Source organism: Crassostrea angulata, chromosome 9, assembly GCF_025612915.1.
Source record: "Crassostrea angulata isolate pt1a10 chromosome 9, ASM2561291v2, whole genome shotgun sequence".
In the NCBI taxonomy this organism is placed as follows: domain Eukaryota; kingdom Metazoa; phylum Mollusca; class Bivalvia; order Ostreida; family Ostreidae; genus Magallana; species Magallana angulata.
Genome location: NC_069119.1, coordinates 21,059,293 through 21,163,009, shown reverse-complemented (window position 1 = coordinate 21,163,009; position 103,717 = coordinate 21,059,293). Strand labels below are relative to the sequence as shown.

The 103,717-nt window shown below is 33.8% G+C and overlaps 7 protein-coding genes, 1 long non-coding RNA gene and 1 pseudogene across 10 annotated transcripts; 4 read left to right on the top strand and 5 right to left on the bottom strand.

Annotated features, from left to right (window-relative positions):
- The first annotated feature begins 809 nt into the window (after nucleotides 1-809).
- On the top strand, nucleotides 810-15,672 carry LOC128163023 (sodium-dependent multivitamin transporter-like; annotated as a pseudogene).
- On the bottom strand, nucleotides 1,712-7,657 carry LOC128163019 (uncharacterized). 2 transcript variants are annotated; one of them, XM_052826476.1, is made up of 6 exons: nucleotides 7,197-7,657; nucleotides 5,812-5,935; nucleotides 4,140-5,453; nucleotides 3,821-3,948; nucleotides 3,568-3,728; nucleotides 1,712-3,187 (listed from the first exon to the last, which is right to left on the bottom strand). In XM_052826476.1, exons 3-6 carry the CDS (start codon nucleotides 5,451-5,453, stop codon nucleotides 2,754-2,756), a joined length of 2,037 nt encoding a protein of 678 aa, XP_052682436.1. In that variant the 5' UTR covers nucleotides 5,812-5,935; nucleotides 7,197-7,657; the 3' UTR covers nucleotides 1,712-2,753. The 2 variants fall into 2 exon arrangements, with proteins under 2 accessions (XP_052682436.1, XP_052682435.1); XM_052826475.1 differs by lacking the exon at nucleotides 7,197-7,657 and having other exon boundaries at nucleotides 5,812-6,179.
- Nucleotides 15,673-16,345: 673 nt separating the features above from the next.
- LOC128163025 (uncharacterized) lies at nucleotides 16,346-17,427 on the top strand. Its single transcript, XR_008240755.1, has 3 exons — nucleotides 16,346-16,465; nucleotides 16,842-16,954; nucleotides 17,354-17,427. It is a non-coding gene; the product is annotated as an uncharacterized LOC128163025 (long non-coding RNA).
- A 958-nt stretch (nucleotides 17,428-18,385) lies between these two features.
- On the top strand, nucleotides 18,386-23,472 carry LOC128163024 (sodium-dependent multivitamin transporter-like). The gene is made up of 5 exons (XM_052826482.1): nucleotides 18,386-18,468; nucleotides 20,774-20,961; nucleotides 22,165-22,265; nucleotides 22,377-22,495; nucleotides 23,039-23,472. The coding sequence occupies exons 1-5, from the start codon at nucleotides 18,391-18,393 to the stop codon at nucleotides 23,114-23,116; spliced, it is 564 nt and encodes a 187-aa protein (XP_052682442.1). The 5' UTR covers nucleotides 18,386-18,390; the 3' UTR covers nucleotides 23,117-23,472.
- A 3,311-nt stretch (nucleotides 23,473-26,783) lies between these two features.
- LOC128163239 (NADH dehydrogenase [ubiquinone] 1 alpha subcomplex subunit 10, mitochondrial-like) lies at nucleotides 26,784-44,263 on the bottom strand. Its single transcript, XM_052826782.1, has 8 exons — nucleotides 43,653-44,263; nucleotides 41,611-41,697; nucleotides 37,949-38,070; nucleotides 33,915-34,003; nucleotides 32,528-32,582; nucleotides 31,564-31,682; nucleotides 27,907-28,021; nucleotides 26,784-27,000 (listed from the first exon to the last, which is right to left on the bottom strand). Exons 1-8 carry the CDS (start codon nucleotides 44,182-44,184, stop codon nucleotides 26,914-26,916), a joined length of 1,206 nt encoding a protein of 401 aa, XP_052682742.1. The 5' UTR covers nucleotides 44,185-44,263; the 3' UTR covers nucleotides 26,784-26,913.
- Nucleotides 44,264-47,537: 3,274 nt separating this feature from the next.
- Nucleotides 47,538-49,325, top strand: LOC128163026 (ankyrin repeat, PH and SEC7 domain containing protein secG-like). The gene has a single exon (XM_052826483.1). It carries the CDS (start codon nucleotides 47,874-47,876, stop codon nucleotides 49,164-49,166), a length of 1,293 nt encoding a protein of 430 aa, XP_052682443.1. The 5' UTR covers nucleotides 47,538-47,873; the 3' UTR covers nucleotides 49,167-49,325.
- Nucleotides 49,326-54,756: 5,431 nt separating this feature from the next.
- Nucleotides 54,757-69,965, bottom strand: LOC128163675 (26S proteasome non-ATPase regulatory subunit 11A-like). The gene is made up of 13 exons (XM_052827304.1): nucleotides 69,808-69,965; nucleotides 69,375-69,476; nucleotides 64,894-65,018; nucleotides 64,056-64,127; nucleotides 63,738-63,795; nucleotides 63,524-63,635; nucleotides 63,096-63,178; nucleotides 62,689-62,833; nucleotides 58,204-58,327; nucleotides 57,550-57,675; nucleotides 56,455-56,490; nucleotides 55,980-56,031; nucleotides 54,757-55,143 (listed from the first exon to the last, which is right to left on the bottom strand). Exons 1-13 carry the CDS (start codon nucleotides 69,881-69,883, stop codon nucleotides 55,001-55,003), a joined length of 1,254 nt encoding a protein of 417 aa, XP_052683264.1. The 5' UTR covers nucleotides 69,884-69,965; the 3' UTR covers nucleotides 54,757-55,000.
- Nucleotides 69,966-84,048: 14,083 nt separating this feature from the next.
- Nucleotides 84,049-87,730, bottom strand: LOC128162867 (alpha-(1,3)-fucosyltransferase C-like). 2 transcript variants are annotated; one of them, XM_052826284.1, is made up of 3 exons: nucleotides 87,572-87,730; nucleotides 86,818-86,982; nucleotides 84,065-86,012 (listed from the first exon to the last, which is right to left on the bottom strand). In XM_052826284.1, the coding sequence occupies exon 3, from the start codon at nucleotides 85,999-86,001 to the stop codon at nucleotides 84,874-84,876; it is 1,128 nt and encodes a 375-aa protein (XP_052682244.1). In that variant the 5' UTR covers nucleotides 86,002-86,012; nucleotides 86,818-86,982; nucleotides 87,572-87,730; the 3' UTR covers nucleotides 84,065-84,873. The 2 variants fall into 2 exon arrangements, with proteins under 2 accessions (XP_052682245.1, XP_052682244.1); XM_052826285.1 differs by lacking the exons at nucleotides 86,818-86,982; nucleotides 87,572-87,730 and having other exon boundaries at nucleotides 84,049-85,676; nucleotides 85,808-85,942.
- A 9,361-nt stretch (nucleotides 87,731-97,091) lies between these two features.
- Nucleotides 97,092-100,696, bottom strand: LOC128162868 (glycoprotein-N-acetylgalactosamine 3-beta-galactosyltransferase 1-like). Its single transcript, XM_052826286.1, has 4 exons — nucleotides 100,603-100,696; nucleotides 98,577-98,836; nucleotides 97,704-98,347; nucleotides 97,092-97,250 (listed from the first exon to the last, which is right to left on the bottom strand). The coding sequence occupies exons 2-4, from the start codon at nucleotides 98,815-98,817 to the stop codon at nucleotides 97,134-97,136; spliced, it is 1,002 nt and encodes a 333-aa protein (XP_052682246.1). The 5' UTR covers nucleotides 98,818-98,836; nucleotides 100,603-100,696; the 3' UTR covers nucleotides 97,092-97,133.
- Nucleotides 100,697-103,717: the final 3,021 nt, after the last annotated feature.

The following is a 103,717-nucleotide window of genomic DNA, read 5'->3' as shown; positions in this document are numbered from 1 at the left end:
GCATAAAGACAAGCACTGTTTCAATAGGTTTTTTAAAAACATATTTCAATTCTTGTTTAGGTAATAATTAATTTCAGGGAAATGATAATACGAGAAAAATATCTAAATACAGTGAGATGTGTCGCTCCGAGGCAGGTGCGAAACATCTCGAGGCGAAACAGAATAGGTGCAAACCATCCCGGATTCCAATAATCAATGACGCATATTGCTTCCCAAAAACCGCCATCTGGTGTTTATTTGTGCGTCCGCTTGTTTCATGTTGATGTATGTTCGTTTTACATTTATGTCTGTTGGTTTTACTTTTTGTGTTTGATTTGTATTTAAATATCTTTGGTTGATTTAATGTACATTTATTTTGCAAAGAAGACTGTTGGTTTTGCACTTATAGTCATTGATAATATTATTTTAGATTGCTAAATTTAGTTTATCGTTGATTTTGTAAAAATGTATTTTTTGCCCTTTCCGCTGCCCATACAAAATGGACGTGTCTAATAGCATAACCGAAACACATTGCCTGTGCTGCGTAGTAATACATAGCTTGTGCTACATCTAAAAAAAGGGATTTTTAAAAGTTTTTTGTAACTGTAGAAATTGGAAAAAAAATAGATATAAGTAATAAGAAATCATTCTTTGAATATTATGAGGTGATAAATTTGGTCGGACGTGGTCAAATCTATCATAAAGCCCTTTGGGCTGTATTGCATTTGACTACACCCGACCGAAATTATCACCTCATAATACTAAAAGAATGATTTCTTGTTCCTTAAATCAAAATAGAGTTATTGGCATTATCTTGTAGGGCCGAAAAGGAGAAATGCTGAAGGAAACAACGTTTGGCGTGGCAGATTACGTTGTATGTGTTCTTGCTTTGTGTGTATCTTTGAGCATAGGGCTCTACTACGCATGCACTGGGGGACGCCAAGTAACGACGGCAGAATATCACCTTGGAAACCGAAATTTAAATTTTATACCAGTTATGTTTTCTTTGATGGTGACGTCACAGTCGTCCATTTTGATTCTTGGGGTACCGGCTGAGACCTACCTCTATGGTTTCCTAGCAACATTTACCGGCGTTGGATTTTGGTTTGCATACTGGTTATGTGCCAGGATAATAATTCCTGTTGTTCATCCATTAAGAATAACCAGTGTTAATGAAGTAAGACATCGAGGTTCTATTATTATTCCCTGTCTGCTAAGTAATTGTAGAAAGTTAACAAAAATTAGGTATTATATTATCTGGCGTTAATGAAATGGAGTTGTTGAGATATTCGAAAATAACGAAATGCGAATTACTTTCGTAAAAATAATCATCGATGTTTTGTTTCCTTTCAGTACTTTAAACTGAGATACAAAAACAACAGTGTACGCATTCTAACAACCATTCTTTCGTCCTTATTTTGGGTGAGTACTCTTTCTGTAAAGTTTAAATCGAGGTCTCTTTCAAATTTGTGCACGTTGTACTTAATTTCATAAATTGTAATATAATATAATATAATATATATATATATATATATATATATATATATATATATATATATATATATATATATATATATATCACACCAAAACAAAAGATCAAAGGACTTGAGCCACGAACACCCAAAAATGGCCCATTCTTAGATTTTAATGAAATTTTCTATAAATGTTAAGGTAGTCTACTTTCATAATTGAGAAAGTATAATGAGTTTTGGGTCACTAGGGGTCTGTACAGTGGGCTTAGATTTTAGGTGTCAGATGGGCCAACTTAGTGCAAAATTAAGCATTGACATAATGATTGACACAACACTGGTAATCATATATAAAACTGATAAATATTTTAATACTGTAACAACTTGGTAACTTAATCAACAATAACAATAACATTATGAGAAAAACATATAACACATTTGTGTGCATGTACAAAAGAGTTTCTATGGCAACCAGATAGTACAAAATCTCCACCTTCTGGAAAAGCAAGATTGATTGAGTAGTTTTTTTCACCTTTATCAAAATCAAGTTAAATATAAAATATTTTCAAACAGAGTATTGTCTTTAAAATGTTTTTACATCATTACATTACATGTACATCATTTATGTATAACTTAATTTGTAAAAAAAAAAATAGTTTCCATGACAACAAAAAGTTACAATTTTTTTCAATGTTAATAGCAGCTGAAGTTGAAGATTGTGAATGGTATTCTTTTAATCTATATTCCAAAAGTATTATATCAACAAATGAAATATGATCAATAAATAAGTGTAGTTTAAGAGATTAAAATACACACACAAATAAGTTTCCATGACAACATAAACTTATTCATACAAAATGCATTACACTCAAATAAGTTTCAAATATTCACAACAATTTTAACACCATTTATCAAACATGTTGTTACATGCATGCATGATCAGAGATCCTTCAGTTCTTTTTTTAAGATACTGTATAGGTCTGTGCACATGCAAATGATTTAATTATGGATAATAGAAAAAAATAAGCAATCTAAACTTGTGCACATACAAATAATTTCATTATGAATAATATAAAAAATTAGCAAACAAAACTTTTGAAAAAATATCATTTGGGTGTGTAGTGCATTAATAACTACAGTTAGAAAATAACGAAAAGTTATATAAATGAATTATCTTTAAAATTCTATTGATCTGCATGGAAACTGTTTTGAATATTATTTTTATTATTGCATGGATTTTAGGATCTGAGGCTAAGCAGTTGATATACAATTAATATTTAATCTAACAATGTTTACAGTTAAATGTCATTCTTCCGTCCCGCTAAGTTCTCCCTCAGAGGACTCACTTTCATCAACTGGAGTTGGAATGTTGTTTGCATCGTAAACAAAGTCTCCCCAGTTTTTAACTCCAAATCCACTTGAGATCCTGTGCCTCGCATTTCCCAATAACCATAAAATGGCTGCAATGTGGGAACACATCCCAACAACTCTTGCCCTGGCTCTGCATTTACAGTACCATGCTGTAACACTTGCTTCATCATATCTTATCCATAACTGGTATGATCGAGATGATACATGTCGACTCTGTAACCGTACCCTGACAAGACCCGGCTCCTCTTTATGGACATGTATCTGGCAGTTGCCTTCCAAGTGTTCCTGTGCATAACTGGGTGAGAGTCGAAGCTGGTATATCCCACAAGTGAGATTTCGAAGCTGCTCTTCATCAAGATACGGAAAGCCTAATAAAAAATATATCAAAGTAATTAAGGTCAAATAAATACATGCAGAGAAAAATATATGCTAGCTAGGCTAATCCACTGTACATAAAATCAAAGATTAGCATTTGATTTGGATTAAAAAATGTTATTATGAACACTCAATACAAAAAATTGTGATTATTTGATAATTTATACATCTTCATTTTTGAAAAAAATATATCAAGTAATAAAATACTATCACCTGTTAATGTTTTCAAACATTAGGAGAAGACTATCTAACCTGTTTAAAACTTGCGTCTTATCCTTTTGATTTATTCAATAAATTCAATTCAAACATTTGAAGCATGCAGGACAAGCAAAATTCTGTGTTAACTAGGGTATATATAGTTATTCATACATACCTTTTAGATCATCTACTGGTTCCCAACACACAGAGCGCCGATCTAGGTGATGTTCCTCCACATGTTGTTGTAAGGCGTTAACTTGCTTGGATAGAAAAAGCATCTTACATCCAAGGGACTCATCCTCAGTAGCATTTCCATTAGAAAGTGGTTTCATGTATCTGTAACCAACAAAAACAGAAGTGTTAAAATAGTAAAAATATCAAATAGTATAGATTATTAGTGTAAATAAATTACATTGTTCTCTTTTTACCTATTGCAAATAGCACAGACAATCCTTATGAAATCCCCTATGTATGGAATCTGACTTGTTGGCAATACATGCTGAAGGTATTTCCATTGCTTGATCCGGGAGTTCGCGGATTCCACAACCCACCTTATCTATAAAAAAATAGAGGATTCAATTCTAATCAATGCTTACATTTAAAAATGTGATATATCATTTCATATGCAGATCTTGGTACATATACTCTATACTCTCTCTCTCTCTCTCTCTCTCTCTCTCTCTCTCTCTCTCTCTCTCTCTCTCTCTCTCTCTCACACACACACACTTCTGAGTCTTTCTCTCTCACCTTTGTAACAAGACGACTTGTATTGGCACTCTCTGTTGTCATCTGTTTCTCTCCTTTGGACATAAAAGAAGGCATGTGGGCTTGGATCCCAAGCTCTTCCAAAAAATCTAGCGAGTCTCGAAACCCCCGATCAACCACGAAAATATCATCTTTCTCCACCCAGTTGCAAATGTCCTCTATGTTGGACTTCATGACGTGCTTTAGGATACTTGCGTCATTGTTCCTTGCAAGGTAGGGGCCCATAACTGATAAGTAGTAGCCAGTCGTTGAAACAATTATCAATGGCTTTACCAAAGGACGTCCCTTGTGCACACTATATGATTGCCTCTGGAATTGAAAGTTTCCACTTTTGTTAATGTAGATGTAGGTACCGTCCATTACCAAAATTGCTTGATTGCCTGGGCAGGTTTCGAACAGAGTTTGAGCTATCTGTCTTGTATGGTGCTGTATAATCTCTGCACATGAGATGTGCTGGAAACCCAGGTTTTCATGGACAAATCTTTCGGAAAGGGCTGCGCGTACAGAACTAATGCATCTTCGAATACTGGACTTAGATACATTGAAGAGGGTTGAAAGTACTCTGTTTGATTCACCTCCCCTTAATTTCATCAGGAAAATAGCTAAGCTAGTCCGTACAGATCTTGTTGGAGTAGGCCGAACTTTTCCCTCCACGAAGAGCAGAAGATCTTCGAAAGAGTCCTTGGAAATTCCCATGAGATCACGATACTCGGCATCACTGAGAGTTTTTTCGCTGTTAAAATCAAGTCTTGTTTTCTCTTGCCTCTGAATTTCTGACCTTAAAAACTTGATCAGTTGGGTGATTGTTGATTTATTCACTGTTGTTGTATCAGCTGTGGGTTCAAGATCCCCAATATTTCCATGGAGATGGTTTGGACAACACCTGGCACCAGCTGGAATAATGATTTCCTTGGATATAAATATCTGGTGTCTGATATCCACAGGAACAACAATGAGTTTTGGTCCAGGCGTCTTGCAGATGCAACAGGAGGAGTGTCCTCTAGCTGAACTAGGGAATGGCAGTTGCACTGAAGGTGGTCTAACAGGTGTTACAGATGGCTGAGGAGTACATGTAGAAGAATTACATGCCTGCACTTTTTTCTTTGCTTTCTCAGATCCCTTAACATATGACTTGCACACATGACGACACTTGTTGCATAGAAAATCCCCATCACTTGGTGTTCGTCCTGAAATTCTGTTAACAACAAGTCTGTGACTTTTGGATATGGCAAATCTGTCAGTCCTTTTTGTTATGCGAGGACAAAGGAAGCACTTGTAGGATTTTTTACCAGGCATCTGTAGCAAAATAATTGAAAAACTAAAAAGATTATTCAAAGACTACATGTTCATGTATATAATTATAGATTTTTGAATTTTCCTTCTTCCAACTTTATATTTAATGTATGCGTACATATATAAATCCTTTTTTAGTTAATATGGCTAAGACTTCTTTTTTGTTATTACCGATAATAGTTAAGATAAATGTGACAAAAATCTGTTATGCACAGACATACAAGGGCAAAATAGCCTAATTATACTCCCTATCTCCTTAGATTCAGAGCAGGGGTCTAAATAACAATACACATGTATGTTGTATATATATACAATATCCGTACTAAATATTATTGAGTAGATGCATAGACTAATTAAATACCTTTAACTCTTATCAAATCAAACATCATGAAGGTCGTAATCTGCTAAATCTTTCATTTTCAAAGAGGCCACGAAAATCCACCACATAGCATGATGCCTTACGTATTTGCAGTTATGAAGATATTCTGAAAAAAAATTGTGCAAGAAGTAATGCATATTAGATTTTACAGTACAGTTTGTTATTTAACGTTTCATTGTAACATAACTTTATGAATTCAGTTAGAGTCAGGTTTATTAAATTAATTTAGTATCTCTAAATAGATTAAATGGAAAGTGTAATTGGCATTTGACTGACTCATTATGATGCATTTATCAGTCAATAGTTTCTTTAAAAAAAGAAGGGAATACTAGGAATGCTGCACATTCTCATGTTACAGAAACTTCATTCATATGTTAACATTAAAATTATCAATTTAAAGACTATCAATTTCTAAGAATACCAGGAAAATAAATTACTTTATTATGGTTTATTTAAGACATGTTTTAGAATTTGGGATTAAGCATTATACATGTGTAATGTATATCAAGATTTGTACATGCACACAAATATCATATTTAAATTGAAAAATTAAATTAAAAAATAATAATAATAATGAGTAGCAAACATATTTGATAGCAAGTTCAAAATTTATTAGAATAATCTTTATCACTTTGTTTAACAATGTTTGATGAAAAAAATAGCAATTTGATGAAATGATTTTAAAATGGAAATAAAAAGAGCATTGGATTTGTAGATTTGTGAATTTTCTTTTAAATAAAGTGGCAATATATGGTAAAAATTCATAAATTAGCACAAAGATACAATTTCTGTATTATTTATTCATTTTTTCCACAAAGTAAATACAATTTCCTAATTAATGTAGGTGTAAAAAATGCAAGATCCACCACTGCAACTTTGTTAGAGTTGTCCCCCTTGCAGCTATTTAGAATAGTGCATTTAATTCTTTATGTACGATATTTATTTATAATAACTAGCTAAAACTATTTAACAACAATGACTATTGATAATATTAAATCACCTTTCAAAATAATAAAACTACCTATCTGTTCTCAAAGTAGTTTTATTCTACGTGTTTCAACAACATATTCCTTAAACACCCAATGACAGACTTTCAAGTCGAATTCTCCGATTGTAAACAAACTCTGTACGATGTACAAATTCTATCTATGAAAGTAAAAATCACTTTTGATTTTAATGAGCACGTGTTTTTATCATTTGCTCGTTTTATATGCTTACTGTACATTAGAAGCGTCATACATTTGCAATACCCTTGACATTTTCTCATAAACTAGGCCCCTACTTGTTTGCATGGGCGTTTTAAAAGTGTAGAAAAAGAGATACAAGAGTGAAAAAGATGTTTAAACTAAAGTTTTGTATATACTTACACATGGTATTATAGCGAAATGATATCAGGATATCTCATATGCAGACATCAACACGCATCATGCTGATCAGTTCATCACAAGCTGACAGACGACAATTTCTCCTCTTCCCGCGATAAGTCAAACGGTATTATTTCGGTGACAGCGCATTCCTCGCTGATAATTTTTTTCGTTGGAAAAATTTTCTTTTGACTTTTTCTTTTAATTACACTTAAAATATTTATCAGCGAGGAATGCGCTGTGTAAGAAAAAATGCCTCTAATGTTGAAAAAAGCCGAAATTTCCGGGAAAACTACAAACATGTATAGGTTTGACTTTTGTTATGTACGTCTAATGTCCGGTTTGACCAAAAGTTAATATACATGCGATTAGGGTAAGTGTCAGAGTTGACAATGGGTGGTAGATTTTTGTAATAAAATGTACTTCATTTTTCACCCAGTGAATAGGCCATATTTGGTAGAAAGTGGTTTTAGACGGGAACAACATTTTTCATGGTTTTGTGTCCTTTACCAACAATTTTGACGCTCAGTAATACCCATTAATTTTTTTTAAAAATTAAAAAGATTGGATTGTAAAGTATTTTTGATTTAAGGATATTTTGAATGTCAAGTAGTCAAAACAACCTTCCTTTTAGGAGAAGTGGCTGTGTAATATTTGATTACGTTTCAGTTTATGTGTCTTGGCCTCGTTACTTACGGTGTATCTACAGCAACAGAATCCGGTATGTTCAATGTCGTCATCTCACATGTATATCTTGCTATGGAACGCCATGGCTGCCTTATAGCATAATACTATAGGTACATTATGTCAAATTATCATTACATTATGTCAAAGTCCATTACCTGGTGTGAATATATCTTTACGCTAGGTCAAATCGTTATTACGTGATGTCAAAAGCACGTTAGGTGAAGTAAACATGTCTTTACATTATGTCAATTTTTTACGGTGTGACTTACGTTATGCCAACATTGTACAACCAAAGGTCAATACATCATGACATTATTTCGACACTGTATTACATGGGGCGAATGTATCCTTACATTATGTCAACATTTTATTACATGCTTTCAATATATCCTTACATTATATCAACACTGCAGTACGTATCGCGATTCTATCCTTACATTATGTCAACATTTTATTACATGATATCAATGCGTTTTTACATTTTATCAACACCTTAATACATGGTGTTAACTCATCCTTTCATTGTGTCAACACTTTATCACTTTATGTCAAAAGTACATTACTTGATACGAAAATGTCTTGACTTTTTGTCTAAACTTTATTACGTGATGTAAATAAGTCTTTATACATTAGGCAAATTCTCTATTCCGTGATGTATACGCTCTATTACTTAAAGTCGAAACATCATTCCGTTATACAAACATGAAATCCTTGGTCTTTGTATATTTGTCATGTTTTATATTCAAAATTTACTATATAGAAACGCCGATTTACCCAAATGGACCCATGCAGAAAAACCCCAACAGTAAATACTAGTAAGAAGCAGTGATTTAATCATACACATATACTAGAATGAAAATATATATAGGCTGTTAAAGACTTAGTTGCTGACAATTTAATTTCCCGAGAGTGAATGAACATCTACGTATTTAAACATTGAATTTATAGTTTAGATGGACCTAAGTTATAAGAATAAGACTTAAATCCAAGTTTTCTCGTGCTCATCGGCATTTGAATATTTAAAATGAAATGGATATAAAATCTAAAATTAACCCCTTTATTGTTGGTTTTTTTTTGGGGGGGGGGATTTAAAATTTATTTTTGATTTATACTTTTTTTACTTCAAGAATATTCAAATTACGTTCGTTACTACACACTCAGTCATTTAGCAGTCAGGGTTCTTTATCGTTCCAAAGCCTGTATGTCGTGGCGCAGACACCCAGTGCATATTTAATTTTTTTTTAAATTTAGTCTCAAAGTATTTAGTAGTTAAAATAAAGTATTTAGTAGTTAAAAGTAAACGTTGCTATTGCTATCTTAAATTAAGGATACTGACCCTAACTACACATGTAGGTATGGCCGTTCTGCTACAAAATTATTATGCTATGAAAATGATTTTTTTCTTATTGCTGCAGAGGGGGTGGGAATGGTGTTTGTGGAGGGGGTACGCTACGTTCCTCTGAATAAATTTTCTCCTTTTCATCCAAGAGGGCACTTGATAACTTATATGAAATAAAATCTACAAATAAATTACAAGAGATCTTTAACCCCTTTAAAGACCTTCTCCATCTTGATATAGATGTTTTTATGAAATGTTGGTTTTAGGTAATTGTTCAGACAGAGGGTATAAATCAGAAATATGTCGTAATAAAAACGCACACAAATAAGAGAGGGGAACTGTATTCGCCGATTTCAGAATTATTATAAAGAAAGGCAAACACTTTTGGTAGAATCGGTACTGTCTTCAGGGTTTGCCCCATACATGTAACTTACTAATTTTTAATTAAATGAAATAAATCGACAGCATGAGTGTTGGTTTTTGTAAACAGTTAAATGTATGATCATGTTACATATATTTTCGTTGTAAGTATAGAATAGGCGTGAAAATAGGCTGAGAAGGAAATTTACGCTCATTCCGTTCTGTTCCGTTGAATACCAATATCCACAGGGGTAATAATATATTGCGGAACGTAACGGAACCAGAATCTTACAAATAAGTCAAGTACTGCTGACATTGTAATTTTAAAGATGGTATGCTTTGGAATGCGTTTCGTTTGTTTTAAATCTCTAACTAATAGAGAATATTTTTTTGCTAGCTTAAACTAGTTAGTAAGTTCTGCCGTGAAAATACTGTAATATGTTAACATTAGAGTAGTAAGTAATATAATTATGTATATTTTTCTTTAAACAACGAATTTAAACAATAAAATTAAAGATCAATCTTTATTTGAATTGAAATGAATAAAGTCAAAATAAATCATTATTTTTAAATTTCTATTTTCCCATTGGATGACCCTTTACTGGTTCCATTCTGTTCCACAAAGTTTCAATAGCCCCTGGATACATTTGGGTAAGCTTACCGTTTCCTTGTATATAGAAAGGCCGATGTATCCGTGTTCGCGTAACGAAATGATGTTTCACCTTAAAGTAATGGAGCATGTACATCATGAAACAGAGAACTGACCTACAGCAAAGACTTATTCACATCACGTTATTAAGTTTAGACATAACGTCATAAACTTATGACATCAAGTTATAAAGGTTTGACATAATAAAACGATATATTTACACCATGTAATAAGGTGTTGATAAAATGTAAAAATGCATTGATATCATGTAATAAAATGTTGACATAATGTAAGGATAGAATCGCGATACGTACTGCAGTGTTGATATAATGTAAGGATATATTGAAAGCATGTAATAAAATGTTGACGTAATGTAAGGATACATTCGCCCCATGTAATACAGTGTCGAAATAATGTCATGATGTATTGACCTTTGGTTGTACAATGTTGGCATAATGTAAGGGTGATTTTACATCACAACATAAAAAGTTGACATCATGTAAAGACATGTTTACTTCACCTAACGTGCTTTTGACATCACGTAATGACGATTTGACCAAATGTAAAGATATATTCACACCACGTAATGGACTTTGACATAATGTAATGGTAATTTGACATAATGTACCTATAGTCTAATGCTATAAGGCAGCCATGGCTGTTCATTTTGAGGATATAGTTACCAGTGCTTTATTTCTGTCTCAACTTTTGGAATGCTTTCAAAATTAAATGATAAATATTGTTGTAGTTGAATTCTTCACTTTTTGTTTCTAGTTTTGGGAGTGCCAGTTTGGCTGTGTATAGTGATTGTGTCAGTCTGTAGTATGATCTACACCGCAGTTGTGAGTACATTTATTCATATTGAATATGTATCGTTTTGATTTTATTCAGTCGATATCGTTGAACAAAATTGTAGCCAGGCGCTCATACCCCACCCAGTGACGCCAGAAGCAATTTGAAATTGGAGGGGGGGGGTAGACATACAAAAATCTTGACAAAAAAAAAAAGGGAAAAATGGCTTTGGTTATGTATAACTTTGCATAAACTAGTGGTTCTATTTCCTGTGAATTTTGCTATTCAAACTCGTGAAGTAACATTACAGTTATAATGTACTAGTATACTGAAAACCGTCAAGAAAAAAACTCGCCAACCTGAAATCCATATTTTTTCTTTTTCATTTAATGATGAGCCTATTATGTCATTGTATAAATGTTGTAAGTTCTTGTCCCTCAAGCGAATCAAGAAATAGACTAGGTGTAATATGATTAACTTGTTAAAGGAAATGTACGACCATCTTGCGGATAAGAATGTAAACATTTCTTGAACTTGCTTGTTTCTGACCAAAACTAGCACAAAATGTTGCCAAAAGATATAAAAGTAATAAATATGAAGTCCTACATGTCATTGTTATTGAGAAATATGCATACAGGAATAGGATAATGCCTAACAGATGTATAATTGCGCAGCTACAGACTTATTTTGAAGATTTAAAAATCCTTTGCAGTTAAAACATTTTCCCTGTTCCACTGAAAAAAAATACCCCCCAAAAACATATTAAAGAGTTAAACGGTCATATTAGTCTGGTCTCTATTTTGTGAAATCAAGAAAAAAGAATCCTTTATTATTCCATCAAATAAAATGTTGGTGTGTCGAGGAACCCTAATAACTTCTCGCTTAAAATGACTAACATTTATAAACCGTGATTTTGTTTGAAATTTATGTAGTAAAAAACTATTTTGCAATGAAAATTTCCAAACACCAAATTCAAAATCAAGCAAGGAACATAAGTTCTCTAAATTAGCTTGTCATATATACAAGTATATATATAGAGCCATGTAATTTTTTTTACAGGGAGGCATTAAGGCCGTAATTTGGACCGATGTTATACAGTACAGCCTCATGCTTACTTCAGTATTGGCGATACTTATAAAGGTACTGCACGAGCGTGCATGCGTGCGTTTGTATGGAATACAGTCATCATTTTACACTCTTTGAAATAACGATCGATATACATGTATGTTATTATAATGACTGGAGTTTGACAAGTATTTATGGAAATACTATCAAATTTTAAGCGTATATTGCTGTTTTACACATTTTCTTACAGAATATATTTCATCCATAAATCAAATCATTATTGAAAAGATTTTTAGAGTACTAGGTCTAAGGTACAGTAAATTATTTCCTGAACGGCATCTTAACGCGGCCAAGTGAATTTTGAGTGCGCATAGCTATGAGCAGCCCTAGAATACGAAGTTATTATTAACTTTCTTTTACATTGTGTTTTTATTCAATACGACCATTATTCGTAACGTTTATAATCTTAAAAAAAAATGCGATTTTATTACGTTTAATCGGGAAAATGCTAAAAAAAAAATGTTGATACAGAAGTAATATTTCATGCCAGAAATTTCACGGCGAATTTAGAGTAAAAATAATCATATTATTTCACAAGTATCATATCATGTTATATTATGCAAATGAATACATAAAAAAATTGGACATCAGGCAATGCCTATGTAAGTCCTCTCCCCAATGATCAAAGTTATGACTAATGCTCAATCATATTTACAGAGGTTCGTTCCTCTCTTTTTGGGTAACTACCTTATGTCACTTCTAGTCTAAATATTCTGCATCATATGTTAATTTTATTTGTATATTTATATTTTACAATGCCAAATAAACCATATTGAAGAAAACTGTTTAAAGAAAATTACATATTTACAGAGTTTATTTTGTGGCGGAAGGTTTTCAGGGAGAAAATGAACAGTTTTCACAACTCAATAGTTGAATATTGAAATACTGTTACTTTAGCTTCCTAATTTTCAGTGCAGACCAAACTTCCAGATAGTTTGTGTACTGCAATATCGTCATGTTGTTCTGAAAAAAACATATTTGAACAATATTTTGATATCTTTTTCAAAGATTTTGGCATATTTAGCTTACATTTCTGTAATTTTTGCCTAAAATTAGCATATGTCATGCCATATCTCAAATTTGTGAGATGTGACCCCTAATTTTTTAACTTTTACATGAGACACTAAATGTATGTCAATTTGTATGCAAAGGTTTGAAAAGGTGGCACTACTAATATTTTTTAATTGCTTTATTATTATAATTTGATTAATCCAAAATTTTGCTTTGATCTTATTATCTGCTGTTGTGTTCATTATGAACTGGCGTTTGAAGCCACCAGTAAAGCAAGATTTTTAAACTTTGACTTACTGTTATAGTTACTACACATCTTCAACTTCATACTGTATTGAAATTATATTCAAATAATAGTTTGAACTATAAATATTTGTTTGATTTCTTCTAATAATCAATTTCCATGCCAAGTTTTAGCAATAATTTCAAGAAAATTATCATTTCTGTTTGGGACCCTCCCCCCCCCCCCCCCAAAAAAAAAAATGGTATGTTACATGGGTCACAAATAAGATAAATTAACATTTATAGTCCCCATCTGTATATCCAAATGCAAGTGGTTTTCGGATGATTGACATTTACCAGTATTTCAGGTGCCTACAAGTTAAATAATAATAGTGTAAAAATTACACAATCTAATAACAAGTACATTATATATTATGAAACATGTTATTGCAACATTTAAGGAAGAAATAATTAGACTCGGCCTCGTTAAAGATGCATTAAATTTTTATAACTGCAATAATGAAGCTTGTATTACATTTTCTTGAATATGCCTTTTGGCATAATTAGATGATGAAAATTTCAGCCAGTTAATAAAATCTAAGGATACCAGATTGCTTTTCCTGATTGAAAACAACAACATTTTTTGGTAAAAAGAAAAATGGAGAATATTATTTATTCCCTTACCCTGCACGCTTTCGCGTTTCAACGTTACTTCTCAACTTTCAACACCAGTATAAAGTTTTTGTCCAAAAAATTTGATTATCCTCATTCCATTTTAGAATTTGATATACAATGTATGTTTCATTTAGTTGTCTTTTCTAAGGATTATTTTAGATTTAAAATAAAAAATAAAAAAATTCGATTCGACTCATTATAACAAAATTAACCGAAAACTTGTTTTCTATTTAAGAAACAATGAACTTATATAATGTCGTATATGATTGTTCTTTTATTCTTTTCAAAACAAAATCTAATTACATTTCTGAAAAGATTCCTTTCTTTAAAAAGTACATATATGATTTGTAAATTAAATTTTTATTATTATTATTTAATCATTTTGATAGGGATCACTGAAAGTCGGAGGCGGATCTGAAGTAATTCGTATAAATATAGAAGGAAAGAGACTGGATATTTGGAAGTATGTTTACGAATTTGATGGTTTATATGAAGTTAAATTATAAGTTTCTTAATGGTTGATAATAAACACACCTAAAACTAAATTATTTTATTAAGTTTATCTTCCATATTACACAATTTCTCGATTATTAAAAATTACGCGCCAAGGAAAAATCGAAGAAACTGGGAAAGTTTTTTTGTTGTTGATAAAAATATTAGAGTTCTTGCTGTTAGCAAAATGCATAATATGAGTTACTATACTTTCATGTTAAAAACTGAAGTCTGATTGGTTTAGACGCAGTTTATAATCCGTTATATTACCCTCAGCGTTAGCAACACACTTGTCAACGAGTAACACAACGAATTGTTACATGCGCGTAAATTATGCGCGTACGGTTCGCCCTAGAATTCACGTCATTTCTAAAGTAGTCAGCTATACGTTGAATAATGCAAGTAAAAAAACCCAGAAAAGCTTTCTTTAAAATTAAAACATTTAGGATACTTAAATGAATAGTACCTGTTTTGGAGATTAAAATTTGAAATTGACACCCATCGAAAGCATCCGCTTTTTGTCGGTTGACAATGGTGTTCTCGGAGTGCCAATTTCAACTGTTACCCTCTCAAACAGGCATCATTAATTTTTATATATTGTTTAATTATTCATGACTAAATGTGTTTGGTGACTTTTTGAAATTTTCATTGACAAAAATATTTAATTTCACATATTTCTTTTTCAAATTATTGTACGTATTTCAAAGCAAATTTTCAAAAGATTAAACAAACAAATTAACAAAAAAAAAAATGAAAAACTTACAGAAAAAAAGGTAAAATATTTAATCGTTGAAAGGTCGCTTTGAGATAACCCTATACGGAATATTGTTAGACTGTATAACTTTTGTAAATATTCTCAAATGCAGTGAAAATACACTCTATCATAGTTTTTGCATGTAAATTATATTTTGATTCAAAATATAAAATGTATTCTTAATTTCGATTTTCTGTCCCTCGCACCATGCTCGTACTTTTATGGTGCTATTTCAGTTATAATTTGGACCCATCGATTCACAATTTGGAACATGGTAATTGGAAACACAGCCAAAGGTGCCTTCTTCCCCCTCTCACAATCCTCGGTACAAAGAATTGGTTGTATGCCTTCAATGCAAGCTGCATACAAGTAATATTATATTCCTTATAAAACAAATAAACATTAATAACGAAATAATACGATAGATTATGGGTAAAAATAAATACAGAGAAAAAAACTTATAAATTGAGCCGGGTATGTCTTAACTGTATTTAAAAAAAAGTTATCAATCGCGTTGATTTTCTATGTTTTATTCAGTAAGAGTGATTTTATATTTGACAGAATGTTTTATATTGTTGCTCCTTTAATGGGCCTTACTGTCTTTTTGGCGGGAAGCATGGGTCTTGTATCATACGCCTATTTTGTTAAAGTTAGATGCGATCCCTTGGCATCAAAATTCATTAAAAATCCAAACCAGGTATGTGACATACTGCGTTTAGATCTAGATTTTTATTGCGTCAAAAAGAATTATTTTATGGGTTTTTTTTAAAGATCATACAATTCGATTAATATGCAGGTAAATGTTTTAAAATTTAGAGATTGCTCATACTTTTTTAATGTATCTTTTACATTAAATGTAAAAACATGATATCAAAGTAACAAGAGTTATAAATAATTATTAAGGTAAAATGAGATATTTCCTTAAGTTCAAAAGAGATGTTTCTTAGAGTTCAAAGGAAATATTTTTAAATCTTGGCATAAGCAAAATTTTTAAATTATCTTCATTCTTTTTTTTCCTCATAAACATACGTTTTAAGAAGTATAATGTTCATAATGCATTGTTCTTACTTATGTTAGATAATACCTATCTTGGTGACAGAGATATTCCAAGAAATGCCAGGGATGACCGGACTTTTCATTGCGGGACTACTCTGTGCTTCATTGAGGTCTCATAGAGCTTGCTTACTTCTCTCAATGATATTTCAGTGAAAATAGTTTATGGTTAAGAAGAAATTTTTAAAAAAATCATTGAGTTGTTTGTTTTTAAAAAGACAGTTTTAAAAAGTATATATGTAAATCTTAATTCTAAAGAGCAAATCGAAAATATTAAACTCTTTGTTTTTAAACTTGATTTTATATGGTTTTTTTTTAGTTTTGCAAAACAGTACATTTACATGACTAGATGTATTCGGCGCTGTTATCAAAACACTAAACCGAAGAAATCCTTTCTTTTCAAATTCTGAGATGTTTATATATTATAAAATGATGATTTATTCTTTTGACGGTGTTGTCGTAAGCTAATGAAATGATACATTTCTACAGTACATTGTCGAGTGGTTATGCAGCTATATCTTCAATGACTCTTCAAGACATCATCAAGATCAAATGGCCAAATCTGTCAGAAAAAAAGTCGACAATTGCTTCGAAATTGACAGGTAAAAACATTCTTTAATGTCAAGTTTCTAATTTAACTTATTGTAAACGAGTAAAAAAAAATTCTGTGATCTGATCAGAATTAATATTAATATAAATTGGCAGAAACAAATTTTGTCCTTTATTTTAAAGAAATATGTAATGGATTTTAAGATATAGTATTTTGAATGAAGTATAACTTTACGAAATGGGATAAGTTTTCCCCATCAAAATAACATATCCTTATCAAATACTTAAGATGTAATTATTAAATGTTCAAATATTTATTTAAAAAATCATTTTATCCTTGGAGCATTTTATAATTGTTTATTGGAATATGACGAAAAGTTTGATAAATCCTGGGAAATTAACAAAGTTATTAGATCACTATATATAATGAATATGTGTGTATTTTGTTTTAGTTCTGGTTATTTCATTTTTATCTGCGAGCATTGCATTATTGTTTGCCAACATTAAAGGAAGTTTACTTAAGGTAAAGCATGACACATTATCAGTACAATCTGATAATTTCAATTCAATCATTTTTCTTAACATTGTCGTCAGCGTTCTGATTCTTAAACAATTTTTTTTCTGTATAGTATGCATGATATTCATTATTCAATACACAGGCACCAGACGTTAAAACTGTTGTCATAATAAAATTAAATGCCCTATGCCTGATATTACACAAGGCTTCCATGCCGCCATCTTGGGTTATTTCAAACTGTCACAAAAGGTTAAAATTTTGCTTTAAACTCATCGGTTAAATTATTTTGCGATCCTCTTTGTCTTCCGTTCATTGGTTCAACACCTTAGCTTGCAACCGATTCAGCCAACACGATGCATTACACCTGTCTTTAATTGAATGAAAAAACACACCCCTCAATCTGCATCTACTATACATGTCTAAAGGGTGAACAGGAGTTATCACCTATCTGTGAATGAAATTTCCCTGCACCGTGCATATGTTGGTTTCAATATTTCAAAATATATGCATTTATTAACATGTTTATGAATATTTATAAACAAGTAATAAAACGAAGTCAAAATGGACGCCCTTTTAATGTTTGTATCAGTGCTATATTTGAAAGAGATTACCAAAAGTATGACGCAATTCTGCCAAATTTCGTCCATCAAAGACAAAGACAATCCAAAATAATTTAAGCAAAAAATTCACCTGATGTGACAGTTTGAAATAAATCCAAGATAGATGGCGGCTATGGAGGTCTCGTGTATTATATGTAAAGGGTATTTATTTTTATTTTGAATAAAATTTAATAGGTGCATGTGATTCAATACGTTCCTCCATTTGATTGATTTATTTGAGAAAAATGGTAAAATTTCTTAAATAGACCAATAATGTAGGTTAACTTTCCGCAATCGATTGAGTAAAATTTCTCTGGTATAGATGACACTGGATTAAGCAGCGTGATCTTATATTCTAATTTAGCTAGCTTCAATGATAATGACAATACCTGCCGGTCCATATACAGGGATCATCCTCTACAGTATCTTCTGTACATCTGCCACTTCAGCGGTAAGATCTAGCTCACAAAACAATTGGTTTAATTTGTATAGCTTCGTACACATAAGATATGAATGCTCGTTATTATAAATACAATAAAAAAAAACCCACTCTTTCATAAAAATGACATTTTTACCCTCACTTTTTAGCTCACCTGATCACAATTTGTCTGTCCCTGTCTGTCTGTAAACTTTTCACATTTTCAACATCTCTTTCAGCACCACTGGGCCAATTTTGACCAAACTTGCGACACAAGCACCTTTAGGCAAAGGGAATTCAAAGTTATTAGAATTAAGGACCACGCTTTTTTAGAAAGGGGGATAATAAGAAATTGTTGAAAAATTTCGTTAATTTTTCAAAAATCTTCTCCTCAGAAACCAATCAGCTAGGAAAGCCGAAACTTATGTGGAAGAATTCTCAGTTGTGTAGATTTATAGTTGTGAAAATCATGACCCCAGGGGGTAGGGTGAGGCCACAATTGGTGGTCGATTTTTATATAGGAATATATAAAGTAAATCTTAAAAAATCTTCTCCTCAGAAATCAATCAGCCAGGAAAGCTGAAACTTGTGTTGAAGCATCCTCAGCTAGTGTAGATTCAAAGTTGTGAAAATCATTATCCCATTTGGTAAGGTGGCGCCACAATGGAGGGTCAAATTTTTACATAGGAATATATAAAGTAAATCTCTAAAAATCTTCTTCACAGAAACCAATCAGCAAGGAAATCTGAAACTTGTGTTGAAGCATCCATGCACAGGTAGTGTAGATTCATGTTGTGAAAAACATAACCCGGGGGTAGGGGGACATAATTGAGATTCAAATTTTTACAGGAATTATATAAGGTATATTTTGAAAAAATCTTCTCCTTAAAAAATCAGTCGACCAGAAAAGCTGAAACATGTGTAGAAGCATCTTCAGATAGGGTAAACTCAAATTTGTCAAAATCATGATCCCGGGGTTAGCATGGAGTCGCAACAGGGAGAGTGGGAGGGGAGAACACTTATTTAAATGATATATATATATAGAGAGAAAAATCTTTAAAAATATTCCTCTAAAATTATTTCATAGAAACGCTGTAACTTTAGTTAGAGCAACTTCAGATAGTGTACATTCAAATTGGATAAAATCAAAATCTTGAAAAGTAGGATGGTGCCACATTGGGGATCCAATTGTAGAAAATAAAGATTTAAATTATTCACAAAACTGAAATGTTATCACAAATGGTTTACTTAAATGGAAGCATTTTGGCATATTACTGATTTTTTGAAATTGTTTGCACTCTAGCCCATGGCCAATTCTTGGGCCTCACAAAGGGTTCAGAGTTTGATTTTGGTTTATATCATATATTAACAATTGTTTATAATCTTTTTTAGAACTGCAATGCTCAACATGTGTTATGACAATAAAATCATTTTGTTAGAAAAGGGACTTTATGACATGTACACACATAAGAATATCCAGGGCGAAAATAGATTTTTATTATACAGGAACGACATGTATTACACCACATTATTTTTGGTTTATGACTCCTCTATTATTTTAGCTGACCTTATCTTTTTACCTATTGTTGCTCAGGTGAGCGATGTGGCCCATGGGCCTCTTATTTGTACATGTATTTATATAATTTGTACATTTAATTTTGCACGCTTAAGAACATGTATCTTACATGTATTATAAAACTGCTTTTTACTTGTAGCTCTTAATTTGAATAGATGAAAAAAGTTCCATTCATTCAGGATAAACTTTTATGATATATTTTCAGTTAAATGTACAATATATTAAAAGTGCCAGTTTGGGAGGATAGCAGATAGAAATTGACATCCTAGAGACAACCATTGTCAACTGTTATCCTCCAAAGCAGGCATTGTTTATTTTATTATCCTGAATGTCTTAATTTTAAGAAAACTTTATTGCTGACGTGATTTCTATGGCGACCCGTAGACGCATAATTTACGCGCATGCAACAGTCATTTTATTATACTTTCATGTTAAATACTGAAATCTGATTGGCTTAGACGCAGTTGATAATCCGTTCTATCACCCTCAGCGTTAGCAACGCACTTGGCAACGGGTAACACAACGAATTGTTACATGCGCGTCAATTATGCGCGTACGGTTCGCCGTAGAATTCATGTCATTTTTATATAAAAGCAGTAAAATTTTCTCTAAAATTAAGACATTCAGTATAATAAAATAAATAGTGCCTGTTTGGGAGGGTAACTGTTGAAATTGACACCCCTCGAAAACCATTGTCAACCTCCGCTTCGCGTCGGTTGACAATGGCTTTCTCGAGGTGTCAATTTCAATTTCGTTTTTTAGGGCGCTATTGTAGGAGGCATCGTGTCCTTGGTGTTCTACCTGTGGATGGCAATCGGTAATATTGTTCTCAGTCCCCCCAGTGTGGAGAAAAAACTGGCGCCAGCTCCAATTGATATGTGCTTCGAGAACAGTACTCTGGTATCTTACAATACAACTACCGCTGCATCCACATCGAGTCCCGCACCTTTGTAGGTTCTTTGTAGGTTTACATGACCTCATTGTGAATACTGTACTGTTTGACTTAAAATTGTTGATTTTCCTAAACTATGAAGCAGGTCATTTTTTAAAAACCTAGATAAAAAATTTCATTTGCATATTTAAGCCTTAATGGCATATTGCCAGTAGCTAAAATAGTTTGTTGTTGGAAATTCTCTTGAACTTTGAGACATACATGTAGAAAGTTGCACCTCTATCATTTGGTTTCGTTTAAAGGAATACTACTTATAATACTATTAAAAGTATTAGCAGAAACTTTTTTGCGTTAGAGAGTGACCAGAATGAGGAATCAACTTTTCCTTTTTCGAAATTACTGAAAACCGACTTTTTAATTAATTCTTAATCATTAACAAAGAACTGGCGGGAAGTATTCTTGTAGAGGATCTTTAAAAACTTTCTAATCAACTTCTTATGTTGGTTTATGGAATAGGAAGATCATTTCTAGTAAAAAAAAATTTTAATTAAGAAGGAGGTGGGAGAAGTAAAGCGATCTAGGCGATTAAGAGCACCACATAAAATATTTAGCCATTGATGATTGAAAAAAGATGGGCCATGTTGTAATGTATATATATGACAAAAAAGCTGAAAAATGTGGATACAACAATTTGTGAAAAAAATTAGCCTTTTTACGGTAAAAGATCAGTAATGAATGCATATAAAAAGAAAACTTTAAAAATAGAAAAGACAAAGTTGCAATTGTACCCTGTTGTGTAGATGAGCTAAGATGTATTAGTTTCCTCAGTTGACTACTGTGAGAGTAACAAGTGTGTTGTAATAAATACCGCAACCATTACAACACAATCTGAAATTTGAACTTTGAACTGGCTTACCCAGTCAAGCCACACTGTGCACACGACTGAATTCACCAAATGATCGATATTCGAAAATGTGAATAATTTACAAAATCACTGAACTCACTAGAAACCAGATTCAACAAATGGCAAACGTTCGTCGTTATCCTGCATATTTCTGCAAGCAAATAATAGATTATAGACGTTATAATTGCAAAGGAAACGTAAGTGCCACACGCTTCGTGATACGTCATTTAGGTAACCATTAATAAGTTCTATGTATTGTATCGTATACATGTATGTTGTTTTGAAAGTACTTTTTAATATGTCATTTATTTTCATACACTTTTTGCGTTGATAAATCACTTTTGACTGTAATTGCAGGGAAGGCTTCAATCAGATCTATGGCATGTCTTTCCAGTGGTTTGATTTCATTGCTATAATCCTCGTCTTTGTTGTTGGGTTGATTACCAGCAAAATTGTTGGTAAGTAGTTGCAATAGATATGCATTTTTCTCACCTTTCCTATGCTATGTGCACAATTCTCTGTCATCACAGCCTTATCCAATGGGAGTTAATATATTGGTTCCTCGTTAGGTGCTCCAAGGGAAGAAGATGTGGATGCCAGGTATGTTCTGTGCTTTACGGAACAATTTTTCCCTTACCTTCCCAAAAAGGTGAAATATGTACTATCTTGTCGATCAACAATTCCAAAGGTACCATTAATTTTACGTTTTATTCTTATTCCTCAATATTATTATATATTGTGCCTATACCAGTGATAGATATTTTGATAATTTCATTGAAAAATAACTCCACTTAGTTGTTTTGCGCCGCGGGGTAACATAGTTTGCTTCAATCGAACTACGTCAAATATCATACATGTACCTTAACGCTGCTGGGACAGCACAGACGGAACTTGCATCATGAAAATAATTTATCTGCACGAACAATTAAAATAAATGTAAATATATCAATGAATCATTATTTAACTTTAATGGGATAATATAATACCATTTAACCCTTTGGAATATAGTTGGATCTAATCGCATCTGACCGTAATGGTGTCATAAAAGTAGCAAGTAACGTACTATGGATCCTCTTTACTGCATGCATGTATGCAGATAATTTGGCTTGTTTACGGAACATGCTTAATTTAAAGTTAAAATAATTTAAATTGAAAGATTAATAATACTTATTTTTTTGTAATACATGTGACATGTTATATATTTAGTCTTGACATATAAACCCATTTACAGCGAAGAAAACAGATAAAAGTCGAAGACCGCCGATATAATGTGGAGATGGTCGGAGGGACAACCGTACTTGAGGAATAAAAAGGCTATAATAAAAACTTCAGAGAAGGCAATTAATTGGTTATTCTTGCTTATACGCTTTAAATACAGAACCTACAGAGGAAAAGACCGTAATACGGGGATTCCTCTAGGAATAGTTGTATCAACAAAGTGAATAGCTTCCAAGTTCATTGAATGCTGGTATATTGTTACTGTACTACTGTATAAGGAATTTTACAACATATAACTTTCAAACTTTCGTGTTACAATAACATTTTAATGGGGATTTTCGTGCATTTTTGTGTAACGCTTTTATACAAATTGTTTTTACTTCTTTTTTTTTTTTAATTTGTAGTGTTTGGCTTTTGAAATCATATGCTATACTAGAGTTAATTAAATTGTATTTGACATTAGAAGTGTTTTGTATTCTAAATTTAAGCATTAAAATCTTGAGTTGTTTTTGGTTCACAATGTTTTTGATTTCTTTAGAGTCTGTAATACCACACATAATAGCATACCGTGAAATTGGTCTGGCAAGCAATTTAATAAAGATATCAATAATAATTATTTTGCACGATCAATTCAGTTTTATGGAACGTAGGTGTCCTATGAAAGTTTCCAGGAGGAAAATTCTAGTTTCCAATGTGTTTCGCAGTTTTCAGAATATCTAGATAAAAATATTATATTTGTGATATAGCAGAAAAAAATATTTGAAAAATATGCTTTATATTCTTCATTTCAAGTGCTGTCATTTTTAAAAAAATCGTTTGTACATTCTTTATCAGCAACATTTATTTTTCCACTTCGGGTACTATTTGTAATTGAAATACGCTAAACATTTATCTTCGTGAACTTCAATCGAAATTTTGAATATATATTCGAAATCTATAAAAGATCAATTTTGATTTCTTAAATTACGTCATAGCCATTGTTTATATTAGGGCATGTCTGCAAATATAGCTTAAAAACACAAATCCATCCGTCCGATGGAGTGCAAAATCAGACACTCACTTCATGCGATTAAATTACACAGTAAAATGGTTTTGTTTTTCAGATTTTTATACCTTGAATTTAAGTCTGCAGCTGCTCAGTTCAAGTGATTAAAAAGACGTAATTCTGCTCTTGTTTGCGTAATTTACATCCAAAACAAAATGTAGAACGTCCACTAATTGTCCTTTTTATCTTTCTACAACAGTTTAAGGCAGTTTGGGAAGAAACAAGCCAGTTTAAGAAAAGTTTACATCATTTTTATTCCCAATATAAGGTTGCCTACAAATGTTTTTAAATAATTTGGTCATTCTTCATATAGAAAATAAAGAGTGTCCTCATGTTGTAGTGTAAATGAATTTTTCATAAATTGTTGTAACGTTTGTGTATACATATACTAAATTTCTTTAAATTTGATTTTATATTATATCTGAGTTTTGTGAAATTAAATTTCAGATAAATTTAATAGGAAACAAGTAGAAGAATATTTATACAATGTATGCCTTACCGACAGCGGAAGCATGCTTAAACGTATAATAAGAATAACCAGGTTCTTGGTATGTTGGGATGACTTCAAGGGGTCCACCTACAGCATCCAGATAATACGAAAGAAACACATCTTAATATTAAAGCAAAGATTATTTTTGAATGGCCAAAGGTTTTCCCCTTACCAAAAGCGTTGTTTCCAAAATATTAATATGTTTTGTTGTAAATCACCATACTATGTTGGAGAGACAGGACAGCTGAAATCACATGCGTGTTACTTTAAAGGATCTATTGCGAATAACAATTAAACTTACCGGGGAGATGGATTTCCCGGAAAAAAATCACTTTTGAAAATCAGTTTTTTTGGTAATTTTCTATCGTACATATTTCTATTTTTCGAGTTTGTATTTTGTATTTTGAATCAATATCAATATTTCTCTTGCAATTTTATTATTAATCTTCAAAGTTGGCTTAAAAGTTTTTTCTTTGAAAAATGGTATTATTTCTGCATGGTTTTTGGCCTAGATATCCTTTATGCCGGCCTGCTCCTAAAAAAAATATTTTGATAAGTTATGTTCAAAGGAATAAATTAAGATAGATGTTTTTAGGGGCACCCCTAATTTCCTAAATTCGGAAACTGATTTCTATCATAGTTGTCTATATTTACATCACTATAAGTAACTTCTGGCTAGCTCAGTAGGTTAAACCACTGGCTATGTTGAGGACTTCCGGTTGCTAATGGCAATGTGAGCACGTATATTTTAGCTGATCGAATACAACCGAGCGTGTTGACTATTAGAAGTTAACCACCTAATTGCTCCTTCTATAGACAAACTAGGTTTATACTTGTGTTCATTTTACTTGTACTGTAGGGCCTATATAAAGTAGTGAATTATTACAAAATGTAAATAATGTTTTAAGGGGGGATAGAAGCAACGTCCAGTGGTCGCCATCTTGGCGGATCACAGAATTTGTGCGTGAAAAGGAAATATTGTAAAGAAAACACTTTATTTGTGAATGTAAAAGATAATTCCTCAGTGAAACTTGAAGAAATTATTACATTTATCCATGATAATTGTGGTGTTGGTAGTCTGCTTGCATGTCTGATTAAATCAGATTTCTGGTAATAATTCCATTTACATTTTAAATTTCTATATTGACTCTTATCATATATAGTCCTTTGATCACTTATTTCATAAATCTAAATTTGTTAACAGTAAAAACACATTTATTACATATACATAAGATATTATTTCCTTTTTAGGTAATACAGGCTCCCAAACATTATGAACTAAGGGGAAGAATTCCAATCAAAAACCTTATACAAATATATGGATTTGTTTTTATTAATCATAACCTACCATTATGTAAAAACTAATTCCAATTAAAAATTGGAATTGGAATTTGCTATGAATAATATTATATAATTTTTCTTCTATCCATTTAAATACACAACCTCAGGTTCATTTACTTTTGGGTATTTGAATGAGTGTATGAATGAGAGTGTATTGGAAAGATAGGGGTTAAATTATTTTTTTAAAAATTGACATCAGGTTAATAGAAATTTTGTATGTTTGAATTTTAAAAATGTAAATAAACAAAAAATTTAAAATTTCCAATTATCTTAACTTTAAAATTTGAATTGTTTTCTATCGTTATACTGAGGTCTTTCTTCTACAGGAGACAAATAAAGTCTAAGAATGGCCATAACTTTTCAGTCCTGTTAAGTCTGCATCAAGGCAGTCTCATTCAAGACAAAACTCAAGTCTTTACCTTAAGTAAATTATTATGAGTAGGATTTAAATTTAAGTGCAAATTGAGTAATTTTTGTTCAACTTCAGATTGACTCGCATTCTATTATCCTGAAGCCAGTGCTTATAAACAAAGTCTCAAATACCAGACCCACAGATCTGAGTGCTTTTTGAATGAATACTGTAAATTCCTAATTAAACGCAAGGATTTAATATCCGCATAAAATCGCGAGAAGCATCCTTCGTGGATTTTAAAATCTCACCATTATTTTCTGAGAGTTGAAAACTATAAGAAATAAGAAGAAAAGTTCAACGTTTGCGTTTTTGTATTCTCGCGATTAGATACAAACCAGCAGGATTGCAAAATTAAGTACTCGTGTAATATAAGGAATTTACAGTAATAAATTTCCACTGGTCTATTGAAAAAAAACAACCCGCAACCTTTCTTATAGGACCAAATTCTCTACTAAGAACAAGAAATAAAATAAATATAAGTATTTTTTAATTCCTTTTGAATGACAATATCAAGAACAATGTCAATACGGTCAATACTTATGAAATAAACACCATCCACTGTTTCTACACCAGCCTGTTACTGTTCAAACTCTGCTTGACTTATATATGAAACAGTCTCTTTATTGCTCCCTTCATTCCATCTTTCCCTTGTGCAAATCGTTTGTCATAGTAGTACTGTTCTTTTCTCTGTCAAAATACAATGTACATGTTCTTACATATAATCAGTGAAATTTTGAAATTACAAATATATAAAGTGGATTTTGTGTAAAAAGAACAGCTCAATTAGAGGAATGGTTGAAATTTTAAGAAAAGGGATTTTTGCTAATAGTTTTGACTATCTACATGTACAGTACCAGTAGATATTTTTTTCAATTTGTACATGTATAAGTACTTGTGACCAGAATCACAAATCCTCTTTAATACAAGTTGAAATTAATAATTTTTCATGCATTTCTTCCTGATTTAATTCAATGGTGTTTTACAGAATCAGCATAAGTTATGATAAATTGACCATACAGTGGAATTATTTAATTCCGTGGGGATCAATTTTCGTGGATTATGGGAGTTTTGCTTATTCGTGGGGGTGTAATTTCGTGGATGTGTCGGTTTTCAGTCTCAGTAGGAAAACTTTTATAATTACTTTTTGTGGTGGAAGTAAATTCTACCCATGAATACCACCAAAGTTGAGCCACCTCAAATTCTAATGATTCCACGGTAATACATAACCATTTGAAATAAATCCAATACAGAGGCATCAGATCATGATAACAAATTGTTTTATCATTCAAAATTAATGTTTCACTTTGTAATAGACAATTTTTTAGCTGAAAGTTTATCTTTGTGAAATCTTTTTTTTTTTAAATAGCTTCGGCTATGCTTATGAAAGAAGAAAACCATTGTTACTTTTATATTTGCAACAAAATACCAGTATGAATTTAGAGCTATAACATTAGCAGAACAGATTTAATCTCCTCTCTCCCATTTTTTACCAAATTCAAATGGGCAAACAGTCATCACTCATTATTATATGTACATGCATAGACCTCAGATTTAATTATTCAGCCTCTGTATGAGTAAGGGAAAGGTACATACCACCCTATAATCACGGCATGTTGTGAATTCCTCGACTGTGAGTTGAATATCTCTGATCTCAACATGACCCTGGGGGTCATTACACGTCCAAAAATGACTTGGGTCTAAGTCACACCTTGAATAAAAAAATTCCATAATTCAGAATAATATTTTATTACATGACTATTGTTTACAACTACTCTTGATTTTTAAACTAGTATGTTTAACTTAATGAAAAATAAATTTTTCAATTTTAAAAAGTTCAGTGGAAGGAGGAATCAATTGCCTTGCAACAAGTGATGATGCGGCCCTTTGGATCAAGTTACTATTAAAATGATAAATTTATTATATACCCTTGTCTATTTAAATGTTTTAATTACAAAACTATATTTTTAAAAACAACAGTATGAGGTTTACCTACAAAACAAAGCTATTTGATGCAAACTCTATAAAACAAGAGGCCCAATGGGCCACATCGCTCACCTGAGCAACACTGGCTTTATATGGGCGTTCAAAGGATATTGTGCCATGTGGCCCCTCAGTAGATTAATTAAAATGAATATCCGAATTTTCACGTATTTTTGCATATACTTAATCTTTGACATATTTACCTTCATGGAATACCATTTTTACCGAAAATAAGATCATATGCAATATAAATAACTAAATTTTCAGTTGGTGTTCACGGTTAACTTCCAGTTCCCTTTATTTTAGCCCCCCCCCCCCATCACTTTATAAAACGATTAAAATACATGAGAGCATAAAGGTACATTTTCTCCCTCCACTACTTGCTACTTATTGTATTTTAGAGAATTCTATATGTGAAAGAAGAAAAGTGTACCTCAATGCACCAGAATGAATGCGCTCAATTACTCAAATTATAAACATTGAAAAAGTTGGCCTTCTCCATTATAGACGATTGTCATTTACCAGGCATGGATTCATTTTGTATGACCTTTCATATCCTTACTCACTTGATTGAAGAAAATAAACTTAACTGAAAATGTTGTCACATATGTTAAAGAGCTATAATTCAAATTAATGTATTGGCAGGCATGAGTTTATTACATTCAACTTTAGAATTTTAAACTTGGTAATTCCTATTCAGCATAGCTGCATTATAAACAAACTAAAGGATGACCTCAGCTTTGTGTACAAACATATAACAGCATTGTGCGCAAAACTCTGTATCTTGCATATAACTCGAAGCTTGACCTTCAGGTTAGTAAAATTATAGGAATTTGTTAACAATTAAAACAAGAGAAAACTGCACTAAAACAAAGAGAAAACTCAATTTATTTTTCATCATATATATACTTTAGTTATATATTTCTAGCAGCGAGAATAATCTCCGTTCAGATTGAAATTGCTGAACATCTTGATAGAACATGTTGCATTAATCAACTATTACGTAGAGATAATACCGAATTACACTAATTAATCAATACCCCTGAAATCATGGTTTGAAAAAACTAGAATGAATCAACACTACCTGAGGATGCTTCCACACAAGTTACAGCTTTTCTGGCAAATTGGTTTTTAAGAAGAGATTTTTTTTTAAAGATTTTTCGCTATGTATTCCTATGTAAAATTCAACCCACCCATTGTGGCCGCACCCTACCCCCGGGATCATGGTTTGAACAAATTTGAATCTAAATAAAAATAAATAATAAATAAATAAAATATGGGATTTTATTGTACAATTGCTGAAAATTATATAAATATATTAAGTAACTAGACACGATCTCGTTGCGAGCAATGAGTGGGTCTTCCACATGTCCACCACTCTAACGACTGAGCTAATCGGACTCTCGCTTCAGGACTTAGATGCTTAATATCTCAAGAACATGCTGATTGATTTTAAAACAAACAAGAAATCTGTGAGCCAATGCTCACTAGTGATACCCCCGCTCTGATGTGAATATGCAAAATAAGCAAAGTCGACATTTAACAGAAAGCTGGCATCCGATTGGTACAGAAATATATCCCACAATATGGCATGCCTAAACAAATAGTGTGTTAAAATTTCAAGTATCTGCGATAAATAGCTGCTGAGAAATCTTTGACGAAAATTTGTTTGAAAATTTTGGCTAAAATAAACAAAGTACTCATTTAACAGGAAGATGACGTCCGATTGGTACAAAAATATATCCAACAATATGGCATGCCTTAACAAACACTGTGTAAAAATTTCAAGCATCTGCGATAAATAGTTGCTGAGAATTCTTTGACGAAAATTTGTTTGAAAATTTTGGCAAAAAATAAACAAAGTCGTCATTTAACAGGAAGTTGACGTCTGATTGGTACAAAAATATATCCCACGATATAGCATGCCTATACAAATACTGTGTAAAAATTTCAAGCATCTGCGATAAACAGTTGCTGAGAAATCTTTGACGAAAATTTGTTTGAAAATTTTATTTAAAAAATAAGCAAAGTCGTCATTTAACAGGAAGTTGACGTCCGATTGGTACAAAAATATATCCCACGATATGGAATGCCTATACAAATACTGTGTAAAAATTTCAAGCATCTGCGATAAACAGTTGCTGAGAAATCTTTGACGAAAATTTGTTTGAAAATTTTGGTTAAAAAACAAGCAACATCGTCATTTAACAGGAAGTTGACGTCCGATTGGTACAAAAATATATCCCACGATATGGCATGCCTTAACAAACGCTGTGTTAAAATTTCAAGCATCTGCGACAAGTAGTTGCTGAGATAAATGCGACAGAAATTTTTGTTACGGACGGACAGACAGACAGACAGACACACAAGGGTAAAACAGTATACCCCCTCTCCTTCGGAGCGGGGGTATAATTATATATTCTGAATCAGTAAGAGGGTAAATATCACCTGTTAAATATTCAAAGAAAAACATTAAAAAATAAAAATAAAAAAACTTGTGGGTCTTCCGTCTGATTTTTGAGTAGATGAGATAAAACCATTCACTTTTAAGACAAAATTGTTAATCTACTGATGTTGGAAACGGAAGACCTTAATAATGATAATAAGAAGAAGAAAAGTGAAAAAGAAACAATAGAATAATAGATGGGTCTTCTGCTGAAGACGGAAGACCCTAAAAATAAAATTGGAAAAGAAACAATAGAATAATAGAAGGGTCTTCCGCTGAAGACGGACGACCCTAACAAGGAATCATTCCTTGAATACTATGAGGTGCTCATTGTTTTTGGGGTGTGATAAGTCTATCAGTAAAAAAGGTTGGAATAATACTGAAAGAATTATTCCTTTTTCCTTAAAGCTAAACATTACTCGTAAAAGGCACTGTTCGCCACATTGCTCTATTGTCACTGCTATCCCTACAACTCCTTTATAAGTCGCAGATCTCTTAGCAGTTTAAACTATTTCCCTGTAGAGATCTAACCTGTGTGACTGTACATCTTACATCGCTGTGTAACTAGGTCGCAATGAAATTTTCAAATTTTACGCACTTTTTCCAAGCCAGGAGAATACAAACATCAAATAAATAGGTCAATGCATTATTTACCAACAAAATATGCACATAAAACAAGGAATAAATGCACAAAATCCAAAGACCACAAAAGGAATATTACACTTCAGCCATAACTTTCAGGTGTGCAACAAGATTAAAGGGTTTATATACCTGTGAGACAGTGCCTATTTATGAGTGGTGTTCAGCTTTAAATATATACGTACCATATTCGATATGAAGCCCATTGTCTTTCATGTGTGAGCCTCCAATCTGCAAATTTTTCATCCCTAAGCAAGGTATCTCTGAATGGGTTGAAGTCAATTTTTTCCATTTCTTCAACAAGCTTAAGAAAACACAATTGTATCAGAAAAGCTCACTAGAGCTTACAGTCTACTGTAAACGTATTATATTTAGTGTGTACGATATTTGGCAGAAAAAAAGTTATTGAATAAGTTGAGATGAATTTGAATTAGTGTATTTCTGAATGAGACTATTCTTATACATATATGCATGGCATTTAGCCATGTACTTGATAAACCTGAAGCTTCATTTCACCCAAAACACTAAATATAATACAAAGCCAAATGTACATTGTAATACATTTACAGTATGTGAGCTGAAAATCAAACAACCTTTAAATACTGATTGTAATAAACTGTTAACTGCATGTAAGAGCTTAAAAACAAGATATCTGTGAGCCAATGCTCACTAGAAATACGCCCACTCTGATGTGAATATGCAAAATAGGCAAAAGTTGTCATTTAACAGGAAGTTGGCATCCAAATGGTATAAAAATATATCCCACGATACATGTATGTCATCCCTAAACATATAGTGTGTTAAAATTTCAAGCATCTGCAATCTATAGTTGCTGAGAAATCTCTGACAAAAAATTATATCCCAAGATATGGCATGCCTAAACAAATAGTGTGTTTAAATTTCAAGCATCTGCGTTAAATAGTTGCTGCCAAATACTTTGATGAAAATTTGTTTGATTTAGGCTAAAAAAAAAACAGTCCTCATTTAACAGAAAGTTGATGTCTGATTGGTGTAAAAATATACCAATCAGAGCTTCAGAGCTTGGGTATAAAAATAGAAATTGACTTCCAATTTTCCCCACAATTATCTCCCAAATACACGTGTATAATGACGTTAATGTAAGATGAATATGTTTGCTTAATGACTCACCAAATCATAATCTGGAAGATTGTCAGCATCAAGAACCATTATTTCAGATAAAGGTCTGTTAAAAAATAAAATCAACACAACATAGTCTTTAAAAAACTATTTCCTCATAAAGAACACATTGCATGTTACAAGTACCTGTATTTTACCGCAGGGGACTATAGCTTTCCTCTGCATCCGTTAGTCCATCCGTCCATCTGTCTGTCTGTCCCACTTCAGTTTTCCACATTTTTTTTTTATGCGTTTGAGGAATAATATGAAATTTGCTGAACAGCTTCAAAATGTCAAACTACAGATCAAGTTTACACTTTTGTAGCGTCTCGTTGACATATTTTCGGGAAAATTAATTTTTTACATTCCAATTTTTTAATGTTCGGGTTCGTTATAGTGTTCGGTGTGTATTGAATAAACGAGGAAAGTATGTAGTCATTTATAATATCGTACATTACTTGTACCATTCCTTGTATTGTTTCTAACAAACAAATAAGTTCTGTAAAATTAAGTGTCAAGCATTGTGTTGTATATTTAATCGACAGGGTTTTTTGTATTACCGGTATTACATCCATTATTACATTATAATAAGTCCATTAATAATTTGCTGGTAGAAATTTGTAAAAACAATGCACTAAATGCAGAATATCATTTCTTACCGTCTTCTGTACCCCGAATCAACAAACCAACCCGATAACAAACCTGATTGTAATAATAGTGTGGAAAACTGAAGTGGGACAGACAGACGGATGGACAGACAGAGACCGACGGACAGACGGATGCAGAGGAAAGCTATAGTCCCCTCCGGTGAAGCCTGCAACTTCTGTGCAAGAATCATTTTGTGTTACGTGTTTTGGGTGAACCACAAAGCATTTTGTGCAAATCCTTTAGCATAAACTGTTTCTAGCAAAGCATGCACGTATCAATCACATGAAATATTTCAACACTCTTCTTAAAGAGCATTTTCAAAAATGTTTATGTTTCAAAACTGCATCCAAAATTAAAATTGTTGTTCAGCTAGTCTTTAAATCAATTGTGTTTGACATTACATGTACATGTGTGTTCATTCAAACTTCAGAAAAATATAAAAATCTTTAATTCAAATCTCAACAAACAGAAGAATTAGCTAATTAGAAAAGGTGAATGTGTTATAGTCTTAAAAATGTTTCTCCAAACTGTTTGGTTTGAATATACAAATTGTTCTCCATACACAAACACCCAATAAAAGTTCTCTCTACAGCAAAAGTACAGCTACATGTATATATAAATGATTTGAAATTTTGCAGGTCTTACTTTTCGAACATCAACACATTATTTATTTATTATCCACGATTGCAAACTTTAAAGAGTTCACAAAGGTATAGTAAGTCATTTAGAAAAACTGGCTTCTAATACTCACTCCAATTTGGGCAGTATCTTCTTGTCATAACCCTCAGATATTTTTGACAAAAAGTCTTCGGTTAGGATTGGGCTGTTGACTTCATGAGGCTGAAATATCCAGGAGCAGAGATAAGATCACTTTGACTGGCGAAAATGAGCACTTCTCAGTCCTCCAAAAGACAATTCATGTCAAAGCATGTTAAATGTCTTTAATTCCATATGTCTAAAATTTCACAATTTCCTTTGCTAGTACCTTTTACTGTGTTTTTAATTTCATGGCAAATCAATTTCTTCTAATAGAATTATCTAAATCACGATTCTAAAAAAAAATCTGATAAGTAATGAACATATCTTACATTTACATTATTTTTCATTTAAATCACATTACGGTACTGTCTTCAATCTGTTATATACTATTAGTATTTTGTCGAAATCAATATAATACGCACTGTTATATAATGCAAACCTGGCATTTTTGGCCTGAAAATTCAGGGTAACTTACTCTGTTCTACAAGAGGCCCAGGGGCCACATTACTCACCTGAGCAACAATAGACATACTATAATCAGCTTTACGAAGTCATATACAAAATATCTGAATTATGTCGTATAACAGATCCTGTATAAAAAAAAAAAATAATTCCCCTGCATATTCATATGTTTATCAGTGAGCCTTTGTAACATGATGATTTCACAGTCACATTATATATTATGCATTGCAGTTCTTGAGAAGATGATGTTTATATAAGGATTACTAGACTTTGACCCGAGCATGCATATGTTGACATTGCATATGATATTAGACATTTACAAAAAAAATACATGAACACACCATATTGTTGACATTTACATAACCAAGCATTAAGCCTACAATAATGTTATTAATTTCACTACACTCTGCTTGGTTTGAATAATCTAACTGTGTCTCAGGACAGGCCTATACCACAGTTAAAATGCCTAACATTTACCTGTAATGTAACAAAAAATTGCAGAATCACTCCGAAATTGCATTGAAAATTACAGTTAAATTATTCATAGCAAACCATTTTGAGGCTGTTAATATCTTTCATCTAAAAATTTAATTCATATTAATGAAGAATTCTACACTTTTTCACCACCGTTTTACTCGCTTCGCATTTACACACCATGACTCTCAGAATTTTTCATATTAAATGCACTGAGTTAGTTTAATCTCCTGAATTTCCTTTGATGAACAGAATATATGATAAATTCAGTGAAAATTTACATGTATTTGTAATATTGTTTCTGAGTTTATCAAGTGCAAATCTGATATTGAAGAAACATAAACTAAGGAGCCTCCCGTGATTTAGCGTGAATGTAATGCGCATGCGCAAGATTGTAAAATCCAAAAAATCCAGATGATTTCCGAATTTTTTAAAGGAATTTTCGTTGATTATTAATTATCGAAGCTTGATTGAGAAAAAATAAAAACAAATTGGTAATCTTCAAGTACCAATAATGTTTAAAATATATATATAACAAAAGACAGTTCTCTTCCGATTTCTCGGTATTAAAGCCCAAAAATTCGAGTCTATCATTTTAATATAGTAGTATGGATAAACCCACATCAAACTTTGAACCCCTTATGAGGCTGAAGAGTTGTCAAGAGTTGTCAAGAGGCCAAAGTCTAAACAATTTTAAAGAATAAACAATAAGTCAAAATTCTTGCACAGATTAAAACCATATACATATACAGTATAAAAACATTAAAGTTTTTAATTTAGTGAACAATTTATTTTTTTCCTACGCAAAATTGGACCCCCCCCCCCAACCCCCAACCCCCCGGGTGGCCCAACCCTACTCCTGACTCCTGAACTAACTTAAGTAACAGCTTTTCTAGACAAATTATGTTTTAGAAGGTGATTAAAAAATTTTCCCTATATAATCCTGTGTAGAAATTTTACATCCCCCCAGTTGTGGCCCCACCCTAGCACTGGGGATCATGGTTACAAACTTGAATCTTCCCTACCTGAGGATGCTTCCACACAAGTTGCAGCTTTTCTAGCTGATCAGTTTTAGAGAAGTAGATCTTTAAAGATTTACTCTATATATTCCTAATATGTAAAAATTTGCCCCCCCCCCCCCACCATTGTGGCCCCACCCTACCCTTCGGGATCATGATTTGAACAAACTTGAATCTACACTATATGAGGATGCTTCCACACAAGTTGCAGCTTTTCTGCCCAATCGATTTCTGAGAAAAAGACCTTTAATGATTTACCCTATTTATTCCTATGTAAAATTCGACCCCCATTGTGGCACCACCCTACCCCCGGGGATCATGATTTGAACAAACTTGAATCTACCTACCCGAGTATGCTTCTACACAATTTTCAGCTTTTCTGGCCAAATGGTGTCTGAGAAGATCTTTTTTTAAAAATACCAACAAAGGACTATATATGATAAGGGCCTAAAATGGCCCCCTAAAATGAACATCATCATTTTACTATCATTCTTTGTTTTCTTAGTACAGATATATATGTGATGTGTTTATATAATATTTACTTTGATTCAAGTGCCCACAATTTAGAAATATGACATTGTAAAGACAACCTTTTCCCGCCATTTTGCATTTTCAGCGTAAAACAGCTTGTTTTCAAGCAGTTTTTCCTTCCGAAAACATAGAGCGCATTCTTGAACAAATAAAATATTTTAATCAGAGATGTACCTAGCCAAGACTAATAAGTGACAAAAAATTTTTCCTTGTTCAAGCATGCGCTCTATATTTCCCATTCGTAAATAGATAAGAAAAATGTTAATTTTTGGCTGATTTTGATTGAATTATAGAAATGGCGTCACTTCTGACGTCATATACTGCCAGTGTGTGCAAATAAATCAAATAAAAAGATGAAAAATATATTTTATATCAACTCTTCTAAAAAATTAGTAAACATTTTATTGTACCCGAAACACTTTAAAAATGGCGAATTATGGGGGCCAAATTTAACTCTTATCATATATAGTTCTTTCAATGATTTTTAATTATCTACCCTTGAAAGAGGGCAGGGCCTTTTATTTTATTAAACTTGAATCCTCTATTCATAAGGATGCTTTGTGTCAAGTTTAGTAGAAATCAGACCAATGGTTCTGGAGATGAATATTCATTGTGACTTAATGTTCATGGAAAATTGTCTGATCACGAACATGGTGAAATTAGAAACTCTGTAATGTTTCCTCCTCTACAGTATACATGTACCGACTACCCTAAGCCTGCAGTGCTCTGCTAAAACAGAATTAAATGACAAATCAAAAGTACCGGTAACCATTATATAAATAGTGCCTGTTTGGGAGGGTAACAGTTGAAATTGGTTTTCGAGGGGTGTCAATTTCAACTGTTATCCTCCTGAACAGGCACTATTTATTTTTTTATACTGAATGTCTTAATTTTCAAGAAAATTTTACTGCTTTTATATAGGAATAACGTAAATTCTACAGCGAACCGTACGCGCATAATTTTCGCACATGTAACAATTTATAATGTTACCCGTTGCTTAGTGCGTTGCTAATGCTGAGGGTAATAGAACAGATTATGAACTGCGTCTTAACCAATCAGATTTCACTATTTAACATGAAAGTATAACAATATCAATTATCAACAGTATACACGAGGCTTACAGATGAATCTGAAGGAATTTTAGAAAGGACCTGGTATCAACAAATGTCAACCAATTTTTTATCTATTATCTAATATGTACTTCATACACTGATAATCAGCAATTGTAGTAACAACACAATTTTGAAAATTGCACCTTTACAGAAAATCGTATTCATAGCAAAAACAACACTATAATTTGAAAACATGCATTGTAATTTTCTGAATGTTATGGAGAAATAAAAAACACTGTACATATCATCAAAGGGAAATTTATCGAATCGAAGCATGGATACAGACAATCGCATGGAACGATGTCGTGATGTTACTATATCATAAAGAAATACATTCTAATTGGTCTTGTCATTTGGTCAGTTTGTGTTATTCATAAATTTCTTTTACATTTATTGATAAAAAAATACCTATACACAATATAACTTACCACATTTCTTTCTTTGATCTTTTTCATGCTGTAAGCTGGCGTTGCATCCAAGTAAATGACAAGATGTGGGGTAAATAGATATTTAAAAGCTTTATTTGTATACTCCAAATACTTCTTGTACACTGAAATATAAATTAAGCAGTTGTTTAAGCATAAAACAAGTTAAAACAATGATGTGATGTCATTTATTTTTCCAGCAGTCTAAAATTTTTACTTATGACAGTCTGATATTGGTGAGCTTCTTATGTAAGGCCTTTAACAGTGGTTACAGTGCTGAGAGATATATATATATATACAATGAATAAACTGATAAATTTCATTTTCCAGAATAAAATTATAATCATTACACAGCCTTTGAATTTATGCAGCAGTGCATGAGTATAAAAAAAGACAAGAGGCCCATGGGCCACATCGCTCACCTGAACAGCAGTTCCTTGTAACATTCTATTTCGTAGCATAAGCTTTTTCTATTTTAAACATTGAACCCCTTTCTGGGGCCCCAGTATTGGTCCGAGGTTTATAGTTGGCTTTAACAACATAAATAGTAACATAGGAATGAAAATGTGTAGCACTGCGCCAGGATCGCACGTACACAGCCTGAAAAACTGAACATAGAAGAGTTCCACATCAAAAGGAATAACTCTCAGACTGTACAACATCGAGGAAGATAACTCTTGGTTCCACTACATTAGAGTTTACACAATTTGAGGATCCTTGCATAGTAATCTCACAAACTGTAGCATTATAGTTCTCGAGAAAAACATTTTCAATATATCTTTCTCTGTTAAACTTTGAACCCCTTTTGGGGCTCCAGTATTAGTCCAGTGCCAAATATTTTGAATTCACATTATTTAAGGATGCTTGCATAGTAATCTCACAAGCTGAAGCATTATAGTTCCCTAGAAAAAGATTTTTTAACATTTTCCTTCTATATTTCTATGCTAAACTTTGAACACCTCTTCGGGTCCAGTATTAGATCGAGGGTCACGGCTTTTATAATTTCGAATCTACACTATTTGAGGATGCTTACATAGTTATCTGACAAATTGAAGCATTGTAGTTCTCGAAAAGAAGATTTTTAAACATTTTCCATATTTACTTCTACATTTAACTTTTAACCCAGCTTGGGTCCCCAGTATTAGTCCAGGGGTCACTATTTTAAAACTATCAAACCTACATTACGCAAGGTTGTATGCATGATAGTAATCTCACAAATTGAAGCATTGTAATTCTTGAGAAGAATTTTTTTTACATGTTACCTTTATATTTCTATGATAAACTTTGAACCCATCTTGGGGCCCCAGTAATGGTCTGGGGGTCATCCTTTTACCAATTAAGAATCTACATAAGCTAGGGATGCATGCATAGTAATTCCACAAACTATAACATTGTAGTTCTTGAGAAAAAAATTTTTAAGCATTTCCTTAAGCTTTATATTTTTTAAAATGTTTAAATTCTGAACCCCTGTTGGTGCCCCATTATTTGTCCGGGAGTCACGATGTTTACAAATTAGAATCTACATTATTTAAGGATGTACATGTATGCATAGTAATATCCCAAACCGGTGCATTATAGTTCTTGAGAAGAAGATTTTAAAACATTTTCCTATATATGTTAAAATTTAAACCCCTCCTGGGGCCCTACTTTTTATCAAGAGGTCACGATTTTTACAATTTAGAATCTCACTATATATACAACCTTTTGTGTAAATATTGGCATTTTTTGGTGCAGTAGTTCTTGAGAAGAAAATTTTTCAACATTTTTCCTATGTAGTTCTATGTCAAACTTTGAACCCAACCTGGGGCTCCAGTTTTGGTCCGAGGGTCACGGTTTCTACAATTTAGAGTCTTCACTATACATATTAAAGGCCAGAACGCCCACAAAGGCCTTGAGCTGACATTTTCTTTAAGATAGGTATCATTAATTTAAATTTCTGTACCAATAGTTGTATATCAAATAATATCAGAATAAAAATATTTTGTGTAACTAAATTTGTACATATTATGGTATTTATTGCCAAGCAGACAACAAACAAATACACATAAAACATGAGTTCATCAACAAGAGTTCACAATAGCCTTCGCCATGCACCGGAACACATTCGTCCTCGACCAGGGAGCCCGCGGAGATCCGTGCACGCGCTGTCTGAGTTAGGTCGTACGTACAATAAGTCCATAAATACCACAATATGCAACTATATTTTTATTTGCAATTTTAACATCACCATGTGATTGTATACATAGTGATGCATTTGTAATACAATGAATCATAACTCATCATGGTTACAAAGATTGAAGAAATTTCAAAAATAAATTATCTTCTTTCTGCTTTAAACACTCTTTGAACAAATTTTACAGGTTCATCATTTGTATGCGAGGGTAACACATTAACTATAATAAAACATACTTTTTTAAAAATTTAATTCCCATGTGAAACAAGATCATCTATGGTATGGTATTTTACCATATGCACACCACGTGCGTTGATCTGCCGTATCTATAATGCTCAACCAAACTAGATGCAATATTGCAACAAAATCACAAGATAAATTTATCGCTTATATTTATTTTGGAGACCGTGCCCGATAACAAATAAATTTACATATCAATTTTTATTTTTATAGGGCACGGTATCCAAATAAAATGTAAGCGATAAACTGATATAATGTTTAGTGAATTTTTACACCTTATCGTATTCATCCGTCATTTCTTGCTTAAACAACCTTATATACTTATGCAATGAGTTGTCAATAATCAGGGAGACACAGTTGGGTTTTCTGGGGCACAATTTAGTTGAATAAATGGAACAAAAGTCATGTAAACATTTTTCCTATGTATTTCTATGTTAAACTTTGAACCCCGCCTGGGGCCCCATTATTTGTCCAGGAGTCACAATTTTTACAAATTAGAATCTTCACTATATATACAACCTTTTGTGTTAATATTGGCATTTCTGGTGCAGTGGTTCTTGAGAAGAAGATTTTTTAAACATTTTTCCTATGTATTTCTATTTAATTTTGTACCTCGCCTGGGGCCCCAGTTTTGGTCCGATGGTCACGATTTTTACAATTTAGAATCTTCACTATATATACAAGCTTTTACGTAAAAAAATGTTTCGCAATTCTCTCCCTTTTGAAAAGGGATGTGCCCTTTATTTTAACAATTTATAGTCCACTTTCAATAAAGATGCTTTGTACTAAATTTGGTTAAATTTGGCCCAGAGGTTTTAGAGAAGAAGTCGAAAATGTGAAAAGTTTACAGACGGACGGACAACGGGTGATCAGAAAAGCTCACTTGAACCTTCGGTTCAGGTGAGCTAAAAAGAAAAAAACATTTTATTTTAGCTCACTAATTTAGTTTGAAAAAAAATAACTTCTGCTTTAATAAATTCCATTCATGTTTCAATTATTGGTTGCATTTAAGCTCCATTTACATTTCATCCTAAACAATAGGATTGGGTACCATTTTGAAAATCTAAGATTGTTTAAGTAATTTAATGAATTTTGTCTCCAAATAATTCAAAGGTTAATTTGCATAAAATATTCTAAATGAGCACTGCAAATTTTATACAGTGTTCCATATGATTTGCATGATATGAAGCATGCATGGAGAAACTTACTCTGTAGGTGATAAAATACTGGATTTCAACAAAATTTACATTACCTGACTTCTTAAAGAGGTTCCTGTTCACCATGGCATGGCAGAAAGCAATATCACTGTAAACACTGCGAGCCATGATAACTCCTTGTCCTAAAATAAGACAATTATGTTAAACTTATTGACAAATTATTTGGAGAAATCCAACAGCATATCACATGTATCAATTCAATGTTTATTTCCTCTTAAAGGACTGTATATATATGGTATGGACCCAAATATGGACCTAAAATGGCCCCCTGAAATGAACATATTTTTTTGCAGTACGTGGTTGTGAATATCTGTTCTTGACAGCTACAAATAGTACTATCTCCTATTCTTACTTTTTTACATGACAGTGAGAAGGTACAATAGCAAATATAAACTAGAGGTACTGTGATCAAGCTCACTAATCATATATATGTATCCCCTGCTAAGAAAATATAATAACTCAATTATTTCTATATTGGAAAGTAATGGATGCATCGTTTTTCTTATGGTGACCTTGAACTTGCACAAATGACCAAAGCTTAAGGTCAGGAAAAAATAACAGGTCATAAGCAATCTTTGGTCAAATATTACCTTCTAATCATTTTCCATTACAAAATGATCTTGACACGAATTTATAATGACCTTGAACTTGCCCAAATGACCTTTGGTCAAAATCATAACACACCCTCTGGTCATAAGCAATCTTTGTGTGAAGTAAGAACTTCCAATGTTCTTCCATAAGAGAGATATGGGTCCTGGATGGAGGGACAGATGGACAGACTGACCGACGGACAAGGTGATTCTTATACGTCCCCCCAAACTTTTCTTGTGAGGGTTATAATAACAGCTTAGTCGCTCAGGTATACACAGGTATACACAGTTTACCTATGAAACGATAAATTTTAGAGGAGTTCCGATGGATCTTATCTATGATAGTGTAAAAAAACTACGTCGGGGGGCATGCTGTGATACAAGTTACTAACGTAACAGTTTTTGCGAACAATAAGCAATTAAAACGGAAGATAAATCAAATGTTAGAATTTTTTATATGACAACATTGATAGTAGTATAGAGTTGAAAAAAATCAGGGCAACTTGAACTTCTCTTTGATGATATTTTAAGGCAAAGTTTCAAGCCCCAAGGCAACTTTTTCGCCCGAGTCACCCCATGCGTTGGTCCTTGGATCTTCCAACGCAAAAAAATTGTATTTAATCATTATTATAGTCTATACAAACGAACAATTATGCACCTCATGTAATTATGATCTGTTTCTCTGACAAGGCCTTCAAAATTATAAGTATGTGCATACAGAATTAAAAGGTATTTTTAAATAGCTAATGTAAGTAATTTACATGTTTTAGATGGATGACAGTTAAAATCAAAGTACTGAAGTACTGAAAGCCGGACTCTTTTGGTGTGTCTTTATGCATACTTTGTAGTAAAGACTGAAAATCTCTCTCTCAATCTCTCTCTCTCTATCATGCTTTAAATGTCAGCAAAGCGTCAGATAGCGACCAAATTTTGTAAGCCGCTATTAACAAAAATATGTCTGTCTAGTAGAAAAAAGTTCAATAGTTGCTGCCTTGAATTTTGCAACAAGCGTTAAATATTCAATCCCCATTTCTCCTACGCGCAGCAAAGTAGTTCATGGAAATTTATGTGCATTGTATGTGTCCAAAATGCATAGTCTTGTTTTTAAAACACGTTATTAATAAGAAAACTAAAAAAGATAGACAATTCTCTCAAAATTAAAAAAAAAGAAACAAAATGTCAACACTTTTGACAAAACTTGGCTCTTTGTGTAACTATTTGGTATAGCGGAAGCTTTTACTTTGACGCTGTTTGGTTTTTTGTTTATTTTTGAAGTTGTGCTATTTATAGTTACATTGGCGATTTGCCTGCCTACAGCCAGGACTCTGCTTTCAGCAGAGCCCAGCTAAAAATTCATAAAAATTACTAGATGTTTCACACTAATAGTGCAAATCATCATGGTGCAAAACATCTGTTTATTTTTGTCAAAAGCAATCAAAAAGTGATGGAAGCAATTACTTGGGACAGAAAATACGTATATTACAAACCAGTATTGAAGATGTGTTTCAAGGCATTCCGATATTTAAACCACCTTAGATGGAATGAGTCAAACTGACTTCGCATAATCATAGGGTTGTCTTCTAACTTTTCTGTTGCCCAAAATTCGTCCAAACCGACATACATCGGTCTATCAACTGCATATTGATTCAAGTCTCGGTAGTTAAAGTCTTCAAATACAGGACTCATGTACATCGAGTTAAAGTCAATATCATCAATATACAACAAATCGAATTCCTCTGCAAGTTTCTTTGCCAATTCTTTCTTTCCGGTCCCGAGATTCCCTTCCACTAGGACGACTATGGAATTTTCATTCATGCGCGGTATAGGGGAATCAAACATTTGCCAGAAAGCGTTGTATTTTCTGCCACGGAAAGGTTTCGGCCTTGGGGGCAATGGAAACGGATCGTTTACAGATCGTAATTTTGCAACCTGGGTGCAACTTGGTAGAGCTGCAGTGAGTAACTGAGATTTTGTACATTTCACACCCAATGTTAGAAACCGAGGACCCAAACTCGCCATAATAATGGCAAAGTTTTACGATTGCCTTGATGGTGGCCTTGTCTCCTTGAATACCGGAAGTTGTGTCAAACATTACGGTAAGACGACTCACCCAAATGAACCATTGATAAACCAAAATTTCATTTTGTGGATCGATAATATTTGATTTCATTATTTAATGACGTTTATATGATCTGAATTAATAGACAATAAATCTGTTAAAAAACACAAATAAGTTCCGATGAGTTTTGAGAATTTTACTGGGTAACTCTATATTTAAGATTAAACGATCCCGACTGAAATAAATCTGACAGCGGCTAGGTTAATGCACTCGTTAAATTTTGCTTAACTACAGAACGACATAATATGTTTTATGGCATGCGCGGATCCAGAAAATTTTTCCAGGGGGGGTCCGAAGGATAATTGTGTTTGCCAGGGGGGGTCCGAGGCATATTTTCGCGATAATTTTACTATGTAAATTTAATAAATTTTCATTTTCCAGGGGGGGTCGGGACCCCCCCGACCCCCCCCCCCCCCTCTAGATCCGCGCATGTATGGTGTGACCGTTGGGGCGAGAGCATAAGGAACCACACATCTCTTATCATTGTTAAATGCAACCCGTGGACTTGCCCTAACCAAAAAACTTTGGCTTTGTCTCGAAAACTTTTACAACGGCAAGGAACCCGAAGTTATCAAACTTTTATTCCAATGGTCCCCTCCTAGGCTTATACACTTGAACAAACTACCACTGAGCATTAATAAAAGGTTGAACAGACTTATTAAAATATTTCGATAAACACAAAGCCGTTTTTTTTTTTTTTTTTTTTTTAATGTAAATACAATTATGTTTTATCATTCCTTTACCTTTTAACAATGACCATTAACACCAGTAAACAATAAATTGTGTGTCTGTGTTATTTCTCATTTTGTTCCTTGTTGTTATCTGTGTTTTAATTATTTTCCTCTCTGACATCAATTTTGTTTTTAATCTTTTTAATTTTTGTACGCTTTATAAGCGTTGTAGACATGTGCCCTCACCCTGTTTTAGTGTGTGATCGATATCCAATATTATTTAAAGGTTTGACCGCATATATGCAACTATAACAAATACATTTACAGTGTATAGCTATTTTAACAGTTTAAATGTTTTCTTTTATTTATTCATTACAAAATGACGTGGCTGCACGTAGATCTAATAATACAGAATTAGACTTTTCTTTTTAAATAATTTTTTGTTACCTACCTAACGTATGTATATATGATTGGATCAATATGACAGTAAATTAAGAATGGAACTTGCATGTGAATTTACTATGCAAGAAAATTATCAAAACAAAACTAGTCAGCCAAAGAGTCACCGTTAACACTGAGTCTTATCTATTCTAACAAAAATAACAAGCAAATATGTATTTGCCGACTAGTCTAGAATGCATACGGGTGGGGGGGGGGGGGGGGGGCGCGGAAGTTTATTTTAAGCTGAACAATTAATACAAAAATGTATCATGTACATGTACATATAATGTAATATAAAAAATCAATGCCTTATGAAATATTTGATCCTTTCATCGACGACGTGACCGGCCAGAAAAAAACATAAATAAAAAACTATTAAAAAGAAAAATCTATGGAAACCTGTGTCCCAATATACCCAGTAATGATACCCAGTGGCGTCGGAAGCAAATTGAAAGTGGGGGGGGGGGGGCTAAACTAAAATCCTAATCCGTGGGGGGGGGGGGGGATTAAACCTATCGGCCTGCATATCCCATGCGCGGATCTAGGGGGGGGGGGGGTCGGGGGGGGGGGGGGGTCCCGACCCCCCCCTGGAAAATGAAAATTTATTAAATTTACATAGTAAAATTATCGCGAAAATATGCCTCGGACCCCCCCTGGCAAACACAATTATCCTTCGGACCCCCCCTGGAAAAATTTTCTGGATCCGCGCATGTATCCACTCCGTGCTTTGAAGAAACGAGACCACATATATGCGTCTTTTCTCCTAAAATATTTTGTAAATTATAGTGTTCATTTAAACTATAAAATGCAAATGCTTTCATTGGTGCATGATTCGTGCTGGATATAAAGATAAGCGGGTTATATGAATTTTTTCTGCAATGATCGCTACCTTCATAACCCGTATGAATCATAAAAAGAAAGTATTTAACAGGAGGGCACGTAGCATCGGGGGGGGGGGGGGGGGCATGCTTTTTTGCGCAGCAAAGATTTTTCTTAAATTTACATACAATTTTTTGAATTAACATGGAGCCCCCCCCCCCCCCCCCCAATTTTATGGGACCATGTAAAAAAATGAAATGGAAATAAGGAAATAAACAGTGCAATTGAAGTTAAAAGTAAACACCCCCCCCCCCTCCAAACAACCCCCCCCCCCCCCTCCGGATTAGGATTTTCAGAATTTTGGAAAGTATCGTTTTTCCTTTCTTTTTTTTTTTTTGGCTTGTCAAGATTTTTTTTTTAATGAGTCTGCCCCCCCCCCCTTTTTTTTAAAAACAATGCTACGTGGCTGTTTGATACGTGTAGTTGTAGTAATTAATACATCTATCGTTAAACAAACTCATGAATTGATCGTTAAGATTTTTAAAGAGTAAGTAAAGGTAACCGTAAATTATTGTTTAAGTACATCAATACGTTAGATTTAAGAAGTAGCCATGCAATTATTTTTAAATGGGAATTTGATTATTTTGTGCAGTCCGAGACTTTTTTCGGTTGCTGAAGGTTTCGACAGGTATACACTGTACTGGATCGTGTATATTTCAACCCTGTCTGTTTCTGTGGAATTAGAACCATTTTAACAGGAGCTTGGACTTTGGGTAGTTGTGTCAAACAGCAATGTGACGTAGCCCTGTCTATTTCATTGCTGGCCACTCGGCCATAGCTCATTGAATCAACAAGCTTTGTCTGGCTTTTGAGCTAAGACTACGCAATCGGTGTATATTTCACTTCAAATCAGCGTTATTTTAAACTTGTTTTGAGGCAAGAAATAGACAGTTACATACTACCGAAAGTCCAAGGTCTTGTTAAAATGGTTCTATTTGAATCACAATCGGTTTCCTTAAATAATAGAAGAGAAAACACTTGGTAGATGTAAATATATAATTATGTGCAAAACTTTGTGGTAAAATTATTGCAATTAATAGTCAGCTTTCCCAAAAGTAGGCTATTAATAATTTTGATAAAATTTTATTTGAAGAGAAGTCAAATGCTAGCAAATTCTGAAAGACTTGTCAATAATAATCAATGCATTATATCGCAAAAGTTTTAGTTCCGACGAAAAACCCCTTACTGAGCCTCGCTACTGCAGCAGTTAGAATTGCATCGATCGAACGTGATATATATTTAGTATAATTTATCCACCTCTCGTTTAGTACGTCAGAGGTTTGAGACGTGCGGATGCACTGTATTTTTAGAAAGACGCCATGTTGGACAAGAAAGAAAAGCTACTGAGGAGGGTTTTGTCGTACGAAAAGACGTCGTTTCGTCATGTGTAGAACGGGCAATCTAATGGGTTATTGTCATGTATGAGGGCAGCAGATTTGCGTAGATCTTTTATTTGTAAACACTGGAGTTATTGATTTTCTGCCTGTTATTTCGTGATTAGTGACCATGGTGCTGTTATGAGTAGAGATTTTGACTCCAGGTATTGTAACGAATAGGAACCAGAAACTTCGGGTCTCTTACACTAATGATCTGTTAAGATGTTACTTAGAACTCAAATGGTGGGTATAGAGTTTTACGATGCTGTTCTGAACAACGAATTGCAATTACTGAAGCGAATTGTGACGCAACACAAAATAGATCTGAACGCCAAATTTGTGGAAGTTCGAAAGAAAAACCACGCCGATTTATGCCCCATTCACTTGGCGGCGTACCGGGGGTATACCTATATGTTGCAATACCTAATTGAGTCAAAATGTGACGTCAATAAGACAACAGCCACGTTAAGGAGAACTGCATTGCATTTCGCCGTGTTGCGTCACAAATTGGCCTGTATGTTGTTACTCATTCGAGCAGGTGCTAAAATAGATGCTAAAGACACTTTTAGCAACTCTCCCTGTCACTACGCGGCTGACGATGGCTATTGTCAAATCCTGGACCGCTTAATCCGACGTGGTGTCAACGTTAATACTCAAGATATTACGTCAAAAACCCCATTAATGAAGGCCGTTAGAAACAACAAAACCGATGCGGTGATACGGCTCATCAGAGCAAACTGCAACATGAACATCACGGACAGAAACTACGACATGGCTTTACATTATGCTTCCAGGAATGGGTGTGCTGACGTCATCGATATCTTGATTTCCGCGGGAAGTTTGATCGACGTACAGAATTACTGGGGCCGTACACCACTGATGGAGGCGGTGTGCTACAATCATAAGGAAGCCGTGGCCAGGCTTCTCAAAGCAAATTGTGATCTAAATCGACGAGAATTCAAAACCGGAGACACAGCACTGCACATTGCGATAAAACGAAACTATACAGATGTAGTGGGACTACTTTTAAAAGCCGGAAGTCGACACGATATTTACAATCATCAGAGTGAAACGGCTGCGTATGACGCTGTTGTAAGCAACAAAACAGAGATCATTCAACTGATGGTTATTCATAACTGCGATTTAGAACAACCTGGAAAATACTTCTCAAACGGTGTGTATAAATCTTTGTTTCAAATCGCTTCAGAGAGAGGCCATTTTACGATCTGCAGACTTTTGGCGGTTCATGGTTATGTGGATTACAGAGCCCGGATGTACTTCCACCAAAGTTATATCCCTCCGCGATTGGTGCCAGAGGCTGAGCACGTTGTGAACTGGTTGAGGAAGAAAATGCAAACAACTACCTCTCTGCAACAGCTTTGCAGGAAGTGCATCCGCAAGAGAATCGGTTACAAGATAGCGGAGAGTGTAGAGGCCTTGCCTATGCCAAGGGCGTTAAAGGATTACGTCTTGATCAAAGATTTCAATGAAAGTGACCAAATGAACTTTAAATGACAAAAACTTCAAAAATAATTGACAGTGGACAACGTTATTGAGCAATATTGGCATATTGCATTAATATATTTCATTGCAATGCAAATTGTTAAAGATTTTAAACCACATCCTCATTATTGTTATAAATTTTCTGCATTAGAAATAAAATAATAATAGATATTTTTTAAACAAGTTATTGCAAGAAAATGTGACTGTGTATTTGAGTTGCACAAGTAGTGTTGTTGTAGTGGGAAAAATAAGGAAACCCGATATATATGAGATGACTTTTAGCCGAAAAAAGAAAGAGAATTTCGGACTGTTTGGACATTGGTTGTTTTTTTTAAGTTTCACTTTGTTCTAGGAATCTTTAAAGCTTTACAACGTTTCTTTGAAAAATTCTTAATATCTTTTATTCAATACCAATTTTCGTGTTGTTAACAGGTTGTTAACAGGTAAATTTCAATCAATAGCAAAACATGCATATAATTACAGATAAAAACTACACTCGGGTTACTGTTGATCAATCACCTTTAACAGTTGTATAGACTAATGCTATAAACCACATTTTTTTCACGCGAATTACAAAACGTGTGCGAGTTTTTGTTTTGGGATTCACGTTTTCAATTGTATGCTCATAAGCTGCCGTGTTATAAGTTATAATGAATTTACAATTTCAGGATTTACATACTGATTACATATGAGAATAAACACATATACCTGTAACTTTGTAAAACTGCGTTCACCGCATCACTAAGCAGTGTTTCAGTTCATTAAATGACAATATTTTTTCACACCCAAATAATAATTTCCATCTACCGAGTATTTTCTCCTCCATTTCTTAGGAAAACCGATTGTTATTCACAGCGCTGTTGATACTGACAGGACTGAGATCTACATGATCCAGTTATAACCAGTTTATTGATCGACCGAAGCCTTCAGTAACCACCCCCCCCCCCCCAAAAAAAAAATAATAAAAATCACGGACTGCATGAAATAAACATGATGATGTCAAAGTCCCAATATAACAGGACTTCGCTACTTCTTTTATTTAACGTACTAGAGTTACTTTACATTAACTTAACATTAACTTCTTGACCTTTAATTAAGTTGAATATACCTACGTACTTTTTACAATACATTCAATAAGATGTTAAAGGAAAGATGTAAATATAAACAATAAAATGCTTTCTCTGACGTGTCATGCGGGTTATGAAGGTAGCGATCATTACCGAAAAATGTACATACATGTATAATGCGGGTTATGTATTCTTCTGCAGTGCCTCTATCTTCAAAACCCGCATGAATCATCAAAGAAAGCATTTTATTGTTTATCAAATGTTTACATTATAAATGGTGTCTAATTTGATACTTTTGATGCAACAGCGTGGATTATATTAGTTCATGAGCAATATGCACTCAACAGAACTTCGAGGTGTTCTCCCAGTATAATGTATTTCACATATGAAATAAGCACATTTATTTGTCTTTGCCGTTAGGGTGACTGATTTCCACCTTAACTTTCAAATTGTTAAGAACGATGCATTGACCTTGACCTCAGGTTGCGACCCGAAATGTTGACCTTTGCTAGATATCACTAACACTTCCGGTTTGATTGAATTTTGCTCAGAACTCAGAACTATTGGATTGTATTAAGTTGTCTATGATAACGATATAACGGTTACGAAATAAAAAAATATATTAAAATACATTTTTCCTTCGGATTGCCAAATATTTAAAACAATGTCGCGGTCAAAACAAACAGCAAATTCAAAATAATAAGATCTGTTGTGGAAACAAATCAGACAACAATATTCCAACGGCTCTGGCTGTGTTTGTAGTGATCATTTTGGCCATGTTCAGTGGTTTTCTTTTTAAACGATCACCAAAACTAACATAGGTAATCACAGATTACAAAGCTCACCGAGACGAGACATCACCCTTATGAGACTTCACCTTTATGAGACCACCTTTATCATATTAAATGAAAATCATACTTTATGATCTTGGATATTCATGAATTCTGTTTTGACACAATATCGTATATCATCTGTTAAAAAATTGTATGATAATCATATGTTCATATGTTAATCAATACAATAATATACAATTAAATATTGCATCCTATCATATTTACAACATATATCATATAATACAATAAAATACCATAATAAACAATGATGAGATATGATATTGTAACGTATGATATGACATTGTATTGTTTTATACGTTATTGTATTTGATCATATAATACAATATCATAATATATAAAACAATATAGTATTATATTACAATATCATATTACATAATAACGTTGAAATATATGATATCATATTGTATAATGTAGTATGATATTGTATGATACTGTATCATTTTTGAAACATAATATGATATTGTATCATTTAATACAATATAATTTGATACAACATTGTATCATATCAAATGATACATTATGTGATAAAGTAAAATATATAATAAAACATTATATTATACATATTGTATCATATGAAACAATAATATATTTTACAATATCATACAATACAATTTCATGTGATGTGATAATATATCATATTATAAACCAATATCATATTATACAATATCGTATGATACGATATTATATAATATTTCAGTATCATATTATACAATTTCATGTGATATAATTCTATATAACAGAAACTTATATCGTATTATACAATATCGTATGATACAATATTATAGAATATACAATATTGTATCATAGGATACAATATTTATTTTGCAATATCTTATGTAAAAGTATCATGTGATAAAAAAAATAAATTAATAATACAATATTATACAATATTGTATCATAATATACAATACTATACATAACGATATCATGTTACAATATCATAACATAAAATATCAAAAAAATTGATACAATATCAAATCGTATTATATATATCTTTTTAGTATATTACATGATATTATATTGTATCATATTAAACAATATTGTTTCATACCATACAATACTATATCATAGGAATCATGTTATATCATTTATCAACAAACACATCTATCTATTGAGCAGGTTTGAGTGAGGAAGGAGATTTCTATAGCATCCTTGATAATGGAGATCAGGCTCTGCATCTGTAGCAACCTCTGCGTTTCATTTATAATATAGGTAAATCAACTATGCAAGCTATCATCTATAATACATGTGACCTGTTCCAAAAAAACTAAACCTCATCCAGCATCCGAAACCTATGGCTCAGATTCAGCATTCAAGCCTGTCAGGTGCATCAGTATACATAAGACACATCTCCATGCAAGTTTGGTGAAGTTCAGACCAGTAATAACTAAGATATCATCATCAGAGGGCACTAGCAATTAAAACCTTAACCTGCTCCAGCATCCGCAACCTATGGCTCTGCCTCAGATTCAACATCCATGCCTGTCAGGTGCATCTGTATCATAAGACACACCATCCATTCAAGTTTGGTGAAGTTAGGACCTGTAATAACTAAGATATATATTTTAGCATCCTTGATAATGGAGATCAAGCTCTGCATCTGAAGCTTCCTCTGTGATTCATTCATATTACAGTTTAATTAACTATGCAAGTTTGAAATAGTATTATTATCTATTAAACATGTGACCTGTTCCAAAAAACTTAACCATATCCAGCATCTGAAACCTATGGCTCAGACTCAGCATTCAAGCCCGTCAGGTGCATCAGTATCATAAGTCGCACCATCCATGGAAGTCTGGTGAAGTTAGGACAAGTACGGTAGTAACTAAGATAAAATCATCAGAGGGCACCTGTTTCAAAAACTTTAACCAGCTCTAAAAACCTTAACCTCCTCCAGCATCCGAAACCTATGGCTCAGACTCAGCATTCAAGCCTGTCTGATGCATCAGTATCATAAGACACACCATCCATTCAAGTTTGGTGAAGTTAGGACAAGTAGTACCTAAGATATAATCATCACAGGGCACCTGTAACAAAAACTTTAACCAGCTCCAACAACCTTAACCTCCTTCAGCATCTGTAACCTATAGCTCAGATTCAGCATCCAAGCCTGCCTGGTGCATCAGTATCATAAGACACACCATCCATGCAAGTTTGGTGAAGTACGGACCTGCAGTAACTTAGATATTGCTATCAAAGGGCACCTGCAACAAAAACTTTAACCTGGTCCAACAACCTTAACCTCCTCCAGCATCTGAAATTTAGGACTCAGATTCAGCATCCAAGTCTTTCAGGTCCATAAGTAGGTCCAGATGCATCATCCATGCAAGTTTGGTGAAGATAGGACAAGTTATAGCTTAGGTACAGGACCTGCAACAAAAACTTTAACCAGGTCCGGACGCCGACGCCGAGGGTATAGCATCAGCTCCCCCTGACTTCGTCTCGGTGAGCTAAAAATCAATCTCAAAATAATGACAATCATATTAAGCATGCGCAAAACTACCAATCTTATGTTTTGACGTTTCGTCACGGGTAAATGATTTCAATCCTTGTCTAGAGTAGTTCTTTCGCTATGATTTGGTTCATACGTTACCCACATGGTGCCTTTGATCAAAGGAACTGCAGTGCCATTTAAACAGAGCTTTTTGGTAAATGGCGTGCAGTGACTTTGAACAAAGTCAATGTGAAGGTCAAAGCGCATCTCTTTATAGTCAGTTTTAGCTTCCCATTTTGCTCAATATTGCTCAGTCTGATCAAAAATGCCTGTATGTAAGGTGTAATGATATTGAATTAGAAGTTCTATGCAATCTGGAATATTTGTAATTTATAGGTCAAGGTCAAAGCAAAATTCTCTGAAATTCTTTTCATACTTTTGTCCATTAACGGTTTTAAAGCAGGGCCTTTTGAGATGGTCATCATTTGGTTGTCTAGTTTTATTATAGATTACACATCAGAATTGCACACATTCATACTCGGACTCACACATTAACACTACTGCATACTGTAAACCAACTTTTATTCGCGTGCGAGAAATTTTTGCGAGCTTCGCAGGAGTATCGTCGTTGCGTATATTTGTCGCCGCAAACCAGTCCATGTCACATGGTTGGTATAACAAGATGGGTCTGGATAAGGCTTGGTCATGAACATTAGTTGTCGCAAACTAATTTTTTGGAAGTAAATCGCGAAATAAAGTCGTCACGAATAAAAGTTGGTTTACAGTATTAGAATTTTACAGGTCTGAATTTTTTTAACCACAATTATCCTTCCTACGTAATAAATTTGAAAATCTACTAATCAATTGAAATGAAATCAAATAACACTAGAATATCCAATAATTAGAGTAGCAGGTTCATAATATTATATGTAATTTATATTTTGTTGGAGCAGAGTTTGTGTCTGTGTGAGAAAACTAACAGTAACACAGATTTGAAGTTGTTCAAAACCACACAAAATGTAGGCCCTCTTGTAGTTATCTATAGCTCTGGTTTGTGCAAAAAATACAAAAATTTTACATTCTTAATAAAAACGTTTTGAACTAAATCTTTTTGAACCTGTAAATTTCACTTAATAAAACCTTTTTACTGCAAATTGCTGCTAAAAGTTATTTTATAAATTCCAAACCCAGAGCCATTCTATACGTACATTTTGCACTTATCTTCAACACAACACTTAAAATCTTCCCATATTTTTAAGCTTTATTCCACATAAACATGGTGAAAAAAGTAAATGATGTTCGTTAATCTACAACTTACAACATCCCTGTCTAATAAATCACTTTTACTTGTAAGTTAACTTAATAAGTCTCAGAATTTTGAGATGTTATGACTGAAAATTCAATAAATGAAACGCATTTGTTTTGACTTTGGTCATTTCATATCATGACATCGGACCAGTCTGTCGTGGCGGTGTTGACTGGTATCCAGCACTATGTGAGTTTCTTGGCTTTGTGGTACAATGCATCTACCACCTTGCCCATGTTCTGTATGGTCTCCAGGGAGTTTCCGTACGTCTTGTCTACAGGTGTCTCGTCAAACACGACCAGCACGCCGGCCCCTTGGTCAAGGATACCTACAATCATTGCATACCAAATCTCACCATCACTCAACAATCACGGATATTTTCATGTGTTGTTAACAGCATAAATATGAAGGAAATTTATGCATGTACATGTAGATTTTACTTAAATGATATGAAAACAGATCTATTCATGTAAATTTCACTGCATATACTGTTATTTTTCATTACTTTGTCCTTATAATTTATTCTAAATTACAAAAAAATCTTGGGGAACTTTATTTATCCCCAGGTGTCTTGTATCTTTATAGATGGTTTTAATAATCCTTGTCTATGAAATAACTTGCCACAGATGTACATTGAACATACGTAAATAAAGAGACAAAGAGTCCAAAACCTCTGCACCACTACGATTAATCCCAACCTTTTTTCATAACAGGCAACCCCCCCCCCCCCCCCCACTTTTTTAAAATCTTTTGAGTCTGACTTGGATTTACAAATTATTTTTAGCAGTTTAACTCTGACATTAGACTGTAACCAAGTGTAGGTGAAGGTAGCTAGCATTGCAGAAAGGTCGTGCTTTTGATTGCTAATGTTTTCTGTCTAGTCATGCATGAATCTCCTTACAAAATGGTAGGGAACATACTTAGTGGATGTTAATATACGAGTATAAATTCCGTAGCTATAAAATTCATTCCTTGTAATTCAATTCCCTATCATCAGCTACAAAAATGAGGATGAATTTTCCTCGTATATAACAATCAGTTGTATAACATTTAAATGTGTGAATTGATATGTCTTCTGGCGAAAGTCATTATGACGTACGGTAGACAAAAAAGTTTCTACAGTTTATTTAGCCAATGAAAAAGTGAGCAACATTTGATACATACCATGAAATTTTTTGTCCAATATCATCTGTGATAATTTCTTCTCTACTGTGTCCTGAAAAGGATTATAGCATTTGATATATAATTTAGGTTGATCAAAACAATTCTTTACATCAATATGAGGAAGAAAATGAGGTATGGGAAAAGATACCATAGCTTTGTAATAATGAAGATTACATTGCATCTCTGTTCCTCAAAAAAAGGCAACTTTTTTTGTGAGATAGCTTAATTCTTAATTTCTCAAATTACTGTTTGTTTTGTCAGAGCACCTCAGATAAGGGGAGGTAACTTGTCTTTTGGACATTTTGAAATATTTAATAAAAAAATATACCGGTAACCATGGTAAGACAGCTTTAAACTAAACATGCTGGGGGATGGGTGTGATTTTACTATCTTTAAAAATAAGTTGTTCACACTCACTTAATATAAATACAAAATTTGATTGATATAATTTTCACCTACAATAAGACAAACTTACAATGGGCAGTTTGATCAAGTTGGCAACATGCTGGACCTAAAAAATAACAGAAAAATAAAACCATATTATGTATTTAATACTGTGGCTAGATAAACAAATATACATTGTTGGAGATAATATACAGTATATGTATATAGAAACAGATATAAATGTAGGAGACACACTGTAGTAACTACCGGTAGGTAACTGACCTTTAAATTAATCTTCATATATCAGTAGACAGAATCCCATTAACACATTTAAAAATGTACATGTTCTAGACTTAAATCCCTGACCTATGTTTGACCTTCTTTGACAAAGCAAGCCCAACTCAAAGATTCACAATCCATGACCTTAAAAACCAGTGATTTTAAGGTTAAACCTAAGCATGACAAACCTATTTTTATGGGGATGCTACAATCATTACGAGTATGAATAGTTTATTTTCTATCATTTTGCAATTAATATTGTTTGCTGCTAACTTCCATATGGACTAATATGCCAAGATAGCAGTCTTTAGTACATGTAGCTACAGTTTGAACACTCAAGTTTTGTCAAAAATTTGAGGCAATTGCACTATAGATTATTTTGTACATTCTGCATTCATAAAGACTTAATGACATAAAAAACCAAGGTGTAATCAATTCCCACACTTACTCACTGGATGCAATATGTCATGACAACAGAAAAATACGTTAATTCTTGTGTATAACACACACTTTTTCAGCCAAAATTTGATCAAAAGTGGAGGGTGCATGCTGGCACCTGGTACTTGGGCTAACGATTCTCTCATTCTATTGACATCTGGCTATGGACCTGTACTCTGGAGGAGGGCTCTATGATTCTACAGAAATCTCTTAATATACCTGAACTCTGGAGAAGGGCTCTATGATTCTACAGAAATCTCTCAATATACCTGAACTCTGGAGAAGGGTTCTACGATTCTACAGAAATCTCTCAATATACCTGAACTCTGGAGAAGGGTTCTATGGTTCTACAGAAATCTCTCAATATACCTGAACTCTGGAGAAGGGCTCTATGGTTCTACAGAAATCTCTCAATATACCTGAACTCTGGAGAAGGGCTCTATGATTTTACAGAAATCTCTCAATATACCTGAACTCTGGAGAAGGGCTCAATGATTCTACAAAGGTTCTGTTCTAGTAGGTTGTCATACAAAGTCTTCAAGTGGGCGTTAACAATGGGGTCATCTGCTAGCTGTGTCTTGTATTGTACCAGTGTCTGAAATAAACAATATAAACTACTGTTATCTAATATGATTACACAGGATACATATATCCATGTTCATGTAAAACATGCACAATAGAGGGAAGCTATGTTGATTCAAACATTCTTCTTCTTGTTATGGTTTTTATTACAAGACTCTGGAATCTTTTTCTCCAGCGGTAAGGTATAATATTTTGTTTTATACATACACTGGACTTAATATAAAAAATAAAATATCTAACTAATGAAACAATGGAAACATTGGAGCCGTTTCAAGTAGTTACAATGTTCCAAAGAATGCCGCTTAAGTTATCATTTAAAATTTTCCTGTATGTATAAGAAAAGGGGAATGTAAGATGGGATAACAACAGCTATGGTAAATAAACCTATAAGCAAGTAGGTACATGTAATAGACATATGTAATTTTTAATTAAAAAATAAAATACTACAAACCAATATGGAATCAAATGTGAATAACTTGTAAAACATATATACTGGTAAGACATATTTGCTACAAAGAAAGATGTAGCATAAGTATCAGACCTTTTGAAATTCAGCCAGAGATCGTTTGTGACTGGCCTGTGCTATGCTTTTCATGGCCTCTACTTCTGGACCCTGGTACTTCAGGGCTAGTTTACCACTCAGAATGGTCTGTACCTCATCTGCCCTGTAAAATCAGGTGTAAAGGTCATAGGGTCATGTATCAAATCATGGTCATATATCATAACACTCGGAAATTTAAATGAGAAAGGAAGCATTGCATAAATTGCAGCTCAAATGAAATTTAAAGTTCAAGTAGAATTAAAATACAGTACCGATCAGACCCAACCTAACAGAAAGTAAACCCCAACTAAACCCTGGGTTTACTTTCTGGGTTTACTTCGGGTTTACTAGAGTGGAACCAGAGTAAACCCAGAGTAAACCCAAAGTAAACCCAGAGTGGACACAAAGAGTAAACCCCAATTAGAAGTACACCCCTGAAAGCAGACGCTAACTGTGTATTCAGAATACACAAGGGACAGGAATTACAGGTAGTAGGATGGTAAGATAAAATACAGGTCTGCTTCACACTTCAGTGCATACAGTTGACCACAAAAGCAATTTCCAAGTAAATCCAAAGTAAACCCCAAAGTAAACTCCAAAGTAAACCCCGTTGTAATCCCCGAGTGGACCCCAATTTTCAAAAAGTAAACACAGAGTAAACCCCAAAAGTAAACCCAAGGTTTAGTTGGGGTTTATTCTGGTGTTAGGTTGGGTCTGATCGGTACTGTAAAGTAAACAAGAGGCCCAGGGGCCACATCGCTCACCTGAGCAACAATTGCCTTAATTCTGAACAAATTAGCATTGCAGTATCATAATATCTTGACAACTGAGTACAGTAGATCTTGCTAAAAAAAATTGAAATTTTTATCCACCTCTTATTTTTTTGGTAAATACCAAGCCCCTTTTGTTGTTGTACCTGTAAGAAGATTTTTCTCTATTCCTATATACCCCCCCCCCCCCCCCAATTTCGTGGCCCCACTTTTCTCTAGGGAATCATGGTTTCATCAAACTTAAATCTGCATTACCTGTGCTCTCACAATAAGTACTGAGTTTTGGACCAAAAACTTTCCCAGAATATTTTTAAAGATTTTCTCTATATATTCCTATGTAAAAATTCAAATCGCCATCACGGTCCCGCCCTACCACTAGGGACTGTGATTTTGCAAACTTGAATTTACACTACCTGTGGATGCCTCTATACACAAGCTTAAGCTTTTCTGGCCAAATAGTCTTTAAGGTCAGACGACACGTTCCTCAATTTTAGATAACTTTTTCCAGGAATTTGTTGATGGATTACTACTATTTTGACAAGCTTTCTTGCAAAAAATTAGGGTACCTTACCAGGCATTTCTGCAAAATACTAGAGTATGCAATTTCCTATATAATCTTCTTGAAAATACACTTGAATTGCTGATATAAAAATAAATACATATACAGCACAACAAAATTCACTATATCGGAACTCTATCTCGGCCTGGGCGGGGCTTTGAACTCACGACCTCTAGAACCTATAAGCTTCTGTCAGTGAGCGGCCACGGTTCTAACCACTCGGCCATCGAGACACATAACAATATCCAATTAAATTTTAATCATTTTTAAAATAATTATAAAATTAATTGTTTTTATTGGAACTCTTTATTACGAGGAGATACAAAAAAGATTCTCGAGGAACGTGTCGTCTGACCTTAAAAAGAAGATTTTTAAAGATTTTCTCTATATACAGAGGGTTCCGCTTAATCTGATAGTCAATTTGTCAGAGAAAAATTATCAGATTAACCGATTATTATATTAACCAATTTAGCGTTTTTGTGCTCTTTAATTTTGGTAAAGAATAAAATACAACTTGTTTCAATACATAATTTATCAACAAAAAGATATAATCTGTTTGTCAATAGTTTGAAATGAAATAATTTACCTTGCATTAGCAATGAAATAGCATTTTAGCCGTTATTTTGTTTGTAAATGCTCAAAAGAAAATGTTTCCCTTCATCACTGTTCATTACGATGGTTTCAATGTGGCGGCCATTTTGACAGGAAGTAGTAAGAGGAAATGGCTATTTGTCTGAACATTCCCTCTTTTCACCTGGACAATTTATTTTAATTCTTTTTCTGGTATATAGAATGCTCTTAAATAATTAATTATGCATGATAACAAATTATTTGAATTTTATTCATTAAGTTTTCTACCCCGATGTAAAATTGAGAGTAATCAGAATTTCCTCGATGTCACATGTTCCCAAGCACTTTTGATTCAGAAATTACATGTTTAAATAATTCTTAATGGTGCAAGCCTAGCATGAAATTAACACAGGCAATTGGTACATGAAAAAACAGTAAAATGTGTACACAGGTAAGGTCAGTCCTGTGTGCGGTCATCCGGAACAACTATCGATGTCGGTAGCTTTCATCTTACGAAGAAGTGAGACACCCGTGTGTGTTAAAGTGAAACTAATGCCCTGTAAAGAGTTACTGTGTACACAAAAGGGGTGTCAACTAATTAAACAAAGGAATATAAAGGTTTTAGAGGGTGGGCTGAACTATCGATGTCGGTATCTTTCATCTATCGACCAGCTGACCATCTGTGTGCGTTGAGCTGTGACTAATCCCCTGAAGCACCCTTATTTGCAAGTTTTAGGCACGTGCCAAGCTGTTTACACAGTGAGAGGTTATACACGAAGTGTACATGGTGGAAGAGGTGTGAAAACGTTAACTGATATTTGATCAGCCGACAGAAATTGTATCAGATTAACCGAAAATGACATTTTTTCCAATCAGATTATCAGTAGAAATTACAAAGGCTTATATAGCAAATGGATCGGTGTTTTGATTTTATATCAGATAAACCGAATTATCACATTAACCGCGATCAGATTAAGTGGAACCCTCTGTATTCCTAAGTAAAATTCATCCCCCATTGTGGCCTCACTCTACCCCTGGACTATTAATAAACAAACTTGAATCTATATGATCTGGGGATCCTCCACTCAAATTTGGGCTTTTCTGGCCTAATAGTTTTGAGAAGAAGACTTTTTCTCTATACATATATAAACATTTATCCCCCATTGTGGCCCCGCCCTACCCTCAGGGACCATGATTTGAACAAACTTGAATCTACATTATCTGAGGATGGTTACACGCCAATTTGAGCTTTCTTGGCCAAAAAGTTTTTAAAAGAATTTTTTTTTAAAGATTTTCTCTATACAGTAAAACTCGTTTAGTACGAACACGGATATTGCGAATTTACGGATATAGCGAAGTCATCTTGGATCCCCAGCTATGTAATTTTAATGAATTTCTTATATGGATATAACGAATTAAGGATATAACGAAGTAATTTTTTAGGTCCCAGTGACTTCGTTATAACCGAGTTTTGCTGTATATTTCTATATAAAAATTTATCCAACAATTGTGGCCCCACCCTACCCCCAGGGATCATGATTTGAATAAACTTGAATCTACACTACCTGAGGATGCTTCCACTAAAAGCTGAGCTTTCCTGGCCTAATAGTTTTTGAGAAGAAGATTTTTAAAGATTTTCTCTATTTATTCCTATGTAAAACTTGATCCCCAAATTGTGGCCCCACCCTACCCCCGGGGATCATGATTTGAACAAACTTGAATCTACACTATCTGAGGATGCTTCCACTCAAAGTTGAACTTTCCTGGCCTCATAGTTTTTGAGAAGAAGATTTTTAAAGATTTTCTCTATATATTCCCATGTAAAACTTGACCCCCCAATTGTGGCCCCACCCTACCCCCGGGGACCATGATTTGAACAAACTTGAATCTCCACTTCCTGAGGATGCTTCCACTTAAAGTTGAGCTTTTCTGGCCTAATAATTTTTGAGAAGAAGATTTTTAAAGATTTTCTCTATACATTCCCATGTAAAACTTGACCCCCAATTGTGGCCCCGCCCTACCCCAGGGGACCATGATTTGAACAAACTTGAATCTACACTACCTGAGGATGCTTCCATTTTTAATTTGAGCTTTTCTGGTCTGATAGTTTTTGAGAAGAAGATTTTTAAAGATTTTCTCTATATATTCCTATGAAAAACTTGATTCCCCTCTTGTGGCCCCTCCCTACCCCCGGGGACCATGATTTGAACAAACTTGAATCTACACTACCTGACGATGCCTCCACACAAGTTTAAGCTTTTCAGGTCGAATAGTTTTTGAGAAGAAGATTTTTGAAAAATACCAACAAATTTTCAATAATTCTCAATTATCTCCCCTTTAAAGAGGGCGTGGCACTTCATTTGAACAAACTTGAATCCCCTTCACCTAGTGGTGCTTTGTGCCAAATTTGGTTGAAATCTGCCCAGTGGTTCTTGAGAAGAAGATGAAAATGTGAAAAGTTAACAACGACGACAACGACAACGACGACAACGACAGACAACAGACAAATTGTGATCAGAAAAGCTCACTTGAGCCTTTGGCTCAGGTGAGCTTAAAAAATCAAATACATGAATAAAAGAAACTAACAGGTTTAGCATGATTTTGCACATTAGCATGTATTTGAGGCCTGTCAAAGCCTTTGGACTGTCTATTGAGTCATAGCCCTCGAAAGCCTCATAGAAATAAGAGTAGGCTGTCTTGAAATCTCTCTCGTCAGCAGCATGTAGGATGCCTAGAAAAGATGATTAACATTATAAATTTACAAATCTATAATTCCCAGTTTTCTTTACTAAAATAAATGAAATGAATGTGCACTTTATAGACTTTGGTGTTTCTCATAATTAGCACAACAAGCCCCTAAGCCTGGTATTCATATTTCCTTTTACAAAGCTTACTTGCATAGATATACACATCACACATATCTAATTCACTGATACAGTACATACGACATGTTGTATTTTAATACTCTGTAAGGCTTAAACAATTTCTTTTACCTGATTGCATGTCTAATGCTGCCTGTAATTTAGGGGGACAATAAATTCCATTAGCTGTAGTTCTACCTGAAGTTAATGCCGCCCTGAAAATACATACTTGTTATCAATTAATCATGATCTACTCCAATAGGTACATGTGAATGCCTACAATACTTATTATTCAATAAAATTCAATGTCCATGTTGTGACTGAATCAGTTACTTATGCAACTGGGAGTAAAAATTTAGTAGTATTTCTAGTAAATGGAAAATTTCTGGCTGATGATTGACACAGATAGTCAATCTTATGATCAATATTAAAATCAATACTTTTTGCAATAGCATTATCAAGATGAAGTTTTCATAGACTTTTTCTTGTTTTATAAAAAACCAAATGCATCTAGATAGATAAACTGAAAGATATATCAATGATTTTTTTAAAGCTATTACCTGGCTTTAGGTAGATTAGACAGCGAGTGGTAGATTCGACTTTCGAGTAACTGAACTTCCACCAACAAAGCTTTATCGTCTAGTTTCTTTAGTTCTCTCAACAGTGATGATGCTTTGGAAAACAAAAAGTGCACAGTAAACATTTGAAAATATCGCAACTGATAGATACATTCATAAAAAAAAAGATTTCTTTTTCTCTGTATTTTTATCATACCTAATTGTAGGGCCTCTGTATACTGCAGTGTTCCATGGTACAGTGCTACAAGTCTCGCCTTGAAAATAAAGAAAATGGATGTTAAAGCAAACAATACAAAAATGACCGACTGAAGATGCACAAGATGAATTTAACATGGTCCCTTTCGATAAAGCAGAATCTAGTCATTCTTTGTTTGTACACATCTTTAATTGAGAATAATTAAACTTCAATCGATTTCTTTTCTTTTTTTCTTTTTTTTTTAGTTCTCTATCATCACTGTTTGCTTTAAACATTAGTAAGAATTCAACATGTAGCTTTCCCCCCAGAAACATTTACCTCCAAAGCCTGTCTTAGAAATGTTCTTTTCTCATCTTTTGCCCAGTTAATACATTCCTGACAAAGCTGAACCTGTGAAAAAATGTACAACATGTCATAGTATTTATATTTTTGTAAAACATACATGTACAATCATGCCTAAATTGTTTACACCAAGTCAGAAAATTCATTACACAATGTGGATATCTAACATAGTCAGTACATTGCATAAACAATATATTTCAAATTGATACACTGATAGATTAAGTACTACACTAAGTAACTAAGTAACACTAGTTTTAAGTTTGAATATCTCTATATACATACAGGTATTTGAAAGTCATATATAGCTGTACATAAAGGTGTCAATCGTTCTAATATAACAAAGGTTGTGTTTCATTTTTAATCCATATATATTTGATATTTGATATTTAATACAGGTATTTGAAAGTCATATATAGCTGTACATAAAGGTGTCAATCGTTCTGTTTCATTTTTTTTTTAATCCATATATATTTGATATTTGATATTTAATACAGGTATTTGAAAGTCATATATAGCTGTACATAAAGGTGTCAATCGTTCTGTTTCATTTTTTTTTAAATCCATATATATTTGATATTTGATATTTAATACAGGTATTTGAAAGTCATATATAGCTGTACATAAAGGTGTCAATCGTTCTGACATAACAAAGGTTGTGTTTCATTTTTAATCCATATATATTTGAGACTAAAATCAAACCTATAAATATTGACATTTGGCATATTGGTTCTACAGAAAAAATTGATAGTGTCAAAAGTTTAAAGTCAGAAAGATGGATGGTAGGCCAACAAAGGGAGAGCTTTCTGCCACCTACCTCTTTCCCAGTTGAGGCTTCCATGTCCAAGAACATGTCTACCAGGCCTCTCACTAGCTTGGCTGCCTTTGCTTTGCTGACAGATCCAAGGAATGGACGGGTGAACTTAATCAAGCCTGCCAGTTCTAGGATTAAAGAAGAATTCTCATTAAGGAAAGAACAAATCATAAAAACACAATGGAATTACATGTATTTTAAGAAATAATTTTTAAACAAAGGGGAAAACCAAAGACATAAATAACAGAGACTGGCAATTCCGCCATTTGCGTGTTTTGTTGAAAAATTTTACAGGACCATGCAACCTTACTTTGAGAACTAAATTGTACATTTGTACATACCAGGTATTAGTAAATTGATATATTGATCTTAAACCAAAAGTAAATTGTGTTTATGAAAAATGTGCATAGGATTTAGACGTTTTTGAAGCAAAAAAATTGAAAATTAAGATTAATAGATCGAAAATATATAGGCCAGCTATAATATATCAACGAAATCTCAGAAGACGGGTGGCCAACTGTTTCCTAAAACTCCTCTTTTAATATTTTAAATAATATAGTTTATATGACATAAACTCATGAAAATATAATATTTTGAATGTTTTGGTAATAGGATTTAGCTGTTTATATTTCAACATATTTGTTTATTAGAAAGATATAATAACTTAAACTGGGAATACTTTACAATAGGGACTGGGAGATTTTGATCAGTTGCCAATCTCTGTTATTTATGTCTCTGGTGAAACACACATTCCATGACAATTTCACCATACTTTAAAATGCATACACATGACCAGAAAACATGCAATTTTTGTGAAAAAAATCAAGTTGACAACAACATTAAGGTAGTGGGGGGAAAATTAGCATTTTTAGATGCAAAGAGGTCAGGATTAAATGTTGCTCCTCATAGTCCTAAATATAGCAAAAAAAACCTCCCCTTGTTTAAAATACTAGTCAGAACATTCTACTCAAGAAATCCTTCATTTTATCAAACAAATGAATATTAAGATCTCTTTAAAATAAAATGATTTCATCAAATTAACCCTCGTGAAGTGGATTGAAGAGTCATACATGAGATTTCCAAGGGATAAAGTACAAATCTCAAAAGAAAAGATGGAAGAATGTGATAGATGAGTATCTAGTTCAGTACTGCCACGCTCCTACTAGCAATAGCTAGTGGGTTAACCCTTCAGCTCAGTTGGTAACACAGGATGAATGACCATCTTTACGTCCTCCTTAAAGATAGCTTAAAGGTGTTTAAAGGTAGCTTAAAGACGATCTTTAAGCCAACTTTAAGCTACCTTTAAGCTATATGTATTGCTTAAAGGTGGCTTAAAGAAAGCGTAAAGATGGCTTAAAGGTAGCTTAAAGACTATCTTTAAGCCACCTTTAAGGACAACTTATAGGTCCTTAATGTCCAAACTTCTTTAAGCCACCTTTAAGCCACCTTTAAGCTACCTTTAAGCCACCTTTAAGCCATTAAAAAAAATTTAATTCAATATTGTGCTTAATCTCCAACAAAATGTATTAACTTTATGAAAGAAAAGGTATTAAAACGGTTTTTGTTCTAGAAAGAAAAATGAAAAAAAAAAACACCAAAAAAAACCGGCCGCGGCGAGAATTGAACCCAGGATCCTTAGTTTACTAGCATCACCACACATCCTCTGCGCCACGGCAACTTACATATCTATGCGCGTTTTTATATCCTATATATCAGTGGATATTGAATCACTGTATTGAATGTGTTTACTTGAAAAGATTTTGACAAACCATTTAGTTTGTAACAATCAATTATATCTAATTTATAAATTACATGCATGCATGTATTTAGAATGAAATACGGAACTTGGTCTTCAGTGAACAAAAATATATTATACCTAAATGGAAACCGTTAGGTTCACTATAGTAGGCTTTCTTAGTTAATAAATTTAAACCGAGTAGATATACGTTCATCTAATTTATAGCTATAAAAATGTAAGAAAGAAAATGAAATCATTTCTTTTATTAAATGCATTGATACTATTAGGGTATTTGTTCAATTTCCCGCAATTTCCCGGTTTTCATGATCGCGGCGCCGTTCCAATATGTTTAAATATTTACATGTAATTGTATGTACATGATTTTTAAACAATCAATTCTATAACAAACAAAATTACCAATTACCGGTGACGTATTTACTGCATGTGGCAATTGCAAATGACTTGTACATACAATTGTATGATGTGCCAGGCCGGGTATATTTGACATATTTACCCTTATACATATATTTAAATAATCAACCCCTATTTATGATCACCGGTACATTAATTAATTAGCCTCAAGATTTTACTCTTAAATACATGTATCGTTAATTTGTAGACGTAACATCTTTGAAACCCAGAGCTAGGAAATATGAAAATGAATTACAAATGTAAATTAACTTTTATTCACTAGACTTATCGTATACTCGTACATACTAAGATTCAACGCCTTTAGAAACCCTGACGTGCACTTGGGCACACGACACACCTGTTGTGTATATCTTGTATATTCTGTGTTAGTTCCAGGGGTTTTCTTAAGTTGGACAAACAATAGACTTTAATTAGATATACACAAACATGCACCTGGGCACACGACACAACTGTTGTGTATATCTTGTATATTCTGTGTTAGTTCCAGGGGTTTTCTTAAGTTGGACAAACAATAGACTCTAATTAGATATACACAAACGAACAAAACTATGTCTAGACAAACAAAGCAGTAATATCCTGCCCGATATAACAAAGGCAGTTGAGAGTCTTTTCATCTTTAACATGTATCTAGCAGATCTAGAGTTAGAAATAATGAAAATTGAAAAAAAAAAATACAAACCTTAAACCGATTAACAAATTACATGTAAATCATGCATTTTTGGTTCATTACCTTTATTTTGTTTAATAACCGGATGAACTGAGAGAGAGAGAGAGAGAGAGAGAGAGAGAGAGAGAGAGAGATTTTTTTCACCGATTAATTCATAATAGGAAACAAACATACTTTAATTAGTTTTATGCACATATTAAGATACAGAGACTGCGCTCATCCCTACAATAATTTTAAACCCCCAAAAAATTATAAAGAATTTTATAACGGCAATCTGTGTCCATCGGAGCGGTGCTGATGATAGCGATCTGTGTTTAATGGAGCGACGATTAAAACCGCCTGGAACACCCCCCTCCCCCCTTCCTTGGAAATTATATTATCACTCGGATGACCCCCTCCCATCTCTATAAAAGAGCTTTTGCATTTAATATATGTTTTTATTGTTCAGCTTGATCAATATTGACTTAAAGGCCACTTAAAGACAGTGTAAAGGCAGTGTAAAGAGAGCGTAAATGCCACTTAAAGATGCTTAAAGGTGGCTTAAAGGTGGCTTAAAGGTAGCTTAAAGAAGTTTGGACATTAAGGACCTATAAGCACTTGCTTAAAGGTGACTTAAAGGCGGCTTAAAGATTGTATAGCCTTTACGCTCCTTTAAGTCACCTTTAAGGACTTGCTTAAAGATGGTTTTTCGCCCTGTGTAAAGCATTGAATTTTAAACTGCAATGACTTGGATTCAAGCCTAGTTGTGGTCATTCCTACTATGCCCTATTCTATTACAAATAAATAAATGAATAAAATAAACATGAATTCAACTAGATAGAATGTTCGATCGTTAAAATGACAGATATCCTATGGACCCAGTTTAATGATAGAATTCTTCCCATATACTTGCTTTGTAACAAATATAAAAATATATTGCGCTCTATCTCACCTAAATTTTCATATGATTGGTTTTAATTACCTACAATGTTGCTTTTTTTATAATCCCATTTTACCACAGTAACTGTTTTTGCATCGAAATCACTGCCACTTTAATTAACATCAAGTTTGAAAATTCGCTGTTTACAGTTGCCATGTTAATGATAAAATCTGAGACATTCTGAGTGCGATTTCCGTCAAAATGGCAGGCAAATTCAAACGGAGTCCGGTCAAGTCATACACAGACCAACTCGTATACAGGTCAACTCGTATGCAAAAATTTCCGTATAAACAACCAAAAATCAGCTCGTAGACAAAAATTACCAGTGTGTTTAACCGAAAGTCAACTCGTTAACAAAAATTTCATATGCCTATATCATTTATGTCAAATATTAAATATGATAATAAATAAATATTACAAACGCTGTACGCCAGTCATGAGTCAAATATTCTTACAACAGATGATGTATTTAAGAAAATATTATATAATATGTTACAGCAAAAGATGAATTTCATTGTCTAGAACGGTGATTAGTATAGGCTAACGTTAATGACTCAAAAATACCTTGTATACGCTGACTTTTGTTATTTATGCGGAAATGTTTGTATACGAATTGACCTGTATACGAGTTGGTCTGTGTACGACTTGACTGTAAATCATTCAAACGTGTACATTAAGTTATTAACAAAAAAATATTCTTTCTAGAATTCAACCAGTTCTCCAATTACCTTCAGCTTGTCCTGTTGCTGCCAGGAGCTCTCCGAGATCAAGAATGGCCTGTTCTTTAGTCTTGATATCATTTTCGCTGTTTGTATCAACATTTCTCTTCACTTGGAATAAAGAAAATGTATAATATAACGTCAAACGATTGAGGAAATTCGAACCAAAACACATTGATCGTTAATTCATCGGTTTTATAATATTAAGAGTACATATTTAACTTTTGAACAATTTAAACGTTATCTTACAATGTTCTCATAAACATTTAATTCATAACACAGCATAATAAAACAACAACAAACACCATGAGATAGCAAAATTGAACAACATGAACAATGATGAATTGAAGCCGGAATAACACCGGCATGTTTCAATCATTGCTGATTAGAGGTAAATTACACCACAATCAAAGTTATTGTTTTATTTCATTTTTAAACTTACCTATATTGTATAAAATATCGATGGCCGCATTTTTATTTGTTACTTTTAGTGTTTGTGCTTTCTCTAATTCCATCATGATCGTTCATGCATCATTCGATACTCCTCGTATATTATTAGCCCGTAAGATTTTGCCGAATGAGCGATGGGTTAAATAACCCAAAAGGACCCAAACATACTTTCTAAAAGTATAAAATATATATTAAAAGATTAATTTGTAGTTTTAACATTGTTAAATTAAATTTTAGATACATGTTTTACCCACAAAATTGAAATTCATCAAATCCTATCTATTGTAGCTTACAGTGAGTTTAATAAAGTTAAGTAGATTCCACCATTTAAAAAGCAGAAGTGTTTGCTGATTGTCTAAGGCAAAGCCAGCTTGTTTGGAAGGTGTTGGTAGATTGAATCATTGTACACAGTGGTCTCATGATGGAGGTCAACTCATTACACCAAGCTATTATAAGGAACGAATCTGAAACTGTTCTAAGACTAATTTAAGATTGGCTCAAGAAAAAGTTCTGAAAAATGCGATTGATTTTGACTCGTTTGGAAAAAAATTTGAAACGGACACTTTATAGCAACTTCGTTGATTCCAGATGACATAGAAACCCTTTCTCCTCAATCATTTGTAGGGGTTAAAACATCTGGTAATGGCAATTGCCTTTACAACGCTGCGTCTCTTTTCTTGTGTGGAAATGAATCCCTAAATAGTTGCCTAAGACTTCTTACAGCCTGGCCCCCCCCCTACTTTTTTTGGCGTATTATATTTTTTTTTAGTTAAACCTTTTAGAAAATTGTAAGTAATTATCTTGATTTCAAGGGAGCATTGTAATGTACTCATAGTGCAAACAGAATACAGACACAACTTTTGACACAGAGTATAATAGGGAATATATGAGGCCTTTGTTTTCCCTTGGACTGAAATGTCACATTTTCATTGGTTTAAACATAGCACGTGATTGCCTCATATATCTCTATATTTGTTCTGTGAGAAATAATATTAGGCAATATGGCCGTCATTGGTCGACGCTTCGCTTACTCATTTCGACATTTCGTAGTATTTAATACATAAACTGCATGCCGTAAGTTCTTAAAGTATTTGGAGTTGTTGCCCTTTGAAATTCTTTAAAATTAGAGTAGTTGCCCTTAGAATATTGACGTCACATTGTTTTGTCTGGAGCAGAACAAAATGGCAGCGTCGAAATTTGCTCAAATCTCTGCAGAGGAAAGGGGGAAACATTTGAAATTGAATAGCAACAAAACATTGTAAGTAAACATGGGTGAAGCAAAGATTTTTTGAAAGAGTATTTGAAAGGTGAGATTGAAAATTTTGAAGAGTTAAAATGAGTTAAATTGGACGAGATGTAATTAAGGCATCTTGTACATGGCTTTGCGTAGATCATCGCTATTTGTGAATAAATATGTCGCTTGATAGTCCTCGAGAAAACAAAACACTTATTAGGTTAGTTACTGACTAACCTAATAAGTAATAATATGTTTATTGCAGCTTAAGTGAATATGTATTTGGCAGCACTATAATGTCACTGAATTTAGAAAAACGTTCCTGGTCTATTCGTGTTTTATCATATGTTCCAGCGTACGATCTACCTAACAAAGATCATGATAAGAACTCTGAAGTGTCGAAATCATTTTGCATTTGTTCTCAAAAGCAATCAGACTGAATCTCATCCATCAATTTGTTTTCGTGTGTTTTACCCACAAAAAAAATCATCAAATCCTACTGCGACCAGTTCTCGCCGAGTACCATTTCTCGCCAGTACATTGTGACGTCATTTTTCGTCCATAATTTTATGTGTTGATAAAATGACGTCACAATGTACTGGCGAGAAATGGTACTCGGCGAGAACTGGTCGCCAGTATCTATTGTAGCTTACAGTGAGTTTAATAAAGTTAAGTAGATTCCACCATTTAAAAAGCAGAATTGTTTGCTGATTGTCTAAGGCAAAGCCAGCTTGTGGCACAGTGCCTTTTTGAAAGGTGTTGGTAGATTGAATCATTGTACACAGTGATCTCATGATGGAGGTCAACTCATTACACCAAGCTATTATAAGGAACGAATCTGAAACTGTTCTAAGACTAATTTAAGATTGGCTCAAGAAAAAGTTCTGAAAAATGCGATTGATTTTGACTCGTTTGGAAAAAAATTTGAAACGGACACTTTAGCAACTTCGTTGATTCCAGATGACATAGAAACCCTTTCTCCTCAATCATTTGTAGGGGTTAAAACATCTGGTAATGGCAATATTGCCTTTACAACGCTGCGTCTCTTTTCTTGTGTGGAAATGAATCCCTAAATAGTTGCCTAAGACTTCTTACAGCCTTGCCCCCCCCTACTTTTTTTGGCGTATTATATTTTTTTTTAGTTAAACCTTTTAGAAAATTGTAAGTAATTATCTTGATTTCAAGGGAGCATTGTAATGTACTCATAGTGCAAACAGAATACAGACACAACTTTTGACACAGAGTATAATAGGGAATATATGAGGCCTTTGTTTTCCCTTGGACTGAAATGTCACATTTTCATTGGTTTAAACATAGCACGTGATTGCCTCATATATCTCTATATTTGTTCTGTGAGAAATAATATTAGGCAATATGGCCGTCATTGGTCGACGCTTCGCTTACTCATTTCGACATTTCGTAGTATTTAATACATAAACTGCATGCCGTAAGTTCTTAAAGTATTTGGAGTTGTTGCCCTTTGAAATTCTTTAAAATTAGAGTAGTTGCCCTTAGAATATTGACGTCACATTGTTTTGTCTGGAGCAGAACAAAATGGCAGCGTCGAAATTTGCTCAAATCTCTGCAGAGGAAAGGGGGAAAACATTTGAAATTGAATAGCAACAAAACATTGTAAGTAAACATGGGTGAAGCAAAGATTTTGAAAGAGTATTTGAAAGGTGAGATTGAAAATTTTGAAAAGTTAAAATGAGTTAAATTGGACGAGATGTAATTAAGGCATCTTGTACATAGCTTTGCGTAGATCATCGCTATTTGTGAATAAATATGTCGCTTGATAGTCCTCGAGAAAACAAAACACTTATTAGGTTAGTTACTGACTAACCTAATAAGTAATAATATGTTTATTGCAGCTTAAGTGAATATGTATTTGGCAGCACTATAATGTCACTGAATTTAGAAAAACGTTCCTGGTCTATTCGTGTTTTATCATATGTTCCAGCGTACGATCTACCTAACAAAGATCATGATAAGAACTCTGAAGTGTCGAAATCATTTTGCATTTGTTCTCAAAAGCAATCAGACTGAATCTCATCCATCAATTTGTTTTCGTGTGTTTTACCCACAAAAAAAATCATCAAATCCTACTGCGACCAGTTCTCGCCGAGTACCATTTCTCGCCAGTACATTGTGACGTCATTTTTCGTCCATAATTTTATGTGTTGATAAAATGACGTCACAATGTACTGGCGAGAAATGGTACTCGGCGAGAACTGGTCGCCAGTATCTATTGTAGCTTACAGTGAGTTTAATAAAGTTAAGTAGATTCTACCATTTAAAAAGCAGAAGTGTTTGCTGATTGTCTAAGGCAAAGCCAGCTTGTGGCACAGTGCCTTTTTGAAAGGTGTTGGTAGATTGAATCATTGTACACAGTGATCTCATGATGGAGGTCAACTCATTACACCAAGCTATTATAAGGAACGAATCTGAAACTGTTCTAAGACTAATTTAAGATTGGCTCAAGAAAAAGTTCTGAAAAATGCGATTGATTTTGACTCGTTTGGAAAAAAATTTGAAACGGACACTTTAGCAACTTCGTTGATTCCAGATGACATAGAAACCCTTTCTCCTCAATCATTTGTAGGGGTTAAAACATCTGGTAATGGCAATATTGCCTTTACAACGCTGCGTCTCTTTTCTTGTGTGGAAATGAATCCCTAAATAGTTGCCTAAGACTTCTTACAGCCTTGCCCCCCCCCCTTTTTTTTTGGCGTATTATATTTTTTTTTAGTTAAACCTTTTAGAAAATTGTAAGTAATTATCTTGATTTCAAGGGAGCATTGTTATGTACTCATAGTGCAAACAGAATACAGACACAAATTTTGACACAGAGTATAATAGGGAATATATGAGGCCTTTGTTTTCCCTTGGACTGAAATGTCACATTTTCATTGGTTTAAACATAGCACGTGATTGCCTCATATATCTCTATATTTGTTCTGTGAGAAATAATATTAGGCAATATGGCCGTCATTGGTCGACGCTTCGCTTACTCATTTCGACATTTCGTAGTATTTAATACATAAACTGCATGCCGTAAGTTCTTAAAGTATTTGGAGTTGTTGCCCTTTGAAATTCTTTAAAATTAGAGTAGTTGCCCTTAGAATATTGACGTCACATTGTTTTGTCTGGAGCAGAACAAAATGGCAGCGTCGAAATTTGCTCAAATCTCTGCAGAGGAAAGGGGGAAAACATTTGAAATTGAATAGCAACAAAACATTGTAAGTAAACATGGGTGAAGCAAAGATTTTGAAAGAGTATTTGAAAGGTGAGATTGAAAATTTTGAAGAGTTAAAATGAGTTAAATTGGACGAGATGTAATTAAGGCATCTTGTACATGGCTTTGCGTAGATCATCGCTATTTGTGAATAAATATGTCGCTTGATAGTCCTCGAGAAAACAAAACACTTATTAGGTTAGTTACTGACTAACCTAATAAGTAATAATATGTTTATTGCAGCTTAAGTGAATATGTATTTGGCAGCACTATAATGTCACTGAATTTAGAAAAACGTTCCTGGTCTATTCGTGTTTTATCATATGTTCCAGCGTACGATCTACCTATAGTCTGTCCCAAGATATTTATGCTGCACATTTGAACGATTTTTAATAAAAATACACACACCTGTGACTGAAGTGCAATTAAAATCGATGAAAGGGAAAATTCCTAAGATAACTTCATTCACACATTATCATTTTTCCCTCGTTAAAATTCACAGGAACGAAAACAGATTTCCTACGGAGATTTATAATGGGGAATGTTGACATCTTTTCTCCATTCGGAAATACTCGGGACCCCTCGCGCAATTTTTCAACGTTATCATCCTGGCGTCTTCATCTCCTTGGCAATGGAAAAACCTCGTAGACTTTTTATTTTTAGCCGTGTACTGATACCCGACAAGCTAGAGGGGGCGTTTCAAAGGGGAAATCTTGGGATTTTTTCATACTATTGAATGAACATCGTCTGAACCAAGAGGTATTTATAAATATTGAATAATTTAAGAAAATATGCGGCAAAAATATCTTGGGACAGACTATAACAAAGATCATGATAAGAACTCTGAAGTGTCGAAATCATTTTGCATTTGTTCTCAAAGGCAATCAGACTGAATCTCATCCATCAATTTGTTTTCGTGTGTTTTACCCACAAAAAAAATCATCAAATCCTATCTATTGTAGCTTACAGTGAGTTTAATAAAGTTAAGTAGATTCCACCATTTAAAAAGCAGAATTGTTTGCTGATTGTCTAAGGCAAAGCCAGCTTGTGGCACAGTGCCTTTTTGAAAGGTGTTGGTAGATTGAATCATTGTACACAGTGATCTCATGATGGAGGTCAACTCATTACACCAAGCTATTATAAGGAACGAATCTGAAACTGTTCTAAGACTAAGATTGGCTCAAGAAAAAGTTCTGAAAAATGCGATTGATTTTGACTCGTTTGGAAAAAAATTTGAAACGGACACTTTAGCAACTTCGTTGATTCCAGATGACATAGAAACCCTTTCTCCTCAATCATTTGTAGGGGTTAAAACATCTGGTAATGGCAATTGCCTTTACAACGCTGCGTCTCTTTTCTTGTGTGGAAATGAATTCCTAAATAGTTGCCTAAGACTTCTTACAGCCTTGCCCCCCCTTTTTTTTTGGCGTATTATATTTTTTTTTAGTTAAACCTTTTAGAAAATTGTAAGTAATTATCTTGATTTCAAGGGAGCATTGTAATGTACTCATAGTGCAAACAGAATACAGACACAAATTGTGACACAGAGTAAAATAGGGAATATATGAGGCCTATATGTTTATTGCAGCTTAAGTGAATATGTATTTGGCAGCACTATAATGTCACTGAATTTAGAAAAACGTTCCTGGTCTATTCGTGTTTTATCATATGTTCCAGCGTACGATCTACCTAACAAAGATCATGATAAGAACTCTGAAGTGTCGAAATCATTTTGCATTTGTTCTCAAAAGCAATCAGACTGAATCTCATCCATCAATTATTCAATTTGTTCTCGTGTGTTTTACCCACAAAATTGAAATTCATCAAATCCTATCTATTGTAGCTTACAGTGAGTTTAATAAAGTTAAGTAGATTCCACCATTTAAAAAGCAGAAGTGTTTGCTGATTGTCTAAGGCAAAGCCAGCTTGTGGCACAGTGCCTTTTTGAAAGGTGTTGGTAGATTGAATCAATGTACACAGTGATCTCATGATGGAGGTCAACTCATTACACCAAGCTATTATAAGGAACGAATCTGAAACTGTTCTAAGACTAAGATTGGCTCAAGAAAAAGTTCTGAAAAATGCGATTGATTTTGACTCGTTTGGAAAAAAATTTGAAACGGACACTTTAGCAACTTCGTTGATTCCAGATGACATAGAAACCCTTTCTCCTCAATCATTTGTAGGGGTTAAAACATCTGGTAATGGCAATTGCCTTTACAACGCTGCGTCTCTTTTCTTGTGTGGAAATGAATTCCTAAATAGTTGCCTAAGACTTCTTACAGCCTTGCCCCCCCTTTTTTTTTTGGCGTATTATATTTTTTTTTAGTTAAACCTTTTAGAAAATTGTAAGTAATTATCTTGATTTCAAGGGAGCATTGTAATGTACTCATAGTGCAAACAGAATACAGACACAAATTGTGACACAGAGTAAAATAGGGAATATATGAGGCCTATATGTTTATTGCAGCTTAAGTGAATATGTATTTGGCAGCACTATAATGTCACTGAATTTAGAAAAACGTTCCTGGTCTATTCGTGTTTTATCATATGTTCCAGCGTACGATCTACCTAACAAAGATCATGATAAGAACTCTGAAGTGTCGAAATCATTTTGCATTTGTTCTCAAAAGCAATCAGACTGAATCTCATCCATCAATTATTCAATTTGTTCTCGTGTGTTTTACCCACAAAATTGAAATTCATCAAATCCTATCTATTGTAGCTTACAGTGAGTTTAATAAAGTTAAGTAGATTCCACCATTTAAAAAGCAGAAGTGTTTGCTGATTGTCTAAGGCAAAGCCAGCTTGTGGCACAGTGCCTTTTTGAAAGGTGTTGGTAGATTGAATCAATGTACACAGTGATCTCATGATGGAGGTCAACTCATTACACCAAGCTATTATAAGGAACGAATCTGAAACTGTTCTAAGACTAAGATTGGCTCAAGAAAAAGTTCTGAAAAATGCGATTGATTTTGACTCGTTTGGAAAAAAATTTGAAACGGACACTTTAGCAACTTCGTTGATTCCAGATGACATAGAAACCCTTTCTCCTCAATCATTTGTAGGGGTTAAAACATCTGGTAATGGCAATTGCCTTTACAACGCTGCGTCTCTTTTCTTGTGTGGAAATGAATTCCTAAATAGTTGCCTAAGACTTCTTACAGCCAGCGAACTCTTTTTGAATGCAAAAAACTACATATTCAACCAAAGAAAAGTTTTAGACCTCATGAAAAGGGCTGATAATTCCATAGATGAGATGACATTTGTGGATATGTTTTTTTCAGAAGATACTGTAGCAGAATTTCACAAAAATCATAATTTAACACAATCGATTAGAACTGAAGCCATGAAAACTGCTACTGATCGGTCTTGGAGTGGGATACTTCAGCTCATGGCTTTGGCTGAAGTTCTGAAGACATATTGCAGTGTAGTATCAGTGTATCAAGCAGTAAGCTACCACTTTAGACCCATCTTAAATGGCAGAATTTTCACCAGTGACAACTCGGATAATAACACACATATACTTCATGTATTATCGAGCAGAGACGGGACACTTGATAAAACCCCTGGTTCTATGTCTCAACCAAATCACTTTGTTCCTCTTCTCATACCAAATTTATCTAAAAGAAAGGGGTCTGAAGAAAAAAAATTGGAACATGTGTCTAAAAAAAGAATAAACAGTTGTCAGTCTTGTCGTTTTTTGAACCAAAACAGAATAAAAAACGCAAAGATCAATCAAAAAATGTAACTGAAATTGGAGATAACCTTTTGGTACAGTCTGAAGTACAAGAGAGTATAGTAAAGGAGAGTAATCAAAGAATTGAAGGTGATCCCGTTACAGCAGCTAGGGAACACTCTCATAATTCCAATGACGTAGAAACAAACCCAGAACAAATATCTAGTCAGTGTACACCTGATACTTCCATAAGTAAAATGCACCTCGTCCATTCAGATCCAAAGTTAGATTGGCAATGAACCAAACCAACCACAGAAGAGTTTTCCTGTAACAATAATTGCAAAACGAAAGAGATCATTTGTTTATAGTTGGTTTAGTACCTGGACATGGCTTCATTATGAAGAATATTCGGACAAAGCTTTCTGTTTCTATTGTATTAAAGCTTACAAGGAGCAAAAGTTGGCAAACATGTGCAAAGAAAAGGCTTTCATATCTGATGGATTCAAAACTTGGAAAAAAGCCACATTAAAATTCAGAGAACATGATAACTCTGATTGTCACAGGGAAGCAGTCGAACGCGTCAAATCGCTTCCACAAATTACAAAAGACATAGGAGAATCTTTGTCCGAACAACACGAAGACCAAAAAAGAGAGAACAGGATGTACTTGATCAAAGTATTGTCTACCATCAAGTATCTTGCTCGCCAGGGCATAGCTTTTCGTGGTGACAAAGATGACTCAGATTCCAACTTTGTACAACTGCTTAAATTGCGTAGTTCGGATGATCCAAGAATCCAGACCTGGATGAAAAGAACGAAGGATTTTACATCACCAGAGCTTCAAAATGAGTTTCTTAAGGTTATGTCCAATGATATTCTGCGTAAACAGATCAAGCAAATACAACATGCACAGTTCTTTACGATAATGGCAGATGAAACTGTAGATAGCTCTAACAAAGAGCAACTTGTGATTTGTTTACGATGGGTCGACGTTGATTTTGAACCCCATGAAAATTTTGTTGGAATGTACCACATAGATAACACAGAGGCATCAACAATCTTTAACGCAATCAGGGATGCATTTCAAAGATTTAATTTATCTTTTGATCGCATTCGTGGTCAGTGTTATGACATGGCAGCATCTATGGCTGGGTCAAAATCTGGAGTTGCATCTCGTATCAAATCAATTGAAAAGTGTGCAGTTTATATGCATTGTTACGGCCATGCACTCAATCTTGCTTGTAATGATGCAATAAGGGGCTGTAGAACAATACAAAATGCTCTAGAAAATACCAGAGAGATTACAAAGCTGATCAAATTGTCGCTCCGTAGAGATACTATTTTCAAGAAAATAAAAAATGCCCTTGAACATTCAGACTCTCCGGGTATAAGAATTCTTTGTCCAACTCGCTGGACAGTAAGAGCAGAAGCCCTTTATAGCATTATTGAAAATTATGATGTTTTGCAAGAAGTATGGGAAGAGTCATTGGAATATGTCAAAGAGCAGGAGATGAGAAGTCGAATTCGGGGTGTTGCTCTTTACATGCAGACGTTTGACTTTCTTTTTGGCTCTATTGTTGGTGAAACAATTCTGAGAAACTGTGACAACTTGAGTAAAGCCCTGCAGAAAGAAAGTGTCACTGCGGCTGAGGGAAAGAAAATGGCAACACTGACTGTGCAAACTTTGCAAACTATGAGGAACGATGAGCAATTTGCTCTTTTTTGGGAGAAAGTAAAAAAGAGACAACACGATCTGTAAATTGATGAACCACAGCTTCCAAGGAAAAAAGAGAATTCCGAAACGCTTGGATGATGGTTCTCAACCATACAATCCAGTATCAGTAGAGGAAATGTATAGAAAATATTATTTTGAGGCATTAGATCTTGCAGTTAATTGCATTTAAGATAGGATAGAACAACCAGGCTTTGCTCTCTATTCTAATTTAGAGAATCTCCTTACCAAAGCAATACTGTAAATTCCTAATTAAACGCGAGGAATTAATATCCGCGTAAAATCGCGAGAAGCTTGTCTCGCGAATTTTAAAATCTCGCTTTTAATTTTCAAACATATGTAAACTACATGAAACTATGCTAAAATTTCGACATTCGCGATTTTATGTTCTCGCGATTTAATGGAAAACCGTTGAATCGCGGAATTAAGTACTCGCGTAAAATAAGGAATCTACAGTAAGTGGACAAACTTATGACACGGAGCTAAATTTTGTTTGCAATTTTAACACCACAGTTATCAGTAGAAGAGATCTTGAAGCTCAGCTAGAGACTCTTAAAATTGATTTGAACGTTGGTTCAGATGAGACATCTGTAAAAGTAGTTGTCAACTATTTGGTCGAAAGGAATAAATGGGCTCTATTTTGCGAAATAGCAATCATAGTTCGTCTTATTTTAGTTATGCCTGCTACAAATGCCGCCAGTGAGAGGTCATTCAGCAACCTGCAGAGGCTGAAAACCTACCTTAGATCCAGGATGTCCCAGGAAAGACTGAATAGTCTAATGATTTTGCACACGTACAAAGAGAAAACAAATAAATTAGATTTAGTTGCTGTTGCAAATGAATTCGTACAGAAAAAAGAATATCGAAAATCTCTCTTTGGACTATTTACGAATGATGACTGTTGAAGACATGACCGCTTAGTAGAGTTTCTGTTCTGAATTAACAAGGCTTATGTAGTCAAAGTTGCTTTTTGAAAAAAAATAGTTTTTGCCATTATTTTTAGTTGCCCCCCCCCCACTTCGAAAAACGATGCTACGTGCCTGACGCAGCCGAGACCATTGCATACAGAGTGTAAAACCACTTTTGTTTTTATTATGTGACTGCCTCACATGACAGAAGAGATAGTTTTCTATTTATAAACATTTAATACATATAAGAATGGTGAAACTAACTTTCCTATAGAATCAGTGGCGTAGCTCCCATTGTGGCAATGAGGCAACTGCCTCACTTGAATTTTTTTGACCATTAATGGGATCTTCCCTCCCACATAGTAGAAATTCTTTCTTTTGTAAATTTAAGAATTAAACAAATCTAATAAATAAAAATGTTGAAAATATACTTTCATTTCAATGTGATCACAGGGGCTCGAAGTTTTTTCAACCTTTTATATCTACCACCTCTATACAATAAAATACAGTGTATTTTATTGTAAAGAGGTGGTAGATTTAAAAGGTTGAAAAAACTTCGTGACGAGCCCCTGTGAAGAAAAGGAAGAACGACAGCCCAGAATCGGCATCAGGTACTTTACAGTAACACTTATAACACATATAAATCACTCAATTATTTTATTAATGTTTGCATACTCGAATTCAAAATAAATTTTAGCAGTTAAGGCCCAACACTGTTTTTGATTTGAAAAAAAAATAATAACACCATTTCTCTTAGTTTAGTAATTTATCACCCCAATATTTTCTCACCAGGAGATGAACATAAAGATTAAATAACCCGAGCATAATGATTATATAGTTAAGAGAGGAAAAAACGCAAAACAGATTCATTGGATCCTGTGAATTTCGTTAAAAAAGTGTTAGATGTCAGTGAAAAATACCAAATACTTTCAAACAAATGGAGCCATATCTCACATTTTTTAATCATAAAGAATTCAAAAATTGTGTACACGACAATCGTGTTCTCCTTTTTTGAATTTCTTATAATTCAAAAATTTGTATACGACAATACTGTGAATGATGCTGGTCTGAAATGTAAAATAACAAAACTTCGTTCCGGACAATGGGTTTTTTCACATTCTAAAACTCCCAAATTCATTTTTCGTAGGGGGCCTTCGCCCCCTGAATCTCCCACTAGGGCTCTGCCCTGGACTCGCTGAGGGCCTCAGGCGACCCCCAGTCCCACTGCCGCAATAAATTTGCCTCACAAGAATATTATCTAAAGCTACGCCCCTGCTCTAAACCCGAGTTTCCCCTGAACTACCATAATTCTTTTTAGGAATGGGGGGGGGGGGTAATTTGAACATTGTTTGCGTCTGCACAGGCTTTTGAACAGCCACATTGACTAAGATGCCTGACCCGCTGCAAGAATTCTACTCTGGCACTGGCATGATAACCTAAGGTGCGTTCAGACTTGTTAGACTTCTGGTAGACTTGGTGACCTCAGTTGAAATTGGTAACCAATTGCAACTATTTGTGACAATTTGTAGTTTTGGTTATCGTATTATCATTAGAGTCTCTTCATCCCTGTACCCTCAGATGTATTTGGTCTGTTTGGTGCATACTTCTCTAATTTCCAGTTGGTCCATGTCAGGCTTGGGGTAATGCTAAATGTAATGGTAATGCATTGCAATGTATTACATGTTTTCAAAGTAATGCAGTAATGTGTAATGCCAAAATTTTAGCATTACAAGTTATGGTAATGTAATGCATTACTTTCCCAAATCTAGTGTAATGCTGGCATTACATGACATTACTTTGCATTACTATGCTTATTTATGTATGTTCACTTTTTTTTTAAAATGTGATGAATAAATGAATAACAGAAATTGTATTTGATTAAAATTATTTCAAAGAAGAAATAAATAATTTTTGAGAAAAAAATGTTTAGTTGTATTATTTAAAAAAAAATTAAAAATTCATTTTTAAATTGTTAATAGATATAACAATACAATTTAATAACATTTTTAAGGGTGTTGTTATTAAGAGTTTGAAATCATTTAAAAATTTACTCCAATTCGTTTGCACTTCAATAAACAATGTGTTTAAAACATAATATGCCCCCAGGATAATCTAAGTATCAAAACAATCTATTGTTTTAAGAAGTGCTAAACACCCCAATCCACTTCCCTTAGCTGTGTTCCATGAATATACTGTCGATCCATAGTGAAATCAAAATCACTTCCAATATTACAACCAATTTGAAAATATATTCTCTCTCTCTCTCTCTCTGTTGTATATTAAGTATATTAGTTTGGACTGGTAGCAAAAAATACAAGATTCATGTATTTTTTTTATTATTCCACTTAATATACCCTAAGATAAAGGTTGCCAAACAATCTTTCAGACCCATCTTCGACTGCTCTTGTAGAACGTTTATTTTATATAGCCGGGAAGATTTTCAAACCTGACATGGTGCAGTTAAATGATGAACCCTTTGAATGTTTGATGATCATAAAGTGCAACAGCAATCTTTTTTCTTAAAATGTCCTCAGTATGAAGAAATCCGATTAAAAAATATATTAAGAAATACTACTGGGAAAAAATCTCTGTTCATAAATAATACAATAAATATCAAAATTTTTAAAGATTTGTGTAATATGGGGAAATATCTCTATTTAGCTTTTAATAATCGCAACGTTATACCATAATTTGTTTTCTGTTATGCATGTACTTCTGTGTCTCTATTTCATACCCGGTATTGCACCATGTCAAATGTCTATATATAAATATTAATGTACTTAAGTGATATGTTGTTAATAATGTCATAAGATGATTATATTGAGCAAATAAAGATAATCTTGTAAAAGTAATTAAATTTGAACCTGATACTAAACATGAACCTGTAGATATGTTAAAGAGAGTTTTATGTTTGAAACATTTGCAAAACCTCTTTAATTAGCTTTATTTTTTTTTAAACATATTCTTAACTTTTCGTAAAGTAATGGTAATTGTAATGCATTACTTTTCTCATGTAATGGTAATGTAATGCATTACTTCTTGAAAATCAAGTAATGGTAATGGTAATTTAATGCCCAAATTCATGAAGTTATGGTAATGTAATGCATTACCATTACACTCTAATTCGCCCCAAGCCTGGTCCATGTACATGTATATGTTTTCGGATCGTCTGCTTTCTTGGTATTCTTTTTATAAACTGAATTCTAACTTACGTCTTTTGGTTCATATCGCCATTGGTTCTTTACGCGGTTTTTTTTTTTAAATAAGGTGAACTGAAACAGGTACCTATATTTATTAAAGAAACAAATGGTGTATTATTTATTCATCTTACGGCAATGGATGTATGAGTTTGATTTACCGTTTTCTTCATTTTACAACTAATATAAAATTATCTGATTGCAATGTCAAAGACAACGGTTGTTACTAAAGAGTAAATAACCCCGCCACCCCGCTACACGTACGTTCCTGAGTTCATGACATTTGGTAGGATATTTATGCCCTCTATAATTATATTAAAAATTCTAAACCCCAAAAAGTTTTATTTGCTAATGCATCAACATTTTACCTCTTTTTTCTGATATACAATCACATAAAAATATAACGCTAACCACATGCACTGCGCCAATTAAGTTTTCGGGCGATAAACCATTGATCTTTTGATGTGCATGGTAATAAATATAGGTTGATCAATGTTTCGTCAATCAAATAGCATCGTCTTTGTTTACGTGGCAATTGGAATGTATAAATATGATCATAAATCGCAAGTATACGAGTAACAGTAAACGATTTTGAGATCAGACACTCTGCTAAACGTTGTTCCGTCGATGAAAGAACAAGCGCTAAGTGCAAGAAGCATAGGTCAGTCGTAGAGTTCCCATTCTAAGTGCCTCAAATTAATGCAGAAGCACCATTTGAGACCTATACATGTATATTCTTTATCTTTATTTGACAAAACCATGGAGTATCTTAATTGAACCAGAGATTTTTAAACCAGAGATTTCATCCTCCGATCTGGAAGGATTTGGTTTGGCTCACACGGTCAGATACGGTCTAGTAAACATAGAGCTCTTGTGAGAAATTTTGTTTTGTAAGACTTTGTGCACGGAACTCTCATGATCAGTCCGACTTTCCCCGCTTGGTTACATGAATATAAATAATTATCATTCCCTTTTCTGTACATACATGCATTAGACATGAACGTATACAAGTTTTGAGAAAGGCTATCCATAGTCAATACTAGTAATTGCTTCCAAAACATTTTAATTAGCATATCAACATTCAGTTTTATACATTTTTATCACATGTGCATTGCTTGCTTTTATTGTTCTGTTTATTCCTTTCATATGGTCCAGCTTTCTGCATATTGTACACATTGATTCTCGAAAAATGTCCAATCCGTTTAGCGAAAAATATTTATCTTTTTCTTTTAAATACTGAGTGTACAAATTTTCACTTGATCCAATTTCCGTCAACTTCTTTGCCAGTGACTCTGGAGAAGTGAAATCTAGCGCGTTTATGAACGTTCCCCTCGGTAGGTAGTCTGTCACTTGTGGTGGACCGTTCACAACCGGAATTACGCTCAGATTGTGTTCATACAAGTTAAACACCTTTTCTGTGGAGTAATCCCGGCAAATGTTGTTCTCGAATGAGAAATAAAATTTGTAGTCCCTTGCAAAGTTCTTTAAGCATTCATTCATGCTGGGATTTTGAACTCCACACGTGTTCTGTCCGCATTTTCCAAACGTATCGACTTGTATGTATTTCTGAAGTTGGGTAATGTACTCCTCGCGTCGAGACGGGGTGGGGCAGTGACTTGACATCCAAACCCCGAACTTTGTTTTCTGCCGAAAAACGTCGGAGTAATTTCTATCATTACTTTTGTCAAGCTTGAGGATTTTACCGTAAGGTCTTGTAACGTGGGCGTCTCTGCGATAAGACATTATCCAATCAAAGCTTTTCTCCCAGACTTCGGTTGGCCAAGTCGTAAAATTTCCGTTTTCCATAGTATTTAAGCACCATATTTGAGACGTTCTCTTGAAAGGAGGACATTTTGGCAGTGTTGACTCTGAGAAAACTACAACATTGCTTCTCATTATCTCAGAACTATCTGTTGATATAATACATTGCAAACTTACATTTTCACATTTTTGTCCATGTATTTCGAAATATGTTACTGCCTTCTTAAGATAAACCGGAATATCATACCACAAAATTCTCCAAGTGTTGTTGTCTGTGTAAACATATTCATCAGAGAGTGGCGAATGTATTTCACATGTTTTAAATCTATTGATTATCGAATGGAGGTAAGAAGAAATGACATTTCCGGATGAGTCGAAATAGATGACACCGAACATGCCAATAATAACACACACCAGGTACGCTTTGTATAGGACTCTCATTTCCCAAGTACCTAAATGAAAAGATTTCAATACTCAGTAAGTGATGAAATGGCAATGTCCTTCAATTTTTTTTTTTACAAATTACATTGCTTTAAATATAAAACTTTCCCTCCCCCACAAAAACCGTGACAATGAAAAAATTCATTTAGAAAGTGTATGACATATACATGTAACTTCTATTTCTACAATTAAAACAATGCCAGCGCCAAATAAATGAAAGTTTTTTTGTTTTACGTAATACATATTTTCATCAGAATTTACCTCTCAAATCTTTACTGCGATGATACAAAAATAGGAAATCTTGTTTCTGTTATAGACAACTCATACAAAAATAGAATCGATATACATGCATCTGGTTTTATCGTGGAGTAATATTATATTATATAATATATCATATATTCTATATATAATATTATATTAGTAATGTTAATGCCATATTACTTACCAGAAAAAAAGAAGGAAAACTATAGTCAATTGGTATAGGTATAAAGTACAGTCAATAAACTGTATTTTTTTCTCTAAACTAGTGAAATATATATATATATATTTCCTTTTCAGCAATTTACAAGATATTTCATTGAGATTTTCTTCATTAAAGTATCGTTTTAAAAAGCGTTTTCCTGATTCCGGAATTAGCTTGTTTCCTGTTACAATGTATCATCAAATTTTAGAACATTAAGTACAAAAAATATCAAGAACTCTCACTTTACTTCCTTGTTAATAATGTAACTATTTGGAGTAATAATAATTTATTCATTGTTTTATGCCAGATGTAGGTTACTATACATTATTTAATTGAAAACTTCCATACAGTACCTAATGTCTATCGTGGCGTAATAGGGAGTGATAGGCTGCTGGTCCAGCAAGCCAGTGGTCGTGAGTTCGATTCCTGATTCCGAGGTTATGCGCACAGGATATTTCTCTAGGAAAAAGTGGCGGGCACCATTCGGCATAGTATGCTTACGCTTTCCTTTATACACTCTGCACAATTAGATGGGTATTGAAAAAAAGAGGGAAATTAATAAGGAATTATTTATAATACCGGTAATTATTAATCATGATATCCTTCGTATACTCTCCAAAAAAGATTGGTTTTGAGAATGAAGATACAAAGTAATAGGAAGCAAGAATTATTATCTTCCGCAGAACTATGCAGCTGCTATGTACGGGCTACAGCGGACGCTTGCTTGCAATGGGAATGTGAAACGAACTTTGCCTTGACACAAGTATTTTTGTGGTGTGAATATAAACTCATGCTAGATTTTTTTATTTTCATCATGTATAGCGTAACATTCGTCTCTGGCTTCGTTTGCCGTCTTGTATTTTTTGCTACCAGTCCAAACTAATATACTTAATATACAACAGAGAGAGAGAGAGAGAGAGAGAGAGAGAGAGAGAGAGAGTATATTTTCAAATGGGTTGTAATATTGGAAGTGATTTTGATTTCACTATGGATCGACAGTGCATTCATTTTGTTTTTAAAGGTGCATGTTTGTCCTCTATTCTATTGGAACACAGCTAAGGGAAGTGGATTGAATCAAATGTACAGATCTACAGTAAAATGACTCACCTCTCATTCCATGTAGTTCCGAATCCAAATGTCTTCTTAATTTCAATTTCTGTGTCCAGATTCACATTTATCTACACACTAAATCTATTATGAAAAGCAAAGTTTAGTATAAAATTTTAATGAAAACAAGTAAATTATAGTAGACGTATATAACTAAACAAAAAACCTATTCTTTCCTCACACATTACTTAGGAGTGGCTTTGAATAGATTTTTCACTGTTTACAACGTTGCACTCAGCATATGCATCGACTATCATATAAATAAACTCTTGATTCAAGGGTCGAAGCTCTTACAGTGTAACAGTCATTCTCGTTTGTAATTTAATCCGCGGGTAAAAATTTACGCGGATTCTTTGAATGAAAAAAAAATCATTTGAATAATTATTATCAAATTTAGTTCTGGGCGATTTTCATTACCTAGAATTTGTCCAACATTGGACTTAAATTGTAAGAACTGTTCACAGTGAACAGTAATTATCGGTTGTGCACTGGTCGGTAGTCATTAGTTAGCGGTCAAGATGTTACGACGCTGGCTAAAATCGTCTTGTGATCTTTATTAACTGTTAATTTTTGGGTTCAAATGTCGTTTAAATTATGAGTTGATCAGTTTTATCAATCAAAAGTCAGAGCACAAAGGGATCTAAAAATTGCAGTAAAAACACGGGTCTTAATTGGGTCATTGAAAGACAGACCCGCTTGGGGCTATTTGTCGTCTGACACGTGCCGTTATCTCAATCTGGGAGAAGTTTAAATTTCATGCAAGTAAATTTACCGAAAATTCAAATCTTTAGGAGATTAAATTATTTATTATGTGAATTTTCAATACAAATTTGACATTTTTTATAGATAAAAACGATATACATTGAGTACACACATATGCAAGTGTTCTATAATGTAGTAACTTCCGATTATCCTTATTCATGTAATGCAATTTCAAAATTTCATTCCAAAATGCACTTTAAGTACACTGGGAAGAAATTCCGCAGAAAAATTGTGCCCGCGTTCATAGCGTAAATTAATACCACGCGGACAAAAGTACGTCTACAGTATCACTGTCGCTCAAGTTTAGATCGTTTTAGGTCACTTGAGTCACTCAAGTGACCTATTGCAGTTGGTCTTCGTCTGTCGTCGTGCGTTAACAATTTTACATTTTTAACTTCTCCTTCAAGGCCAATTTTTACCAATTTGGCGTAAAGCATCTCTACGGCAAGAGGAATCTAAATTGTAAAATTCATGGCTCTACCCCACCCGGGGGCAGACGGAGCATAAAATGAAAAAAAGAAGCCAAATTTTCAAAATTTTTCTTTACTCCCGCTCATGTGAGGAAAAACCTGAATGCATGGTTATGATGTCCATTAAGCCCTCTACCAAATTTGTGAAATTCAAAGGTTCTGGTGTTAGGGCGGTTCAATAATGATCATATTGAGGAAGTGCAATAATTATTCAAAATTCTTCTACTCTGCTCCTAGATATTAAACAGATGAACAAAGTAATGATGAGGAAGAATGCCTCTTCCAAAGTTAGGAATTTCATGGCCCCTCAATCAGGGGTTCTTGTGTTAGGGTGGGGATCTAATGATTATATAGTGAAAATGATTTTATTCTTTGAAAATCTTCTCCTTTCCTTCTGAATATTCTGCAGATGAGCTATAAGTAAATACATGTAGTTATGATGAGGAAGAGTGCCTCTTCCAAAGTGATGAATTTCATGGGTCAGGGGTTCTGGTGTTAGAGTGGGGCTTTAAATGACTGCAGTACATGTAATTCTTTGAAAATCGTCTCCTATGCTCCTTGGTATTAGTCGTATGAATTAAGTACATACATGTAGTTAAGATGAGGAAGACTGCCTCTTCCAAAATTATGAATTTCATGGCCAAGGGTTAGGGGTTCTGGTGTTAGGACAGGGATCTAATGATTATATAGGATAGGGTTTACATCACTGTATGTTAGGCTACAAATTTTAATAACTTTTTTTTTAAAGAATTTAGAGAGTTTATTGGATTAAACAATCCCGGATTGTGAAAAATGATTTCATTAGCCTTGTAATTATAATGCACATGAGTATACATAGCAAAAGACACACTGCAGTTACTCAGGTGACCGATAAGGCCCATGGGCCTCTTGTTTCTTGAGGTAAATTACTATAGTTCTGGCTGGTCCGGTATTCTCGATGTTTCGAAATGCATAAAAGAAAATTTGATTTTTTATGATAGAAAATGTAATTGATAACAGGTAGAGTCAAGAAAAGTTTATTTTCATAATCTTCAGTTTTGGAAAGAAATAGATGTTTATGATTCGGTTTTTTTCTATGATCAAAAATGGAGATTCCCTTGATTTGAAATTCACCCCCTTCAAAACACTTCGAGAATAATAAATCAGCTATGTTGAATGACAATTTTGTTTCAGATGCAGTTCAAGATCTGGTAGAATCAGGTCGAGTAATTCAGGTACATGAAAAACCATATATGGTTAATCCGCTGAGTGTAGCAGAAAACCACGAAAAGAAAAGGCTAATTTTAGATCTCAGTTTTTTTGAATAATTTCATACGGAAAGAAAAAGTAAAATTTGAAGATTGGAAAATCGCATTACAATATTTCAAAAGAAATTGTTTTATGACAAAATTTGACTTGCAGTCGGGATATCACCATATAGATATTGACCCTTGTTTTCATCAGTATTTAGGTTTTTCATGGAAGGGAAATTATTTTTGTTTCACTGTATTACCTTTTGGTCTTACTTCAGCCCCATGTGTTTTTACAAAGTGTTTGAGGCCGTTGGTAAAATATTTGAGAAAAAACAATTTAAAAGTAGTTCTATATTTGGACGATGGTCTTATTATGGCTATTTCTGAGGCCCAATGTAATTCAGCTACAGAAATTATTAAACAGTCGTTAATTTCTGCAGGGTTTTTCATTAATGAGAAGAAATCTATTTTCAGCCCCGTACAAGAGATTGAATGGCTTGGATTGCTATGGAGATCGTTAGATTTTAGTTTACGAATACCGGAACGAAGAATTGTGGACTTGGAAAACTGTTTAGATAGAGTTTTGAATGCATTACCTAATGTTTCTGCGAGAATTGTTGCACAATTTACAGGGAAAATTATTTCAATGTTACCGGTTATGGGAAATGTTGTAAGACTTATGAGTCGTGCTTGCCACATGGCAATAGAGAGTAGAACTTCTTGGGATCTAAAGTTAGATCATGTTATTGTAGATTCTATATTACCTGAAATTTATTTTTGGAAAAAGAACGTCAGATCTTATAACTGTAAAAACATTCAGAATTATTCAAGAAAGCATGTCATGATTTTTTCAGACGCTAGTGATGTTGCAGGAGCAGCATATACTGTAGAGGTGGATCAAAAGGTTTTTCACATTGGATGGAGTGCATTTGAAAAAGAAAAGAGTTCTACATGGAGAGAACTAAAGGCTATAGAGCTTGGTTTATTATCGTTTCATAGAGTTATTGATGGAAAAACTGTGAAATGGTTTACTGATAATCAAAACTGTGTAAAAATCATTGAAAGTGGGAGTATGAAAAGTGATTTACAAGAAATTGCACTAGGCATTTTTCAAATTTGTCTAAAGGTATTTCTACAGACGCTCAATGGATACCCAGAAATGAAAATCTTAGAGCAGATTATTTAAGTAAAATAATTGACTACGAAGACTGGGGTGTAACAGATGAGTTTTTTGAATTTATGAGCAATATTTGGGGTCCATATGACATTGATCGATTTGCAAATTTCAAAAATGCAAAGTTAGAAAGATTCAATTCGTTATTTTGGAATCCCGGTACAGAGGGCGTAGACTGTTTTAGTCTCTCATGGGAAGGGGATAACAATTGGCTAGTGCCACCCATTTCATTAATTGGTAAATGCATTTTACATTTGATTGGGACCGAATCAAGGGGTACTATCATTGTTCCACATTGGCCCTCTTCTTATTTTTGGCCTTTGATTTTTGACGACCGTAATGAAACAATGCCCGCTGTAAAGGAAGTTTTAGAATTCCTGGAAGCTTACTGAATTTTTAAGCAAGGAAATAATGAAAATTCTATTTTAGGTTCTCGTGAGTTTTATTCATCAAATTAGATGCAAGGATGCAAAGTAGATCCTGATGTGCACATTGCAAATGTTTTACCTTAGTAATGGGCCTGGTGCATGTGGGTGCATTGCAGATGTTTTTATGCATGTATATATTGTATGATAAGTTTTCAAGAGAGATACAAATCAAGATTCTTTATTTTGTTGCGTTGGTTGGTCCTGATATGCTAGAGGCATATTGCAGACGTTAGAGTGAATAACATGAGGGACGTCACGATTTACATTGTACATATTTTGTATGCATATATGAATTCATTATTATAAATGCTTTTAATTATACGTTTTACAGATATATTCCGCAAGGGACGATGGCCAAAGCTTACAACAATCCCGAGCTGGATAGACTATCTGCTCTATTACCGGAGTACTGTTTGAAAGGAAAGGCAGAAAATACGAGAAGGAAATATAAATATGCTTTTAATAACTTTTGTAAATGGTGTACTTCTCATTGTTCGAATTTGTCCTTTTTGTCCTTTTTACCTTCAACCGATATGACGGTGTCTATGTATTTAGTTCTCATTTGCCATGTTTTTTGCTCGTCAGCCAAAATAGAGGAAGCTGGAAGTGCATATTATTGACCAGTTTTCATTACAATATTATTTAACAAAATCAATACCTTCTAAATATAAGAAACAAATTACAAGAATTAGATTGTCATCTCATGGACTTTCAATTGAAAGTGGACGACACAATAATGTACCAAAAGAAAGACGCTTATGTAAATTTTGTTCAGATATTGAAGATGAATTCCATTTTGTTTTGAAATGTCAGCAGTATAGAGAAATCCGAGTAAAATATATTAAGAAATATTATTGGAAAAAACCTTCTGTATACAAATTTATACAATTATTAAGTGTTCAAAATTTTAAAGAACTGTGTAATTTGGGGAAGTATCTCCATCTAGCTTTTAATATTCATGATAATTAAGAAAAATTTCTCTGGTTTCTTCGCCTGTTAGTAAAATTTTATTTTATATACAATCATGTTCATGTACCATACCATTATTTCAATATTGCTATATTTATATGTAATAACCTATGCCATAAGATGTATGTCTTGTGCAAATAAAGAATATATTTCATGGGCTCAATATAGCAGGTTATCCAAACCCATGCCATTCTTCTTTAGTTTCACAGGTCAAAGAAGGCGTGTTGAGAGAATGCAGGAAACCAGTTACAAAAGAGGAACCTATTTCACCTTTCCATTTATTTCTTCTTGCAGAAAAATATGGCAATGAAAACAGCTGTCTTACAGATTTGAGAATAACAATTTGTCGTTTAGGATATTTTGGTTTTCTTAGATTTTCGGAAATTGTTAACATCAGACGATACGATATTTCATTCCAAGATCAACATGTCTCCATATTTATTCAGAAAAGTAAAACAGACAAATATAATGAAGGATCTCATGTTTGTATTGCAGAGACGGGTACCAAAACATGTCCAGTGTATTTTTTGAGAAGATATTTGAAATAAGCTGGAATAGAGAGTTCTTCAGACGAATATATTTTTAGACAAATAACATACTTGAAAAAAGCTGCTTCCTTCAAGTTAAGACATACAAACAAACCTCTGTCATATACTAGAACAAGAGAAATTATTCTTTCTGCCTTAGAGTATATTGGTTTAGATAAGAAAAAGTTCGGATTACACAGTTTAAGGTCAGGAGGCGCTACAGCCTGCAGCTGCGGCAGGGGTTAATGACAGAATTTTCAAAAAAAAAGGCAGGTGGAAAAGTGAAACAGCAAAAGACGGTTATGTCAGGGAAACATTGTCAGAAAAATTGAGTGTTTCAAGTAATCTGGGTATATAATAATATATCCTTTTTTAAACTCAACTCTACTTTATTTTGTCGAAATCTGAGCGTGTCGCCTCCTATCCTATAATAATGTGTTGTTTTATATGGTAAATGATTTATGTTCGTTTGAGTGTAACGAACTAAGAACATGAATGTATTTATCATGGGTGCTGAGTATTATTTGTACATGTGGGAAAGTAGGCGGGTTTGTTTTGGTACGGGTGATTGGTTTTTACAATGATTGGATATTTATATAGTAACTAGTACGCATGAGTGGAGATGTTAGATAAGGGCGTGTATTTGGTAAATGAACCATTCGAAGGCTCAGATTCTTAACTTAGTTCACGTATTAGAGATATTCCCACCCACCCACCCCTTGTTATGATGTTATTTGTAATAATCGATTTGCTATCAGTATTGAAGTTTATAATTTATCTTTGTAGTTTGATGATTGTACATATGGATGGAGTTAAACGAGAGATTGATTGATCGAGTTGATTTACTGTGATTGGATTTGATAAGAAACAGAAAAAGAGAATTAATGTAATGTGGTTGAATAAAATCTGAGCGCTTCGCCTCCTATCCTATAATAATGTGTTATTTTATATTGTAAATGATTTATGTTCGTTTGAGTGTAACGAACTAAGAACATAATCTTTCTGAGTTCAGACTTTAAAGCTCACCTGAGCTGAAAGCTCAAGTGAGCTATTCTGATCACATTTTGTCTGTCGTCCGTCTGTCCGTCTGTCCGTCCGTCTGTCCGTAAACTTTTCACATTTTCAACATCTTCTCAAGAACTACTGGGCCAGTTTCAACCAAACTTGGCACAAATCATCCTTAGGCAGAGGGAATTCAAAGTTGTGAAAATTAAGGGTCACACCCTTTTTCAAGGGGAGATAATTAGAAATTAATGAAAAATTTCGTGAAATTTTCAAAAATCTTCTTCTCAAGAACCAGAAAGCCAGGAAAGCTGAAACTTGTGTGGAAGCATCCTCAGGTATTGTAGATTCAAAGTTGTGAAATTCATGACCTCCGGGGGTAGGGTGGGGCCACAATGGGGGGTCGAAGTTTTACATAGGAATATATAGAGTAAATCTTTAAAAATCATCTCAGAAACTAAACAGCCAGGAAAACTGAAACTTGTGTGGAAGCATCCTCAGGTAATGTAGATTCAAAGTTGTGAAATTCATGACCCCCGGGGGTAGGGTGGGGCCACAATGGGGGGTCGAAGTTCTACATAGGAATATATAGAGTAAATCTTGTAAAATCTTCTTCTCAGAAACTAAACAGCGAGGAAAGCTGAAACATGTGTGGAAGCATCCTCAGGTAGTGTAGATTCAAAGTTGTGAAATTCATGACCCCCGGGGGTAGGACGGGGCCACAATGGGGGGTCAAAGTTTTACATGGAATATATAGATTAATATTTAAAAATCTTCTTCTCAAAAACTAATCAGCCAGGAAAGCTGAAACTTTTGTGGAAGCATCCTCAGGCAGTGTAGATTCAAAGTTGTGAAAATAATGATCCCTGGGGGTAGGGTGGGGCACAATGGGGGGTCGAAGTTTTACATAGGAATATATAGAGTAAATATTTAAAAATCTTCTTCTCAGAAACTAATCAGCCAGGAAAGCTGAAACTTGTGTGGAAGTATCCTCAGGTAGTGTAGATTCAAAGTTGTGAAAATCATGATCCCTGGGGGTAGGGTGAGGCCACATTGGGGGGGGGGTGTTAAAGTTTTACATGGAATATATAGAGTAAATATTTAAAAATCTTCTTCTCAGAAACTAATCAGCAAGATGATTCTTTATAATTGTTAAGACTTTGGCTCCATATATAAACACTTGTAAAGGATCTTTTTGAGAACTGCAATACTCAACATGTGATATGACTATAAATTTGAAGCAGGCAGCTATTTTTTCATTAGAATCCTTTTGTATTACTGTATTGAGTTATTGCCCTTGATTTATTGATTCTTGATTATTTTAATTAATGCATCCACTGTTAACCAATTATTGTGATGATTATTTTTATACAATAATAAATATTCAATGTATATAAGTTGTTCTGCATCTGTAGTTTTGGGTTAGGCCGAATTAGTTTGTTTATTTTTGATTTCCAATTTTTAGATACTATGAATTATTTTAGGCCGGCACATATATAGGGACAGTGTCTATTACATTGAGATGAGCGACTGTTTGGGGTTAAACTTGAACAGATACGGATTGAATACTTATCTAAACTACGCGTTTTCTAACCTATGATACAGTGTGCGGTCATTCCTGCCCTGTATCGCATTGATATAAGTGTGCGGTCAAACCTGCTTGTGGTGGTTGTGGCGGAGCACTAGTGTATGGTCATCCCTGCTGGTGTTCTGGCATTTCTAGCGCAAGTGTGCGGCACTCCCTGCTTGCGTTAGGTTGAGCTGTTGGCGCAAGTGTGCGGTCATCCCTGCTTGCGTTAACGTTGGTACCTGTTGAGTTGCGTAGGTGTGCGGGCATCCCTGCCTGCGTAACGTTGAGTCCCTATATATGTGCAGGAGCGGTGATTAAAGTCTGCTCTTGTAAATATTGGCAGCAATCAGGGCTCTCCGAGTTCCAAGGGGGGAAAATGGATTTTATTTATACAGGATCTACATGTATTATTGTACATTGTCCAGATTGTTTGTATTATGACTCCATTAAGCTGACTTTATCATACCTATTGTTCCTCAGGTGAGCGATGTGGCCCATGGGCCTCTTGTTTTTAATATTGAAACATGAAAAAAAGGGACATAAGAACTCACTGAATAAGTTGTTGGCACATCCTTTTTGTGACACACTTCTCTTCGAAATGAACAAGAAGTTTAACTATAATTTTCTCTGTTTTTTTTCCCACAAGTTTATTGTAAGCCAAGCACAAACTGGTTAAAGCGTGATCTGCAACTGTATGAAGAAATTTGACACTTGGAAGCTGGGACTGTTTTTTCTTATGCCTTCTCCGTTCTGATTTTACAGCGGCTGTTATATAGTAAGGTGCATGTGTACGTGTAATCTGTAAACATTGAAAGTTAAAGATCACATTCATAGGCGTCGGAAAGGGGGGAGGCTGGGGGGGGGGGGGGGGGGGGGGCTCAGCCCCCCCCCCCCCCCCCCCCCCCCCACGTTTTTTGCTAAGTTAGACCTTACCATTAGGAACTTAGTAGAATAGAGGGTTCAGCCGCCCAACTTTTTTCCGCAGGAAACATTATTGTTCCGTAATGTACGTTTGAAAGATTGAGAAGTTGAAGTCAAAGGTATACTAGCCCCCCCCCCCCCCCCCCCCCCCCCGATTAGGTATTTCGTTATTATTGAAAAAAAAATTTGGTAGGTAAGATTTTTTTTATTGGACATACATGTATAGGTATACTCCCCCCCCCTCCCCCAAACGGATTAGGATTTTCATGATTTTGGGAATTACGTTTTTTTCTCTCAATATTTCTGAGGATCAGTCTAGCCCCCCAACACACTTTTAGTTTAATTTGCTTCCGACGCCAGTGACATTATATTTTAAAGGAAAGATGACCAATTATTAAACATATCTTTATTTGATATATTCACCTAACGCGTACAATGATTTTACATGTTTTTGGGTAAAAATTTTTTTTTAACCCCAATTCTACAGAATTTTTTAAGCTTTAATAATTACATGTACATTTTATTGATTCCGTAAGGATTCAAGTTATACACAAGCATTTCATACGAATACATATTTTGACTAGAAAGAAATCGCACGGAGACAGTGTAAGGGCTTGGAGAAACCTGAAATAAAAGAAACAAATTTAAGTCAAAGTTTGCAATTGTATGCAATGATTATAGCCATACTTGTTCTTGTTTGATTCATGTAGTAATTTAAAAGTTGTCAAGTCTCCAATTTTCATTCTTATCTTAAAATGCTATTTTTGTCATTATTCTTTGAACTGTTAAATTACAAGTTGTTGCTTTTTTAAGGTTTTTTGTCTATGTTAATTTTATTTGCACTATAACATCATCAATTTTTTTTTATCATACTAGGAGTGAATACCCCCCCCCCCCCCCCTATTTAACTGTGTTTGACAGTTAATATCTTTTTGGTACAGATTTATACAGTATATATATAGACCAAACATCAAACCGAAAAAGCAGAAAAGGCTGTGAACAGCGCTTAATTCATCTTTGTATTCAGTATCTACAATAGTCAGTGTTTTCATTTTAGTTTCAAACCATTCTACCTACCTGTTCTTCCTGGGAAACCTTTGTTCTCATAAGTAGTTTAACTGGGAGTAGATTCATCAGAGACTGTCCGTGAGGACCAATTGGGGTCACGTCAATCAGTCCATTGATTGACAGACACAGACCTTTCGTTAACTCATAGGTCTCTTCCTCTGTACACGATGTGATGGAACTTACGTTCAGTGCTCTGAGCGATTCCTTGCTAAACACTATCCCTCCACTTTGAAACGGTCTTATGAATCCATTGGCCTTTTTCGAAATTTCACCGGCATAAATTGGTTTCAATGACGTATGATTCAAAAGAAAAAGGCGTAGATTTTCCAAAATTACAAATGTTGTATCCGTAGAAAATAGAAACCAGTCATTGTTTTGGAATGTTTTGTTTTTAATGTATAGAATTGCTTCACTCATCACTTTTTGGGCATCGGATATGGAGGTATAAAAGGAATGGTTAGAATGTATAATGGTATAGGGGGTAGTCTGATTTAGAGCTCTTCCTACAAAGGCTAAAGAGGAGCATCGTTTGCCCCACGTATTCGCTACAGCGGTTGCAAGCCGGAGTCCGTAATGTTCGTTGATGAAAACAACACAGTGAATTTTTACTGGATCTTCCACGTCTTTTCTGATTGTAGTATTATTGTTTGCCACTAAAAAGAATACATGTACAGTAATCAATTTTCAATTAACAGACTTAATACTTTGATCAAATAACTGTAACTGTTTTCTCTTGATGAAGAAATTTTACAATAAATAAGATTCTTTTTAAAGGTGATCACTAAAGCTAGTCTATAAATGTCCGCGACCATCGAACACCCTTTTATATTCATAGAACCGAATTCATCATGAAGTGTTTGATTAAGAGCATGGAATCAATACTTTTCAAAATCTTTTTATCCTGAGTTGTGACTACTTCGACTTGATCTCTCAGATGACGTCGATCCACTTCTTGCTCCGTATAAAATGTATCTAGCAATCTTTGAATGACCTCATCCTCACGGATATACTGGGATGTACCCCCGATGTGAATTATTAGTGGGTGAGGAAATAGTACATAGTAGAGGACCATCCCCAAGGCAACACCGGCAAAAAAAGGTGCACATTGTATACCATGGTGCATGTTAAGCCTGCTCCTGATACTGAAGTTAAAAAAAACAACAACATCAAAACTATGCATTAACAAAACGCCTGAAACGCCTTAAGTGAAAAGCATTCATGTTTCATTGATACTTTTTCATATAATGTTAATTATTTTGAAGTTTGCCTTACGTGATAATATTTCTATACTTATATGCGGATACTTCAAATGATGAATGTTGACAGCAGTTGCATGCTAGCTAATGGGGAATTTTAGAGGCAAGTGTGATGACAACTCCAAAAGTTTAATGTCTACATGGAAATTTGGACAAGAGCGTACAAGGCATGACAAATCCCCCGTACCCAGGATTTTGAAATGGCATATGAACACATAAAAAATCTTTATATTTGAAACTGTGCATCAGTACATGTACATGTATAATATAGAACTGCACTCTCTGACAAATACATAATATGCAATAATACATGCACTTGTTACTTATCTCCTTTGTTTTATTTGATGCTTTCTAAGTATTACAGCATGATCTCAAATCAATGCTAGCGCTATTTTTATCCGACATTATGTGTACAGATTATGAACATTACGTAATTGTTGTCATTATATAAATGGTATTAGATATTTTCTTTCATAATAATCCAATAAAAAAGCAAAACATGTTTTACTTAAAAACAAATGAATTAAAAATAAAACGCCGTATATACGATTCGAACACCCTCTCCACTGAGAGGGATGGACTACTGGCCTCCGCTTATCACAGTGAGCTACGTTGACAAACTAGAGTACGTGTGAATAAATTTAACTCTTTGACAATTATTAATAAAGTTAAACGTTTTTGGTGAAAATCACAAATTTGACCCATTATGTATATACTAATTCTTTAAATAAAAGTACTTTTAGGATGGAGTCAGGACCCATTCATACCTACTTTTGCAATTAAGAACAGTAATTGGTTCAAGATTTAGGCAAAAAGCGATGTGCAGCTTAGTTTGGAAACCTATACCTGTCGTGTTAATAGAATGAAATCACAATATTGACTTCCATCGTGAAATTTATAATGAAAACAATGCATACAAGTCAAAAATTAATATTCTAACTTGAATTGAACTTCTGTCGTCTTCATTGCTCCGAGTGGGGGATATGTACAACGCCTTGTACGCCCCTGTTCTTTGTGGCACAAATAGCTCAGGTACATCATGCGCGGATCGATCGGATCCAAAATATTTTTTGAAGAGGGATCCGAGGAATGTTTGTTTTTGCCAGGGGGTCAGAGGCATATTTTAGGTAATTTTACGATGTAAATTTTAGAAAATTGATTTTTCCGGGGGGGGGGGGGGGGGGGTCGAACACAATTTTAGGAGGAGAGCTACGCATAAATCATACTTACACATTTTTTAAAAGTAAGATGAAACCAAAATACAAAAAGAAGTGATTCATCAAATAGACCCTATCTCTATATAGTCGACTAAACGACTCAGGCCTCCGATTACTAGCAGTCGACTATAAGACTGTTGGCTATCCGACAACAGTCGACATCTCCGATATCTACTGATATTTGTTTATTGACAGCAGTGTCTTAAAATCTAAATTAGAACATTATTAAACCTGACGCGAATTCACAGATACTTATCTCCATACGCATCTGCTTTATTTATAAGCCGCTTCGAATAAATTCTGCAGTTATTACATTCATTCATATACATGTACAGCTTTTTATTTTTTAAAGAAAAAGAGAAAAATGTATAAAATGTATAAGAGATGTAAAATGTCACTACAACAAAGGCTACTGCTTGAGAAAATATCACTTACATTTGTATGAATCAGAAGTGAGAGCCTTGTGTTGGTCTCCTCTCGTGTCGTTATTCAACGGCTGATATGGATGAGCGACCCTCCAATCGATCCGGAATACTATGTATAGTCATATACAGAGGTATGATATTGAGAAACATTACATGTACCTTGCATTCGTAACAACGAGAGGCTTTGTTAGACTGTTATAATATAATGTAAAAATTATGCTTGTAATTCATAGTACATAATGTTGATAGTGCAGCAAACGTGAGGATTGTGTAAATCGTGGTTTTATTTTTGTTTTATTATTTTTTTTAATGAATAAACATCCCTGTAAAGAGGACATGGCTAAAATCCAAAAGATCAATCTCCTTACAATTACGAGGCGGTTTGGTTTTGGAATTATTTTATTTTTTTGTGTTGCTTATAATACGCGTACAAACAGGAGCTTGATGGCGTATATGTGGAAATCAATCAACTTTAATGCATAGTTATTTAAAGGATAAAATTCTCAAATGTTTTACAATAAAATGCAATAAAATTTAAATCAAAATTTATTATAAAATAATGGACGTTTTCTTGACATGTATAGCTTTTACATGTAGTTTGGAGCATAGATCATACTTAGAATTATAGAGTCACCGTTCATTTAAACAATAAAATACACTGTTTAGACTAAGTGTTCATGATTGCACAAAGGCAATGAGCGTTGCTAATAAAATGCAAAATCATGTTGGACGTGGAAATTATCTACGGACAATGAAGACGGTTGAATTTTCTTATTTTATAAACTCTTTTTTTTAGTTTATATTGACATCGTTTGGTCCGCCATGGTCCTGCGTTTTGTAGTCACTATAACTTGAAATCACTGTGATTATAAAAACCCAAGTCTGTTGATCCTTTGCAAGGCCCTTGAACTTTTACATCTAAAAAGCGGGCAACTCAAAGAAAATATTTCTTACAAAAGTATATCTTGTGAAATAATCTGTTTATTTAATGGGACAAGCTGTGTCTTGACCCTCTGTTCGATTTTTGTAATCTGCATTCTTTTTCCAAAATCCAAATAATATAGGCGCATTTCACACTAATCCGTGTGAGTAAGTATGGCGGACTTGATAATTATTGAGAACACAACGTGTTACCTACAGCAAGCTGAAATAGCCTCTTACATGGCATTTTTTCAATTTCCTATAAAAAAGAAATAACACATGCTTCATCATAAATCAATATGTACCTGATTTTATTATCGAACTTTTGTAATCAAATATGAAAAAAATGTTTAAACCCAGAATCTGGCTAAATAATCTTATCTTTACAAATGACATTTTTAACAGCGATTTCCACACCAGAATTATTTGAAAACATATAAAGTGTCTTTTTGAGATACAATATCAATATAAAAAGACCAAGCTCTCAATTTTTCTTCATTTTTTCAACCATTCAAATTCTACAATGTTTTAATTTTCTTTTCTGTAAAGTAGAAAGTTTTTAGACCAGGGCTGCATTTTACAAAAGAAAGTCGTAAATATTTACAGTCTCGTAAAATGATCTTTAAAGAACAAAATTGACATTAAACCATTTGTTTACAAATATTTCAATTCCCATAATTATATTTTCTAGTCATAAGAATAAATCATTGATTAGTTGATGTGAATAAGCATTCATTATTTGGTCGTAAGTCGTAAGTTCATTTGTAAAACGCAGCCCAGACCAGCATACGTGTGTGTGACTTATCATTTTGCATTATTTCATATGTTTGACGAACTATTAGAGACTATAGCATACTGTCTTGATTTTTACTGCTAAGAAATGGTGTTCATCTAATCATATAGGTATATGAACTCAATAGGTTGCATGTAATGTTTATCAGTGTACATGTTCTTGCAATATTGATATGACTACACCAACACTTACAGTAGTTACTTGTTGTATTCAAGGTACTCGGGGCACGGATCACCCTCTCCCACTCTTCATTTTTTATGAATAGAAAATGAGGCCAATACACATTTTTGCTACATAAATATTCTAGTTTGCATATTACATGTAGAAACTTAAACCTATTTGAGTACATGAACTATTTTTAAAAATCGCATTATATGACTTACATCTTATAAAGAAGAGGAACTTTTAATCGACGAATATTTTACATTTTCAATAACTAACGATAAACCATAAACGAATGTGAGTCGGACCCCATATTTTATTTATCTTTGAAGTGATATTGAGGACGTGAAGGGGGGATCTGTACCCTAAGTCAGGAGGTGCCTATGCTTGTGAAACTTAGCACCGCATTCCGACTAGTCACTTCAGGTATTATAGAGTTATCGCCCTTTCAATACATTTTTTGTCATCACATCGGCAATTGTTTTCACTATATAACATATAGAGGGGAAATTCCTTAAAATCAATTGTGTACTTTTGTGTAATATTCCGAGAAAATGTAATTTGTTAACTAACACCAGCGAACACCAAAACAGGGCACACGATAGTGCATTTCCTCAAAATATCTAGCTCCATTAAACAGGTCTACCCACAAAACCACGTGTTTTCCGTTTCTATGTAAACAGACTGCACACTCCCCTGGAAGCCGCTGCATTTGCCTTGAAAGAGGTAGTTATTAAGTCTCTAATCTAACAAAACAGGCATGTAGCATCGTTTTTGAAAGTGGGGGTGGGGGATGGGGGGCAGACTCGTCCAAAAAATCTTGACAAGAAAAAAAAAAGAGGAAAAAAGGTTTCTTTCCAAAATCCTGAAAATCCTAATCCGTTGGGGGGGGGGGGGGGGGGTGTAGTATATCTCACTGTTATTATTTTCCTTATTTTCAATTCAATTTTTTACATGGTCCCATAAAAGGGGGGGGGGGGGGGCAACTCCATGTTAAGTCAATTTATTGTATGTAAATTTACGAAAAATCTTTGCTGCACAAGAAAGTCCCCCTCCACCCCTTATGCTACGTGCCTGCAAAATACATTCAATATCCCTCTCAGTTGTACAAATACTTTTTAATCTGAGTAAAGGAAAATGTTAAAATCCAGTCAAGGAAAACAAATTATTCGACATTCATTTCATTTTATCTATTCTCATATTGTATAAAACAACATAGAGAAAATATACAATACAAACAATACAAAAT

What these genes read in the sequence shown, in the direction of transcription:
- LOC128163019 (XM_052826476.1), bottom strand. Translation starts at nt 5,453, where the DNA reads ATGCCTGGTAAAAAATCCTACAAGTGCTTCCTTTGTCCTCGCATAACA. An exon ending in CAAGTCGTCTTGTTACAAAG is followed by an intron (nt 3,949 to 4,139) that starts GTGAGAGAGAAA and finishes ATTTTTTTATAG; the next exon opens with ATAAGGTGGGTTGTGGAATC. An exon ending in GTCTGTGCTATTTGCAATAG is followed by an intron (nt 3,729 to 3,820) that starts GTAAAAAGAGAA and finishes TGTTGGTTACAG; the next exon opens with ATACATGAAACCACTTTCTA.
- LOC128163675 (XM_052827304.1), bottom strand. Translation starts at nt 69,883, where the DNA reads ATGATGGAATTAGAGAAAGCACAAACACTAAAAGTAACAAATAAAAAT. An exon ending in AAGCCTCAACTGGGAAAGAG is followed by an intron (nt 64,128 to 64,893) that starts GTAGGTGGCAGA and finishes ATTTTTTCACAG; the next exon opens with GTTCAGCTTTGTCAGGAATG. An exon ending in TGCAAAATCATGCTAAACCT is followed by an intron (nt 58,328 to 62,688) that starts GTTAGTTTCTTT and finishes CTGATTTTACAG; the next exon opens with GGCAGATGAGGTACAGACCA.
- LOC128163026 (XM_052826483.1), top strand. Translation starts at nt 47,874, where the DNA reads ATGTTACTTAGAACTCAAATGGTGGGTATAGAGTTTTACGATGCTGTT.
- LOC128163024 (XM_052826482.1), top strand. Translation starts at nt 18,391, where the DNA reads ATGATAATGACAATACCTGCCGGTCCATATACAGGGATCATCCTCTAC. An exon ending in GATTACCAGCAAAATTGTTG is followed by an intron (nt 22,266 to 22,376) that starts GTAAGTAGTTGC and finishes GTTCCTCGTTAG; the next exon opens with GTGCTCCAAGGGAAGAAGAT. An exon ending in GTCGATCAACAATTCCAAAG is followed by an intron (nt 22,496 to 23,038) that starts GTACCATTAATT and finishes ACCCATTTACAG; the next exon opens with CGAAGAAAACAGATAAAAGT.
- LOC128163239 (XM_052826782.1), bottom strand. Translation starts at nt 44,184, where the DNA reads ATGGCGAGTTTGGGTCCTCGGTTTCTAACATTGGGTGTGAAATGTACA. An exon ending in GAACCTCTTTAAGAAGTCAG is followed by an intron (nt 38,071 to 41,610) that starts GTAATGTAAATT and finishes TTTATATTTCAG; the next exon opens with TGTACAAGAAGTATTTGGAG. An exon ending in AAGATACTGCCCAAATTGGA is followed by an intron (nt 32,583 to 33,914) that starts GTGAGTATTAGA and finishes ATTTTTTAACAG; the next exon opens with ACCTTTATCTGAAATAATGG.
- LOC128162867 (XM_052826284.1), bottom strand. Translation starts at nt 86,001, where the DNA reads ATGAGAGTCCTATACAAAGCGTACCTGGTGTGTGTTATTATTGGCATG.
- LOC128162868 (XM_052826286.1), bottom strand. Translation starts at nt 98,817, where the DNA reads ATGCACCATGGTATACAATGTGCACCTTTTTTTGCCGGTGTTGCCTTG. An exon ending in GGATAAAAAGATTTTGAAAA is followed by an intron (nt 98,348 to 98,576) that starts GTATTGATTCCA and finishes TATTCTTTTTAG; the next exon opens with TGGCAAACAATAATACTACA. An exon ending in AGGTTTCCCAGGAAGAACAG is followed by an intron (nt 97,251 to 97,703) that starts GTAGGTAGAATG and finishes CTTTTATTTCAG; the next exon opens with GTTTCTCCAAGCCCTTACAC.